The sequence below is a fragment of the Ochlerotatus camptorhynchus genome, unplaced genomic scaffold, assembly GCF_037179485.1.
Source record: "Ochlerotatus camptorhynchus isolate MF236.1 unplaced genomic scaffold, CSIRO-AGI_Acam_v1.1 ptg000347l, whole genome shotgun sequence".
NCBI lineage: Eukaryota > Metazoa > Arthropoda > Insecta > Diptera > Culicidae > Ochlerotatus > Ochlerotatus camptorhynchus.
This window is the reverse complement of record NW_027040835.1, coordinates 358374-502552: the sequence shown is the minus strand read 5'-3', so window position 1 is coordinate 502552 and position 144179 is coordinate 358374. Positions and strand designations below refer to the sequence as shown.

The 144179-nt window shown below is 40.4% G+C and overlaps 1 protein-coding gene across 1 annotated transcript; it reads left to right on the top strand.

Annotated features, from left to right (window-relative positions):
- Window positions 1-37762: 37762 nt before the first annotated feature.
- LOC135709039 (uncharacterized) lies at window positions 37763-105041 on the top strand. The gene is made up of 3 exons (XM_065231227.1): window positions 37763-37798; window positions 102810-103540; window positions 103607-105041. Exons 1-3 carry the CDS (start codon window positions 37763-37765, stop codon window positions 105039-105041), a joined length of 2202 nt encoding a protein of 733 aa, XP_065087299.1.
- The last annotated feature ends 39138 nt before the right edge of the window (window positions 105042-144179 follow it).

The window sequence follows — 144179 nt, the reverse complement described above, 5'->3', positions numbered from 1 at the left end:
AGCTACGATGCGGTTTCTCCCGGAATATTGATTGGCTCGAACAACGCTAGTTTGATTGCGACGCTGAAGCTACGGGAGGGTCAACTATACGATCCTTTGGCCGCTAAGACGCGACTGGGTTGGTCAATTTATGGATATGCAGGGGACCAAAGGAAGGCAGCAAATTTCACATTTCACATTTGCGAGTGCCAAGAGGGGACAACAGATCGAGAGTTACATGATCTTGTTGAGCGCCACTTTACGGTCGAAAGCGTGGGAGTTTCGGCAGATAAAGGCCCAGAATCTGCGGAAGACAAGCGAGCCCGTTGAGAGCAATCGCATATACTTATCTTTTCGTAGCAAACTGCCGCCGTCGATCCAAGGAGCAACCACCAATCTCCGGTTGCTTAACGAAGGAAGAACTACAGCGAGCGGAGAACAGTCTCTGGTTCATAACACAGGTAACATCGTATCCGGACGAAGTAGCGGTGCTGAAGCTGGGACAGGGGAATCCGAAGGAGCACATCGAGAGAACAAGCCCGATTTACAAGCTGTCTCCTTTCTTGGACGAGCTGGGTGTAATGCGGGTTGACAGTTGCATCGGAGCAGTCCCGTACGTCGCGCATGATTTCAAGTTCCCCATTATCCTGCCATGCAAGCATTCGATAACCACGCTACTTGTAGATTGGTATCATCGCAAATATCTACACGCAAACCAGGAGACCGTTCACAACGAAGTTCGTCAGCGTTTTCATGTTTCCAGCCTGCGTGCGGTAGTTCGTCGAGTAGCGAAAAAATGCCAAGCGTGCAAAATCAGCAAGGCGGTGCCAACTACCCCAAAGATGGCACCGCTACCAGCTGCTCGGTAAGCAGCCACAGTGCATCCGTTCTCCTATGTTGGGTTGGATTATTTCGGTCCCATGAAGGTCAGAGTTGGCCGTAGCTGCGTCAAACGGTGGATCGCTTTGTTCACGTGCATGACGGTGAGAGCAGTCCACTTAGAAGTTATCCACTCGCTATCCACAGAGTCTTGCAAGATGGCCGTTCGCCGGTTCGTAGCGCGCCGGGGGTCACTGGTCGAAGTATACTCAGATAATGGAACAAATTTTCAGGGAGCAAGCCGTGAATTACGAGAGGAGATTGTAGCCATAGGGAAACAACTCCAAGAAACGTTTACGAACTCGGCTACCAAGTGGATGTTCAATCCGCCATCTGCTCCGCACTTCGGTGGTGCGTGGGAACGCCTCGTAAGATCTGTCAAGGTTGCAATGGGATCGCTGTGGAATGACCGGCATCCGGACGACGAAACATTACTAACCGTCGTAGCAAAAGCGGAAGCAATTGTGAACTTTAGACCTCTCACATTTATCTCTCTGGAGAACTGTAATCAAGATGGGCTAACACCAAACCACTTGATCTTACTGAGTTCAAACGGAGTAGTGCAACCTCCAAGAGCACTAACTGAACCGACGAAGATAACCCGTACGAACATGACCAGACAACTCGTGGACCAGTTCTGGAGGCGGTGGGTCATGGAATACCTTCCATCGATCGCCAAAAGGACCAAGTGGTTTGGTGAAGCAGAAGCAGTCAAGGTGAACGATCTGGTGTTAATAGTGAACGAAAACCAGCGCAAGTGACGAACGTATCCGTCAAAGCTTAAAGAACCTGCTGGACGAAACGCTCGGACGAAAGGATGCCATAGACGGAAAGAAACGACTGCAAGGTCTGCCGTCGATCAAATAACCTGGATAATTTATTTATTTTGTTTTTCTTCATCGGACTTAACTTGTCTAAATGAAGACTGATGGGGAAAAGCCTAGAAAAGGCGTAAAAACCCCATATCTTTTCGAAATACATGAATCACAATAATACAATACAATACAATTACAACGAACATTAATCAAGTCTATAGCATAAAAAAAGTTATCCTCCTATGGCATAGAGTTGTCCGTGAATCAGATAGAAGTCTTCGTCATGCTTCTCAGAAGTCTGCGTTGAATACGGTGACGAAAGGTTTCCGCTGCACAGTTAAAGTCGAAAAACTCGTAATACTCGTTGAAACGCCCAGACATGAACCGTATTGGGTCATGCAAGCTGTAGTTCGCAGCACGAGGTCCAAGATGCAGGAAACTCCTCGACCGAAGAACTCGTTCGGGTGCGTAGATTTCGAATTCAGCCAAGATTCCTGGAGAGTCGATATCACCAATAAGTACTTTCGCTGCAAACACGGCCTGACTAATCGTCCGCCTATGTTCTAGTGTTTCAAGACCCAGGAGTTGACAACGATCTTCGTACGGCGGAAGGTTCACAGGGTCATTCCAAGGAAGTTGACAAAAGGCATACCGAACAAATTTCCTTTGAACAGATTCAATCCTCGCTATCCAAACTGCTTGATACGGGCACCATACTACCGAGCTGAATTCCAAGATCGATCGCACTAGAGAGCAGTATAGAGCTTTTAGACAGGCAGGATCGCGAAACTCGTCAGCGATCTTGAAAATGAACCCGAGTTGCCTGTTAGCTTTCGCAACGATGCCCGAGTAATGAAGCTTGAATGTTAAGGCGCAGTCCAGCGTGATTCCTAGGTCACGAACATTGTCCACACGTTGCAGAAGTTGGTGATTTATCGTATTGTTGAATGCCACTGGTTTCAGCTTGCGATGAAATGAGATAATATTACATTTTTGTACATTCAACGTGAGATAGTTTCTTGAGCACCACTCTTCGAAAGTATCGATTAGGTGCTGCAGCCGCAAGCAATCGGCGAAGCTACGAACAATCACATACAGGGGATTTCGGGAGGATCAGTCCAGCCTCATTCACAAAAATCGAGAATAGCAATGGTCCCAAGTTGCTACCCTTGAGGAACACCGGAGCTGTTTGTAAAATAGTCCGATTGCTCTGATCCGATTCTAACACAAAGTTCCCGATTGGTCAGATAGGACTTGAACCAACGAGTTAAACCCGAGGATACACCGAGTTTTTCAAGTTTAGCTAGCAGTATGGAGTGGTCAACCCGGTTGAATGCAGCCTTGAGATCTGTATATACAACGTCCACCTGCGCTCCAGCTTCCATACTCCGAAGACATAAAGAAATGAACGATTTGTTGAAACTGATCTCTTGGGATAAAAACCGTGTTGGTCAGGAGAAATGTAATTTCTGCAGCTAGAGAATAATGCGTCGTTGATGATGATTTCGAAAACTTTAGAGCAGGCACTGAGTGATGTGATCCCTCGGTAATTTTCGACGTTTCTCTTGTCTCCTTTCTTGTAGATCGGGAACATGAATGACAATTTCCAACGCGTAGGGAACTCCCCCTGCTGTAATGAAATATTGAACATCTTCGAAAGCGGTGTTGCAAGCTCTGAACAGCATCGCTTCAGGATGCTTGAGGGGATCCCGTCAGGGCCAGCAGCATTAGAAAATTTCAGCTTCTAGATGGCGGATTCGACGAGGTCTACTGTAACCAAGGTAATCGAAAAATTGAAAGCATCACTGGGAGTGTCCCTCACCGCTTCAGCAACTTGGGACAACGAAGCCGTAGTGTCATTGAAAATGCTTTTGAAATGTTCTGCCATAAGATTGCATTTCTCAAGGGAATTGCTGCCGATTCTACCACCCAGGTGAATTTCCTCGTTTCGTTTGGTATTCACGAATGACCAGAACTGCTTTGGATTCAGCCGTAAATTAGCCTGCACACGCCTTGTGTAGCTCTTGTAAAGAATGCGGTTATATGTGCGATATTCGTTGCTCGCTGTTGAAAATAATCGTTTGGTGAATGGGTTACGAGTACGACAGTATTTACGGAGGGGGGGCCTTCGATCTCAGACGCTTCAAATTCCGTAGTCGAGCATTGGACCATACGGGTTTGGGAGAGGGTCTCCTCAATGGGACAGAATCAGTTATTGCCCGGCCGACGACCTCAGCGAAGTAGTTGCCGGCTTCATCAATAGATGAAGACGTGTCAAGGAACTGCCAATCTTCCTGGGTAAGCGAGTGACTCAGCGCGACGAAATCTGCTCTACGAAAGTCGAGCTCATGTACATCAACAGGGGGGTTATCGTAGCGAACAGGAACAGATAGGTTGATGGAAACTTCCAACGCAGGATGATTGGTGTCGATGCCAATCAAAGGCTCTGGGGCTTCTAGGATAGAACATTCCAGTCCTGCAGCTTCGTTCGCCAGAACGAGATCAAGCAGCCGAGAGTTGCTATTCAGTATCGAGTTGATTTGCGTTAAGCCATGCAGGTTGAAACCATCAAGGAGAGCACAGCATGATGCGGGCATGTTCGAGCGAAGAACATCAATGCTAGGAAGATCGTTTGCAGGAACGTTCCATGAGAGCCCAGACTGATTGTAGTCATCAAATATCAGAGCTAGGTCATTTTGTTCTAGTCGAGAGAACACGGTACCAATCGAACTGATATGGTTTGCAATGCTGCTCAAATCAGATTTCCGGTCTGGAGGTAGATACATAGCGCCAATGCTTATTGATCTACGAGGCGTCGTTATTTTGACCCACAGCTGCTCTAGAGAAGTGCAAACTGGAGCAGAATCGATGCAGGAGCTTAGGCGTTTGGATACCGCAATCAAGACGCCTCCCCCACGTGATTTGGTACTATTCTGGTGGTTGCGGTCGTTTCGAAATACCGTGAATAGACTGCCAAATAATTGAGATGAATTAATGCGTTCATCGAGCCAAGTTTCCGTAAGAACTATGACATCGTAGTCAGAGTCAACGACAGTCAGGAAAAAATCATCAATCTTTGTTCGCAGGCCACGAACGTTCTGGTAATACACCAACAGGCGGTCGAACGAAGTCGGTTGGAGGTCTGCAGAATGATCGATTAGCCGAAACGAGCATGGTGGTACTCTGGAACACAGAGACGGATCAGGAGAAGAACTGTTTTCAACAAACGCATACTTGCCTGATGTAGAAGGTTGGAAGACCCCTTCACCATTCTCAACCACAGGGCCAGAACGACTACGATGACAGGAATCAGCAAACGCGACTGGGTTGAGTGGCTCAGGGGCTTCCTTGAGGCAGCAGGCAACGCGTTCTGGTCTGGGATGTTCCAAAACGTGGCGAGCAAGATCCGGTGCAGTGCTGTATGTCCCATCGGTGATGTGGGATTTGAAGCCATCGGAGTATGACGTTTCAGTCGAACCAGCCGGTTGTTGCTCTTGAGGCGGTGAGGCGCTGGAAGCAACGAACGAATCAGGAGCGGAACTGGTGATGACATGAACATACTTGCCTTGAGTGTGAGGGGTTTTGCCCGAGGTGTGAAGAATGGTTTCACTACCAATGCGTCGGAGTTGACGAATCCGTAGCGGATGAAATCTGGATGTGTGCTGCGTGCTTGGCTCGTCCACCACCCAATCAATTCGGCACACAACAACAGTGCGATTCTCTATCGAGGTCTGAAAGATCTACCCAACACATATTGTATGGTATCCAAAAGTTTTAGATAAGTAGTGTATACTATTTCAAAATTCTACTTAGAATCAACCTAAATATTCAAGTGAGATGACTAAATGCACCACTATTTCTGCACTAACCCTATAAAGTTATTGAGAATTAAAAAAATCAAACTTTTTTTTTTCAGTGTAGGAATAATATTTTTGATGTTCCTACATTGTCATGATTCTCTACCACTCACTCTTGTACAACATTTGTGTAGGTCTTCTAATTTTTGATGATTCATTAGACTGATGCAAAATTTGAAATTTTCGCTCGACAGTGCTTCAATGGTTCCAAATTGGGTCCAACTTAGCCACCTAAAATTTGAACTAATTTAGTAAGAAACTGACTTGGCACAAACCATTTCAAGTTTATATGGGAATTACTATGGGAAAACTTATGTTTTTGTTCATATATATCTAACAATTCATCACATCACTATGCTTTTAAAAAATATAGCAGTGATTGTAGCAAATTTTCTCAGCTTCAACTTTGTTCAAAACTACTTTTCAATCAAATGTAAGGAACAAAAGTTATTAATGACTCAAGTTACTGATGTTTCTTGATTATGCTCATTCACCTGGTCAGCAGGCAACATTGGTGTTTCTGGTGCGAAGAATATCATGGCTAATATGTCACACTGCAGACTACAGTGTTGTCCACAGAACAGCTGCTTGATCATGCCATAAGATTATCAATCTCTTAAACGACTAATAACAATTTAGTTAGACATTTGACTGAAAAAAGATACTAGGCAAAGTTGTAGCTTAGAAAATTTCCTGTAAGAATAGATATAGAAATTTTAGAAAAAGCAATATGGAAAATGGGTATAAGACAATGAACAAAAAGTTTGGTTTTCCCATAGTAATTTCCATATAATCTTTGAATAGTTTGTGCCAAGTCAGTTTCTTACCAAATGAGATAAAATTTTGGGATGCTAATCAGGACCTGATTTGAAACCGTTTGAGCACTGTGGAGCGAAATTTTAAAATTTTGCATCAGTCTATTGATTCATGCACCTATTTCGGCCTTGATCCCTCGGGGTGCTATCTGATTGCCAAGATACTAGTAAAATTAAACTTTCTCTAGTGCTTTCCCTGCCGTAGAACTCGGGATTTAGAACTCAGTTCGGTGTTCAACTCACTTAACTGCGAATAGAACTATCAGGCAAAACAAATTATTTGGTTAGCATTCAAGTAACTTAAATTCTGATCAGTCTTGTGCGGAGCATCGTGGAGTCAGATCACATTTTTATGTTTCCCTTCGGGCTCGAGGTAGACAACCTAATATTCCAGTTCGGGATATTTTGGCTAGACGCGATCTGGAGTTTATGAAACTCATATATGTTTACTTTAAGAATATTAAACTTAGATTGTAAGTTGTTTAGTTTGTTTTCAAGATGAATAGAAAAAATTTCATGTTTTAGGATTAATCAAATATTTGTATCGTAAACCACATTTCAAACCTCCTTCTTCCCTTTTCCCATAAAAAAAATAGTAAATTTCCACTAACCTCGAGACAACCGCGAGCTCTCGGTCCAGTTCCTTTAACTTTAAATATAAGACAGTAATAATGTATAACGAAATGATAACTCGGCTCTGTAAAGTTTATTCGATTGAGCCTGTACAAATAAAGTAATCATTTAAAAAAAAACTGATCACAACATCGGGGTTAAATTCACACCACAAGATCGGGATTGGCCGTGTTGCGATTTTATGATTTGGTCTGACGTTGAAGGTGAGAATCACCGCAGAGAAGCGGTCGGCTAGGTCGTTGAGCTTACTCTGTATATCAGAGAGTCATTGTGCTAGTAGATCTAGATCAATTGAGTTGTCTTTACTCAATAGTTACTATATAATCTTACTGGAATTGTGGGTTGAATTGGTAGCATCTCGGTATTTAAAATACATGTTTTTTTCGAGAAATGATGTACCAATGTCGTTAAAAAAAGATTCGTGTGAATAAATCCGTGCATCAAAAGAATCGAGTGTATTCTCAATTAAACTCTAAAAGCCTTCTGTTTACCATCTCTTTCTATAGAAATAATCTCTTACCTTTTTACCAACGATAACGGATATCCAACAGGATTAAACATCTCTTTTGATTCCATAATTCATTGAATTCGTATGCAACTCAGAAAACTTCGATACTGCCTGCTGACCCGCATGCAAACCATCCTTCCTTTCTACTCGATTCCGGACCGGCTCGTTTTACATTCCAAGCACATCGCAAGCACATCGATCGATCTAAAGCAGTGGGTTTCAATCTGTTTTGTTCAATCCAGATCCACACATAAAAGTTGATACGAGTGGCAGCACCACCAAGGGGGATGACTCTAGAGCTAAGATGCAGGGAAGAATGTGATTTTCGAAGTTAAAAAGAAGATTGATGAAGATTGTGAAGATTTCCTGTAAAAGCAGAAAGGTTGAGATAGATAGATGAGAGTAGATTTAGATGTAAGAAACGGCGAAGGACTCGATGATCATGTCTCACGCTGCATTTAGTTCATTCTGGACTAAAATTCATAATGATAAATAGCATTGAGCTAGAATTACATCATTGCTGTCGTACTTATCCATATCCAATATACAGCCAACAATTTAGTCCCCTTGTGGAGGAGGGGAAAATTCCCCACCGGTTGAAAACCACTGCTGATCTGAAGCGTCTACCACCTTACAACTGCTCCGACCCGAGTTGGCCTATTTTGTGCCGGGGATTATTGTCACACAGAATAAACATGAAATTTCATATCTCTCCCCAGGCTTTCAGTTCCAGTTCCTTTGATGATAATCTATAGATTTCAGAGAATTCTCCTTCACATAAATACGTACACCTCCACCATAAAAAACATCCGAATCATATCCGAATACGTAATATGTACACTGCATGACTTTGCTGGCGATGTGGGAATGGTGAAGGACAGCCGTGGGGAGGGATGTGTCAACATTCTCCCTTCCGCACTGATCAAACAAAGCCTTTTGAAATATCTTCATATTTCAACTTGATAGCAAACATAAACCGCACAGAACTTGATATGTTGCACATTGCACTGATTCCTGGAGCGGCCAAAATGCAGTCCTGTCTGTCCTGTGTCGGAAAGGGAGGGTGGTCACAGTTAAACACTTTTGATCTGTTGCAATTGGTGGAATGGGAGGAGGATTCCCATCTGTTTCCGGACCTATGGTGAACGGTAAATGGAATCGTTTAAAATATAGAATGTGAACATTACCTTGTACATTCGGACCAGTGAAATGCCGGCTTTGGTTTTGATATCTTGGCAGACAGTTTTAGCGATAATTTTACTGCGCTGGCACTCTGGGTAGTGGTCAAAAAATTGGTTTTTATATTACGAAAACATCATAATATGAGCCATATCCAGCAAGGATTGTAATATAGAATGACAGCTCATTTGCATGGGAAAATCACCAAATATAGAACGTGATATACCGTATGCGTGATAATGTTTGCACCATCGAACAAATAAGGTTCCCGTTTCACCTGTGCATACAATGCCTTGGTTTTTTTTGCATGCACGTAACCTATAGCTCATACCGTAGTAGGCTGTGTATAAAAAAAATGATTTACTTAGTTTGACAGTTGCACCATGACGAAGTGGCAGCGTATTCATGATTTGTCCCACGCGCAAATGTCGCAAAAAGACATTTCAATCGCCGTGGGAGTGTCCCGGTGGACCGTCAAAAAGGTTTTAGACCGAGAAAAGAAAGGACAACTATCCGCGGAGGTGGCCACAGGTCGTACGAGGTCAGCTTGGCTTCGCTGCTATCAAAAAGAAGATTCGGGTGAATCCAGTGCGTTCAATAAGGAAAATGGCTAAAGAACACGGGATCAGTGACTTTACGGCACGGAAGATCGTAAAGGAAGATCGTGGAGCGAAGTCGAGTGTACGGAACAAAACTCACATGATTACCAACCGCATCCGGGAGCTACGAGTCGAACGATGCAAGAAAATCTTGAACTTCCTTAAGCGGAAAAATCCGGTAATCCTGTTCACCGACGAGAGCATGTCTCCCGTCGATCCCGTATCAAATTCCAGAACCGACCGGTATATTAGTTCTCTTCCGGTAAAAGACGTGGTCGACGAGCACAAGAACGTGTATCTGACCAAGCATCCTGCTAGCGTTATGGTGTTTGGATTGGTAGCTTCCGATGGCAAAAAAATGAACCCGGTGTTCTATCCAGAAGGCGACAAGGTCAACTCGGAGGTCTACATAGGAATTTTAAGTAAGTGTGTTCTTCCGTGGATCAAAGAACAGTACGGTCTGAAGCCAAATGGGGCTCCTCGTCACACCTCGAACCGTACTCAGAAGTGGCTGCAGGAACATCTTCCGTTCCGGGTGAAGGATATGTGGCCGCCATCCAGCCTCGATCTTAATCCGCTGGATTACTCAATATGGCGCGTCATGAAAGCCAAGGCCTGTTCTAAACGCCACCCGAGTACAGCAAGCTTTAGACAAACATTGACCCGTACCTGGAGAGAAATGGATCCAGACTACATTATTAGAACCTGCCGTGAATTCCAGTAGCGTGTAGAGGCCGTAATTGCAGCAAGTGGAAACTCGATCAATGATTGACATAGTTTTAGACTCTGAGAAACATCCTCCTTTTGAATAAATAAAAAAACTCGAAAACTAAATTTTTGAGATTTTTTTTAAATTTTGACATTGCTCAATGGTGCAAACCTTATCACGCATACGGTAAAGCTCAATGAGAACGGTGTATTAGTATGATAAAAATAAAATAAAAACTATTTTTTGTATGAAGATATACTGCCTTGAGCGGCATAACAGCACTGACCAACCGACATGCCACTGGAACATTTCGTTTGCCCACAATTCGATTTGTCAAATGAGCGATTCGATCTGTCAAACGGGAGATCAGATAGGGGAATTTACGTATTCTCGGCAACCTAAGCAGCGACCTTCTTTCTATAGCCTTTTTCTCTATGGAACGCACACATATGCAGTATTCGTTTGTTTACAATCTTTTGCTGCCAGCTGCTCTAACAATTTCAGTCGAAAGAATTGTCAAAAACTGTTTTGAAACGCTTTAACAAAGCTCCAATCTTCTCTAGTGAGAGCGAGTATTGTCGGCAACCAGTTTTTCTTCGGCAACCGTTCCATTTGAACTGCATGTAAATCTGCTGTTCTATTATCGGCAACTCGAAATCAGCTACAATTTGTAGTGCGTGTGTTTCATTTCAAGAAAACCCTGCTAGATTGCTTTTTCTCAGTAGTAAAATTATAGTCAAATTGCAGCTGAAAGCATAAAGAATTGTTTGCATGCATTCAGCGAAGTGTTTTTGTCAGAAAATCCAGTGAAAATAGTGTTTCAATTTGTGTTGCCGAAAATAGTCTGTCATGCCGAAGCCGTCATTTCCCCTATGTTAAACGAGGCGAGACTCAAAACAAGTCAATATAAATTTTACGTCTGTTCGTGTCCTTGCTCACGATATGATGCGACCGGATGAGTAGATGACGGTAGTGTTCTTGGGCAAGAATTTGAATGTACCTTCTATGAGCTGGCACGTCGGTTCGTCGGTGACAACAGTCCCATTAGCATTTTTGACGAAAATGAGTTATACATTGGAATCGATTGTCGAGAACCATAAATCTACAGTGTACACGAAAAGTTTCCTACTTTGTTCAAAAAATGTCGTGAAAAATACCAAAACTATGTTGTCCCATTTAAAAGAGCCCATGGAAACAAAGTTCGAAGCGTGTACAAGACACGACCGCATTGTTGATGTAGGACTGCGAGTTTTTTTGTTCGATTTTCTGGTTTGTTTTTTATCCTGGATTTATAAAAATCATAATTTCAATATGGACGAATTTTCCTAATTTTTGAATTTAGAGAAATCAAAAACTGTTCAGAATTGAAAACAATACATTGACCTTTGGAAAATTAGCAAGGCTTTTGAATCTAGACAACCTTGAAGTAGATGCGTGAGATTTTTGAGGACAATTCATAAAAATTTTAAGGAGTATTTTAAAGGCATATGATCATTTTTAGAATTGTTTAAAGTACCTGTCAATATTGAGTTACCTTAGCGGTCTGAATTACTTTAGAATTCTGAATTGCTCTAGAATTCAGAGTTTTAAGGGTAATTCTGAAAATAGTTTACAGTGAAGTGTGAGGCTAATGTCTTGTGAAACCAAACAAGAATTTCAAGGTAATTCTGAGTAGAGTTCCATCCATATTTGTGGGCTTTGTTGTCGTGCGGCGTCACCCGTCGGTCAGGCGTATTGTGAGTGACGCAATGAGGGTTCGATTCCCGCTCCAGCCGGTGTAACTTTTCGCAACCTGAAAATGTCTCTGCTGGTGTGATGTGTTTTCAGTTTTCTAGTTTTAATTATGCAGTATGAGCAACCTCTGGATGAATACGGTGTCAATTGTCTTTTAAATACTCCGATGACAATTGCATGGAGATTTTGTGAAGGAAGAAAATAGTTAGAATTCAGAAGAGAAATAATAGAGTATTATTAAGATGAAACGTAAGGAGTATGCTGATACGAACCGTGAGAATAATTTCAATGGAATTCCAATGTTTCATTGGAGATTTATTTTTATCAAAATTAAACGAACTTAGGCGAAAAGAACATCTGGCAATTTGGGAGACTTTCAAGGCCATTTTGGTCTAGTACTTGAGTAATTAGGAAATACTGAAGAGGATTTCAAAACAATTCTGACCTTACCTACAATGGAATTCAAAGAGAACTATCGGATAAGCCTGAGAAAAGTGTGACGGTCATTCCGAAGAGTGTACCAAAGAAATTTTTAGGAATATTCCAAGGGAATTTTATAGAGAAAAATTGAGACAAAATTATGCCAATTCTTGGAAATTATAACCAGTTTGAGGGAATTGTGGAATCAGGGAGCGATTTATAAAAGATTATAAGAGATAATGCTAAGAACTCTAAGAATTTTACTGAAAAAGTAAGGATATTATCTAGATTATTTTAGAGGAATCCAGAAAAGAAGTATGATGGAATTCTAGGATGACTCAAATGGACAAACAAAAAATTTCATGATCTGGGACCCAGGAAAAATATAAAATCCAGGATTTAGAATAATTTCAAGATACTGAGCAGGACCCAACAAAATCACTTTCAATCGAAAATCGTCAAGCGGCGGCGAAGTTTTTTTTTCCTTGATTTGTTTTCCGTCGATCTTGTTTTCCGTGCAGAGCACCAATGCTACCGACGACAGGAAGGCAGCTCCCACACCTGGACCCTAACTATCGACCCATCAACTCATGAACCGGGGACCAACGGCTTTACTTCCCTGATCAGAGATGTTATGCCTCAGAAAATCCCGGCGGCGCCTGCTGAGGTGAGAGGCAATCACGCTTACCACTACACCACCGACGCCGCTAACGGCGAAGCTGTCAACCATCACTTTCAATTGAAAGTCATTCTGTCGTCTCTTCTAGCACATCCCCTTCAACATCAACAGAACTACTTTCGATCAGTTTTTTGTTTGTGTTTTGCTTTCACTGTCAAATGAACTTACTTTCGCATTGAAGCGAAGCTGTTCGATCCCAATTCGTTTTGACTTTTGTTGATTGTTCACTCGGTTAATTTAAACTCATGCGCATAGATCTGTGCACGTGGATGTCAAATTTATCATTGTCGGGTGGCTTATATACCCATCAATATTGGTATTTTTGGAATCGGAGTGACGTTTAGAGGCTGGAAATTTACCATCCACGCCATTTTTAAATACAAGATGGCGGTATCCGATTTCAGAACAAGTGGGAAATACTGTCAAACAGTGTTGGCAAAATCAAAAATCAATTGATATTTTTCCGCTCTTATGCGCTCGTAATATCACGCGTGATATTGGAACAAAATATCATGCTTGATATTGCTTTTACAAGCGATTATTGCGAGACTATTCACAACGTGCAAAAATCAAGCTGAGAGTTGACTCGACACAAAAATGATTCCATTGCACATCGTTATCTTAGAATTGTGAAAGCATAGTTTGCCATCTCTTTTTAATCTTCATCGATGGCAGACGCGAAGGGACTGCTGCAAGCCATTATGGAAGCTTCGGTTGCATTCGGGTGTAAAGCAAAAATCATTTAACTCAATTTCACCACAATTTGGTGAGATTTGCAGTTGGTGAGTTTTGTTAGCTTGATATTCCGAGCTGCGATATCACAGCTTGCAAAATCAACCGCAGTTGTTTGCTTGTTGATTTTTGTCTACGAAAATCAAGCGTGATCTTGGGCGTTCGTGAGATTTGATTTTTTGATATTTTCCCAACACTGCTGTTAAATACACATCAATATTGTTATTTTTGGACTCGGGATCGCGTCTAGAGGCCCGAATCGATATCCGATGACATTTTGGAATCTAAGATGGTGGTTTTAGATTTCAGAAAAAGTGAGAAATACTGATCCCAACCCATCAATACGGTATTTCAGGAATCGAGATGATGTCTAGAGATTGGTAATAGATATGCGGCGCCATTTTGAAATCGAAGATGGTGGCTTCCGGAAAATTTGGTAAATACTGTCAAATACCTATCAATATCTGTATTTTTGGAGTCTCGATGACGTCTGGAGGATGCAAATCGATCACCGACGCCAATTTTAAGTCCAAAGATGGCGACTCTAGGTTTAAGAAAAGTGGGAAATACTGTCAAATACCTATCAATATAGGTATTTTTGGTATCGGGATGACGTCCAATTTGTTATCCATGATGCTGGCTTGCGATTTAATAAAAAGAGAGATATACTGTCTCATCGATACAGGTATTTATGGAATCGGGGTGACTAGAGATTGGAAATAGATATGCGACGCCATTTTGAAATTCAAGATGGTGGCTTCTAGTTCAATAAAAAGTGGGAAATAGTTGTAAGAGGGGCGTAATGAACAGGTGGGACATAGTGAGCATCCCGTGCACCAGCTTGGACTTCCGACCGTTCGGAACAATCTGGTCGGGGGTAGGATCAATATCATAATGATATTTAAACTACTGCCATTTGATTTGTTTCATGCAGCTAGAGATCCAGGGCCAAACTACGGGATGCTCACTATGCCCCACCTGTTCACTATGCCCCTCCTCCCCCTACTGTAAAATATCCACCAATATGCGTATTTTTGGAAATGGGATGATGTCTATGGAATAAAAATTGATATCTGACGCCATTTTGAAATTCATGATGGGGGCTTCCGGTTCTTTCAAATACTCATACATATGGTATTTTTTTAGAGTCAGGGTTACGTCAAGTAGCCAGAAATCGATATCCGACGCCATTTTGAAATCCAAAACGGCGGCTTCCAATTTGAGGAAATGCATCAAATACCCTAAAATATAGCTACTTTCTGAACGGGGATGACATGTAGCTGCCGAAGATTGATGTTAGATGCCATCTTGAAATCCAAGATGGCGACTTCTGGTTTCAGAAAAACTGGGAAATACTGTCAAATACCCAGCAATGTGGGTATTTTCGTAATTCCAGTAGTCTAGAGACCAGAAACCGAGGTTTGACACTATTTTAAAATATTAGATGGTGGCTTTGGTTCAGATAAAGTGTGAAATACTATCAAATACCAATCAAGGTGAGTGTTTTTGGAATCGGGGTGGCATCTAGATGCCGGAAACCGATGTCCGACGCCAACTTTGAATTCAAGATGGTGGCTTACGATTTCATAAGAAGTGTCAAATACCCCACCTACAAACAGCGTTGAATATCGATTTTCAGCACCTACACGTCGTCCCCGTTCCGAAAGTACCCAGATCTTAGGGTATTTGACACTTTTCTTAAACCCGATGACATCCATATTGTATTGCAGAATGGCGTCAGATATCGATTTTCGGCATCTGCGAGCTTTTCCATGATCTCAGAACTTCAAATAATTTCACTAAATTTAGCTTATGATTCATCTAAAATATGTGGGTTTTAATGCAATAAAAAACAAAATATTATAATAATACCAAAGAAATATTCAAAATCAGGACAGTGTTCTAGTGCAAATAGTTAACGGAACATTAGGTTTTTTTTTTCAGGTGCGTAAAAGAAGAGTTACCGAAGTAGTTCAATGAAACTCAACGAAGTTCACTGTAGTTTGGTGTGCTTCTACAAAGCTAGCTGGACTTAAAAAAAAAACTGCACTTCAAGAAAGTTTCCTGAACTTTAAAAAAGTTCCCCGAAGTTCCGGGAAGTTTCTTGAAGAACTACAAAATTCCTTGCAACTCGGATAGCAGTTCGAACCCTGGTGCAGTGGCTGTAGGTGCATTGTCAGACAGCACCAGCAAATCAAGGAAGTGGTAGAGGTGCTGCATGAAAAGGTGGTGATAATGGACGTACCCTCAGGAGACCGATAAAGCATGCAAAAACGAAGCCCAGAATCCTCGGCAGAAACGGTTTGCGGATCTGTTGAGATTCTGTGCGTTGCAAACAAAACAAATAATATAGGGAATCAATTTAGATCTCGGCTTCGCAGAGCTTTCAAAGATATTGAGGCTACTAAATAAACAATCTAGATACTGACCGTCAGGCTTGCAATCGCTTATTACAGCTAAAATGCTAGTTTTCGTAATTTTGAAACTATGGGATACTATAATGATAATTTTTATTTGTAAGAAGCGAGAAGAGGTGGTAAAGTTTGTGTATGACAGATAAAATTTGTCAATTTTGCTTTCAGAAGGTCACAACTAACGATTTTATGATCGCTGATTGCTCGCTCATCGTGTTCCTCGTCGTTACAGCTAAACGCTATTGTAACCCTCTGAAAGCTAAATTGACAGGTTTTATATGTCATTCACACACTTTACCTTCTTTTCTTGTATCTTGTAAATAAGAATTATTATTGAAATATATCATAGCTCCATAAATCCGAAAAATAGCATTTTAGCTGTAATGAGCATTTGCAAGCTTGCTGACCGTTGAGTGTGACAAATATGTTGGATTCATCCCAAAATTTTCAATCCAGTTTTCTTATTTCTCATCATATTTTCAGGTTGACTACTACTTGGAACGAACACACCATGATTTTTTTCTAAATATTTTTGAACAGTTCTAAAATTTAAGTACATGTTTGCATTAACTAGTGAAGTTATCACCTACAGCTTGAAAGGCTGGAAATACTGCTGGATGAAGTCACACGAATTAATTTTAACAACGAAGATATTTTTTTAAAGGGCCCTCCGAACAATTGGTTTTCTGCCAGCTGCAAATTGTAACCGTCGTAGAACGTCCTCTGTAAGAACTGCTGTAAACGCAGTGGCTTATGCGCCACTCTCGATAACGAGCGACCACTGGTCGTGTTTAATAAGGTTGCCCGACTTAACTGCTAGGAGCATGAGCGAAATTCTCCTGGGATTCTCAATGGTTTTTTCAATGAAGCTAACACATCTAGATGGCCACAAATTTCCTAATAAAGGTAACCGAGGTGGACGTAAAATAAAGAAAAGTGAACGCAAAGTGAATGTGCTCGAAGTGAAGATGTTGCAAAGCGAACGGTAAGCAAGAATTACCGTATGGACTGATTCAACACAGGGCTCTTGGTTCGGGAATGAATTACAAAAGGTAAGTTATGTTAAATTCATTTTCATGTATATTAATTCTCTATTTCTTTCAGCATAGCGGTGTATGTGTAAGTGTGAGTGTTTATTTGTCTGTCATGGCCATGGGTGAACATACCTGCGCAGGATTTATGTTGACTGTCAGTAGGTGTTCTTCAGCCGGGGGCACACGGATGGCGTGCGATGAGTTCACCGTCGCACGGTGAGATGGTCGAATTCGTCTCCTGACCAAAACGAACTGGACGCTTCGAGTCGTTAGCGTCGCCGGGGGATACTTCTTCAAACAGCGACCGAACTAAAGGTGCGGGGGAGGATGTCGGCAAGACCGGTACTCTACCCGATCATTCGTTTCCGAGCGCAGGCAGGCCAGTCGATTCTTCTCAACCCCGTTTGACTACCAGCAATCTGGCGGGCCAAGTGAAGTTCCACACCGGTCCTTCGTCACGCGCACTCAATCAAAAGATGGCGGAAAAAGACGAGCCTTTAGGCCGTATATTAAAAGCGCCCGTTGGACGCTGATGTCCAACGCGAAAATAATATTAGAATAATGTACACAAAAAATAAATTGTAATATAATTTACCTTTTAATTTATAACTGAAAATTCACGCGAGCAGTGTGTTCACCCTTCGTGATACACAAAGTCTGGAATCTATTATTAAATTAAAACACAAAAGAAACAATAGAAATTAGTTCACTTCTAGCACATTTAACAAAGATCCTACTTTTAGCTTCACTTTACAATTACACACCTCAAGATAAATTCCAAAAAAAAGAGAGATAAATTATAATCACTGAGCTCACTACTGCTCACAAGCCGACTTGAAATTGAAATGATTTATATGATCATCAAAATCAGCTATCAAGCTTCAAATTTAGTAGTCATCGTTTTTTTTTTCCTTGGACTTTACAACTACTTATTCAATTAAATTGCACGAATTACCACAGTATACCGTAATTCTAAAATATGTGGGCCATCTACGTTTAATCCTAACACTAATAATCTGTACGCAATATACGCAAGAGCTTTTATCCTAAATTTAATAAGCTTTTTATAGCGAGAGAATCAGGCAGCTGGATCTACAGTTCATCAAATTTAATGACTGCTATAGAATTTTGGCATGTATAAAAATGTAAATATTTATGAAAAATTATAATCATTTTTTAATCTAATGTAGACGTAAACTTAAATAATCCATCAACATTTTTACAACAAGCCGGAGAACGTTACAAAATTATTTATAATATTATGATGGTTTTAATTTGATTCACCAAGCAATTGGTTCCAAGCCTGATTTTGATCAATCTCCAAAAATTTGAGCTAATTTGGTGTTGAACTCATTCAGCACTGGGTCTTTGAAGTTTATATGGGAATTACTATAAGATAAGTGTACTTTTTGTCTTCATCGTTCTAGCCCTACACCATAATGATTTACGGAAAATGTGTCCATCGGAACTCCCTCCCCCCTCCTTATGTGACATTTTCCTAGTTACAACTTGGTACAAAACTATTTTTTTTTTTATTGAATTTCAAGAAAATTAGTTATTAATTAATTTCCGAGTTGATAACTTTCTGGTAGAATTAATGGACTGCTTTCAGGACAACACTGCATCTTGCCCTTATGGCATAACAGCCTAGATTGTTTGTTCTATTATTCCAATGTTGTCTGCTGAGTAGTTAATGGAGCATGTCAGAAGAACATCATCTTCCTAATCAATCAATAACTAATTATCCTAACGTTCAATTTTTCAATTCCCACATAAACTTCAAAGGGCCAAGTGCAGTATGAGTTCGCATCCTAATGATATCAAATTTTGTGAGAATGATCAGGAGCTGATTTGAAATCGTTTGAACTTGGTGGAGCAAAATCAAAATTTTGAAACATGAAAATTTGATGCCCATAACCCCGCCGGTAATTGGTCCGTAATCGTTTATTTCAGCTTCCGTTTTAAATGCTTCTATAAAACCACAATCTCTCCACCCTCAAAATCAGAATTCCAACTGATTCAAATCAATCAGCTGTACCAGCAACACGAGAATGTGACAAGAATACTCGATCAACAGTTCTCCGTTGTTTTCTTAATCACCAACCAGCCACTTTAGCATGCACGCAGGACGTAGGTGCGCTGCCGATCTCCCTGGAGCTAGCCGACCTTAGCTCATGATAATTCATCTCGAAATGTACTAGACACCTACGATCTGATAGAAAGCGTGCCTCTATCACGCGGGATGGATGCACGGTGTACATTAACTCTGGTCCTACGTCAAAAATCTACAACAGGGTTTTTCTCAGCTTGCTGTTTTTACGAATGGGACGACTCTCCTGGAAAGGGCAGTATAAATGAATAATATTTTAAGCAAAGCTATAGAAAATCTCAATGCAAGCTACTATACTAAATAAGTCAAAACTCCATGATCACTACTTTCCGAATTATGTTCCTCATTCAATATTGCAAAAAACATGCTGCCAATGGTGGAAACAATCGTTTAAACCAAATATCATCTGCTTCAACTTCACAAGCCCCGATGCATACAATTCGGTTGACTCATTACCACCACCACCACCCGTATGAGCTTACATAATCAAAAAGTTTCCCAATTATGTCGCTCTTAATAAATAACCCCCTTCGGCCAGAGCCAAACTTCGTAAATATTCCCAGCTGCCGCTGATAAACTTTTAAATACAACAAATAATTATCAACAACCGACCAGAAGTCCACAGATATCCTCATCAGTGCCACTGGATCTGGGTCGTAGTCTGCCTTCTGTTTATCTCCCGTACCAATCTACTGTTCCGAATTTCCGACCAGCACTAGCATAATACTGCACTATTGTTCCCCTTTTGCCAGCGGATACCCGATCTGACTCCGACGTATTGTGGCACTGCACACACTCGCTCTCTTTCGCTTTATAATTTCATTTCGCATTTACATTCGGCAACAAAAACAGAACAGTAGCTGAACTTCCGTCCACACATACACATTCTCATGCAGTTTTCATGACCTACCGCCAGTCCACCGTGGCTGTCTTCTGGTGGTGGCCCAACCGAATCGAAATTCGAAAAACCTGTTGGGGCCAAACCCCGGTAATTTTTAGTTTATTGTTACGAATATTCACGGCTACCGTCTGCTTCTCCTCCCTCCCCCTCCTCCGGAAAGCTAACAAAGCTCCCACGTACAATATGTTCGGAATCAGTACAACCCAGCAAAGGGCTATTATTATCCTTTTCATGAACATTGTTGCTGCACCAGTACCGTACTCGGCGAAACAGATGTACAAGAGGGGCTTAAATCTGGGAGCTGGAGTCCGATAGAGGGGTACTTACATCCCACACAGTGCATGACCCAGTACCGGAGCTGAGAATGTACACACAAAGCACAAAATAGTCATTTCAGAAAACGTACATGTGTACCTTTTGCACAAAACTGTAGGAAAATCTTACATTTTCCGGTTGGGTGCATCAAATCGAATCGCACAACGAAGGGATCGTAGCTGGCAGAGGAACATGGTGCCAGCTCTCCTTTCACTGAAACAAGCATTGTGCATGGTGAAAGTGTAACAACAACGACCTAACCAATGCAATAGGTCGGTGAAGGGAGAGGTTGCCGCTGAATGCGGTGCGTTCGGGCGCATTATACACAATAGTGAATTTAACTGAGGAGGGGTGGTTCGCTTCTCCTAACTCGCATCGCATTACGAATTCTGTTCGGTCAGTGTGTTTCAGAGCGGGTATGTTGGTATTGAATAAACTAACGTAAAATATTTCGATTCGTGCTGCGGTAGCAAAACTTAAGTCCTAGGGATAAATCCGTTTGTTGAAATTATTGAACAAGAAGTTCAATAATTGGAAACAATCACAACTAACATGGTTAACGTATGTGAACCCATTTAAAAGGGATAAATGTGATGGCAGCCGTCACTTAAGATTCAAGATTTTTTAATTGAAAAATATTAACAACTCAGGTAGGTATACCAGAATCTCGATTATGGATTAATGTTTCCTGGTGACACTTCACCTACTGTACAATGCTAACTAACTCGGTTCGTGGCTGCTTCTCTTCAGTTTCTTTAGTGTTCCATACTTCCTAGATCTAGCGTCTTTTACCGACCGGATTGGAGACAAACACATTGGCATTCTTCCAACATGTACTGCCCATTGTACTCTTCATGCTTTAGCGATTTTTTTAATTTCGCCAGCTCGTGGCTCATTTTTCTCCGCGATACAAACGGCGAACAACAATCCACATTTGAGTTTAGTTAACTTATAAATCACATTTGCCTCATGTTTTTCTAGGGTTTTCCAGGTTTTTCCAGGAAAATCTTTCTGAATATGAGAACAGTAAAGATGGGATTCACTCAGTCTACTGGTACTAAAGGGTGTCCCACATCAAATTGCATCTCGGAAAAAAGACTGTAGAAAATTACCCATTGGGAATTTTCTTTTGAAAATTTGGGTAGAAGTAGTTCAGAGTGTATTGTTTACACTGTCTTTTTATCGCTGTCAGTTTTTTGGAAGTTGGAAAAATGGCGTCTCCCGAAAGCAACGTCGTGAATTGATTTTGCGCAAGCACCTGGAAATTCCTCAACTCTCTCGGGACATCGGAAAACAACTCGGAATCGTGCAGTCAACGGTGAGTCGTGTGATTAAACGTTACTACGAAACTCTGAGCATCAAACGGAAGGAGAAATGCGCTCAGAATGGATGTGCTATTAGTGATCAGGAGCACAAGCGTGTCGTGAAAGCATTTAAGCGGAATCCCAATACTTCGGTCAAAGATGTGGCCAAAAAGTTGAATCTGTCCAAGTCTTTCGTTCAGAGAGCCAAGGACCGGGAGAGACTGCATACGTACAAAGTGCAGTAGGCTCGAAATTGTGACGAAAGGAAAAATACGGTGGGAAGTCTAAGCGAACTTCCGGTAGCTTCCGGGGTTACTGTTCTTCACCGCCCAGCACAAGTTTGATGTTCCGGAGGAAGTACGGAAGCAGAAACTTTCAGAGTTTGGCGAGCGATCTACTCATGTGGCAAACGGAGTGCGCCGTTCGTGACTACCGAGACTATAAACAGGGAGATCTACCTCAAGGAATGTCTACGTCTGCTTCCTCTGGCCCACGAGGGCCCTACGATCTTCTGGCCGGATCTAGCTTCGTGCCACTATTCAAATGTTATCAAATTGGTCATTTTCATACCCAAGGACATGAACCCCCTCCTCCCCCCCCCTGGGCACTGGAACTAAAGCCCATCGAAAAATACTTGGCGATTATGAAGCAGGCACTACGGAAGCATCACAAGGAGGTCAAATCTGAGGAATACATCAAGAAAAAGTGGGTTTCCGTACAGAAGAAGCTGCAGCCAGATGTTGTACAGAATCTAATGATTGAAGTTAAGCGTAAGGTGCGAAAGTGCGGTTATGGTATTGAAGTTGAATGAAATAAATATGCCAAATGCTAACTAATGGGTTTTATGCTATTGCTATTTATTTGCTGTTGAAAACGATCGGTCAACTAAGTAATTTTCTACAGCGTGTTTTCCGTGATGCAATTTAATGTGGGACACCGTTTACTATTTTTTATGTATACATAATGCGTTTATTTTTACAGGCTCATTTGCCATAGATTTGCGGAGCCGATATTCATTGTTTCGATTACAAAATTACTTAAAACTAACGCTAGTAAAGCGGGGCCGATTGCTCGTGGCTATCTCGAGGTTACGGGTAACAAATTGTAACAAATGGATGGAAGGGTAGGGATTGAAAACACAAGGTTCGGAGAGCAATTTTCTCTTAATCTCGAACTAAGCAACATACTGATGAAAAAGGCAACACCGGGTAAAGAGTACACCGATGGGCAGCTAACAATTTGAGACACTAACTACTAAATCCTCAGATCTATCCGTTTCAAAACACGAGATCTTGGCTAGCCAAGACATCTCTACCGGTTATGTTTTCCTCGGGCCCTGAGACTGGTTGATTGATAGTTATTCTGAATATTTCTAATTGCTAAATAAGTCAAATCATGCCTCTTAAAAAATCTTGCGAAATGGAAGGATGATTAGAAATTATTCCAAAAAACCTTCAGAAAACCATATACCAGCATAATGTTATCTGAATATTTTAGCAATTCTTCTGGTTTATGAGTACAGTCAGGAATCCTTACTGCCGGATTCCTTATTGCCGGGCTATCCGCGAATGAGGATACCCACAGCTTATGGGATTTTCATTAATAGGGGCTGTGGTGGATTATCTCATTTGTTTCAGTATATAGAGCTATGCTGCCTTCGACAAACTTGTTGTTCTGAGATAGACCAACAAGCCTGTGTCATTGAATTCAGGTTTTATTGGGAACTGCGCCGCTAGAGACGCTTCACTTTTATGTTACTTATGACGGGCGTTATAATATTGGATCTTAGTCTTCAGCAAAGTTGTTCAAGTGACCAAGTCCTTTCGGTTGGTGGTCATATTATTTAAGAACTCTCTCACTACGCGGCGCTAGTGTGTACATGAACTTCCTTAATATGTTATGTCTGGAAAGCTTGTCCATATAAGATGTTGCTGTGCAATGTGAGGACACAAAACGGAATAGGGATGACGTGTAGAGAGGTTGTAAATCGATTTCGGACGCCATTTTAAAATCCAAGATGGCGGTCATCGATTCAAGAAAAACTGTCAAATACCCTACAATATGGGTATTTTCAGAAAGGGAATGACGTGTAGAGGCTGGAAATCGATGCCAGACGTTATTTTGAAATCCAAGATGGCGGCCATCGGTTCAAGAAAAACTGTCAGATACCCTACACTATGGATATTTTCCAAAAGGAGATGACGTGAAGAGGCTGGAAATCGATTTCGGACGCCATTTTAAAATCCAAGATGGCGGTCATCGATTCAAGAAAAACTGTGAAATACTCTACAATATCGGTATTTTTGGAAAGGGAACGACGTGCAGAGGCTGGAAATCGATGCCAGATGCCATTTTTAAATCCAAGATGGCGGCCATCGGTTCAAGAAAAACTGTCAGATACCCTACACTATGGATATTTTCCAAAACGAGATGACGTGAAGAGGCTGGAAATCGATTTCGGATGCCATTTTAAAATCCAAGATAGCGGCCATCCGTTCAAGAAAAATTGTCAAATACGCTAAAATATGGGTATTTCCGGAAAGGGGATGACGTGTAGAGGTTGGAAATCTATGCCAGACGCAATTTTGGAATTCAAGATGGCGGCCATCGGTTCATGAAAAACTGTCAAATACCCTACAATATGGGCATTTCCGCAAAGGGGACGACGTGTAGAGGCTGTAAATCGATGCCAGACGCCATATTGTAATTTATTTATTTATTTATTTCGTCAACCAACGTAGGCTAGTACATATTAGAATACAGTTTTTTTTTTTAATTTATTTATTTATTTCGTCAACTTTGGACAAAAGGTTTTATTTTTTATAATTTTTTTCTTTAATAAAAATTAAGCAGTGTCTGCTTTCCTATTTTTTATGAGTTATAATGCCTTATGGAGTAAAAATATTGTTTTAGTTTATGCCGAGACATTGTAAAGTCAATGGTTGCGCAGTATTGATTGTAAGAGGCCATAATGCGGTTTAATGGCCCATATTTTGCATAATTTGTGCGATGATGTTTTATGGCAAATAAATGTCAATTTCGGAGTTGCCGAGTAGGTGCATGGAAATTTAATTTTGATAAAAGTTCTGTGGAGTCAATGCGTTGCGAAACGATATCGTTTACAAATGAAACCATTGCATATTCACGTCGCTCTTTTAATGTTTGTATGTTTATAAGCATGCAGCGTGCTTCATATGATGGAAGAGGAAATGATGTCCAACCTAATTTACGAAGAGCGTATAATAGAAATTATTTTTGTACGGATTCTAATCTTTCTTCGAGACCATACAATGCTGCAATATTCCAGTATTGACCTCACATAGGTGATATATAGTGTTTTAATTGTGTATGGGTCCTGAAAGTTATAGCAAAAGCGCTGGATAAAGCCTAGCATGTTATTTGCCCTGTGAATAATTGTGTTGTTATGGTCTATGAAAGTTAGTTTAAAGTCTAAGATAATTCCTAAATCCCTAACTCTTTCACATTTTTCTACATTTTGATTTCCTAGTGCAATTGAAATATTTGAAGTTGTTCTTTTCCTGCTAAATGATATTAAGTTACATTTTTAATTTTTAATATTTACAATTCTAGTAGACTTTTTTTGCACCATGTGTAGAATATGTGTATTTCATTCCGGAATATATTGATGTCTTCTTCATTTCTTATTTCCAAAAAGAGCTTCATGTCGTCGGCATAAATAAGCAATTTAAGTTTTTTTGTGAATGATGTGAATGAAAGAAATGTCGTTTACGTATAGAATAAAAAGAAGAGGTCCCAAATGAGAGCCTTGGGGGACGCCTGAAGTGACTTGAATTGGACTCGGTTTCTTTCCGTTGAATTTAATTATTTGTTGGCGGTTAGTTTAATATGATTCAAGTCATTTTAGGAGCCCTGACTCAATTCCATTTTTTTGCAATTTAAAAAGTAGCATTGGTATGTCTATGCGGTCAAATGCCTTGCTAAAGTCTGTATAGAGAGCTTCTACGTGGTTTCCATTATCCATTGCATTCAATGAATAGTCTATAAATTCAAGTAAATTTGTCGAGTTTGAGCGACCCTTGAAAAAGCCGTGTTGCATGTCAGTAATTCTATTTTTGATTTGGAGAAATTATTTTTCGTTGACAATTGCCTCGAAAAGTTTAGGAATGCAAGAGATAATGGCTATACCACGATAATTACGTACGTCAGATTTTCGGCCAGATTTAAATATAGGCACTAGGAATGAGCTTTTCCAAGTTTTTGGGAAGGTTCCAGATTCCAGGGACATATTTAAAATCCAGAACAATGGAGCAGTGAGTTACATTGCTAGACATTTAATAAATACTGGAGGAATTCCGTCAGGTCCAGGACCTTTTGAGGCGTCAAAATTTTTTAAAGCCTGCAAAATATCCTGCACTTGAAGTTGATTGAGGCCAATGTCCCTTGAAAATTCTGGAAAAAATGCAAAATAATCGCGGTCGCGATCTTCTTCAGAAAATGTCGTATAGATTTCTTGAAAAAAATTTGCAAATAGATTGCAGATTGCACCGACATTTTCGTCGAGTTGCATTATTGAAGGAAAATTGTCAGATTTTAATTTGGTTTTTACGTAATTAAAGAAGTTCTTTGGACAGGACTTTATTTCATGTTCTGTTTTTTTGTTTGGAGGCGAACCAGCCCAAGGCTGAAAGCCTCCTTAATAAAGCTAAATAATAATAATAATAATGTTCTGTTTTTGCATTATATTCTTCAAATGCAGTACTGATAGCTAAATTCAGTTGATCGAATATATCCAAATAAATTAATAAATTATTGCTACTATTGTGTTTTTTTATAGATTTTATGTGCTTTTTGCTTCCGATTTCTCAAGTTTTTTATTTGTCTGTTATACCAGACTGGATTTTGTGTGTTTCTGTTGCGTCTTTTTTTCTTCAAAGGAATTTCTTCCGAAATTATTTCTGTTAAAATTTTGTAGAACACGTCTATACCAATTTCGACATTTCCTACATTCCTTAAAATTAATTGCCAATTGACACTGTTTAATTTAAATTTTATTTTTTCGTAGTCTGCTAATTTGTATTCAAAGACTTCTTCGTATTCGCAGTCGTTGGGTCTTTGGTTTTCATGCATAAATAAAGAATATTCGATTGCTGTGTGAAACGCTTCATTTTTCCACAGTGGATTTAATGATTCGGTCACACAGAAATCTTCATAAATATTCGTTAGTAAAAAAGTCCAAATAGCAATTTTGTTGGTTTTTGATGTGGTTAATTTGGTTCAGTCCTAAATTAGCAGTTTTGTCAAAAATGAACTGCAATGTTTCATTATCCCCAACGACTGGGAGTAAGATACATTCATTTTCAGAGTCCAGAATGAAGTCAGCATGGCGTTGATTAAAGTCCCCATAGATGTGAACTTTAACCTCCGGAGGAAGGTCAGATAGAATTTGTTCAGCACTTTGGAAGAAGGCTTCATAAGTGCTTTTATGAGCATGGTCTGGTGGAAAATACACTGAGGCGAACACGTGCGTTTCACCGGCTATGTGTGATCCAATATGGCAACAATCGGTTCGAGAAAAACTGTCAAATACTCTAAAATATGGGTATTTCCGGAAAGTGAACGACGTGTAGGGGACGACGGAGGAGTTTTGCGCAGCCAAAAACATTAGCTTCAAGGCTTTGCTGCTCCTTGATAACACCCCGTCGGATCCGCACACCGTAAGCAATCCCAACATAATGCTTCTATACATTTCTTTGGAGAATGATGTTCTATTTATTTTTTGGCACAGCAAATGCAGCTTGCCAAAAAAAAAATAGAATTTAAAAAATATAGGAGATTCTGCTTCCTTTTAAACATAAGCAGTTCTTTGGGGTTGTTCATACTACGCATGGATAGAGATGAGTGAGGAGGTTTTAGTGTAAAGAGAGAGAGAGAGAAAGATTAGTAATTTCCATTTAATTCCACTACCTTATTTGCTTATCCTTGACAGATACGCTTATTTCGTCTACAATGTGCAGACTTCTTCAGTGTGTTGTACTAATACTCGACTGAAGAAAAACATCACATTTTACCGAATATATATTAACACAGGTACATTTTCACTAAGAAGCTAGGTAAACTTAAATTTAATTTCCTGTCAGAGCAGGTATTCCTCTGTTTACTCGTTTGGTAACTTGAAAAGCCATGTGTGTCCGTTTCCTTGATCCCTGTTGAGTAAAGTTGAATTCTGTTGTTTGTTGATTTCGAGGCTCACTGCAACATCCAGTTTCTATGGTGTGGATACGGTTCGTAAAATCATGATGTCCTCCATCGATAGTTGGTGGTCCTCTGTAAAGATGTGTTCTGCAACCTTTGATTTGAAATCATATGTCAGACCTATTTCCTCTTGCTTTTTGGCCTTATTAACCTCCGCTAGTTGCTAAAGTTCTCTTGTATATAAAATAAGCTGTAATCATTGTAACAAAGTATACGTAGGACAAACCAAGAATTGTTGTGTTTTGTAACATGGGGCAGTTATGCATCCATAGGCAGTGGAGGTCTTTTATGGACAATTTGGAGTCTTGAGTCTCTCGGTACATTTCTTAGATCACTTGGTAAAGGCAAAGCAGTAGAGCAAGACCATGCTGGAGATGGCCAAACTCGATTCCTGGTCTGGTCTTTTTTTTGGGTTGGGGAATTTCTCGACTTGCCTTGGCATAGAGTATGATTGTACAGAAACACAATTATACTAATGAAATTCTCGGGGCTTAGAAATTTTATTTAGTTTTGCCCATAGGTAGAGTTTGTGGTTCATGATCAAAAGCAAATTTAAGAAGATGTAGAGTTTAGTATTTTGGTTAGATAATAAAACGTATTGAAATCCGTTTGGAGGAGCGAGTATATTTTTAAAATATTCGAGTTTTAGGAAAGGCAAGTGGATCGTAGATCCATTAAAAATTCTTCTCAAGAGCAGTCGTTGTCGGTGTCGGTGAAGTCTCCACCTAAATCTAGTAACAGCAAGCTGAACGGGAACCTAATTGTAATTGTTTTGTGAAAAACGGATCTCGTTGGCCTAGTGACGACTGATTTTACATACTGAGCAGAACATTATGGGTTCAATCTAAATTTTTTTGCATTATAGAATTTTAGTGTTAATCGGATTTTTTCTTAATATGAGATAAACCGTATTGAAATTTGGTTGGAGGAACTGGTACGTTTAAAAAATATTCCAATTTTCTGGAAAGACATGTAGATCGAAAATCCATAACAAATCCTTCTCGAGAATAGTTGTTATCGTCGTCGGTAAGGTCACTACTGGGATCGAAATTGACTGAAATCAAGTTGAACAGCAACATTGTCGTAATTTATGTTTTTGTTAAATTAGTCCAATGTTGCTTACTGAGCAGAACATTATGGGCTCAATCCCAAGCTCCTTCACATTATAGAGTTATACTTTAAATCGAATTTCTTGAATAATATTCGGTTGAAGGGACGGGTACGCAGAAGAAGAAATATTTGAGTCTCAGGAAAGACTTTTTTATCGGAAATCCATATCAAATCCTACTCAAGAGCAGTTGTTGTCGTCATCGGTGAGGTCTTCTTCTTCTTCTCCGTATTTCAAGCTTATTGCATATCGCATATTTAGCTTATTGCGTGCTCTCCTCAACTTAGTGTTCTAGATGCACTTCCACAGTTATTAATTGAGAGCTTTCGATGCCTGTACCATTTTTGCAAAGATATGATTATTGTGTGGCAAGTCCAATCATACTTTTATACCCAGGGAAGTCGAGAAATTTTCCAACCCGAAAAATTCCTAGACCGGACCGGGAATTGAACCCAGCCACCTCCAGCATGGTCTTGCTTTGTAGCTGCGCCTTTACCGAATGAGCTAAGGGAGGTCCCCGCAGGGATATAGGGTATCCCAGAATTTCTAAGCACGATTTAAAAAAAAAAACGATATCGTAACTCTGTTTACAGCAAATTCGATTTTTTCGTATTCATCTTCTCTATACTATTCTCTTACAGTTTAACGTAGAAAATCCGAGATCCTATCAGTCATACGCCAAGGAGCGGATTTTTGATCTCACGCTACTCATTAGCTTCAGCACAGATGCCTTTTCAACAATCTTGGATACTCTAAACTCACTAATTGACTCAGAGAAATGTTAAGGACAGTACGCCATCTGTGCACGGTCTGTTTACGCTGTTAGAGAGTGCTTCAGAGAAATGCTTCGCATTGTCACGGGAATTGAACGATCCGACACTTGCGATACACGAAACTATTGGTCAAAATGTAAACAATGATATAGCGTGATAATCAGCTGTTTATACATCATCTGAAACAAGCAGCGGTGTTCCAAAGTCGTACTTACACACTCTGGGACTGATATAAAGAGCTCGGTGGCCTAGTGGTGACCGATTTTGCTTACTGAGAGAAGACCGTGGGTTTGGGTTGGAACCCAAGATCTTTCGCGCTATTGAATCGTTAGGACATCAATTCAGCGTACCGTTTACCAAAACGAATCCTGCTGTAATCCTAACCCTTATATCCAACATCCCAAGTAACATTTTAAGTTTTATGAAATACTACTAAGCTACTATAAAACAACATTCATAAAACCCTGGTCAAGACTGCTTTACCATTGATGCATCCACCAAAACCTCATAGATGCTAGAATCTGTCTAGTTGGCCCACTCTGGAAAAGGTTCTTAAGGGTATATTTTCGAAGCTCTTCAAGATTGATTTACTGCAAAATGTTTGTACGATAAACGCATTGAGATACATTTCAAACCCGTATTTAAGCTACAATAAAACCTATTTGGCAAGAATTAAAACCATTATCCAAGCCATTTACCCTAGCTGCTTGCTAGGTTCACTAGAAAAACAACAATCAAGATTAAAAAGGATTCATAAATACCATCCGATCTTACCAAAATAATTACAATGAAAATTGATCGTATAAAAATTCTGCCGAATTTCAAAAATATAAAAATAATTCTCATGAAGTGGCCTAGTTTTAGGTGCCATATAAAATTTGATGTGAAATCTACGTGAAAACATCGAAAAAAAATATGTTCTTCAGATCGATCATTAAGCTAAGCCGAGATTTTTATCTCTCTTGATTTTTGCATTCTAAATATTTTCTCATTGCCTAATTAACTAAAATAAAGCTATATCCAAAAAATATAGACTGAAAATCGAAGATTGAAAAAAAAACAAACAAATAATTGTAATATGGTGGAGACACAAGTTGATTTTCACGGGCCATTTGTAAAAAAGTTATTTTGCTTTCAAGAAATGGAAATGGTTTTGAAATGGCTTTCATGAAGAAAACTTGTAGACTGAATTGTATTTATCTAAGACCATTTTGCTTGATCCTAATCCGTTCAGATTTAATGGCAGCATTTAAGACGGCAATGTTGCCTACAAAATGTTAAACGTCAAGGTTTGTTTATTTTTTGATAGTTGTGCTGGGCGATTCAGCGTTCTTCCAGGTAATTCTCTCCCGATGGCTTGGAAGCAGCTACTCAGAAAGTGTTCACAACATTTCGTATTTCGCACAGCTATAACCTCGATCATTCCCGAAAAGATCCCCTTCTTCCGGATGGTTCTGGAAGTGCACCATCAAACGATGCAGGAATGTACGGTTGAATGATTTTTTTCCAAGTGATGACCCTTTCAGCGAATAAAATCGCAGCTATGGATCGGAAACCAACTAGTGTCCGCTAACTGACAGTTTCAGTGGTTTGCTGTCGGTGCTGACGCAAGTTATTCCGATCTTCATCTATTCGCAAGGTCTGTAGAAGGCTGGTCTATTTTCAGACTGTTTTGACAATGTTTTATGAATTTGAGGACCACGCTCACTTCACTCTTCTCCACCAGATGCTCAGTCGTGGATGGTAACCGTTCCGCAAGACGTGTTGGTTTTACTGAAATCGACTTCCCTTCGGTCGTTAGCATCGCTTGAATTTTTCCTCCAACTTCGTTTATCTTTCGAGATATCTTTGTCATATATTTGGTTTTTATTCACTATGAGGATCCATCCTTTAAGTTCAATTTGTAAATAGAGGAGATTTAATGATACACTTTTAAAAGCCTAAAAGGAAACAATATATGCATTTTACCCCCATTTAAAACCGAATGGTTTTATGATTGCTTTTATAATGATAGAACAGGTTTATAGAGTATTTTATTAAGACATTATTAAAAAATTGCTTATGAAGTTTATGGTTGATTTTTAGAACAGTTTTATGGTGGGATTGAGAACTAATTTAAATTTAATTTTAAGACAAGACAGTTTTTGACTTCTCACCAGGGTAAAAGGGTTTTAAAACAGAAAAAAAAGCAGAAACGTTTTACACTGTGAAATTCTGTATTTAAACTAAATGGATTATTCATTGCCATTATAAACCCATCATAAATCAGAGTGGATGCTAAATGATTGCAAAATTGTAACTTGGGATCCCTGTGATTTCTCGTGCACAGAAAAAAATTCTGAATTTTAACTATCGCGTAAAATCTCCCTTCATTTAATGTTGAGCTATAGTTGGCATAAGCAACGAAATCGTTTACAAGCTTGCATACAATATTGCTAATTTATGCGATAATGCGCTTAAATTTACACGAAATATCGCGTTAATTTTATGTGCGCGATATCTCGCAGAAATTTACATGAATTTTTCAAATGGTGTGAAAGTGCAGAGGTGTTCTCGGCTTTCATTAAAGCGAGTATTACGTCGACAAATTTCTACCCGATTCTTTCTGCACCGGCATTCGGGCGTGGCGGGCGCAGGTATTGCTTTGTTTCAGATTACAATTATGTACGCATTGAGAATGAGTGCCAGTCCCAAGCAACGTATATTGGTTTTTTGTGTAGTTACAGCTGATCTGGAAATAACGGAGTTGCATCCTCAGGCGGTCAAAAAAATAACCGAAAAATAACATTTTACCTGTATTGCGCAATTCCAAGCCTGTCTCACAATAAGTGTATGGCTCAATGAAATACCTAAGGCATGACTCTAGGATCCACATTCAAATCCTTTTAAGTTCATCTAATGTTATTTGAAGAAAAGCCTCACACATTCAGCAGCTATCGGGAGTAAATTAATGAAATTCTTAGATTCATCTAACTGACACTTACGACGACGAACCAAATAGTTGGCCACATTTCACCAAAATTATCAATCCCAAAAACCAATTTCACCATCCAACCTTCGTCATCTTTTGATAGCTGAGGGTGCGTTTGATTACTCCCACAAGGATATTTTCGACTACCATTCCAACAATAATGGCAGAAACTAACGCCACATCCTTCAACTGGTTCATGATGGAATGTTTCTTCATTTGGAATTCTTGGCAGTAGTCTACATACTTACCCTTCACAACTTCAGTTTGGGCTGGAACCGGGACGAATCTCGTTGCGGCGGGAAGTTGACAACCCCAACAGAATAATTTGGTTTTGCATATTTCTGAACCCATTTCTGTCGACGTTCATTCTCTGGTTTGAGGTTGTCCTGTTTGGACCGAGTGTGTCTCATATTTATTTATGTGCAAATGCCGTGTCTCTGCGCTCTGCGGTGGAGAAGAAACGGAAGGTAATGAAATGAATGCTGATCCCCAATGTTTCTACATGGAAACTGCTGGGTTCTGGTTGGATAGTGGTTGGTCATCATCCATATAGAGGCAGGGGGTTGAAACCTCAGACCACTTTTTTGTGCCTCCTCGTGTGTTGTATACCGGAGGCTTGTGCGGGTAACCACCACTGCTGCTGCTGCTGCAACTTGCATGCAACATTGCACATTCCGAACACGAATATCACGCTCTGTCGTTGTCATCGGTATGCATGCGGTGCGGGTTGTTGTTCGGTATAAACACACACACACGCCCTTGGTTGGTTGGTTAGTAGGTTTCGCAAATTTTGCGTGACGGTAAACCATCCTCCCAAAGTTGTGCACTATGTGTATGTGACCAACAAGAACAGAAACACAGAGAGATATGTGCCCTGAAGTGGGCACTATCTATTTTTTCTCACGAGCTCCACTGTGAAACGAGATATGCACATCATGCTTGGAATTTTTCGGACGTTTGCAAGTTCTGCATACGCAGCAGTAGTTCAAGTCCACCCCCTGCCGACGTCCGAAAAGAGTCGTTTATGAGATTATGGTCACCATTCAAGGTCCTCTTTCAGCAGCTGTAGTGAAGGGAAAACCGGTTGTTGCCGCATAGCAATCCCATTGAAGCTATTTTGGTAAACCGATGGGTGGCCATCTCGGATGTTTAGGCTGCTACCAGCAGCAAGAGACCAATCGCTCTGTAATGAACACCATAGTAATGCGTAAAAGAATGGCCTCCTAGAGCTTAGACAAGTGATGAACACACATATAGCTGAAAATCTCAAATGCAGACGTCCGCAAAAGGAGCTTGTTACCAGTTTGAAAAGACTCCCCTGACTAGACAACAGGACATGAAGAATTTTCGAGGTAATGGATTCCGGTATCGTTTGCTAAATGTATTGCTTGTTTTTCATACTAAGAGCAGTTCCACGCCAAAAGATGAATGGATATTATTTTTAACTCGCCGAATTGTATGAAACTACCACTAATGGGGTGCTTCGTAATGCTTATGGCAGCACTCACTACCAGAGGACGAGCCGCTTTCAATCGAATGGGCTGGCAGAAAATCGACCTGAGAATGTGTGTCGAAATTGACTTTTAATCAAAACTATCAATAATTATGCATTTTTTACGCAAGATTATTTATAAATAATATCCCTATAACTACAAAGAACAAATTGTAGAAATTTGTTCATAGATTGAACACATAGGGTAAACGCTCCTATAGTAGCGGTACGTTAGAAGCATTAGGTTCCTATAGTTGTGTATGGAGACTCAATACACAACTATAGGAACCTAACGCTTCTAACGTACCGCTACTATAGGAGCGTTTACCCTATATGTAAGTTTTTGTGATATTTGACTAAGAAGTTTATCTTTAATTTAGAAACAACTGTTAAGTTTTGTCCAACGTTTCGATGCCGGTTAGCATCTTCTTCAGGGAAACTGTTATATTTGTTTTAAAAATTAGTGAGTTTTTCATTTGGTATTACATATATGGTACTTACATATTATTTTTGTTCTTCGTCTAACGGCTTTTCAAAGCGTGTAATTGTGCGATTGTTTTTTTTTTTTTTGTGTATACATTTATGTTTTTAATGGATATTGGGGGATATTATTAGTTTATTTGTAAGAAGTTGTTGAACTGCCAGCTGATTGCTTGAATTGCCTCGTACTGTGTATAATTTCGGAACCATGGTTCCAAAAACAGAAAGTCGCGTTGACGAATAGGCCTCTCAGGGGTATACATATTTAGCTGAGCCAGCAGTGTTGGACAGTCAATGTCACCCGTAAGCAGCTTTCCAGCTAACATAGCTTGAGCGACCGTCCGTCTCACCTCTAATGGTTTGATTCCCAGAAGATGGCAACGCTCCTCGTACGGTGGCAAGTTCGTTGGGTCACGCCAATTGAGGAAACGAAGAGCATATCTCACAAACTTGCGTTGAACGGATTCAATTCTAGTGATCCAGCAAGCATGAAAAGGGCAACCAACAACTAAACTTGACTCCAATAAGGATCGCACAAGTGAGCAGTAGAGTGACCTGAGGCATAGCGGGTCACGGAACTCGTCGGCAATTTTGAAATTAAAGCCCAATTGTCGATGATATCTGGAGATGATGTCATTGTAGTGGATTATAAAAGTGAGTCTGCAGTCCAAGCTAACGCCGAGATCCTTTATGTGTTCTTCACGAGCAAGACAGCGTCCGTAGAGAACAAAGTCAAAAATGATTGGTTCGATTTTTCGGTGAAAGGAAATAATGATACATTTTTCGGTGCATAGACTCATCAAATTTCTTGAGCACCAGTCAGCAAGAATACCTTATATATTCTTCAGATCCCAACAGTCCAAAATACATCTAATAATTTTGTAGATTTTCTTATCGTCCGTATAGAAAACGCGGCATCCTAATGGTATCAGGAAGGCAACGTCGTTTAAAAAAACCGCAAACTGTAGCGGTCCTAGGTTACTGCCTTGCGGAACTCCCGAGTTGTTTGAGAAAACATCCGATTCCGACGCACCAATCTTAACTCGTACATAGCGATTCACCAAGTAGGATCTGAACCAATCCACAGCCGTTGACGAGACGCCAAGTATCTCCAGCCTGGCAAGAAAGATATTATGGTCCACCGGGGAGACCGGTCAGTTCTGAAGACGGAATATAGTGACCCAAAAAGTAGGGTTGAAAATTCTCTGGGGAGAATCACCCGGGTGCGAGAGATATCATTCTCTTGGGTGAATCTCTGCTTGTCTCCTCGGAGATTTATCCTGGCACCACTGGATAGATTGTTAGACAAAGCACGAGAGAGTGAGAGAGAGAGTTGACTGTTTTCTGTTTGTCTGTTTATACACTCACTTCCGTGAGAAAGATGGCAGCGGTAAGGCGTTACTGTTTCTCCAAAGACGCACTCCCGGCTCGCATGGCCATGAACCGGAACGTACTGCTCAGTTTTCTTTGGTTCTGCTTCGTTTCCAGCGCTGGAACCCAGGCTGGACCTCCATACCTCAGTATCGACGACAACACACTGGCCAGAAAACGCCTCTTGCTACTGCTGGGACCAGCGTTGTTCTGCATGATTATAGCTATCGCGTTGATGGACTTCGAAGCCTTCTTACAGGCATATTCGACGTGGCTGTTGAAGTTTAGCCGGTCATCGATCATTACTCCCAGGTATTTCAACACATGCTTTAAGGTTATGGCGTGCCCCCAACGGTGCTATCTGCCCGCTGTACCGTTTTGCAGTTACTGGCCAATAGCACTTCCGTTTTGTGGTGGGCTATCTGCAGCTTCGCTCTTTGCATCCAGTTACCAATCATGTCGATCGCCTCGGTCGCCAACACTTCCACCTCTTCCAGCGTCTCGCCTGTTACCGTCAAGACGACGTAGTCCGCAAATCCAACGATCTTAACTCCTTTGGGCAGCTTCAGCGTTAGCACGCCATTGTACATCCCGTTCCAAGGCGTTGGACCAAGGATGGAGCGTTGTGGAACTCCCGCTATGATCCTAATCGAAATCTGTCTCATGTCTGTCTGTCGACTAAACAAAAGCAAATTTCAATAATGATGCGCTGATGCCGTATTCGCATTTCCAAAATGTGTACATAATGATTTTACAAAATTTTTAAAAATCGACAACATACTGTACGTTAATAGAAAAAGTAGCCTTCAAAAAATCTTTGTATGCAACAAACTAACAACCAAAGTCTTCACCGGGGTGATTCTCCCCGGTGAAGCAAACGAACTCTCTACGGTGCTCCCTAGTGATCACTCATATTCTCCGGTGTGATGGACTGGTGGAGGTGCGAACGTCAGAAACTGTGTTTGTTTGCGAAGTGGGAGAAGCGGTATATAGTGAAAACAAAATAAAGATCTCTCGGGTGAGTTTGCTTTTGTCGTAGTGCGAGGTGTCTTTTCAACTCATCACCCTGCTTACACTGGGGAGAATGGCATCCCTGCCAAAAAGTTGCAATGAGTAAATTTGGTCGTCCAGTGACGTTTCCGTCAGCATAATCAAATCATATTCAGCCTCCGCAACAGCCAAGAGAAATGAGTCGGTTTTGGTAGTAGATCCGGAGAACATGCGAGGAGCAATCACGGGAGCTGGAAATCGAAAGAACATCAAGTACCGAAAGCTCGGATTTGCAAACATACTCGCCTGAGGTTGCAGGCCGGAAACCCCCGATATCATCACCGACCACAGGACCGGGACGATGAAGATGGCAGATGTTTGCAGCAAGCGCGACTGGGTTAGGGGGTCCGGAAGCTTCCTCAGTGCCTGTTTTAGGGTGTCTCGGATCCGAGAAAGAGCAGTTGCCGGCATAAACCTGCTGGCAGTTGGGAGGACGGATGCATAGACATGATGTGGCTAGTGCGGAGGCCGCAGAACCGGAAACACAGCTAGAAGTTGAAGCGGTATCAAGCAAAGGAGAGGCTGAATCGTCAATATTCTTGCCAGTAATAGCTTGTTGGAAGACCCCCGATCTACATCTACACTCAGGGCCGAGACGACTTTGCTGAGCACTGGCTGGAATAAGCGTGACTGATGCAGATCGGGGGCTTCCTCAGTGCTAAACACGATGCGTCTCGGTGGTGATGGTGGTGGTCCAGAAGCAGTAGAGATAGCAGTATTATTTTTGATGATCGTGGAAACATCGTGAAGACCGGGTTTGAAGACCCCATCTCCAATCCCACACACAGGGTCAGGACGACTGGCGGGAAAAGCTTGATAGTGGTGGGGGGATTAGGGGTTTCCATGGAGTTAACTTCGTTGCGTCCCAGATATATACTGGTAAGTGAAGAAACCGGTGAACGAGTCAGGAATTGATCTGGTCATGAATTATGTTTTTAGATTATTATTTTTATTTATTTATGTTATGGTCAACACCCCAATTACAGTATGTATACTTATTCTAGACAAATTCACATAAAATACTCTTGAAATTGCACATATTTCTAAAACGGGAAACATTGAAGTCAAATACATTGTAGCATCTGTTAAAGATGCGACACATCCTCCGCATGGGCTCATTCCATCCGTAGTTGGTTCGTAAGAGGCAGTTGTTCAGGAAAGCATGCGATCGTAGATTACGGTGGCGGGTATTGATGTCGATACTACTCAGCAGTGTAGAACAGTCAATGTTTCTCTGAAGAAGATCACCGACGAAGCTCGCCATTGCTACGTTACGTCTGGCATCCTAAAGCTCTGAGTTGATAAGCATACAACGGCTTTTATAGCTAGGCAGATTTCTAGGGTTATTCCAGCAAAAATACCTTAAAGCATACTGGATGAACATCCGTTGAAAAGCTTCAATATGAATGGTTTCATTTTAGTAGCACGGAAACTACACGACCGTCGAATACTCCAAAATAGGTCACACCAACGAACAGTATAATGCTTTTGGGCAGTATACATTTTTGAATTTTTTGGCGAAACAGAATATGAACCCGAGTTGTGAGGAAGCTTTGGATACTACGTATGCAACATGATCCTTGAAGCCGAATCTCGGAGTCGATCAGAATTTCCAGTTACTTGATAATCGATTTACGTTTCAAAGTTATGCCCAGCAAGGTGTAGTCATGGTGAAGAAGCGAACGCTTGCGAGCAAAGGAAATTACAGAGCATTTCGAGACATTCAGTGACATGCGAGTAATACGACACCACTTAGCGAAGACTTCCAATTGTTGCTGCAAGAAAATGGCATCACTAGGTTCTTCTATCACGAAGTAGAGTTTCAAGTCGTCCGCATACGATAGTTTAAGGCATTTCAGGATGGTATTGACGTCATTCATGTACAACAGAAACAGAAATGGCCCAAGATGGCTACCTTGGGGAACGCCGGATGTCACGGGGAAGGATGAAGAAACAAAGTCTTCAATCTTGACAGAGATGTTTCGACCAGTCAGGTAGGAGTAGTCGAGATCCGTCGAGATACAGTGTGCAAAACTTTGAACCAAGTTTTCGAGTATAATTAACTCAAAAAGTTTGGAGGTAGCACTTAACGAAGCTTTTCAACGGTAGTTTGAAACAGTCCTTTTGCTGCCTTTCTTGTGGATTGGGAACACGAAAGACTCTTTCCAGCAAGCTGGGAAAACCCCAGACATCAAGGAGAGATTGAAAACGTTAGCTAGAGGTGTCGCGAGAGCAGTCAGGCAGCGTTTGAGGACTAACGACGGTACGCCATCTGGACCGGAACCCGTTGAAGTTTTTAGCTGCTTCCCGGATGAAATAACCATTTCGCTGGTGATAGAAAATGGATGGCTGGAGAAGGTTAAGCGAGAGACGTTACTAGACGCAGCAATAACATCCTGAGTGCTGAGTCGTTCGTCGTTGAAAACACTGTTGAATTTGTAACAGTGGGGTAGACGGCAAGGTGGAAATAGCAGATAAATTCACTAAACCATAGTTATTTTTACTGCTGAATGTTTTCGAACTGTGTCCCTAAAATCGGCAAGCTCCTCAACGAACAACGCTTTCGAAAACCCTTTCGCTTAAGCGCCAGTACAATAAATCGTACTGCGAGAGGGCGTGTTCAAATACCGTACCCGGCTAGTCCTCTCAGGGCAGGTCAGGTAAGAACAACAAAAAATTACCGGCAAAACCCGAAACGCGAACAAAACCAAAATCTCCTGATATAGGCTAGATTCTTCCAACTCAGCGGTCGACAAGAAAATGTGAAGCAAGGACTAAACTTTGACACTCACTTTATTCTGGGGGTTTTGTCCTAAGGCCCTAAACGTGCACGTTTTTCTAATATAAAATTGGCTCGATCTAACCTGGTCTTTTCTGCTGCAGTTACCGTTGCCGACGGTGCTCGCTGTTGACGCCGCGATCGCCGACGTAGATGGTGAGTGATCTACAACGATAAAAATTCTGAATTTTACTGGTGATGTAAACATCCATGCATGCAAACATTCATGCATGTAAACTTCCTTTTCGCGTAAAAATCAACTTGTAAGAAATTTTGCTTACAAAGATGATCGGTTGCATATAATATTTGGAATATCTCATGAAATGCCTCATAACTTTACACGATCTAAAATGTAAACTTGTATGATACATGACGCTCCATTTATGTGCAGCATAGTAACATAGTATGGTTTTACGAATGAGCAAAAATGAATCACAACTGAATAAAAGTGAGTCACTCTCTGAGTTAGTTCCATTTTCAGTGCAGTGTTCCCCGGCATTTTATTTTGCTGGATATCCGTAAAGAACATGCCGAGATTCAGCTTTTAAACGAGAGAATTGCTAAGATCTCAGTAAAAATAAATACACTCAAAACGAAAGTAACTCAGACAGTGACTCACTTTTACTCCGTTGTGAGTCACTTTTACTAATTCGTATGAAGACATTTCTGAAAGTGTAGGACACTAAGTGCATGCGTAGCCTATGCTTTAAGAAATTTCTCTATACAAATGAGTAAAAGTGAATCACTCTGTGAGTATGATTCGTTTTCAGTGTACCTAGCTAATCAGCGGTGCCAATCTCGGTAATACAATTTAAGTGTGTAAGGTGTTTAAATTGTGTAAGCTCTTAACCGATGAAACGGAAAATGGTAACTTATGAGTTGTGACAAAATTGCATGAAAGTGAAGAATTATCCATCTGGGCTTATTTGCCAAAAACCACAACCTTCTATCTAATGGAGACGTTAATTTAAAGCAAAAAACTGAACTGTCCTCCATTTGATAGGCATTGTCCATCTGAACATAGTATCTTTCCATTTGGTGGAATTTTCAATATTGGAACGAGTCATTCAAGTCGACTTGCACTAGCGTTCAACAGTGTGTCGACCGTCCAGCGTCACATCCGCAGACGAACTGGCTCTTTTTTAACCTCGCGCAGTCGGCTTGTCTCTCTGTTCTCTCGATAATCATAGCGAGCGAGCACGTGATTGGTTGATTACGATCAATAAGTTCGATCAATTTTGCAATTGCTAACTTTTGATAGACAACTATCATCTTTATACTGAAACAAATCTTACATCCAATTTGAATCAAATGGTGTAATTAAAATTGAAATTAATTAATAAACGACCATGTTATAGGCGTTCAAAACCTGACGCTATTTCGACACATTTTATTTTAATTGCGTTGCGTTGCGTTGCGTGTGTAACGGAATAATTCGTAGATTGCATACTGGCAACTGTCATGTATCAACTTAAACGTTCTTATTCTGATTGCTTTAGGAAAACTATTTGGGAGTGAATAGTTCTCCAATCAAAATTCAGAACAGGAAAAGCATGACAATTACCATTGCCGGCCACGCCCATCTTCTCCGTTACGGGATAAGGAAGGATATTGTTGATGTAGCATCTACTTAACGGGAGGCCAGCGACTCACTAAAGCCCCCATAGATGCTACGGAGTTGGATAATTTGGTATGAGATGGGTCAGGATTCGCTTAAGCAGGCGATGCGACCATAGTTATTGTTTTGTGGAGTAAACCCACGATCTTCTACTCAGTAAGCAAAAGCGGCAGCCGCCAAGCTAGCCAAGCTCCTAAATTTAAATTCTAATCCTGTTTAAAATAAAATCAAACAAACAAAAAGGAACCCAAATGATCCAATTTACTCTAGCCATGTGTGTTAAAAACACTGATGCCCTTTGGGTTGCCACTTCTAAGGACGGTCGATAGTCGTGGAGATTAATTCGCAATCGCTGACACAAAACTATTGAAAACTCTTTTCACGTTAATTACAATATCAATAATTACACAACCGTATCCGAAGCCAACTGGTTGAAGACTCGACACATTTTTTTATTTGCACCGAAGAATGCCCACGCAAACCAAGAGCACCATCGAGAAGGGGAGAATTTACCCCAACCGATGGTTTTTTGGTTTGCGTGGGCGTAATTTGGTTCACGCGAAAAGGACTTAACAAGTTGTTGAATTTTTTCGTGTGCAACCTTTAGATGAGCCGTTTTTTTTTTCTTTATTAACGAGACTTTCAGCCATAGCTCTAACTAGATGAGCAGTTTTCGTGCTATGATTTATAGAAAAATATATAATACGCCATTTTGAAAAATTTGATGTAATAGACGAATTCTAGCACAAACTTGGTTCATTGCTTCTAGCGAAAAATTATGCGTAATTTCATGGAATTTTTTTTTTTTATAATTACTTTATTTGTACAGGCTCAATCGAATAAACTTTACAGAGCCGAGTTATCCTTTGCGTTATACATTATTACTGTCTTAAATTTAAAGTTAAAGGAACTGGACCGAGTACTCGCGGTTGTCTCGAGGTTAGTGGAGATTTACAATTTTTTGGATGGGAAAAGAGAAGAAGGAGGTTTGAAATGTGATTTACGATACAACTATTTAATTAATCCTAAAGCATGAAATTATTTCTATTCATCTTGAAAACAAACATTGAAAAAAAAAACCCACACGTACAAAATACAAACTAAGCACAAGGTTAATCAAACTTACAATCTAAGGTTAATATCCTTAAAGTAAACATATATGAGTTTCATAAACTCCAGATCGCGTCTAGCCAAAATATCCCGAACTGGAACATTAGGTTGTCTACCTCGAGCCCGAAGGGAATCATAAAAATGTGATCTGACTCCACGATACTCCGCACAAGACCAAAGGATGTGATCAGCGTCCTGGTAACCTTGTCCACATTCACAGAGATTGCTGTCTCCCAACCCCACACGGAACAAGTGAGCGTTTAGACAATAGTGATTGGACATGAGACGAGACATCACGCGTATGAAGTCTTGACTCAAGTCCAACCCTTTGAACCATGCAAACTTCGACACCTTAGGGATAATTGAATGTAGCCATCGTCCCAAGCTCCCTTCACTCCATTGATGTTGCCAGCTATCGAGCGACTGCTGACGATAAATAGAGAAAAATTCACTATAGGCGATCTGTCGATCATAAATGTCGCCTTCCATAGCGCCCACCTTCGCAAGTGAATCCGCCTTCTCATTGCCCAAAATTGAGCAATGCGAAGGGACCCACGCGAAGGTGATGATGAAAGAGCGCACGGATAAAGTACTAAGCAGTTCTCGTATTTTCAAGAGAAAATACGAGAAGTGCTTTACCGGCCTAATGGAACGGATAGCCTCGACAGAACTGAGACTATCCGTAAAAATAAAGTAGTGGTCTGGAAGAAGTGAAGCAATAGTTTCCAAAGTGTAGTGAATTGCTGCCAGTTCAGCCACATACACAGAACAAGGAGCTTCAAGTTTTCGAGAGGCGCTATGAAATTCATTAAATACACCAAAACCAGCGGACTCCTCTATTAGAGATCCATCTGTGAAAAACGTTCTTGCAGAATCAACATGGCCAAACTTTGCAGCGTATAATGACGGAGCAATCATAGGACGATGATGCTCTGGAATTCCGCGGATTTCCTGCGTCATAGATAAATCAAAATTCACTGAATTGCCAAAATCGGAGAAGATTACACGATTGGGAATATTTCTTGAAGGGCTGACATCCTGTGTTAAATATAGGTAGTACAAAGTCATAAAACATGTTTGAGGATTTAGCTCCAGAAGCTTCTCAAAATTTTCGATCACCAGTGGGTTCATTACTTCGCAACGGGTGAGGAGCCTAAGAGATAACTCTGAAAAACGGACGGATAGTGGCAACATGCCCGCCAGCATTTCGAGACTCATAGTATGAGTCGAGTGCATGCATCCTAACGCGATACGAAGACAACGATACTGGATCCGTTCCAGCTTGATGATGTGCGTTTTAGCTGCCGACTGGAAGCAAAAACTACCGTACTCTAAAACCGATAAAATCGTTGTCCGGTACAACGTCAGAAGATCTTGTGGATGGGCTCCCCACCACGTTCCGGTAATTGATCGAAGGAAATTGATCCTTAGTTGGCATTTTCGTCTCAGATACTCAATGTGGGATCTCCAGGTGCATTTGGAATCGAACCAGACCCCGAGATATTTAAAAGACATGGAATGAGTGATCGGTTTACCCAAAAGTTGAAGCTTCGGTTGTGCTGGGCTATGCTTCCTAGAAAAAACGACCAACTCAGTTTTCTCCGTGGAGAATTCGATACCTAGCTGAATAGCCCAAGTAGACAAATTGTCCAAGGTATCCTGTAAGGGTCCTTGCAGGTCAACCTCTTTTGGCCCTGTGATAGACACTACGCCGTCATCTGCAAGTTGTCTCAACGTGCAATTGTCACTAAGACAGACATCATTTTCTCTAACGTAGAAATTGTACAAAAGGGGGCTTAAACATGAGCCTTGGGGGAGACCATGTAGCGTAATCGAAAAGCTGTAGAGTTTCCATGAGAAAAGCTCATATGTTTTTCTGACAGCAAATTGTACAAAAAATTATTCATTAATGGAGACAATCCACAAGCGTGGAGTTTCTCTGAAAGAACTTCAACGGATACTGAATCAAAAGCCCCCTTGATATCCAAGAACACAGAAGCCATTTGCTCTTTCTTAGCAAAAGGCAACTGAATTTCCGAGGAAAGCAACGCGAGACAGTCGTTCGTTCCCTTACCCCTACGGAAACCAAATTGAGTATCTGAAAGAAGGTGGTTCGCCTCAACCCATTTGTCGAGGCGAAAAAGGATCATTTTCTCCATCAATTTCCGAATGCACGACAGCATCGCGATGGGCCGATACGAATTGTGATCCGACGCGGGTTTATCAGGCTTTTTAATGGCTATCACCCTTACTCGTCTCCAATCGTCGGGAACAATATTGAGCTCCAAGAACTGATTGTACAAGTTCAACATGCGCCTCTTAGCGACGTCTGGGAGGTTTTTCAGCAAGTTGAACTTGATTCTATCAGATCCCGGGGCAGAATTGCCACACGAAAGGAGAGCGAGTGAAAGTTCCACCATTGAAAAAGGCTGACTGATTTCGTCTACCGAATTCGCGGTTTCGCGAGGAATCAACTGCGACGGCACGGAATCCGGACACACTTTTCGCGCGAATTTAAGAATCCATTGATTCGAGCATTCCTCGCTTTCGTTGTTAGTAGACCGGTTACGCATTCTTTGCGCCGTACTCCAAAGCGTATTCATAGACGTTTCGCGCGACAATCCGTCTACAAACTGCCGCCAGTAACCCCGTTTTTTGGCCTTGATGAGGCTCTTGAGTTCGCGTTCAAGAGATGTGTATGCGTCGAAATGCTCGCGTGTTCCGCGTTTCCGAAAAAGTTTAAACGCGTCGGACTTTTTACGGTAAACCTCCGTGCATTGTTGATCCCACCAGAGCGATGGTGTTTTCTTACGAATAGACGATCGCGGCACCGGTCGTGTTTGAGCTTGAAGTGCGCTGTCGACGATGAGATTAGAGAGGAAATTATATTCCTCCAACGGCGGAAGCTCTTCCACTGACGATGCTGTATCGTCTATCGCGGATTGGAACTTAGTCCAATCGATGTTACGGGTTAGATCATACGCGACGTTAACGGATTCTGACGAGTTGAACCCACTGGCAATCGAAATTTTGATCGGCAGATGATCACTACCGTGCGGATCCTGGATTACATGCCAAGTGCAATCCAAAGATAGTGAATTGGAGCAAAAGGTGAGGTCTAATCTGCTACCATTCGAGGATGGACCAGCCAAACGTGTTACTTCTCCATTGTTAAGGATTGTCATGTTGAAGTTGTCGCAGAGATCATAAATCAAAGTAGAACGGTTATCATCGTACAGCTCCCCCCAGCCTGTACCGTGGGAGTTAAAATCTCCCATGATCAACCATGGAGCGGGAAGTACCGCACATATGTCGAAAAGTTGTTTGCGATTAACAGAGACTCTAGGAGCAATATATACAGAAGCAATACAAAGGCTCTTACCTTTAATGGTAGCCTGACATGCGACAACTTCAATACCGGGGAATTCGGGAAGATTCACTCTATAGAAGGAATGGCACTTTTTGATCCCCAAAAGTACCCCTCCTCCACGTGAATCCTCACGATCCAATCGAATAATGTTAAAATCAAAAAAAGGGAGATCAGTTTCTGAAGAGAGCCATGTTTCACAGAGGGCAAATGCATCGCAATTATTGTTATGGACTAAATACTTGAACGAATCTAATTTCGGAATAAGACTTCGACAATTCCACTGTAGAACAGTGATCAAATCCCCGACCTCGTTTGGAAAATTATCCATCGAAGGAGATGATAGCTGCAAGAAGGGGCCATTTTGAAGTCAATTGCTTCAAGAAGGATTTCACAGTCGGAAGCAATGTGAGGACAATGCTTTTCAGAGGATCAGAAATGTTGAGGTATTTGAGAATACCGTCCACAATGTCATCAAATGAGAACAGCCCAGATGAAGAAGGGGTTTTTGTTCTTAAAATTGGGGCATCAGGGGTTTTGGATGTCCCCGGAAGAGGTGGAAAATCCTGGGTATAATCAGTTCTGCGGAATCCAGGAGGAGTAGAAGTCTCCTTTTTTCCACCACTCCTTGATTTGGGCAAGCTGATTTGGGGTTCTTGATCTACAACTTTCCGCGAACGGATGCGTTTTCGTTTCCGGGCAGAACCTTCCGGAAAACTGAAAGAAACTCCCTCCTCAGCCAAGTCAGAGCCAGACTCGTCATCTGACAAAAGAGCGAAGGGATTTGTTTCGTTGGTCGATGGCTTGGCTGTCTTAAGCATTTCTGCAAAAGACCGCCTGGAACGTTCCTTAAGGGAGCGTTTCATTTTGTCCCCGAGTTGTTTGTACGCCGGGCACGACGAGAGAGCATGAGGAGGAGTTCCATTGCAGTACACGCATTTTGGTGCAGTAGCTGCGCAGGCGCCATCCTCATGCTTCTCCCCGCATGTGGAGCAGCGTGCCTTGTTGCCGCAGTGGGAGGCCGTATGTCCCAACCGCTTGCAATTCTGGCAGTTCATGACCCGAGGTACAAACAACCGCACAGGAAGACGAAGTTTTCCCAGCTCGATGTATTGAGGAAGGGCAGATCCAGAAAAGGTCACCCGAAACGAGTCTGTGGGGGTAAAACTCTTTTTACCCTCGCTGAGCGATACTGACTTCATTCTATGAACGGCCAGTATCTTTACCGGAGGAAGCAAGGGGTTCTTGAATCGGCCAACCGCTTGCTTCTCCAGTATCTCGGGGTTCAGACTCGCCTCAGTGACCACGCCTTCGATCTCCACATCAGAAGCTGGAATGTACACCCTATATTCCAGTGTGAAAAACTGGGAAACAGCAATTTCATTGGCCTGTTTCAGGTTAGCGACGGTCACACGAAGTTTGTTGTGCCTAACCTTCGTTATCTCGGTCACGGCAGAGAATCGCTTTGTCAGATCAGCAGATATCTGAACAACATTCAAGGGTTTGTTTTTGGGCTGAAAATAGACAACCCATGGGCCAGTCGAGTCATTCGGGTAGGCCCGCAATCTGGTGCTTTTCTCATCCTGCCCATTGACAGACTGAGACGACGAACCAGGGATGACATCATCATTATTCTGAGATGAATGGTCATCCATGTCGTCTTCTGACAAAACATCCATTTTGTTCAACTAGTGGGAGCGCAAAACGCTCTCCCACTGAACGCACAGACACAATACACAGAAAACACTACAAACACAGAAATACAAAATGAAAATTTAACTAATGGAGGAGGAAAAGAAACAAAAAAAAACAAAAACTTATCTGATAATTCTATACTTCTACCACCGAGCGTTATATGTGTAGGCGTTTACACAGATGGCTGGAAGAGACGCGCTGCGTGGATGACCTTCGCTGTGGTGCACTTGATCGAGGCTCGGTACTCAGCGCACACAGGCGCACGATGATTGATGAACGATGTAGATGTAGAAACGGGTGCTCACACTCGATGATGATGATACGTAAGCGGGTATACGTGAGCGCGTATGCGTGACCACGCAACGATGATGCCCAAATTGGTTTGCGAATTACCAATAGCACGGATTAATCGTTCCGAAAATGCCACTTTCTACTACAAAAAACTCACTTTTCGATCAATTTACCGGGAACTATGCCAGGAGTCACTTAGTGAGAAAAAACTGATAATTTATATCAAGCGAATACCGAGAAAACTTCCAAAACAACGGAGCGCGAAACAAGTCGACCGTACTTCTTGCTAGGACGCAGTGAGATGAATTTCATGGAATTCTAATTGGTGAAATCTAAAATAAACTTTTTTTTTTCTCTTTTGCAGGTAATTGTCCTACTTAAACCCGAGGAAGGAATCGTCTAAAAAAGTAAGATTTATTTATTTAAAAATGCTGCGTTACGCATTACTATGTTCTTGGTGAATCCCCCTCCCCTTTTTTTTCGCAACAATATGTTACATGTGTAAGCGTTACGTAATATATGAATAGGCCCTCGAAATAAGTCAGATCGACCGTTCTTCAAACCTAGATGATCAAACTGCCCACTAGGTTCAAACAAATAAAGATGTCTCTACTGCGTGCAGTATCTAAATGGAAGGGTAATAAGATAACTTCAAAATGAAAGTGCAAGTAGATCAAATTGAATGTAGGTGATTAACTGACATAATCCCAAGCCATCGAAACTTCCTCAAAGTACAAAGGCTGCAAAAGTCGTGTCGGTTCAAAGTTGACATGGCTGGTTCTCAGTAATGCGATGACCCATTGTTATGATTCAGCCACCAATCGAAACATATGGCTATCTAATTTTATTTTGAATAGGTAGAAGCCCAATTGGAACAGAGGAAATATGCCATGTCCATAAATAGACCTAGAGATTCATGATTTTTTAGAAAATATGAAAAACCCTCAGGTATCTCAGCTCTATAATAAAACATCCTTCTGAATATCCGGATTCACTGGGAAATTGTTTATTTCACAAACGAATCCCAGAGATCCGCATACAATCTTGAACATAGAGGAAATACGCCCTCACCCTATCGATGCTGCTTTAGGGTGGCCAGAAAACGTTCCTCAGGATATCTGGATACATCGCAACAGCAAAAATCGAAGAAAGGAGGAGCGCACACTGAATTACAAAGAGACTTTGAATTATTCCTGCAAATCAAGATTTTCGGCATACAACAAGTTATAGAAGTTGCACTCGGTCAAACCGTTTAAGAAAGTGCAATTTTTGCAATTTTCAGGTGTTTCAGCGTCACAGCTCCAGGTCTACTTTTAAGAATTGACTAATTGGATATGCAGAGGACCGCATTCTGGCCACTTGGTAGCAGAATCGATATGTTGATGTCGTATTTCCTATATGTTCATGACAAAATTGCGGATCTCTAGGTCTGCTTTCAGGAATTGACCATTTTCCCGATGAATCCGAATTTCTACAGAGCCACCTTTCAAGGGTTTTATCGTTCCGATTGGTCACCCACAATTTAAATTTGTTGCTTGTCTGTTCCGTTTGAAAGTAGATAGTCATGCCATACTTTTCAAGTAGTGGCTCATTCTTAAGATGTGGTAACCAAATTGCCAAAAACCAGTCATGTCAACATGAATCGACACGCATTTTGCTCGGGACTTTTCCGGGTTTTTTTTTTCCCGTTCCAACTGACCAACCACAGGTTCAATTGAATATCTACCTATTACCTATACCTAATTACGACAGTATATAGCCATACCTTTTGAATGATGGCTGAATCATAACGATTGGTCATTGCTGAGAACCATATGATGCAGTAAAGATGATTGTGGCAATCCAATGTTTCGTTTATATGTCTGTTATAAAATGTATTGTGGTTTTTTGGGAATCAGTCACGAACATATTGAAGCCATAAGTACTTAAATCGATCGATCCATGGTCACAAAAATGCATTCCATCCCAATTAGTAAAACAAAAAAGGATTTCAGTCTCGATAATTTACATTTGAGCTAAAATTCGGTCATCTTGAATCTTAAAAAAAAATCAAAATAGCAAATTTCGAACTTTTCAACAAATCTAAACTCAGAAATTTCACTTCCAAACGAAATGTAGGAGAAAAAAAAATTAGAAAAAATATACACGGTAAAAAAATCACGAAATACTGAGAAATAAATAAAAAAAAGAATTGTTGATATCTTAAGAATATTTAAACAAATAAATAAAATGTACGGGAATATGCTGCCCCGGCTATAGTTGTTGTTGTTGTTGTTGCTTTTCGGGGTTGGGTCTACTGTAGAGGAGCGGTCCTTACCTTACCAATGCAATTTCTTTGAGAATTTAATGAAAACTAAAAGTGGAATTCCATGAGAATTCCGTAGCTTATTTTGAGGCAACCCTGAGCAGAATTGAATGGCCAAATCAAGGTTTTTGAAGGTCGGCCCAGCATGAGCGGTCCCCGTCCTAGGGATCACTGTGGTATATGCAGAGGTTTTAGTTCTGGGGCAGACCCTGACAGAGCACCACCGGCAAAAGCAGTCGGGCTTGACTTTTCTGCTGACAAATCTGTCCAAGCCCTATTTCCAAAAGGTGGTTCCGACGAGGATAAGAAATGTTGACGGATGGTCAGGGGTTCCATTGGAAATTGAATTACTCTTATGTTACTTCAGCATGTATGCCACCTACATTAAATTTTAATATCCAAGTGGATGGGAGCATACTCCTCTTAGCAGTGGTGCATGTTACCTCGCCAAAAATAAGAATGTTTTTTCTGAAGAATTTTTAAAATATGTTACCTGTGAGCAGAAACTATCACTTGCCATGGTTCTACCTCTCACTGCGTGCCAAAACATTCGTGTAGTGATCATTTGTTGATACGCTGGTGACTATCGCGTGAGTTTCGAGCTATTTTGCACCGCTGGTATCGGAGAAAATAGATCTTACTGGGTTAAAATATAAAAAAATACTAATGAAACAGCTCCTGTTTGCATGCTCATTTTAAAATATAACTCAAATCACTTCGCTTTTCGACATTAATGATGAATGCATGTTCTCGATGCCTACTGATAAGAAACGCTACAGGTCGTAAATCGAAAAGCAACTAGCAGGAAGAAAATGGATGGATTGCCTTTGGCATTTGCACAAATCATGAACAGCGTTACGCTATAAATAGCCTGCACGGTAATAACTCTCACAACCCTTGCTCGTTTCAAGATTAAACACATCAAACAGGTAGGAACAAAACTGCTAGTGCTAGGCAATAAAAAATTGAAAGCAGTTATAGCCGCACCCCTATTGGTAGTGCAACAGGCTTGCGTGACTCCAATAGGGTGACAAGTTGTCCCAACAAACGAATCCACGCCTTCAGGCTCCAGAGGGGATAATTGAATTCATAATTTAGTCATTTGAAGTCTTGATCTGAATTTCAGATTCCATTACAGGAGGGTTCCATTTCCAAGTCACCAGAAGTCACCCGGGAAAAAACGAAATCCTATACATACACACAATCCATGCTTTGGTCGACCCACAGCCCAGTGTATTCAACAAGTATATTAAATATTAAAATAACTCTAACCACAGGTAGGTAGGCATAACCAACACACACACACACCTGTCGGTCGAGGCGCCGCTGTAGGCAGGTCTCTGGCAGGTGGTAGAATCGTGCCATTCGCAGTCACGCGATCCTTGGTTGGGTTGATTTTGCCTTTCGCTTTCCACCCCACAAACACAACCATCCACCAAACCACCATCAGAGCAGGTGTTAAGTTGCAATAGTTCCTACGAAGGACTCGGACCAGTTGCTGCTTGCTGTTGTTCGTATGGCAGGCCATAGCAGTCAACCAAGTGAGAACATATTCGAAAACTATGTTCATATTTCTCCTTAATGCGCCGGGAGTGTCCTGTTGGCTGTGTAGCTATGCCTGTTGCTTGTGCCTTACTTGCTGGTTCAGCAGCCAGACGACCGGGTCTGGAAAAGCTCATTAGGCTCGCTCATTTCGCATTCAACATTATGTATAAAGCATAGAAAATTGTGTTTACCTCACCATCATCGTCGTCGGCGTCGTCAGCGACGGGAAAGTTTGAGTATGTGTGAGAGTTTATGGCCATGGCTGGACTGTTTTCTATTTCTGGAGTGCTTGCGGTTCGCCAAAGAAAAGCGTTGAATGAGCGGAAAAAGGCTTATGGTCACAGGGTTCATTCACTCTAGAGCTGTGCGCCGATTCAAATTTTATGAAATTAGCAAAGGCAAAGGAAGGTGGTGGAAATCTGCTTAGATCATAATCAGCTGCTTTCTTTTGACGTAGAACTACGTCTGCGATTTCTATATGGGGGGTGCACTTTGTGAAAACTGACACTGTAACTAAATTATGAAAGATTTTGAACGTTAATAACTCAGATGCCCTTGGACGAATTTCAATAATTTTATCACCAATCGATCAGAAATATTTCTACGCATCGATAACAATGCTTTTGATGGTTGATTTTCAACAATAAACTATTGAAAAAGTGGTAAATGTCAAGCATTATCCAAAAGCATCGAAATAACTAACAAATCCATCAATTACGTACATGCGAGTTAAATTTCTGAACATGTCCCAACTAAAATTCGTATCAAAAGGTTCTTTTCAATTCAGAATGCGTAATACCACTAAAACCGCAGATCATAAATGATCCGAATTACAAGCAATTCGACAGCATTACATATGCCACAGAGCATTATACTTATCAAATGCTGTCAAGCGCTTATTCTGGCCCTACACAGCAAAAAATAAATTTTAATATTACATCCAGTGTTACATCAGAGTGTGAAATGGCGAACGTTATAGTTTATTTCGTGCTGTGATAAATAATCGATTAGATATGGGTGAAATTGTGCTTGTGCCGCGGTAGAATTGATCCTACGCGTGATTATTTAGTGAATAAGTAGGATAACGGTTGCTGCTGCTGCTGGTTTTTGTTCAATTTGTGTTTTTTTCCCTTCGCCCGGCAACGGGAACGCTTTAGTAAGCTGCGACATTGTAAATTTCTAAAGAGTGTGCAATATGTAATTTGGGGATTTTGGTAAGTGATTTGCCGGTTATCTGTGTGGGTAAGTGCGCCCGTGTGTTTCATTGCAAGTGCACTACACTCAAGCGGACTCAGGCAAAGCTTATCACAGATAATGCAAATATTCTATTCAAGTGTAGTAATTGTCTATCAGATCAGGGTTGTGACGAGCAGACTGTATCGGTTTCGGATACCAAAATGATGGGGAAGCAATGAAGCAATTGTTTTCTGTTGCTGACTCTATCATTGGTATACGAAACAACGTTGCTGCTCAGATAGACAACGCGTTGAGCATTCATATGGAAAAAAAGCAAAAATTTTGAACGATGCTTCTAGTTCATGTTTTGAAATTATTACGGAAAAGAAATAAGGTGCAACGAATGGTGCATCTAAGACAATTCATTCTGAATCGACCCGAAATCCCAGACGCAAAAAACGTAAATTTCAAAATAGTGACAACGATTCGACTGATGATGTTTTTCAAGAAAATGCGAGTTTTGCGGATGTTGTAAAAAGATCTAGTTGTGCTAGTACAAGTACAAATAAAAATATTAGTAATATTAACAAACCGGATAATCGATCGGGTATTCAGGAAACGCACGGTCTCGTTGGTAGCGATCAATCTCGTACCTATTCAGCGGTGAATTTCGTAGTGACGGTTATTCTGCCCTACCTAGTTTCGTTTCTTGAGAGTGATTTTTGTATGGCGCGTTAGGATTAGTTGTTTTCCTAGCTATAAGGAACAGATATTATAAGTAAATTTACTTGTGCCATCCACCACCATCTTTTATCATCAATTTTTTTAATTTCATTGGGGATTTTAGTAGTAAAATAAATCTGTTTATATAATTCAAATTGTTTAATAATTCAGCTAACCCAAAAACTGTTTTTTTTTTTTATAATGCGTTTATTTTTCCAGGCTTATTTTCCGTAGCTTTGCGGAGCCGATATTCGTTGTTTAGATTACAAAATGTATTAAAACTAACGTTAGTAAAGCGGGGGCCGATTACTCGCGGCTATCTCGAGGTTAGGGGTAACAAATTGTATCAAATGGATGGCAGGGTAAGGATTGAGAACACAAGGTTTGGAGAGCAATGTGCTTTTTATCTCGAACTAAGCGACCAACTGACGAAAAAGACAAACATGGGGGTACACCGATGGGCAGCTAACAACTTGGGGGAACACAAGATGACACTAACTACTAAATCCTCAGATCGATCCGTTTTAAAAACACATAAATTAAATTAAAATGTTCGAGATCTCGGCTCGCCAAGATGTCTCTAACGGGCCGCATAGGTTGTTTTCCTCGGGCCCTGAGGGATGCGGATAACTCGGATCTAGCAACACAATGTAAAGTGCAAGACCAAAGTACGTGGTCGATATCGTGATAGCCACTACCACAAGCGCACAAATTGCTGCCTGCGAGCCCGATTCGGAAGAAATGCGAGTCTAACGAGTAGTGATTGGACATGAGCCTTGATATGACACGTATAAAGTCACGGCTCATGTCCAATCCTTTGAACCATGGCTTGTTCGACACCTGTGGGAGAATAGAATGTAACCATCTTCCCAGATCACTCTCATTCCATTTTTGTTGCCAGTTGGTGAGGACGTGCTGACGGGTAATTGAGAAAAATTCCGCAAAGGCGATTTGTCGATCAAAAATATCGCCTTCCATAGCGCCCACCTTAGCTACCGAGTCCGCTTTCTCATTACCCGGAATTGAGCAATGAGATGGAAACCAAACTAAGGTGATAGTATAGGAGCAGCTAGATAAAGTACTCAATTTGGCTCGGATTTCGGTCAGGAAATAAGAGGAGTGCTTCATCGGCCTCATTGATCGAATAGCCTCCAACGAGCTAAGGCTATCTGTAAAAATAAAATAGTGATCAGATGGTAGTGAGGCAATTTGCTCTACTGCGTAAAATATGGCTGCTAGTTCCGCAACGTATACGGAACAGGGTTTTTGCAGTTGATATGAGGCGCTATGAAATTCGTTGAATACTCTGTTTATAGTTGACCCATCTGTGAAAAAACTCTTATTGTTACTAACATGGTGGTACTTGTTTGCAAAAATTAAGGGAACAACCATCGACCGATGGTGATCTGGTATTCCACGGATTTCTTGCAACATGATCAGATCAAAATTTACAGAGGAACTATAAAAGTCTTGGAGGCAAACACGAGATGAATTGAATGAAGAAGGGCCAAGCGTCATATACTCGTAAAAGAGACTCATGAATCTTGTTTGAGGATTTCTGTCGAGCAGCTTCTCAAAGTTTTCTATTACCAATGGGTTCATTACTTCACAACGGATAAGAAACCGGAAGGACAGTTCCGCGAAACGATCTGTCAGTGGGAGAACACCCGCGAGTACTTCGAGGCTCATCGTATGCGTCGAGTGCATACAGCCAAGCGCGATTCGGAGGCAACGGTATTGAACCCGTTGCAGCTTCAGGATATGTGTTTTCGCCGCGGATTGAAAACAGAAGCTACCGTACTCTAGAACCGACAAGATGGTTGTTCGATACAACCTGATCAGATTTTCCGGATGTGCTCCCCACCAAGTTCCAGTGATTGTACGAAGAAAATTGATTCTTTGTTGGCATTTTTGTTTCACATACGCAATATGTTTTCCCCACGTGCTTTTGGAATCGAACCAGATACCTAAATACTTGAAAGATATACTTTGAGTGATTGTTCTACCCTTTAGTTGAAGCTGTAACTGTGCAGGATGATGCTTCCTAGAAAAAACAACCAACTCAGTTTTCTCCGGAGGGAATTTGATACCCAGCTTCATAGCCCAAGTAGACAAATTGTCTAAGGTATCTTGCAATGGTCCTTGCAGGTCCGGTGCACTTGGTCCTATAACGGACACAACACCGTCATCTGCAAGCTGCCTTAGCGAGCAATTTTCATCAAGACAACCATCAATGTCTTTTACATAAAAAAAAATATAACGAAGGGGGCTTAAACATGAGCCCTGGGGGGGACCCATGTAACTAATTCGTGAAGTTGTCGAGTTTCCATGAGAAAAGCTCATATATTTCTCAGACAGCAAGTTGCTCAAATAGTTGTTCATAATTGGTGAAAGCCCACTATCGTGGAGTTTATCCCAAAGGACGTCGATAAAAACAGAATCAAAAGCCCCCTTAATGTCCAAGAAAACTGAACCCATTTGCTGTTTTTGCGCATAGGCCAGTTGAATTTCAGTTGAAAGCGACGCAAGACAGTCGCTGGTTCCTTTGCCTCTCCGAAATCCAAATTGCGTATCTGAAAGTAAACCATTCGACTCGACCCATTTGTCTAGACGAAAAAGAATCATTTTCTCCAACAATTTCCGTATACAGGACAGCGTCGCGATGGGACGGTACGAGTTATAATCCGACGCGGTTTTACCAGGTTTTCGAATGGCGATTACTCTCACTTGCCTCCAGTCATCCGGAACAATGTTGTGCTCCATAAATTGATTGAATAAGTTCAACAAGCGTCTCTTCGCGACATCTGGGAGATTTTTAAGCAAGTTGAACTTGATTCTATCCATTCCTGGAGCTGAATTGTTACATGAAAGGAGAGCAAGTGAGAATTCCACCATCGAAAACGGGGTATCTATTTCGTTATTACCCGACGGACGATCACGAACGTTGGTTTGAACCGACACCGAATCCGGGCAAACTTTCCGCGCGAAGCTGAAAATCCATCTGTCCGAGTACTCCTTGTCTTCATTAAACGATGTAGACGCGTTTCGCATTCTCCTGCCGACATTCCAGAGTGTTCTCATGGAAGTCTCTCGCGACAAACCATCGACGAACCGACGCCAGTAACCGCGTTTTTTTGCTTTAATTAAGTCCTTAAAAGTTTTCTCGAGGTCGGTGTACCGCTCGAAATCCCCGACCTTGCCGTGTTTGCGGAACCGTTTAAACGCGGCGGACTTCTCGCTGTTCGCGTCGGTGCAATCCTTATCCCACCACGGGGTGGGAGGTCGCTTGCGGACGGAAATACCCGGAACACGTTTCGTCTGTGCTCGCAGCGCAGAATCGATGATAAGACGCGCGAGAAAAGAGTACTCGTCCAGCGGAGGAAGTACGTCATCCGATTGACTAGCATCAAGAACCGCGGTCGCGAATTTTCGCCAGTCAATGTTTTTCGTAAGATCGTACGCGATGTCGACCGAACGAGTAGAAGATGAACCATTGGTAATAGAAATTTTGATTGGCAAATGGTCACTACCGTAGGGATCTTGAATTACTTTCCACGAGCAATCCAACGATAGTGAACTCGAACAAAGTGAGAGGTCTAATCTGCTTATTTTTGCTGGAGGTTTGGCTACTCGTGTTGCTTCCCCGGTGTTCAGAATTGTCATTTTGAAGAAGTCGCACATGTCGTATATCAAGGTTGAGCGGTTGTCGTCGTACAGTTCCCCCCAGCCTGTACCGTGAGAGTTAAAATCTCCCAAGATCAACCGTGGCTCCGGCATAGCCGTGCAGATATCCGAGAAACTTTGACGAGAAATCGCAGTTCGCGGTGGAAGATATACTGAGGCAATACTGAGGCATTTACCTCGAATATTAACCTGACATGCAACAACTTCAATGCCTGTCACCGAAGGCAGATCGATTCTGTAGAAGGAATGGAGCTTGTTGATCCCCAGAAGCACCCCTCCATACGAATCTGCGCGGTCAAGGCGAATAATGTTGAAATCGTGGAAAGCAAGATCGTTGTCTGAAGAGAGCCATGTTTCACAAAGGGCAAATGCATCAGAAAGTGAGTTGTTAACTAAAAATTTAAATGTGTCATGTTTTGGCATAAGACTTCTACAGTTCGACTGAAGAACAGAGATCATATCCCTGACCTCATTCGGAGAATTATCCATCAAAGGATATGATCGATGCAAGGAAGGAGCACCTAGAAGCTAGTTGCTTCAAAAGAGTTTTCACCATTGGCAGCACTAAATTAATAATGCTTCTCGTTGAGTCAGAGACATTGAATATACTGAAGAAGCTATCCACAATACCAGAAAACGTGGACATTTGGGCATGTTCTTGCTGATTATTCAGCTGCTTTTCTGGCCGAAAAACTGGGACATCTGGGGTTTTAGATGATCCTGGAAGTGACGGAAAGTTCTTGTCATAATTGCAAGGCTTAAAACCCGGTGGAATGGGTTTCGGTGCATTTCCGTTACCTCTTGATTTTTCCAAGGTGGAAGGGTGGTCCGTACGAGTGACCTTACGAGGCTTTTCGGTGGTGTGTTGTTTTGCTCGTTTTCTCGTATTGCCTTTAAAGACAAACGGACTACCCTCACCGCCCTCTGAGTCAGAGTCTAGATCATCAACTGGCAAAATGGAAAAAGTGTTACTGTTTTTTGGTGTGGTCTGAGAAGATGAAGCGGTATTCTTCAAGAGTTCTGCTATTGTTCTCTTAGAGCGAGCTTGCAGAGACCGCTTAATTTTGTCTCCCTGCTGTTTATACCTCGGGCAGTCAGTCAGGGTATGCAGGCTCTCCTTGCAGTACACGCATTTTGGAGGAGCACCGCAAGGGCCCTCTTGATGTTGCTCGCCACACTGATCGCAGCGTGGTTTGTTCGAGCAGTAGTCCGATGTATGACCAAGTTGTTTACATTTAGAGCAGTTCATTACCCGAGGTACAAACAGACGTACAGGCAGTCGAACCTTGCCTATAGCGACGTAGTGAGGTAACGCTGAACCCGAAAAGGTCACACGAAACGAGTTAGACAAGGAATACGATATTTTTGAGCCTACGATGGATACTGACTGCATTTGAAGGCAGTCCAATATCTTCACCTTCGGCAGAGCAGGGTTTTTTTAAGATTCCGAAGGAATCGGGACCCAAGAAATCATCACTAGTCAAACTCGCTTCGGTGATCACTCCTTCAATTTCTACCTCACTACTGGGTATGTAGACTCGGTATTCCAATGAAAAAAGCTCGCACGCAACAATTTGGTTACCCTGCTTCCGGTCATCAACAGTAACGCGCAGTTTTATTGGTGTTACCTTGAAAATATCGGTAACGGCCGAAAAATGTGTTGTTAGATCCTTAGAGATCCTCGGAATGTTCAAAGGTTTTTGTTTGGGCCGGGAAAAAACAACCCATGGGCCTTTCGAGGCTTCTGGGTGAGACTTTAGGCGGGGGAGCGCAGAGGTTTTCGGGGGCAATGGTGTGGGGGGTGCAGGTGGACGAGGAGGAGATGGTGGGGGAGAGGGTTGTGGGCGATACCTTTTCTTGGGATATGCTCCAGTATTTTTGCTGGAGAGCGAGTCAACTGGAACGTCAAGGGTTTCCATTTCCACAACTTCCTCGAGACTTTCGTGTGAGGTGGAATTAAGAGTTTCGTCGTCTGAGATGGAAATCGACCATCCCCCGCCTTTATCATTTTCATCCATTGCGGTTAAATATTGCCGCAATGGTGTTTTTTGTAATTTTTTTTACAAATAATTGCAGTAATTTCAAATAATATCAAATATAGAAAAAAAATAAAATATATGGGTATATTTATAAACAAGTTGATATAGTTTCACTCTACTAAAGAGTAATACATGCGAAAGAAAAAATAATAAATGATTACATACTATTAACAGAGTTTTGGATCACCCTAAGTAATACAAAAAAAATAATAATAATAATAAAAAAAAAACAAGAAAAAAAAAACAAGCGAAAAAATAAATTGGATTTTTTGTATCACCCTAATTAAACACCAGTCTAATATTGGACCAGGGAAACAAGGGAGATGCTATACTGGCGAGAACAAAACAAACGACACGATTTATACCTATTGCACTGAGGCGGCAGCAGACTGGAGAGATATAATTGTTTGATCCAACGGCTGCAGAGTCAATAACCTCGATGCTGGTGTGCCTCGGTCGATTCGGTAGGCAATATGACGCTCTTTCGTTGCTGCTATCGATGGGGTGATGTACCGATAGTGGTGATGATTTTGCTGATGATGTTGCGATGATGCTGGGTTAAAGCTGGACCGTAATGAAAGCACTCGGCATATCATTAACGGCTTCCTCACTCGCGCACTAGTTGTTTAAACACTATGCCAACTAACTTTGGCGAGAAAAAACCCTCGCGTGGGGAAATACTCGAAACTCAAATGATAGTGAAATATTTTTTTAAGTTACTCGAATTATATTATCACTCTCACTTCCATGATCGATTGTGCAAACGGTTACAGTAATCAGGACCCGATAATCCAGCCGTGCTACATAACTAGCATTTAAAACGCGTCCTGTTGTCGGTCGGCGACAACATTCGCCATCGCCTGTATTGAACAATCGACCATGGGACTCCATTGGAATGGTTGTTTGAAGGGAAAAAAGGAGCGAAACAAAAAATGTTTCTTTTTTATGTCTTCGGGTCTACCTGGATAGCATTGGAACCAGTTGGTTACAATCTTATACCGTATGCGTGATAATGTTTGCACCAATGTGAAAATTTAAAAAATTCTCAAAAATTTCGTTTTTGAGTTTTTTTTATTAATTTAAAGGGGGTTTCTCAGAGTCTTAAACTATGTTAATCATCGATCGAGTTTCCACTTGCTGCAATTACGGCCTTCACACGGAATGGACGGCAGGATCTAATAATGTAGTCTGGATCCATTTCTCTCCAGGTTCGGGTCAATATTTGTCTGAGGCTTGCTGTACTCGGGTGGCGTTTAGAACAGGCCTTGGCCTTCATGACGTGCCATATTGAGTAATCCAGCGGATTAAGATCGGGGCTGGATGGCGGCCACATATCCTTCGCCAAGAACGGAAGATGTTCCTGCAACCACTTCTGAGTGTGGTTCGATGTGTGGCACGGAGCCCCATCTTGTTGAAATACAACATTTGTCTTCGGACCGTACTGTTCTTTGATCCACGGAAGAACATACTTAGTTAAAATCCCGATGTAGACCTCCGTGTTGACCTTGTCGCCTTCTGGAATGAACAACGGGTCCATTTTTTTGCCATCGGAAGCCACCAATCCAAACACCATAATGCTAGCAGGATGCTTGGTCAGATACACGTTCTTGTGCTCGTCGGCCACGTCTTTTACCGGAAGAGAACTAATATACCGGTCGGTTCTGGAATTTGATACGGGATCGACGGTACACATGCTCTCGTCGGTGAACTGGATTACCGGATTTTTTCGCTTAAGGAAGTTCAAAATTTTCTTGCATCGTTCGACTCGTAGCTCCCGGATGCGGTTGGTAATCATGTGAGTTTTTTCCGTGCCCTCAACTTCACCCCGCAATCTTCCTTTACGATCTTCCGTGCCGTAAAGTCACTGATCCCGTGTTCCTTTGCCGTTTTCCTTATTGAACGCACTGGATTCACCCGAATCTTCCTTTTGATAGCAGCGATAATCCTCGGAACTCGAGCTAACTTTGGACGACCTGTGGCCACCTTCGCGGATAGTTGTCCTTCAATTTTTTTCTTTGATGCATTTAATCTGAGGATGGGGAGTACTCCAAAGTACGTCGTAGATGATGCTGTCCTCCTCCCACTTTTTCCCTACTGTTCAATTAAGCTAATTTTACTTATTTTTTGCTCCGGTGGTGGTTCATCTTCTTCAATGCAAACTGCTTTCAGACAGCCAATGGAAATTGGCAACTTAATCCCATCGACGATGTCGATGATGATCGGTTCGTCCAATGGTTGCGATAGTAGGGCTGTATCCGAAATTATACATTTGCTGCAATGTTGTTGCCTTGGTGGTTGAATTCAGCTGAAGTCACGTCAGATGGTGGTGATAGCATCGACAAACCGAGATGATTGACCAATAATAATAAATTCTCCTTTCGCATGCACACTGCGTCGAGAAGTAGAAAGTTCAAACAGTGCTTTTACCGGGTAACAAACAGTATATTGCTCTTGATCAATCCAATCTTGATCAGTGATATTGAGTGCTGGATGAAGTCTGCAAGTAGTAGACGAAAGTCGCGTATCTCTCAAAAGATAAGCAATTATAACGGAATTAAAAGGAAATAAACCAACACACTCAACGCTGTTCATTGACATTTTCAGAAAAGATTCGACGATTAGTAAAACAACAATCGACCAAGGTTCAATGGCAAACTAATACCCACTTTTCAATTAGGGAATCCAAAAGCTTATTTTAGAACTCTATGAGCTCTTTTGAAATTTTTCTCAGAAGTCCTCTGGAATTATTTTTAGAACTCTCCTTGGCTTTTACTCAGAACACCTTGGAACTGCTATTCCCTTAGAGTTTCAGAAGAATTTCCCCAGTATTATCCAGAAATTATTCCTGGAATGAGCTAGAAATTATCGGTACTCCCTTGAAATTTTCCTCAAAATCCCTTTGGAATTTCACTCAAAATTTTAATTTTCTGTGTCTTCTTTTCGGAATTATCTTGGAACTATAACAGGATTCACTACAAATTATTCGCAGAATTTTCTAGAAATACTTCCTCTGTCCACAGAATTCAATATCCTTGAGGATCTTCTCGGATTTTTTTAGAACTCTCCTAAGAGCTCTTTGAAATTCTTCTTAGAAGTCCACTGGAATTATGTTAAGAACTCTTTATGATTTTTTCTCAGAACACCTTGGAACTGAAATACCCCTAGAGTTTCAGAAGAATTTCCTCTGTATTCTCCAGGAATTCTTCCCAAAATGAGCTTGAAATTATCCTCGGAATTTCCTTGAAATTTCATTCAAAATTTGATTGTCTCGATTTTGGAACTATCTGCCGGATTCACTAGAAATTATTCGCAGAATTTTCATGGAATCATCCTTAGAAATCATTTTTTTGGAACTTCTCTTCAGAATTCAATACCCTTGAGGTTGTTCTCAGAAGTCAAGTTTAAGTTGTCCGTCCATTCACCAAAACGTTGTAGTTTTTTCTACCAGAAATGTTCAATAAAGCTTGCCCCTCCATTCACCAGAACTGTGCAATGTTTACATCAGGAATTTTCAATTCAGCTATCGCCTCCATGCAGCAAATTGTTGCAAATATTGCACCAGAAATTTCCAATACAACTTGCCCCAAAAAATTTTGCACCACAAAATTTCAATTAACCAATTGTTCTCCAATCTTCTGATGGGTGCAGATATCCTTTTTCCATTTTCCACCAGACATTTTCAATATAGCTCGCTTCTCCTATCATCAGAATGGTGCAGGTTTTCCAACAAATAAAGCTTGCCCTTATTTTCAGATTGTTCAGCATAAATTTTCAGTAAAGCAGCTTCCCATCAGAATGGTGCAAATGTTACACCAGAAATTATTATTAAAGTTTGTTCCTCTATTGAGCAAAAGGATGCAAATTTGAGACCAAACATTTTCCGAAAAGCTTGCCCATCCGTTCACCAGAACGGTGCAGATTTTCCTTCAGTAGTTTTCAATATGGCTTAATTTAAATAACGCTTGTGCCTTCATTTACCAGACCAGTCCAAGTTTTCCACCAGAAATTTTCTGTTCATTTCATTCATCAGAGCGATACAAATTTGCACCAGCAATTTGCAATAAAGCATGTTCCTCCATTCGCCAGAACGGTGCACCAAAAAATGTCGGTGAAGTTTGTTTCACCATGCACCTTTGTGGTGCAATTTTCATGCTTTGCCTCTTCAGTTTTCCACCATAAACTTTCAATGAAGCTTGCATTCATCAGAACGATGCAAATTATGCACCAAAAACATGAATAAACCTTGCTTCTACATTCACCACAGTGTTGCGAACGTTCCACCAGAAATTTTTATTTAAATGTGCACCTCCAAATGTTTTGCGTGATTCAATTTTTCCACCAGAATTATTCATTGATGATATTTTTACACCAGAATTATTCAATAAAAAGCTTTTTCTACAATATACCACCATGAAGGTGAATTTTTTTAACCTTAAATTTACCCTCTTCTTTTAACCCTCCATGAACCACTTTGAAAAAAAAAACAAATTACACCAGGTGCAAATTCATGACCAAAAAATTTCATTGAAGTTTGTCCATTCATGCACCTTTGTGGTGCAATTTTCAGGCACCATCTCAAAGGAATTGACGCAATAAAAGGTTTTCAGTGCCCTTATAGCATGAAATGAAGTTATTTACCTTCAAATCCAGTTATCAAGAAATCAAGTTATTTTATATCATAATTTGAAAATGTGGCAATAAACATCTTATATATATAAGGAAGGGCAATTGCCCCACCTTGCCTCACCGTGTACACGCCAGTGTTGTCTTTTCTTTTCTCGGTCTAAAACCCTTTTTGAAGGTCCACCGAGACACTCCCACGGCGATTGAAATGCCTTTTTGCGACATTTGCGCGTGGGACAAATCACGAATACGCTGCCTCTTCGTCATGGTGCAACTGTAAAACAAAGTAAACCGTTTTCTTTTATACACAGCCTACTACGGTATGAGCTATAGGTTACGTGCATGCAAAGAAAACCAAGGCATTGTATGCACAGGTGTAACGGGAACCTTATTTGTACGATGGTGCAAACATTATCACGCATACGGTAGTATGCTATCGATTGGCGTATTTGGATTTTTATTTCATTCATAAATGACAAAGATACAAGCGTTCAAAACCTTACACAATTACACCACACACATAGTTGACAAAGACGTAGTTCAACGTAAAAAAAACTGTAGAAAATTGAAATCAACCAAACGTTTCTTCTCTGTCCAATTGACAATGTTCACTTGCTTGGAGTGACGTTGCCAAATTTGCCTGCGTCAGCTGTCACTCGTCGGCCAGGGGTTTTCTACAGTCAATCCCGAGCGGTTCGAACACTTCTTCTTGGTAGAAAATCACTTACACAAATTCAGCAAGTTAATGAAGCCCTCCGGAAACCCACAATATCTCCTATATCTGGTGACTTCATCATAAAACGATATTAGTTTTCCAGTTGAATGTTTTTGTAAGAAATAAAATTGGATCATTTTTGACAAATTTATAACACTCCAAAGTTGACCTAAAATTTGCCTATCCTAGTCATTTTGAGTATCCCCTGTATAAGCAGCTTTCTAGCAAACAAAGTTTTAGCGACCATTCGTCTCACCTCTGGAGACATCATCGAACTAACTCAACGCCGGGGGAACTACATCATCGTTGGCAACCTGAATGCCAAACACCAAGCTTGGAACAGCAGTCGCCGAAATCATAAACGAACAAGGATCTGCAATAGATTGGGTCATCATGATCATTTTTCACAACAAAGTTTTTTTGGTTCCATTTGGGGTCCCAAACAACTGTAAAAAAATTGGGAATGATTGCTTTTAACCCGGCTTTCCGCATTGAGTTTAAAATTGGTATGGAAGTTAGTATAAGAAAACCTACTCTTTTGAATTTTCATTCTTAGGGACTAGAATTGAGCTTAAACCATGCCATTGAACACGTTAAAGTATAGTTCATGAAGTGTCTAACAACTTTGCCAAAAGATGTACGGTACTAGAATGTCTCTAAAAAAAGTTATAGCTATAGTTATCACTTTTCCTGCCAACACTGCCGGTGTAACAAGGGAAGTCAGATTCCAAACTGAAATTATTTCGAAGTTTCACATCTTTTCCATTTGGTATTCAAAAACAATAGTTAGGGTATACGTCCCTAACCTCGGTCTAATATGCAGCCATAGATTACGTTTTTAATCATAACTCATCAATTAATTTACCTGCAAACGATATTCTACTGCTAAATGGTATGCTTAGATATGCTTATCATGCCGTTTGCTATCAGGAACCACAAAAAGTTGAAGAACTTACTTTTTTTAAGACAAAAACTCACCAGGGAAATGTATGTAATATCGGTCTATTGTCCCCAAATTGGGTCTATTTATGGATGCAACTTCGTCCTATCCTGTTTGATCCTCAAAAAAACGCTCTTGGTAACGTTTTCTTATGTATTTTTTTTATCACTATCAGTGTTAACTTAATGCTCTTCATTCCTCAAAATATTTCTTAGAGAAAATTTTACGAAAACTACATTAAATCACTCAAATTAAAAATTAAAAATTAAAAATTTCGCTTATCGTCTTTTGACCGCAGAATATCTAAATCAAAACATTGTGATGTTCATTATACAGGTTTGGCAGAAAAAATCTCCCTTCCTGATCGTTCCTTATCATCCAAATGCAAAACAACATTGTTGACGTTACTCTTATTGCTATATGCTGTCAAATTAATTTCATGGGCCATAGTTAGGAACATACAAAAGAAATGTGTCCCTAAAGTTGGGTCCATGATTTACTTGTGAAAACGTTGTTAAACAAATAAAATAAACATAAAATATTCAAACAGTAACTGTGAGTTTTACGTCTAGTGTGTATTATCAGGTAATTTCATTCAATAAATGCCATAATCAGGCCATTTGATGATCGTCAGTCAACCTTCCCATCTTAACCTTATAAGTCATGGCGGCTAAAAACTCCGAACAGAGTGATATTCTCAACCAGTTTTATTACTTACGAGAGCTGAAAATGTATTGAAATGTTGTGATATAAATTGATTTGTGTGTGGTACACATTTATCAATCATCAGTGATCAATATTTTCCTTATTTTTTGTGTAATATTCCTTAATTAATTATTTATTTGCGTGATAGGCCGAATGAAAGGACTAGACCCACATTACATACCGTAACCCTACGCCTTGATAATTTAATTCGTTTAAAATGTTCTATAAATCCAAATGAAAGTTTTCCTGCTGCATCGGCACGCGGCTCTAGTCCGTTTCATTTTTATTCGGGAAGGATAAAATGAAAAGCCAACATGATTTAAATTGCCTTTTCGTTCGGTTTGGGCAGGCGGATCCGGTCGGTCCATGTAATACGGAAAGTGGCATAATGAAAAGGCAAGTTCATGGACAAAAAAGACGCTGGCTTTAATTTGTTTGGACATGAATAATTATCGCGCGAGGACCAACCTGGCAGCTATTGTTTATCGAGGCCTAGGTAGGTTAATTAAATAGAAACCTTTTTGCATTGTTCTACTGTCGGATGAGAACGGGTAAAGTCTCGAGTGCTTTTCGTTATCTTCTGCGAATGAATGTAGGCAGTAATGGTGATTTTGGAGATGGTCTTTTTTCGAGAGTTCATGAATTGCAAAAGACTAGGGAATACCCTTGCCTCACACAATAGATTTCAGAATGTTGGACAATCAACTTACGGTTGAGTTTTTGCTTCGACTGTCCACTTCATTGGATGATCGTAAGACAAAATGAGCACGTCTCTAATCAAGGAAAGATGCAGAAATTCAAGTTTTTTTTTAATGAAATACGGCATCCGTGACAGGCTGGTGCTAGTTTTCTTCGCGAGTATTAAATCTGGTAAGTATCACCCATGTGTACACCAGAGAACAAGTTTCGCTTCATCAGAAACCTTCATAAAAATATTTATGTTCTTGTTTTATGCTTCTCAGAACGATGCACGGAAGAGCAGATAGTAGATGAGGTTTGTATGGGAAATTGAACATAGTGTCACGGAATCCTGGTGGTTTGGGACTAGATCACAATAGGGTGGTTCCTACAAAATCGTGTCATTATTTGCGTAACTTGAGATAAAGCAGCAGAACAGACATATCGCTATATGACGTTACTGAACTCAAGCTAAGTGCGAGGATTTTGCAATAAGCATATAGATTTTACTCAGCAAATTTGTACAGCCAACTTTTGTGCACTACATCAGATACACCGTTTATTGCACCACGACACTCCGCTTGAACTGATTTTCAGAACTGCACAGAATATGACATCAAATACCTCACTACAATAATGTAGGTTCACATAAGGTCTGCCTCCCAGGACTTCCTCTATCAGCGAACGAGCACCATCAAGAACGCAGCTTATATCTGCATAACTAGTAGTACACTCTAGTACAGTGGTGGCCAAAGTGCGGCCCGCGGGCCGTTCGTGGTGTTTGAATCTCTATGATGCAACAACCTCAGATTGCGTGTGTAATTCAACTTGAATTTTGACTAACGAACAAAGACACAGCTATTGAAAAAAGGCATGAACACCACTGTTCTAGTACATCTATAAAGCAAACCTCCTTATAGCTCCGCTTGCGCTTTTCCCTCGAACAAATATTGCACAAGACACCACGATATGCATATGCATGTAAATTCCTACCCAGCAAGATTCACCCCGACGACACCAAACACCAAGAAGGAGTGCACCCAGGGTGCCGCACCGTCTCAGCTATAAGCCATTGCATTATTGGCAGGAAGCAATATCCCTGCACAGCACATCATCGGTTGTTGTTGTTCTACCCGGGTGTGCGTGACATGTATTACTTATCTGTGGAGCCGGAATGTCCCACGTGGGAAATGGAAAGCAGCTCTCTGCTTATTTGCGGTTCGTGTCATTTCGCGAGCATCTTCTAGGTAGGACTGAGCGTATCCAGCGAAATTTGATTTAGCAGTCTCGTGCTGTCAAGGATTTCCCCATTTTTACGGTTACGATTTCTTCGTGTGTTTTGCTACTACACTGCTGAACCAATAATGGATGATGGAATAGCAGCGAATCCCACAGAACGGCATTCATAAAATAGCATACATGGCCGATGCGATCGACTCAAAATTGAGTGGTTCTTCAGTGAAAGTCGCAAAAAAACGTACGTCACTCATAGACTGAGGTCACTCTAATTAAAGAGCCTGAATTTATAAAGAGACGATATGTCAAAATTGGAACAATCGACTATCTGTCAAAGTCATACGAAAAGTCATTCCAATCGAGCAGAAGACCTGTCAAATGGATAAGATGTCGTCTCTTTATAAATTCAGGCTCTTTAACTCTAATATGAGGAAAATTTACGAAATTTTTACTCAGCCTAGGAGTATACAATGGCGTTGAACCATTTGGAGTATATTTTTAAACTTTTGGTTAAAATTTGACGGATGGATAGTTACCAATTAACCCTGCTATCCGAGCGGGATTATTTATCTCAGACAAGAAGATTTTAACAACCGTGGCTGAGTTCTGTTCGAAAATCGGTCGAACGCAGAGCTGCCAGGTGGTTTTATAAAAAATCTGTATCCACTCTATTAAAAAATCTGTATTTTCTGTATTGACGATTTTTTTCTTAATTAATCATGTTTTGTTGTTTTACTAATAACAGTGCATACAAAATAACTGTAAAAAGTGCTTAACCACCTATTCGGGCTATCGTAATAACCATACGGGATATAATTGCGCCATTTGTGATATCGTCCGTACTTATTTATAAGAGTGATATGAAGCCTTTTGAAAATGTATGGAGATTTTAGTTTCTATTCATTATCTTCCTGATAAGCAGTTTTAAATGCAAAAAAGTGCACGAGTTCATTACTATTTGATATTTTTAATATAGATGAATACAATTAATTACATCATTTGTGTGGTAGTTACACCGAAAAGTCGAGAGATGTCGCCCCGCCAGTGCTGGTAAAATCATTTTTGCAGTATGGAGAATATCAGAAAATCCGCAATTTCTTACGAAAGACATTTTCAATGCAAGTAAAATGTTTACGAGTACTTGTATTTGTACCATTTTAATGTGCTCGGGCACTTTTTTTGTATTAAACATACATGCTTATATTGGAAATATTCAATTAATACTGTATATCATCATACAATCTCAAATCGTTTACTACCAGCTACATATGCATCCGAAAGCGGTTGGTCCTCTGGTTGTGAATGCTGTCAAAAACACCATAACATGATTAATTATTGTCGATGGAAATTTGATAGGTTCCCGAGCAGAGGGTGAGAAGAAAATGAAAACAAGAATTATGTTGTTTTCATTATTCCTGATAACTCAAATTGATTTCATTTTGAAGGAGTTGATGGCTAACAGAACAAAAATGAGAGCTAAAAGATATGCGAAGAATATCAAAATTATAACATATATTGATATTAGTGAGAACTGCTTGATAACTTATTTTGATATAGATTTGAGAAATTTTTTATAAAAATCTGTATAAATCTGTATTGTAATTAAAAAATCTGTGATAAATCTGTATTCTGTATCGGGTCTGTATTAAGATTAAAAAATCTGTATAATACAGATAAATCTGTATAAATGGCAGCGCTGGTCGAACGATAACAAAGGGATTTTCAAACATGGAACATCACTTTCGAAATATTGCGCAACACGAGAAAAAGGCCTATCATTGTTGATCGATTCTCTTCATCGATTTTCTCTATCGCGAAAAACCCGACTGCAAATAAATTTTCCATTGAGTGTGTTGTTCCATGCGCAAGCTAACATCATCTTCTGTCGAACTGTGCTGCGAGCTTAGCGAGAAATTCGAGAAAGTGGATGAAGAGAATCGATCAACGAGGATAGGCCTTTTTCAACTGTTACGCGAGAAATGTCACTTTTAACCACGAGTTAAATTTAACTCGGCAATTAGCCGATGGAAATTGTTTCTACGCTTATCGACCACCAGATGCTACTACTGTTGTTTGTGGCGACATCTGTTAGAAATTACGCATAAACTCCCGCGTAAACGCAAACCATCACTTGACCTTACCGATAATGGTTATAAATTGTTTATAATGCCTCCTAAACTTTAACTGAAATGGTTTTGGAACCTTACATGAACGTTTGTGTGATAAAGTTTTAACCTTATGTATTATGGTTTTTAGGAAGCGGACCGTACAAATAATGGGTCGTTAAGAACCATTACCATTCCAAATTCTTGTTTTCTCCATACATATTCGGAAAGAGAACTATATTAGAACGTTTTTACTTATGGTTTGATAACATTAATGATTATGGTTATGGTAGTCAGTAAGGTCCATTAACCGTTTTGTATTATCGCTCAACTTTACGTGGAATATATCGCGAACTGATAATTATTAATTTACAGGCAATCAATTCGCGATATATTCCACATAAAGTTGATCGATGTTACAAAACCATTCATGGGCCTTACTGACTACCATAACCATAACCATGAATGTTCTCAAACCATAAGTAAAAACGTTCTAATATAGTTCTCTTTCCGAAAATGTATGGAGAAAACAAGAATTTGAAATGGTAATGATTCTTAACAACCCATTATTTGTAAGGTCCGCTTCCTAAAAACCATAATACATAAGGTTAAAACTTTATCACACAAACGTTCATGTAAGGTTCCAAAACCATTTCAGTTAAAGTTAAGGAGGAATTATAAACAATTTATAACCATTAGCGGTAAGGTCAACTTATGGTTCGCGTTTATGCGGGCTGCTTTCCGTTAGTTGTTAACAGAGGACAGTGCAGTCAATAATCCTAGTAATCCTTTTTTCAGATTACAAAATACAGTACCTGACATTTCATAACATCCCAGTCAGTATTTTGGTCCATATAGCTCCGGCTATACGCAGTAATATACGAACCAAACAAATCGTATAAGATGCGCAGATTTGCTATATACGTACCAGTGGTGGCAGACGGGGTTTACCCCTCACCATCCCTCTCCATCTGGGGAGTTTGGTAAAGTGAGATCATCAATCTGATTCATACCTTCTTCAAATTTGTCCTTGTTCGCTTTCAACTTTCTGTATACAATTTTCACACTGCCGTACTCTAACTTCTCATCAATTGTATAAAATTACCACTTTAAGTCTGTTATTTGACACTTAGCATCTTCAGCTACATTGATTACTGTTTGCATTTACTGGAAATAATTGATTTTTCCTCCAGACTGAATTTCAACGATTCCTACCAAGGAAACAGCGCCATCTCTGAGAAAGGCCTTTATGGGAATCACTTAATTGGTTCACAGCCTAATAAACATATTCGAAATAGTTTTTTTTTTGTGGAAAATCGTCTATGAGTAACCTACGCTTTCTGCGAATTTGAGTGAACGACGCTCACATTTGAGTTGGTTTAATCGGCCTTGTAATCATAAACAAAACTGTCCGGAACAGACCCAGAAGCTCCGACGCCATAATTTATGCACATTTGCTGCTGCTCCGTTCGTTGTTGGTTTGTGTTTCGGGCGGGTGGTTTGCTTGTTGTGCAAATAGGTCCGTCCATCTTGTCCTGCATATATGTAGGATCGGACATCACCGTGTGCTGTGCGGCTGCGGCCGCCGGCTGGCAATGGCATATAGATGACGTCCAAACACCATGCCGGAGAATTAAGGGCGGCATAGCACCAATTGCGGGACGAAAACGGCACACTGCATTAGGCTCGTGCTGTTCCATTCGTCCGGTGACTAGAATGCCATGGCAATAATGGCTGCTCATTCGATATGACTCCAAAAAAGCTGCATAAAGTTTGGTTTGGATGGTGCTATTTTATGCCCAGATGGTTCCATTATGGATTTGTGATTCGAAACTGACGTTCAGAGAGAGCCAGTGACATTGAACACTGATTTCAAGAGGATTAAAGTTCTTAAAATAGCGGCGCCGGTGGTGTAGTGGTAAGCGTTATTACCTCTCATCCCAGCAGGCCTGGGTTCAATCCCAGTTGGCGCCGCCGGGATGTTCTGAGGCATAACATCTCGGATCACGCCTTTCTTTAGGAAGGGAAGTATAGCCGTTGGTCCCCGGTTCATGAGTTGATGGGTCGATAGGTAGGGTCCAGGTATGGGAGCTGCCTTCCTGGCGTTGGTAGCATTGGTGCTCAGCACGGAAAACAAGATCGATGGAAAACAAACAAATCCTAAAATTTAATTAGAATTAAAGCACTTCAGTTGTACTGTATTGGTCCAAAGGGTGTCCCATATCAAATTGCATCACGAAAAAAAACGCTGTAGAAAATTGCCCATTAGGTAATTTCTCTTGAAAATTTGGATAGAAGTAGTTTAGAGTGTATTGTTTACACTGCATTTATATCACTGTCAGTTTTTCGGAGGTTGGTGAAAATGGCGTCACCCCGAAAGCACCGTCGCGAATTGATTTTGCGCAACCACCTGAAAAATCCTTAACTCTCTCATCGGGACATCGGAAAACAACTCGGAATCGTGCAGTCAACGGTGAGTCGTGTGATTAAACGTTACTACGAAACTCTGAGAATCGAACGGAAGGTGAAATGCGGTCAGAATGGATGTTCTTTTAGTGATCAGCGAAATTCCATTTAAGTGGAATCCCAATGCTTCGGTCAGGGATGTGGCCAAAAATTGAATCGGTCCAAGTCTTTCGTTCAGAGAGCCAAGGACCGGGAGGGACTGCATACGTACAAAGTGCAGAAGGCTTCAAATCGTGACGAAACTGTACGCCCAGATGCTGACGAAGCCTCATTGTCTCATCATGGATGATGAGAGTTACGTCAAGGCGGACTTCCGGTAGCTTCTGGGGCTACTGTTCTTCACCACACAGCACAAGTTTGATGTTCCGGAGGAAGTAAGAAAGCAGAAACTTTCAAAGTTTGCCAAGAAATACATGATTAGGCAAGCGATCTGCTCGTGTGGCAAACGGAGTGCGCCGGGTTCTGTATTGTGTCCGTAAGATGCACCGACTCAGGTAACGACCGAGTCTCATGTGATTTCCTTCTAACTGACGGCATAGGTTGGTTGCCCCTGAATCCTCCAGCGTTGCTTGACCCAGCGCTCAGAATCGGCCCAAGACCGTAGGCTTTGAAGGGAACAGGCTTTCTAGATGCATGTCGATCCACTTCCTGGTCCGACTAACGCAGCTCGAATTCGAGTTTCGAACACTTTCAACTCCGTCAGCGTCATTGCTGTCATTTTCGTTGACATACGATGCTATTACGTCATACCTTTTCTGCATATACTCCTGCTGCAAGGCATACTCTTCTTGCAGACGCTTGAGTTCTTACTCCATGCTACTTTTCTACCTTGATGAAACAGTGCTGCTTCCCTAACGGTTTTCGTCTCGAAGCATGCCTGACAGCACCAAGGGTGGTGTGCGACCGATTCATCCACATCCACACAGGCATAGTGGAACCAACTTCCACATTCGTCACACGCCATCATTCCATGGTCGACGGAAAGTGATTGCTGACATAGTCCATATAGCCTGTAGCTGTCGTCCAGTGGTATTGGCAGTGCCATCTCTCAATCTTCCGAAGAAGAATAAAATTCTTTCAGAAGTGTTCGGATTAGAATGGTTGGAAACAAACTTCTCTTTAGCGATTTGTCTACTCTCTATATGCAACTTTCACATTGCCGTACTCTAAACGGACCTAAAAATTCTATACTATGATCTCCTCATCTATCGTATAAAAATTACCACTTTAGTCTGTTATTTGAAATTAGCATCTTCAACTATGTTTATTTCATGAAAACAGAGATAAAATTTTCATTTCGACCTTTTTCAAAAGTTTGTTATGTAAAATTGAAAAAAAAAAATATTTCATCAGATTCGTAATGCAATATCCAAGTGATTGGCGTATTTGGATTTTTATTTCATTTATAAATGAGAATGTTACAAGCGTTCAAAACCTAACACTATTTCACCACACATATTTTTTGATTTGCACCCCAGTATAGTTGACAAAGACGTAGTTCTACGTCAAAAAAAGAAAACTTCCTTATCTGTCGAATTGAAATATTCACTTGCTTGGAGTGACGTGGCTGAATTCGCCTGCGTCAGCTGTCAATCGGCGGACGGGGATTTGCTACAGCGGTTCGAACACTTCTTCTTGATTCCATTATTTAACGTCGGTTTCCGCTCTGCAATCTAGTGCTAATCTCCGACGGCAAACAAATGGCATGAGAGAAGGCTTCCACACCTGGGTAGATATCGTGCCCATCAACACATGGCCCGGGACCAACGGCTTCACTTCCCTTTGTGCCAAGTCAGTTTTTCTCAGTGTTCACTCGGCTGTCGACAAAAGCAGGCCACTCTCAATGTGTGCTACGCAATCGTCTGTTTTCTCGGCAGCAACCATTGTGTGGTCCTCCTCATTGTTCTTCATCAGTAGTTCTTTCGGTCGATGCGTCGTTGACGTTTGAAAGCAACCGTTTCGTGATGAGTGTGTGAGTGCTGCAATGGACGCGCTCTGCCACACAATTAAACTACTGGAAGCGGCTCCAGTTCTGATGGAGAAGGCTTTTTGGATAGCGGAAGATAAAGTGTTTATTGTGTTGTATCTTTTGACTATAGTTTTAAGATGTATTGTATAGTGAGCAAGAATCCTCGGCTCTGTAAAGTTAATTCGGTTGAGCCTTATCAAATAAATTAATAAACAAAAAAAAGTTAGTTTTTCTTTTCAAATGAAATCAAATTTTGGGAGGCTAATCAGGTCTCAATTTGAACCGATTGAGCACTGTGAAGCGCAAATTTAAAATTTTCCATCAGTCTAACGCACTTCCAGACATTGTTCGATCTCGTCTTTAAATGGTATATAACACTCAGCCCTCCAGGCCGGATTGAAAGTCGGTTTTCCAAGCGTTAGAAAGTAGGTCGTTATTTTTGATCACACAATTTTAAATTTGAATTGAGCAAAGTCAAATGGTTATCGTCATGATCTCCCGGAGAAACAAAGATGCACCTGCGGTTTCCACATCCACGTGTAATTCCATAATAATTGCCTTCACACTTCCTCATTCATCAGTCAGCGTTGAAGACCGAATTCGAAAACAGGTATCATCATTAAAATTAAACATACAGGCCTGCTTTACATACCAAGCCTCACATCCTTGCAACACAATCGCTATGTACACCCAAATGAAGAATGCAATGGATACGTTATACATTCTCTGGAATCTTTTTCGTACGGGTTCAGTTATGTTTCGTTCTTTTTGTAATTCGATTGATACGTTGTAGGTGATTGTTTAAGTACCCAAGTAAAATTGCAAGTTTTGTCGAAGTTTTAAAGCATGCCACAATAAACAGCAATCGAAACCAGCAAAAGAAAATTCATAGTTGATTACTTTATCGGGGCATCCCGATATCCTAGTCAATAAAGGCGCGGCACACCAATGCAACAGACTTTAAAGGACAAACAATGTTTACGCTGTAATCAATTTTGATTTGCCAATATCATTTTCTAGCTTAAAACACCGGTACCTAACATTGATTTGACAAAGCTCATTGCAAACACTGTAGAAGAATCTTACAATTCCCGGTTGTGTGTTTGGCTTCTTCTAGCTCCTCATGTGGCCCATTGGTAGAGCAGATAAAACCGAAGGTCCTTTCTCTCCATGTCGGTAGTGAAGAAGTTTGCTCCACAGTAGTAGTGACACATCATCAAAGGGATACAGAGTAACATTCCATAACTACTTGTGCGGGTGGCTTGCAGTGGGTGGCTTCCGGAAAGGCTTACAAGTTGCGGTGGGTAATCCTTCAAAGTTTTGTCCGTCGAGCTTCATATGTGTGTAAGCGGGAGAAAACCCCGAGATAAGCACCGAAAGGGGAACGCAAAGAAACCTCTGTTAGAGCAATAACAGGAAAGTTAAGCTCCGGTCTGGACAAGAAAGCGAAGCTCCTTTCACATGTTCCGTGATGAGCAGCTTTTCCGCATTAATAAAGATGATGGTATATGGGCTGTTTCATGTGTAATTCATTTGAATAATTTCACGAAACAGAACCGGAGTGAGTGACGACAGGCTGCGAGCAAGTGAAGTCTTGCTGGGATTAGACTTTGCCCCTGGAAGTATGATTAATTCAAGAAAATTTGAATGAGATTTATGCAGGATTCGCTTAGTAACCAACACATCCTATGAGGCACGAAGCGCACCAAGGGGTCTTTAATAATGTCTGATATCGATCGATCATTCCATGCCGTCGTCATCGTCATTATAGTCGTGGTTAGGCTATTTTGGTTCGACAAAGAAGCAACTAACTCAATTCCTAAGAATACATCAGCAGTGCGAGGAACGTGCCACGGTAATGGCCGTGGCAGCAGATGTTGAAGACCACAATAAAGTGAAAGCTGAACCTGATTGAGTGTTGTGCTTTGAGCTGTGATGAGGGAAAATGAGGCAATTGTTCCCAAATGCGACGACGTGATGGCGAGGGATCAAAACGGAACCAGCGCTAATCGCACTATCCACCTGTTGTTGTTTTTCGGATAAAGCAGAAAGGCTTCTCTTCCTCATGATTGCGGTTCTCTTTAAGTGGATTAGGTTAGATGGAACGTTTGAGTTGGTTTGCAGAATCATTTTATAGTTAACAGCAACTCAGGTTTCCCCTAAAAAATCTTGTTTCATTAGAATAAGAATAACCTGGCGATAGAAAGCTAGAAGCCAACTAAAATCACGTGTCGGCCAACAATCACCTCTCACCACCACCCCCCATCTTCCTATTAGGAAAAAGGCGATTTAGCTGCAAAACACTTCCTGCTTTTTAAAAGCTTTCCTCTCGTGTTTTCCATGCTAGCACTGGTTTTTTTTCGGTGCTATAAAGTGAGCACATAAAAATAAACTTTTATTTCTAAATTAAATAAACATATTTATGACCCGTTACCCGCCCTCCCGTCCCCCGCCGGGGAAATCAAACTGAGACCAAATTTCGCCAGCTGCTCATTCTCATTCAACGCATGGACACCTTCGGAATGTTTTGGAACAACTTCTTTCACACGTTCGTGCACTTCCGAATGAAAACATATGCCGAGCGAGACGGCGCGAGAAATTCGAACTGCAGAGCAAACTTTTACTAGCTTCCAATCTCGGGGGAGGCGATTGTTGTACCAAGCCAGGCGGAAACAGATGGGGTTTGCTTTGTTTAGAAAAAAAAAGAACAGTTCCGAGGGATTTGCCACTTGCGGTTTGTTTGTTTCGCTAACGATGTGTGGGTCAACATCGAAGGGGAGCGTAAAAAAATATCCACTTGGTGTTTCAGAACCAGTAGCTGGTTTCGGTAATCCAGAAAAAAGGATATTGTTTTAATTGAGTGGAGCGCCGTGTTGTTGCATATCAATTAATATCCACCCAGCGTACAAAAAAAAATGAACATGATAGGATGTAGGCAATAGCTCGCAATAGGCTCACTTGCTGGACCTCGGCATTGTTCAAGTTGTCCAGTAGTAGTTTGAAATTGGTTGATGGCATTTATAACGTGTATATTTTGAAGTTACCTTCTTCAAGCTACCTATGTACTATGGGGATCCAGGTGGCCAGCAGTAGGGATGCCGTTTTTTAGCTATTTATCTTTTATTGAATAATCGATTTCTTTTTCAATGTTCATTGATCACAGTAATCGATCACAATTTCTTACGTATTTTTAATGTTTTTCATAACTGAATGGTATTGGTATTGCTCATAGCAGAGAAAGACTGGATTGATTTAAACGGTTGAAGTTTATTACTATATAAATACAGCTTGACGATTACCCAACTAATTATTTTCACAATGTAAACGCTTTACTCATTTCATTTATACAGCCTTAAGCTGTATTCAAAAGTTTTACGATGTGAGACAACCTTTACTCAATCTGTATAGATCAAATCTGGCAAACTTAGTCAGCTGCTTATGGCTGTTGGGACGGTTGGAAAAATTAAATAATATGTAACTGGTTATTGTTCAACAGAAATAACAGTTTTGTACTAAATAGATAATCTTTTAATGATTATTTAATTTATAGTGCCAATGCAGACAAATTATAAATATCCCTATATTTTAATAATCGTATGGCGCACTGAATTTATGCTTCTATTTGGTATAATAATCACCGTAAATATGCTCTGAAGCATATACAGATTGGTTCCAAATTGTAATAAAGTGGATTCAACTTTGCACACTGTGCCGAATCACAGTATAACACACTGTTCGGCACGTTAAGGCACACGCTGATATTTGGTTTCATGTGACACTGCAATTCTGTCCATCTTGGATTATCACAATCTGCTAAGCCAAAAAGGAACAACAGCTTTGATGAACTTCAGGTCCAGCCGACCAAAGGAAGGATACATGCAATGGCTGTTTGTTTCGAGAGTGAAAAGGTGAACATTCTGAAGCAGATAAAGGCAACGAAGAAGTTTTTGACGTAGGACTACGTCTGTTGTCTCTATATGGGGGTACACTTTGTGAAAACCGAAAATGGAACATGTAACAAAATAATGAAAGATTTTTAACGTTACTAACTCAGGTGCCGCTGGACCAATTTCAATAATTTCATCACCAATCGATCTGAAATGTTTCTACGCATTTGTTAACTATAAGAACTATCATTTTTCAAAATGTTACTATTGAAAATTGCACGAATGTGCAACTGTTGCTATGATAGTTAAAATTATCCCCGATTGCCTGCGAAAAGCAATTTCCCTAACACAGATTTCAAAGTTGAATTCCATCCGGTCTCTCCAAACGTTGTTTATTCAATCACCACGTGATGAGTGGTGATGTTCTCCAGTACACAACAAAAGGCTGCCTGCAAGCAGCGAGCTGCAGCCCAGATGAGCATCCATAGAAAGAGGAAGAAGCCGCACCGCTATTGATCGGCTTCAGTAGCTCTTCGTGAGTCGCTGTGGGCCATCTATGTCAAGCGCGTCATACTAAAGAGTTGCTGCAGTTAACAAATGAGATTTATCATATAAGACAACGTAGTCCTACGTCACAATTGCGTACAATCCCATAGGGTTGTCCTTGTGATTTTTTTTTTTTCAAACGCCAACCACTATCCTCCCCCCTTGTCGCCCGTTGTAACGCACGCCTCGCAGCCTGCGAGATCTCAACCACCGAATACGCTTCCTGTCTCTAAAACGAGTGGCTTAAGCGCCACCTCCGAAGAGGACCACTCTTCAAGGTTTGATTTGCCCGGCAAGAAACCCAACCTCAGGGCGGGTTTATGAATGGAAGAGACCGAAATTTAGTTTAAGAGCGATTAAGCAGACTGATATTCCATGAGGGATTGAGATCCTCATAAACAGAGGCCGCTTCCAACGGTCTTAAGCGAAAGTTGAAGTTAACCGTCGTTCTACCGTAACACAAAGACCCCACTCACATTTATCATCACTGGAGGAACTTTCCCTTTCAAATTTCCTTCCCCGATTCTGACACGTGAGTGCGGAGACTGTTTTCCCAGGCAGTCCAACCTACAGTAAATTCAACTACAGCAAAATAATACTACAAAAAAAATAACGCAAAATAGAACGACCTAAACGTGAAGAATCTAACCAACAAAAATTAACATTACGGGGAAAGTTTTTACTCTACGAAAACAACATTTATTTCATGGCTAAATAACGGAAATCATTTATGATTTATTCGTATTCCTAACCTAGGTTTATTCATGACTCTTGTTCCATTCCCATTTTTGTTCGTTTGTTTGCTAGCTCTCCCTAAGCGTGTGTGCGGTATCCTGATCTGTTTCTAGCGATTGCTAGCCTAACTTACTAATTTTCTTCGAGCTCATGTGTTTGTATGTGTGGAGATTCGCATGCGTTTATTACTCACGGTAATCATTGTCGTCGCTGCTTCATCCGTGTCGGCACACCAGCATCCCTTTGTCGGAGTGAGGTCGGCAAAGTAGCAGCCTATTCAAACGGTGGTGGTGTTGCACATTGCACCCCGGACTGATATGGTGCGGAAATTCCCAATCGAACCCTCGAATTGGTACTGAACTAGCGCCGACTGCCGGTGGCGCAAATGTCAACGAGGGGATCGTCGAAGACGAATAATAAACGTGGGTTCACGTGGTTGATATTGGCGGATTTTGCCAACGCTCTGCCGGAGAACAGTTGAACGGTGTCTCCCTTCCGAATTCTCCCCCGAACCGGGAACCTTGAAGTTGAAGCGTGGGTCTAGAGAGCGCGATTTATTTCCTCAATTGCGGTGTGCCGAGCAAAGCCATCTATCGCTAGAAGCAATGCGGTGCAAACTCCAATCCGCACAAACGATCCTAAACAAAAAGCCGTCGAACGGCTGTTCGACACATTTCAGTTACCTCTCCACACAAAAGACACTATTCACCTTACCTTTCTGTAAACTTTGCACACACAATAAATGGACCGCACGGAACTTTTTACATATAGTTTGCACTCTACAGGCTAACGGAAAGGAACAAAGATGTAACATTAAAATCGGTCTTTTAGACTCCTCACATTTTTAACTTCACATACCACGAAAAACACACCGCGACACTAAGTACACTTAAGTACTAATTACTCGCACTCCCGCCTCTTCCACGGTTCAAGTCAAAGTGAACGAGTAGAAGTTCCAGATACCCTCAGATAGGCGTGATTTCAACGGTCATCGTGGCCGGCAGTACGTCAAATTACTGAAGTAATTCAACGACCTTTCAAACGACAATTCTCATCATCTTTCTCTGCAGAACATTCAATGCTACATCTCTTTCCTTGTCATGCAATTTCAGTATACTATCTTGCTCCAATCTATTTTCGGTTATTCTTTTATAAGAGAGAACGGTTCGGATTCGAACCCCGGACTTTAACGAACAGGTAGCGTATTCGGGTCAAATGGAGTGAATTAGCTGAACGTATCGGGAACTTGTTGATTTTTGTATGACAAGTGTAACTATATATACATATATGGACGTACGTTCCTTGGCGGTGAATACATTTATGAATTTAATTGTAAAAACGAACGTTCATGGAATATACTTAAATGTGAAAATTGTATAATAGGAATTCTGTGCAAATAAATAACTAAATAATTAAATGGAAAAGCGTACTTGTTACACCGTCTCGAATGAACTAAATTCTCCTCTTGTAGGGGAACAGTTTAAAGAGACGTTAATAGACTTATCCACAGCTTATCCTATCCCTCCTTGTCACGTTTTTCCTATAACTTATTCACTGCATGTCGCAGAATCTAACACTTCCTTTCTCTATACTTATTATGTAAGATAAAAATTGTATCACTCCACAGAGAAATAAAATAATGCTCGTGTTTATGTATATCTATACTTTTTAACACATCTTGTTACATTTTTGACACTTACATTTTGTAGCAGTAAATAGTAAGATGGATTAAAAGTAAAATGGGTGTCCTCCCTGCCTTGATCGCTAGTCTTTCATGTCTTGGTTTTGGTCCGGCTTGGCTAGACTGGTTAAGTTCAGTTCTGTAGGCCGTACTGATAGCTCAAAAATCTAGGTATTAGCCTAATGATATGTTCTCTCATTATGCCTTTTCCGAGATGAACTCAAAGATCAGAATCGATGTTTGTGATGATGTGATGGTGCTTGAACTCGTAATCCTTTCTGTAATCAAAATAAATTTACTACTGTGATCGTGTTTGTCAGTTCCTTCATGACCCACTCTTTTGGCATCATTGAACCAAGCGGAATGAATGAACTCACCACACGCGTGTTATTTTATGCTCGTTTTACTTTCAACAAGACACTCGTATACCATAATTATTATGAACCATCCATGAGATCTTGAAGTTGTAAACAAAAAATCTCAAAAGTTATAACTGCAGGGTTGCCAAGCTCATGGTATACTGATACTGACCCCTTGATTGCGGCATTTCGGCACGTTCGGCACAACGCTTGGCGCAGATAAAGTACTCGGCATAGATTGAGATGTGCAGAGTTGAATACCCCTTGAATAAAGTCGTCTTATTTTCAGAATACAACAATATCAGCTCGGTGGTGTAGTGGTAAGCGTGATAACCTCTCACCCGAGCAGGCCTGGGTTCAATCCCAGTCGGCGCCGCCGGGATGTTCTGAGGCATAACATCTCTGATCACGCCGTCCTTCGAATGGGAAGTAAAGCTGTTGGCCCCCGGTCCCCGTCGGTAGCATTGGTGCTCAGCACAGAAAACAAGATCGACGGAAAAAACAAACCAAAGGAAAAAACCATATCAGCTATTATTACAAACTGACATTGATCATTATTTCACATCAAACATAGAAAGAATAAAACCACAATAAAATATTTCTCCATATTAACTATCATCCAAATAAACCCATCTTAAAACCTACAAGGTTGTCAAAATATTTTGCGTATCACGTTTTATCTACTTCTTCAGGAGCGATTAATACGGTTGTAATATAGTTTTATGGTAGTCTTAAAAAGGTTGTTAAAACTTTCGAATCAGGAGGAGGTTTTATGCTTTCATTTTTAACAACCACGTGTAGAATGTCATAAAACTGACATAAAACCTACGTTCCTAAGGTAGTTCGCATATCAAGTTTTAATGATTGCATTAAAACTGGGCCAGTTGGCCATGACATGGCTATAAAGCGGCTTACAGGAGGTTGTTTAAGCAATGTGGTCGTCTGGGAAGGTTTTATGATGTGGTTATATAAACTGCTTTAAAACTTCAATAAAACAAAAATTGTTGCTTGGACATAAAGGTGAATAAGTGACTATTATGACAACACGTTGATATTTAAGCATTTTTTCAATCTCTTACGGGTCCAAATTGGGCGGGATTCTACAAATATCCGAAATACATCATCTTTAAATACTTAAACAAAAAGTTATATGACTACAATTCAAAACAAACACAAATTTGCGAAAACGTAGGCCACCCATATAATGAGTAAATTTTCCGACGCTTTTCCAAGGAAAACTTCTCGAAAATAACGAAAACTTATTGTGGTTTTAGTCTGTCTACTAGTACACTTCTAACCTGTGTACATTTTTCTTAATTTTTCCCCAAATTCGAGAAGTTTTCCCCGGGAAAGTGTCGAAAAATTTACTCAAACTATGAGTGACGTACGTTTTGGCGATTTTGAATAATCTGAACTCAAATGTGGGTAGCATTTTTTGTCGATGTGCGTTTGGTTTGGAAAATATTTTTTTGCTAAATCATTAAAAATAAACTCAATCCGACCCATGTCGCCACGCCGCTGCCGCCGAAAGCAAATGGCGTGACGCAGCCGCCGAAAATATTTTGATCGGCGCACAGGTCTACTTTATAATAGTGCACATGAATCACTTTTCTCGACTAGATCTTTCAGCTTTGTAAAGGAGCAGAGTTAAAGCTGTAAAACTGCACGCGTCTAAAAATAAATCTAGTTGACTGTAAAAATGCTTCCAAAGTAGCGCTAACACAGTTTATTAGCTGATTAGAGGTTGTTTAGTTGTTGAAAAATCACTTTTGATGTTTATGTTATTCAGAACTCGTTGTTGTCGTTGGTTCCGGGTTTGAATGGATACAAAAATTTGAGCAACAGTATTATGTGATATGAGGGGCTCGGTGGCCTTAGAGCAACCGTTTTTGCTTACTGAGCAGAACATCATGAGTCTAATCTTAGGCCCATCCACATTCAAGATTCGTCAATCGTTTTATTTCTTAATATGACTACATGGTAATAACAGCAACTCGGTGATTAAAAAGGTGCTCGTCTGCCTATTGGCAAACGTTTTTGCTTACTGAGCAGAAGACCGTGGGATTAGTCCCAAGCTCCTTCGCGTTATATGATCGTTAGGACATCAATTCAGCTTATCGTTTACCAAAACGAACCCTGCTGCAAACCCAACCCTCTTATCCAACATCCCAGTGATTCCTCGTGGAAGTGCAGAGGTGTTCTCGGCTTCCATCAAAGCGAGTGTCATGTCAACACAATCCTTCCCATTCCTTTCTTGACCTGTGTTCGGGCGCGGCCGGCGCTGGTATTGCCTAATTTAAGATCACCAGTTTTTACACATTGAGGATGATTGCTAGTCCCAAGCATCGTCTATTGGTTCTCTGTGTAATTACAGCTGATCTGGCAAAAACAGAGTAGCAACCGTGGGCGGTCAATAAAGCTCAAGCAAGCTCAAGCTTATGTTATTCAGAAGCCGTCAAATTAGTAATATATTCACTTTATTAGCTTTGTTTTGCAGCTACAAGTTGAAAGTAGATTAATATTTGCATACAAGTGACATTAGCGTTTATTGGATGCTGCTATTCAGTGCGACTGACGAATTGAATAAGGCTGGATTTAGACATGACAAGTCAATTGATCAAGTCAGTCGAATTCAACTGACTTGGACGCGAATTGAACGTGTAAACCATGCCATTCAACTGACTTGATCAACTCATTTGAATTGAAAAAATCTGAACTAGGCTCAACTTTTCCAGCCAATTGATCAAATGACTTGCCTAGTCTAAACTTAGCTTAATGGTTGTGAAAAAGTTGAGTAAACGCTCTCCAAAACTATTTGCTAGCTTTTACTTGCAGCTGTATCTGCAGCTTTGTTTCAGCTACTTTACAGCACGATGTTGGAAAAGTTGGCTTATAAAGCTGAAAATGTTAGTTGGGTAACTATCATGTTCTGACTTTAAATGACATTTATTTATTGAATTTGTGTGGTTTACATGATTCAATTCTCAGGTGACACACACGTGTCTTTTCAACTTAGTTCATTTGAAAAAATTTAAGTTGATAAGACACGTGTGTTTCACCCAAGCCCCCGGCAAGGTGACATAACCTTTGTTTCACGTAGCCACTCCCTAATAAAAATTGTATGGTTAATTTGCTTAACGACGTGTTCTGGGTATCATCCAAACCATTTGTGGAATAGTTCAATGATTTGGGTTATCGTTCGTTTATGGTTATTTTTTATTAGGGCTTGCAAATATTAGATGTCGCCACACAACGTAAACAAGGGGATTGTTCTTCTCTGCCGCAACGGTTTTTCTCTATCTGAATCCAACATTTTATTTCACCATGTGTGGATGTCAAACAACATGCAAGAATGCAATATGAAAAGAGCGAATGTACGATTTTCAAGGTGAAATGAAATGAATCCAAACGAATTGAAACCGTTTTCTCATATGATAAAATGGCAATACAAATACTTTGCATTTGCATTTAAGACCACTGTTGTACCATAGAGGTAACTCTAAGACCAGAAGGTCCCAAAGATACGTGCTCAACTTTTTGCCCTCTTCGGTCCCAAGCTAATCGATGCACCCCTCGAAAAATAGGAAAATCCACGAACCCCTCATTTTATCTGTCAAACTTTCATAGCGAATCAAAACAAACATAGTGTTGTACTAGAATTTCGACTAGAATGGGGTGCGTTAATCGATTTGCTTGGGACCACCGGTTGGTTGTACTAATATTGAACTCATTTCATTAATGCTAGAACCTCAAATATTTAGTACATTTTGCAGTACTAGCAGCTTATAATTAGTACGCTCTTACTCGCTGCAAAACCATTCTTTCTTTGTTCATCATCGACGATAATAGCAATAGCGTAGAAAACACTAAAAGTATCCTCGCTCAATTTCCATTTGATTCGATAAATTCGATGACAATCACATATTTTCGTTTTACAAATCACATGTTTAAACATTGGGTTCTGTATTGCTCAAAAACATACGAGGCAGTAAAAAAAAAGATTCATAAACGATTATGAATTATGATTATGTGCATTAAAACGACATTTCTCGCTGGCATCACTGACCCTCCTATGTCACTAATGTTAATTTTGACGTCGGAAGTTACGTGTCTCACACGAGAGTCCCGTTTTGTTAGGCGCACGACAATAAGATGAATTTTGAACTAAAATTTTATTTACTGTACATCATTTCCACATTCGCCCTATTCAGATAACACTTCTGAAATTCGTAAGTTTTACAGAACCACCAGCACCAAATGTTCGGGGTACACAGGAAATATACTGGAATTGTCAAGTTGCCCTCGAGTTGAATAAACACGAGTGTTAACCGGTTAGAGTAACGTCCAACGTGCCAAGGCAAGAAACGGGCTGAAAACGTTCAAGAAGCAAAATAAGCCGCAACGGAGTCAGAAACAAACGGCATCCGTCAAACCAAGGGCTTGGAAGCTAGATGATAGCCTGCTGTGTGTAAATTCAATTATCATGGACGATGAAACATACGTTTAATTTGACTACAAGACGCTCTACCAATACTACACAGCCCGTGATGGTCAGGAAGTTGATGATGCCGATAAGTCAATTTATACCGAACAAATTGATGAGAAGGCCATGGTTTGGCAAGCGATATATCCGGAGAACTTTGAGATTTGGGCGTAATTGTTTTTGTAAACAAACACTTTAATAGGCGATTTCTCGCGAATAACAGAACAATTTCGCAAACAAAGTATACCAAATGATAGAGGAACCATTCCTCTACCTGTTAGTGTTTTTAGTTGAGCTTTAATTCGCGATAAATCGGCAAATTACATGTTTGTTTACAAACGCAATTCTCGTTCTCCGGTTATGAGTGTGGCAAGTTGCCAAAGCCATTTGTGACAAAGGAGACGAAGAACACTGAAATTTACGATCGGGAGTTTATGAATCGGCGTCTGTGGCCCATGATCCCTCAACATGATGACCCAGTACTATTTTGGTCCGATTTTGTGTTAATGCACTACTCGAAAGACACGGTAGCTTTGTACAAAGCAAACAATGCGCAATACGTGCCAAAAAGATGAATCCTCCGAATTGATCGGAGGCTCGGTCAATCGAAATTTTTTGGGCTCTTTCCTAGGGATGTCTTCCCGAGCAAAGTCTGAGATCAAATTGAAATCTAAATTTGTTGTTGTGATTTCCCTGATAATGATTACTCAGGTTGCTGTCGTTTTGGTCGTTTTAACGGTTAAAATATCACAATTGAGAGTAAACATATCTTCCTGTGACATCGCATTGAAAACTATTGCTGCTATCAGTGAGAGCAAACTGAAAACTAAATTTGATATCCATTTTTCCTGTTGATAACAAAACAAGTATTCAATTTGATGTTATGCTAAGGCATTGAAAACAAACCCGCAACAACGTATTTCTGAAGAGCAAACAAAATTAGTTATCAAATTTGTCAATTGCGTAAACTGAAATCAAATTATGATTTTAGTATGATGTTGATATCAAAACTTGATTTCAATTTGCTGTCATTTTGATGCTGGACTTTGCTCGGGTACGGAAACACTTTAAGGCAGCGAATTCAATCGAAGAATTTGAAAAAGACTGAATAAAAGTGGCCAAAATTATCGCCAATGAATCTGTGCTGAAGCTCATTGGCAGCGCCAGATCTAAAGTTCGTTCTTTGACATACGATTAAAAGAACTGCGGATTGTTTTCATCCAATTGAAAGAGAACATGTACAGTAATGACCCGATTTTGTCAACTCTCTTTTTGAAAACATTTTTCAGTATTCTTATTGCACCAAAGCATACATTAAGCATCCGTCTTGAATATGAATGAGAAAGATTTAGAAATACGGTTATGTCGAAATATTGAAAAATAAAAGTCTGGTGCTTATAGGGGAAGCCAAATCAGGTCATTACTGAATATGAAATAAAGATTTGAATCAATTAACATAACGTTGTTTTATTCCAATAATAAACTGTGCTTATACTTTCTGGGACACCCTTTATGTAGCTGAAAGCCTTCCTTTTTAAGCAATTCCTCTAGTTCTGCATGAGCCAATAGCAATTCCTCCAGAGTATCAGCATCTGAAAGTGCGTCATCGATGTAAAAGTCGTTTTCGATTATTTTGAATGCACGAGGGTAGGCGTGCCCTTCATCACGAACTAATTGCTTCATTGTGCGGGATGGCGCTGATGCTATCTTTCAGGGACAAACCGGAACTCGATTGTGTCGAAGCATCAAAAACGGTTCACAGTTTAGTGGTGGGCGAACTTGACTTGAGTATAGCTTGGTGGGGCAAGTAGAATCCGATTTCCCGACAGTGGCTGAGTTGCTTATATTCCTCCATAAATGCGGCTTGAGTACTGCATGTTTGGCCAGCTTTTTATCGAGGTGCGAAAATCTTAGTAGAGCGTGCTGCTTGGGGTCGCCAAGTTGATTCATATTATCACTAAAATGCAGCATTACGATGTAGCGACCGCTGGGATCACTGCTGTAGGACTACTCGTAGAACTGCTCGCACGCCGCCTCTTCACAGACACACAGACTAGAAGCAAAATCGTTCGACGAGATCAATCAAATCTGCTTCATTTACCGTCACATTGCAGCAGGTCACTTCGTACTTCCAGCTCGTGGCTGGGCCTCCTGCACAAACGGCAGACTTTCGGCAAGTTTGACTTTACCTGATTTCAGAAGACCAAAGAAATGTCCAACACCAATCAGCATGTCCATCCGATGGGGGTAGTGGAAATTTTAGATCAGCGAGACGTAGGCCGTATGGTATCGGCCACGTAGAAATGTCGATATTTTTGGAAGGCACAATTCCGATGATTCGGTTGATCACCAGACACTCGATATTGCTTTTGTAGTTGTTGTCTCGAGCTTGTACGTTGACATTCACCAAGACTGTAACCTTAGTCGAAGAACCACCCACACCTGTCTCGTAAACAATCACACTCAGATGCTTCACTCGTAACAGGGATGCGAACTTTTCTTTAGAAGGTTGACTTGTGAACCGCAATCTAATAGAATGCGGCACGGCTGGACCTTGCCATTGTCATAAATAATGTTCACAACCGCTGTGCATAATAGCGCTCGCTGCTGGTAGATTGTGTAGGAAGCACTGATCGTATTTGTAGTAGTTGGCTTCATGGAGTCCTCATTGGATTGTGCCGCTTGCTCCGTACTAGCTCTCTGTTCAACAACGAGACTCGGTTGACTTATAGCGAATTCATTTATTATTCAGTTCCAACCTGGATCGGATTTCAAGATTGGGTCTGCTTGTTTTCTGACAAACGTCAGTTTGCTCGTTTGTTTTTAAAACCTAGCTTCTTACAAATCTTGCACGACAAGGAAGAGGAACAAGATGTAGTGACGTGCCCCTTTCGCAAATAGTTGAAACTGACTCCAGCCTGCTTTGCTTTCTCGTAGCGTTTCTTCGGATTCTGCTTAAAATACGGCTTGTACTCGAAAAAATGCACAATTTTTATCCGTGTGTAACTTTTTTATCCGTGGGTAAAAATTGATGAAAATCTGGGTAAAACTAGTTTGGAGTGAATTGTTTACATGTGCAAAATTTCATAACAATCGGTTCAGTGGTTATTGAGATGTCATCGAAACAAGAAGAAAATCGCCGCAGAATTTTGCGCCGAAAATTCCGACTGCGACCATGAGATGGATCGGAAGACAACTGGGAATCACCCATACAACTGTGTCTCGGGTGGAAAGCTCGTTTAAGGAGTCCCAGACGACCGAGCGGTGGGCTGGAAGTGGAAGAAAATCGAAGACAACTGACCCTGTGAAGGCCCGGAAGGTGTTGGATTATTTCAAGCGTAATCCGAATCTTTCGATTCGTGACGCGGCTCTGAAGGCAAAGAGTTCCGCCTGGTTCAATCAGCAAACCATTAAACGAGCTGGTCAAGGTCCAAAACCGATGGGTGTGGTTATGGATGACGAAACCTACATCAAGGCAGACGCAAATCAGATACCGGGGCTGGAGTTATACGATGCCAAATCACGGTTTGATGTTCCGGAAGACATACGGAAGAAGAAAGTGGATGAATTTGCCAAAAAATATTTGCTCTGGCAGGTCATATGGCGATGCGCTAAACTGAGTAAACCGTGCATCACAATGGGTACCATCAACAGCGAAATTTACCGCACCGGGTGCCTCCAGAAGCGTCTGTTGCCCTTCCTGCGGTCCCACGGAGGCGAGACATTATTTTGGCTGGACCTGGCATCATGCCATTACGCGCGATCGACGTTGGATTGGTACAGAGACAATAACGTTGTTTTTGTACCAAAAACCGCCAACCCCCCAAATCCACCAGAGATTCGTCCGAGGAAAGATTTTGGGTCCCAAAGTTCGAAAATTGTCCAAGGTGTTTAAGAACGAGCTGGAGTTGAAAAAAGAATGGATAAAAGTGACCCAAAAGGTCGGTTCCACCATTGTACAAAATGTAATGAGGGGTCTTAAGGAAAACGTGCTGGCTTTCAGCGATGGGACATAATCCATATGTATTTGTTCATTCCCTGAAAGTCACACTAATGATTCAGATGAGCTTACTTGCAGAAATTGCACCAGTACTCGACCGACGCAGCCATGGTTGATATATTCAGTGCGGGAGTCTTCTTTATAGAAGTACTGCTTGGCTTTTGATGCAAGACTACGTCTGTGATTTCTTTATGGGGGTACACTTTGTGAAAACCGAAAATGGAACATGTAACAAAATTATGAAAGATTTTGAACGTTAATAACTCAGCTGTCTCTGGACCAATTTCAATAATTTTATCACCAATCGATCAGAAATATTTCTAATTTTCAGGCTTTATCTTTTTTAAATGTTACTATTGAAAATTGCACGAATGTGCAACTGTTGCTATGATAATTGCGCAACTTTTTTTTTCCAAAAGTGATTTCCCTAACACAGATTTCAAAGTTGAATTCCATCCAGTATCACCAAACGGTGTTTATTCAATCACCGCGTGGTGAGTGGTGGTGTTTTCCAGTACACAACGAAAGGCTCCCCGTAAGCAGCTAGCTATCAAGCACAGAAAAGAAGGGGAACTTCGGATCAGAAAGTGGCTCCACTTTTCATTGGCGAGCACTAGCGCACCAAGCGGTAGAAGGCATCTTCTGCCTGCAGTTAAGATAAGCAGCATATACACGCACATAGAAAGCCCGTTTGGAACGCTACCACAACGCATCGCTTGTTGAGTAAAAAAAGGTACCACTTTTTGATTCACCGATGTCTTTGCACTTCCCCTTCTGTTTTGTGAATCAAGGCTGCCCTGAACCGCTGATCGAATTCAGTTCTAATCACCGTGTGTGGTGGTGTCCGGTCGTCGGCATCAGCAGCAGCAGTGCTTTCGGCGCGTGGCGTTGAACACTGTTCTCCAGTACACAACGAAAGGCTGCCTGCAAGCAGCGGGCTGCAGCGCACATGAGCATGTAAGGAGGAAGAAGCCGCACCGCTATTGATCGGAATCAGTAGCTCTTCGTGAGTTGCTGTGGGCCATCTATGCCAAGCGCGTCACCCTCATTCCAAACAAGATACAGCTAACTAGCCTCATCTGTGTTTAACCCCTAATAGCATTACTCAACCATTACGACAAAACGGTCCTTTTCAGGAGCACCATAAATGTGTACAAGAGTATTGTAGGTCATCAATCGGATGTATTGCAAATATACATCACCATCAGGTGGGTAAGACTTCCCCACACCCGACGGTAATGTTGGTTTGCGTGGGCGTGCCTTGAATTCCTAAAAATCATCGATAGAAGTCATTGTTTACAAAAGCTGTTATGCCTAATTCCAGTTCAATCTAGATATGTTTAAATCTAACATACCATGTTCTTGATGGCAACATTGGGGGTGCAATTTCAAAAACCAAAGTCGGGGGCGGCATGAAAGTGGTCTGATTTACATCTATAGATGATGGATTTTAATTCTTAATACGCCAATCGATAGGATTTTTTTCTACAAATCTCTTAAAATTAAGACTATTATTTTTCAAAATGTCCCTATTGAAAATTACACGAATGAGCAACTGTTGCTGTGATAACTAAAATTAACACCGATTGCCTGTGAAAAGCGCTTTCCCTAACACAGATTTCAAAGTTGAATTCCATCCGGCCCTATCACCGCGTTCTCCAGTACACAACAAAAGGCTGCCTGTAAGCAGTGAGCTGCAGCCCACATGAGCATCCCTAGAAGGAGGATGAAGCCGCACCGCTATTGATCGGAATCAGTAGCTCTTCGGGAGTCGCTTTGGGCCATCTATGTCAAGCGCGTCATACTAAATAGTATAAACAGAGAGAACCCCGCTCAAATTCCTATTTCTATACAAAACACAAACTCCTGCTACAGTCAACAAATAAGATTTATTATATAAGACCACGTAGTCCTCGTCACCATTGCGTACAACGCCATAGGGCTGTCCCTTGTAGTTTTACGGTTTGTTAACTGGCTCGATTCACTCCAAAATTTGTCCGATAGTCCATCCATTTTGTATTCGTAGAAACTGAGTGCATCAACATGACGCTTGCATTCGTTAACCAGCTTACGTAATTGTTTACCACTCTCAGAAGTCATCAATTTGAGGTTATGTATTCCACGCCATTCACGTCAGCAATATTCCTTTTGTTCTCGTAGCGCGCGTTGCCAGATGATCCATTGCAGCAGCCAAGTTGCTATCGTTTATCGTTTGTTGGTCAATTGTTCCCGAAGCTTCACCCACCAAACACTTGTCGAAGTGATAAAGCTTCGTAGCATCTGATTCTCCGGCATGCTTATGCAGGACATCCATAAAAATAGTCTTGCATTCAAACCAGTTTTCTGGCCTTCCATCGAATGAATCTTCAAAATCTTAGCTCCAGAATGGTTTGGAAAGCATTAAATACCTTATTGATACCATTCCATGAGACTCTCTTGAGCTTCATGGACTCATAAAATATTCCAGGACATTTCTCAAGACTATATTTAGCTTGTAGAACTTCAAAATCGTTGCTCCAGGATAGTGTGAATAATAGATAGATTCCCCATAGTGCACTGTGTAGTGGAAAACATTCAACAGCTGGAAGTCTTCATCAATGGAAGTTTGCGATACATAATCTTGATAGGTGCCTTCACAACTGGATCTCGAATAGTCGGATGTTGAGCTCCACCATCGATTTCGTTGATAGCCGATATCAACAGAGTTTGAAATCTTTCACGTTGGCCCTATGACTGGAGGTCCTCAGGCAACATTGGTTAGTGACTAGGTATGAAACGCTTCCTGGATAAAGAATCTGGAAATTACACAACCATTCGCACAGGAGCAAATCGATAAAGTTGAATATATACCGCGCATTGAATACTCGCAACCGAACGGAACCCATTTCTTCGAAACATCATTTCTCTTGATTGGGTAACATTCAACCGGAGAAGTACAATGGCCTGTGGCCCTTCCACATGCATTCCTTTACGAATATATGTAGGACAAAGGCAGGGGCATTAGGGTGGGTCAAGTTTATATGGCGGACAACAACTTCCTGCTCCACATTTCGATCTGCCAAATTTGAACGAATTTGGCTACGATCTGGATTTGCGAGAGCATTTTAAAGTTTGTATGGGAAAATGTATGGGTAACGGAACGAAATTATTCAGTTGATTTTTTTTTTTTTGGCCATTGGCCATTGAGAAAACAGAACGACTTTGACCAAGACCACAAATCGATTCGACATCTGAACTAAAAGTTATGATCCATTTACTTTTGGCCTAGTGCTCCACGCATACCCACAGGCGTATATATGAGCTTGTATGTATGCGCGAAGCACTTGGCCTACAGTAAAAAGTTAATTACTTTTTGCATTGAGGTCGAATCGATCTGCAATCTTCGACATAGCTGTTCTGGATAGAGGTTCCAATCTAAGTCTCAGGTTTGTTAAAGATTGAGCAATTGTTGAAATTGTCTAGTCAAATTCGTTCCAATTTGGCACAGTTGTTGGAGACCCCAATACTGATCGGAAGAGCATTTGGGAGCAAGGGGTTATAAAGTTGACCCACCCTAGCGGGCATATCATCAGCGTCATCATCACCCGAAGCGCTGGCTGCAATGTGCAAATAAGTTCGTTTGAATCCGCATCGACTTACCCGCAAGCTTTGTGCTTTTACCCCTCCGTCCCCCTCAATGCGGTTGATAGACAATACATACCGAAATCAATGAGGAATTACAATCACAGTCAAATAGCTCTGCCGCTCCTGTTTCTCTGTCCGGATGCCGGTTAAGGGCGGCGGTGTCATTTCGTATCTCCTACATCGCACGAGAATTACATCGTAAATCCAACAGCAGCCAGCAACATGGATGATGGTCGTATGCAAAGGATGTGAATTCATTCGCACGGGGCGGGCTGCAAGCGCCTACCACCTCCGTTCACCATTGGGATCTGGTTTTGTATGTCACAGAGCACACGGCCCGGTTGAGCGGTTAGGCTCTGGCGAACGAATTTCATCGGGAGACACGAACGGAAGAGAAACCAATCATGCCGGAGAGACAACAATAAATCATGGAAACCTCTAAAATGGAAATATTCATAAATAGTGCGGTGACGGGGAGTTGTCAGTCCGGTACAGGAAGGTGGGAAAGGTGCAGTTAGCTCAGATTGCATTGGATCCATCGTTTGGTGGTGCAGTAGAATGACGACGACGACGACGACGACGACGATATGATATGACAATGATGGGAAGATTGAGAATTTTGCCATGCCGGTCAGGGGCATTTGACCGGATGGACCCGGTGGCTCGTCGCAATGGGGTCCAAATCGATCTATCATCACGTGTAGTGGAATATTGATTGCAGTAGGGATGCATGCAAATATATTTTTTGAGCCCTACGGGACATTGTTTGAAATTCGATTGATTTATAATTTGTTTACCTTAATAATCAGATTGTCTTATTTTCGATTGAACAATAAATCAAAAATTCTTCAGCGTCCAACATCAAGGGCATCAATCTCCATTTCAAAGAGCTTTAATATTTTATCGATATTGACAATCTTCAGAACCGTCCCGCCATAAACCCATAGACAGAGCACACTTGTGTGAGTTCTATGGGCGGACGGACGAACAACGATGTTGTAAGCGAACCCGTATCGAGCTGAATAAATGATGTAAACTCCTCCGAGCTAGGTATGGAATTTTCTGAACCCAAACGCACCCGGTCCCGGCGGGAGATGATGCTATCATCCGATTTTACATTATTTCATGCTGAATAATGAAGAAATCGTGAGGGGAAACACACGACATCCGGAGCGATCGAAGAGCAGACCGGGAGCAGCTGAGCACAACGGAGAGAGGACACCCGTTAAGCTGCAATCTATGGGACAGTCCATTTAATAACTTTTGTAAGGTCCATAGATTATGCGGCACGGTGGGAGCGGGTGCCATGGGTAACCCATTCCTTAGTTAAAATTTTATCTGCGCTTCATGTGGCAGCAGCAATAGCAACAGAAGCCACTTTGGAGGAAAGGTAGTCCGAAAAGATGCTCCCCCCCCCCTCTTTCCATGCGTCGCCTGTCTGGGTTGGCGAGACGGAGAAAAAGGATCAACTCAATTATCGGTGTTAAAATAAATGGCTGTTTCCAATCTAGGCCCTAAATTGGGGGTTTCCTGTCTATTAGGACTGAACGTTGAACAGCTGGAAGGAATAGATGGGAAAAGTGGCCGAATGCTGTCTAATCAAGTTGTAATAGATTAGATTGAGTGGATTAGGATGATCCCGGATGGGCGTAACAAGTTTAAAATGTTAAAATGGAAATCAAGAGAAGTGATTTCGGCTAATCTATTTTACACATTTACTCAGTAAGTATTGGATATTATTACCATCTTAGCCATTGGTCTGTCTAGATGAAAAAGTTGGCAATAATTCAGAAGATATGCGTAATCGTTTTGCCTCGTTTTTTCAAGAGACGTACTCCAATCTCTCGGATAATGTTTGTGATTATGAGTATTTTTTATACTTTCCTGACTTTTCGAGTAATATTGGTGTAAGTAACATTTATATTCAAGATATTTTGACAAGTCTAAGAGATTCAGACCCCACTAAAGGCTCAGGATCAGATGGAATCCCGCCAGCTTTTATGGCAAATTTAGCAACAGAACTCACAACACTCTTATACTGGCTGTGCAATATGTCACTTGGCATGGAAAACGTCGTTTTCAAAACCCATTTATAAATCCAGTAAAAAGTCTGATATTTAAAATTTTCGTGTGGTTGCCATCAACTCGTGCCAGTGCGCAAAACAGTCAGCCTCATCATTCACTCCCTCGTGAAAGTCTGAATGATTGAGAAGTAAACGAGTCACTAACAGCCGAGCACTCAGTCATTAGCTCAGTCAGCACGTTTATTCTGCCGTGATGGTACCCAATACTTGTTTTGAATGACTGAGCGTACATTTTCTATGGACAAAATGCCTCAATTACATGCTTTGTGAGCGAAGGCAAGCGGTATGAGTCGCCTGTTCGTGAGTGACTGAATGTTTTTGTTGGCTCTTTGGTACAAACGGTCTCCACAGAGCAATGGATTGAATAGTGCAGTGCTGTCACATTCAGCTTAAGCATTCAATAATTTTACGCTCTGTCTCGTGCATTGCTAAACTTTTCGAATCATTCATAAACAAAAATACCTATCTTCAGTCAAATAAAACGTAAATAAACAAATGGAATGGAACAAGGGAACCCAAATAGAAGCTCTTCACTCTGACTTCAGTAGAGCGTTCGATAGACTTGAGATTCCAATGTTGATTTTTAAATTAGAAAAGATGAGAATTGGGATGAAACTCCTCACCTGGATTAAGTCATATTTAACGGACTGTCAGTAAATTGTAAGATTCAGTGAGAAAAAATCTAACCCAATTCAAGTCACAGGGCTCGCACATGGGACCTCTTCTTTTCATTTTTTACGTCAACGATATCCCCCTTATTTTAAGAAATCTCAGAGTGCTTATTTATGCTGATGGCATGAAATTATTTTTAGAGATAAGAGATTATGATGATTTGAATACGTGTTGTAAAAGTTTGTTGGAGTTATTTAAAAAAAAAAAAAGTTATCTTGTTACGTAGAGTACAAAGCTAATCAAATCAAATATTCGTATTTCATGAGGTAATCAAAATGTTCACGGATTTGATAAAATAGGAGATTTAAGAGTTATTCGAGATTCCAAATTGACATTTGTGGATCACAATTATCCATGGATCAGGGAAAATGTTTAATTTTATGAAGCGTTTTGATTTCCACTTTAAAGATCCGTGTACAATTAAAACACTTTATGTTGCCTATGTTAGGTCAATATTAGAATATTTCAGATAGAGCTGGAATGAGGACATAACAGCTTTTGCAAACAACGACTTCTTTTGATGATTTCTAGAAAGTTAAAGCTTGCCAACGCAAATCAACAACACCATCGGGTAGCGAAAACTGAGGTTTTTCCAAAGTAGACACGGAAGTGCATAGACCATCGTGCAAGAATTGTAAAAATAGGTGAAGCTAGAACCTCGCGAGCGATTGTAGTCGCTTTCCCCAGACACCCACGGAGTGAACGCGTTAGCCTGTACCGCGCGTAGCTTGAAGTTAATTGGCAAGTTGAGGCTTCGGCCTTGTGTCATTTCGCCAATCAAGACTACGACGATCCACGCAAGCTCCCAGTGCCGGCAGTCCAAGCCAGTCCTCTAGTTTGGGGTTAGATAGTCAACGATCATCACGAAAACCTCTCCCTCTGGTTCCCTGTGCGAGCCACAGCCGACGGCATCCCTGGCCGTAGCCCGAACCACGGCCAATCACGCTGGTTCCCTGGGTGAACCAAACCAGACAACGGCACCCAGTATCATCATGGACCTCCCGACCATTCGCCCGCGACCACTTGTCCCCTCAGCAGCCGGCCGACCAACCATTACACACTAAAGTGTTAGAAAATAAAAGAAGTTATAGTGAATTTGTGTGTCATTTAATCAATGAAAGATTGGACTTTCGAATAGCGATTCCGTGATAAAATCTAACCCTGAGAGAGAGAGGCCTCGAGCTCGAGCTAGCCAGTAAAAAGAGGCGGATGTAGGCCATCCCAGACGAAATCCGTGGCTAAACTAGAGGTCACGGGAACCTTTAGACTAGCCCTTCGGTACCGTCAGTAGCAAAACATTCCCGAAATTTCCCCCAAAACCTACCCGAAATTCCCCACAGTTCACCGATCCTTCCTCACGATACCTGAAACTTTCACGAAACATCAACGAAGTTCCCTGAAGTTTCCCAAAGTACCACGAAGTATCCGGAAACTTCTCCGAAACTCCCCGAAATTTACCCGAAGTATCCCGAAATATCCCCGAAGTAACTCAAAATTTTCCCGAAATTCCTCGAAAGTTCCCTGAAGTTTCCCGAATACCACGAAGTTCCACAAAACTTCCCGAAATTTCCTATAAATTCACCAAAACATGCACGAAGTATTCATAAACTTCTCCGAATTCTCTGAAACTAACCCGAAGTATCCCGAAACATCCCGGTAGAAACTCAAAACTTCCGCGAAATTCCCCAAAGTACCACAAAGTGTCCTGAAACTTTCCCCAACTTCTTCGAAACTTCCCAAAATTTCCACAAAATCCACGAAGTAACCCAAAACTTCCCCAAAGTATACATAAACTTCTCCAAAATTCCCCGAAATTTACCCAAAGTAACCCGAAACATCCCCGAAGTAACCCAAAAGTTCCCCGAAATTTTCCCAAAGTTTCCCGAAGTACCACGAAGCTCCCCGAAACTTTTCCAAAGTTTCCCGCAACTTCTAGGAAATTCTCCGAAACTTACGTAATGTATCCCAAAACATCCCTGAAGTAACCCAAAACTTCCCCGAAACTTCCCGAAACCTCTCCGAAGTATCCAGAAACATCTCCAAAATTACCCGAAACTTACCCGAACCATCCCGAAACATCCCGAAGTTCCTCAAAACTTCCTGAAAATTCCTCTAAATTCACCGAAACTTTCCCGAAGAATCCAGATACTTTTCCGAACTTCCCCGAAATTTCCCCGAAACAACACAAAACTTCCCCGAAATTCCTCGAAATTCCCCGAAATTTCCCGGAGTACCACGAAGATCCTCGAAACTTTACCGAAATTCCCCGAAACTTCCCCGAAGATCCCCTAAACTTCCCGAAATGCCTTCGAAATTCACCGAAACTTTCCCCAAGTAACCCAAAACTTCCCCGAAGTTCCCCGAAGTACCACGAAGTATCCCGGAACTTTCCCCGATGTTCATCGCAACTTCCACAAATTTCCCCGAATCATCCCAAAATTTTGCGAAACTTCCCCGAAGTTTCCCAAAACATCTCGGAAGTATCCCAAAACTTCCCCGAAATTCCCCAAAAGTTCCCCGAAGTATCCATAAACTTCTCCAAAATTTCCCGATACTAATCCGCAGTATCCCGAAACATCCCCGAAGTAACTCTAAACTTCCCGAAATTGCTCGACAGTTCCCTAAGACTTCCCGAAGTGCAACGAAGTTCCTGATACTTTCCCGAAACTAGCCTGAAATTCCCCGAATGAATGATCTGCTTGTGGACAGCAAGCTTGTTTTTGAGGGACAGGGTGGACTTCCTGTTTATCAGAGGGTAGAGCGCCCTGATCAAGATGTTACACTTGGTGGATGTCTTGTCCACATGTGATCGGAATAGTAATTTTCTATCGAGGGTGAGACCAAGGTAGACTACTTTACTCGACCATTCAATGGGAGTGCTATCAAGATGGACCTTGACGTGAGCAGGCGGAACAAGCTGAGGTGAATTCGAGTGTGGAAACAGAATGGTATGTGTTTTAGCTGCATTGATACAAATCTTCCAGCTCTTGAAATAGTCGGACAGGACATCCAGGCCTGATTGTAGTTTACTCGCCAGAGCACGGATCACTCGACCCTTATAGATGATGGAGGTGTCATCTGCGAACATAGACAGGATACCAGTCTGACGTGAAAATGTTGAATAGGATAGGCCCAAGCAGGCTACCCTGAGGGACCCCTGCATCAACGTTGAACGTATCAGAGGGGACATTGTTCAAGTAGACCTGGAATGATCTGCCCGACAAGTAGTTTTTGATGATCTTCACGAGTTAGATCGGAAAGTTATATCGACGCAGCTTGTACACTAGGCCATCATGCCAGACATTGTCGAACGCCTTCTCGACGTCCAACAATGCCATGGCAGATGTATTGGAAACGGACTTGTTCCGCTTGATGATGTTAGTAACTCGTGCGAGCTGGTGGATGGTAGAGTGGCCTTTCCTAAAGCCGAATTGCTCTTTGAGAAAAATGTTATTATCATTTGAAAACACCAGCAGACGGCTGAGTATCAATTTTTCGAATAGCTTCGAGATGAAGGACAAGAGGCTGATGAGGCGATAGCTTTTGGCGCTGGTAGGATCTTTGCCAGGCTTGTGTATTGGAAACACTTTGGCTAACTTCCAGCATGCAGGGAACTAGCCAAGCTCCAAACATTTGTTGAAGATAAGGGTAAGATGGTTGAAGAAGTCAAGTTTTTCAACTCGAGGTTGACTACACCATCCATACCCGCAGCCTTCATATTTTTAGTGCTTCTAATAGCTGCTATCACCTATCACCTATCACGTAAATTTTACTACTACTACGGATGTTAATCTTATTACATATAAAGAGGTACCAGATATGTTTTTCAGTCGATTGTTGATAAATAACGAATATGATCAAAATGCCTCAATTTTGATTTCTCAAATTTGAATGTTTTAACTCTCTGGGCAGAAGCGGGAATTAATTTTACTTAATTGTAAGTTTGTTAATTGTTATTTATCGGAAAAAAGTGATCGTCAAAATTCATGTCTTTTTGAAGGTTTATAGGGGGAGGGGGGACGTTGGGTGCTGTTTGTATAAATGAACCCAAGCCACCTTCGAACTCATCGCTGGTTGTCAAGGTGATCACAACGTAATCCTTCTCTAGGAATGTTTACATCTGTATGGATTTGCTAACGCTAGTGTACTACCCAACTAGCACATGCCCTGCTAACATTTACACACGCTAGAGAATCCGTATAGATGTAAACCATATTAATCGCTGACTCGCGCAACAATTCTTGCTGTAGGACCCAGTGCCACGACGTCTGAAGCGATAATGAGCATTTATATATCATTTATATCTTTTCAGATTCAAGCAAAACGATGTGCAACCTAGCGGCACACGAATATGACGACTGGGTTGGGGGAAAACGTTTATTTCACGAGAAAAGTGATAAAATTATCATTTGTACATTGTTCACCATTTAAGGGAAAATTGGAATAGTATTTATTTTAGAAGATACGTAAAGTAATATCCTGTCGATTGACGTATTTGGATTTTAATTTTATCTATAAATCACAAAGTTATAAGCGTTCCAAACCTAACACAACTTCACCACACATATTTTTGATTTGCACCCCAGTATAGTCGACAAATACGTAGTTCTACGCCAAAAATCATCTGCACTCAAATCGATTCAACTATCGCCGAGAAAAATGAGCAATCATTACACTATTATGGTTATATCCTCGAAATTAAACGTTCGATCGAGATGAAATTCAATAGGGTTCTATTCAAAATAGATACAAATTAAATGGATCAGTTCGGCCATCTCCAAGAAAAGTTAGCGAGTAGCGCTGTTTTACTAACAAAATTTCACCCTTTTGGTAATATCTACGGAACCAGATATCTGATAGGTATTAATTTTAAAAAAGGTTCTGCATGAGCTAGAAACATACATGCTGATACTTCTCAAGACAGCCGGCGCCGGTGGTGTAGTGGTAAGCGTGACTGCTTTCTCACCCCAATGGGTCTGGGTTCAATCCCAGTCGAGGTCGGTGGGATTTTTCTGAGGCATAAAAATCTCTGGTCACGTCTTCCTTTTAGAAGGGAAGTAAAGCCGTTGGTCCAGGCCCATGTGTGTTTGATGAATGGGTGTGGAAGCTGCCTTCCTGCACATTCGATTGCCGTCAATGGATGGCAATCGATGTCCGTCGGTGATTGGCACTAGATTGCGGAACAGAGACCGACGTTAAATAAAGGAAAGATACTTCTCAAGTAACAATTTAGATTTTATGAGGGTTCTGAAGACCAGACTAGACTTGTAGAACGCTTTTGAGCGAAAAAGGGACGTCGTTAATTTTGAAAATTAAAAGCAATTTTGACGTAGGATAACGTCTTTCGGCAACATATTGGGGGTGCAATTTCAAAAAACCAAAATCGACCGCATTACGAAAAGAAGTCAGGTTTTAACCACATATAACTCTGTCAATAGCAGATGGATTTTAATTCTAAACAAGCCAAACGGTTAGAAATTAGTAGCAGCAACAGCAGCAGCAGCAGCAGCAGCAGCAGCAGCAGCAGCAGTAGCAGTGCTTTCGGTGTGTGGCGTTGAAAATGGTTCTCCAGTAACAACGTACGGCTGCCTGCAAGCAGCGAGCTGCAGAGCCCACATGAGCAACCATCAAAGGAGGAAGAAGCTGCACCGCTATGCTATGGATCGGAATTAGTAGCTCTTCGTGAGTCACTGCGGGTCATCTATGCCGAGCGTGTCACTTTTGCTATAAACAACATACAGCTCGACAGCCTCATCTGTGTTGAACACCCAGCTCAGCATTACTTAACCATCACTACAAAACGGTCCTTTTCAAGACCACCATAAATTTGGTAAAGAGTATGATTGGGACCAACCTTTGCCTCCAAGACTACAGCAAAAGTGGAAAGAGTTCCACACTACCATCGACCTGCTTCGTGAAGTTCGAGTTCCTCGATTTGCTTCCATCATTGGTGCTGTCAGCATCGAGCTTCATTTCTTCGCTGATGCGTCAAGCAAGGCCTACGGAACGTGTCGCTATGTTCGTGCCCAATCTATCCAAGAAGTATCCGTGAAACTGCTGGTCTCCAAGTCCAAGGTTTCGCCCCATGCAGCACGCCATACGATAGCCCGACTGGAGTTATGCGCAGCTCATCTTTCCACGCAGCTGTACAAGAAAGTCGCTTCGTCCTTGCAAACGGTTCCACCTGCTTTCTTCTGGTCGGACTCGACCACCGTGATACAGTGGCTCCGATCATCACCTGGACGTTGGAAAACGTTTGTAGCCAACCGTGTGAGCCAAATCCAAGCTGCTACTCCAGTCGATAAGTGGAATCACGTAGCTGGTTCCGACAATCCCGCTGACGACATCTCCAGAGGATTGGATCCAACCGAACTTCTCCACAAGGCAAGGTGGTGGAATGGTCCATCCTGGTTAAAGGTTCCACCTGAGCTTTGGCCTGCAGGAGCGCTTCCTACGAAAGAAACAGCAGAAGTATCCCAAGAATGCCGCAAGATTCCCATCGTAGCGATGACAGCCATCCAAAGCACATTCCACGAAGATTTGTTCTCCAAATACTCCAGCTTTTCCAAGCTTCGAAGTACGGTCGCATGGTGGTTGCGATTTCTGTAAGCTCTTCGTGACCATGCAATTCTTCGTCGTTCGAATGCAATCAATCCAGGTGTGCTCAAAAGGTCAACTGAGTCATGCCAGCCACTCAACTCCGACGAACTCCACTCGGCTGACCGAGTCCTTTGTCGACTAGCGCAGCTGGATAACTTCCAAGAAGAGCGGAACGATCTTGTCACTCGTACAAACGTAACAAAATCGAGTTCGTTGAAGTGGTTGAAGCCCTACGTTGATGAATTCGGATTGATCCGCGTTGGAGGACGCCTCGACAATGCCGAACTACCTGAGTCTACCAAGCACCCTATCATCCTAAGCGCCAAACATCCGTTAGCCAGCATGCTCGCTGTGCACTGTCACAAAACCTTGCTTCACGCTGGCCCGCAATTGATGTTGGCTACCCTCCGCCAGAAATTTTGGATTATGGGCGGACGAAACCTCGTCAGACGCACGTACCATCAATGCATCACTTGCTTCCGTAGCAAGCCGAAATTGATTCAGCAAACTGTAGCAGATCTACCAGCATCCCGTGTCACTCCGACGCGTCCTTTTTCCGTCTGTGGCGTAGACTACTGTGGGCCATTCTATGTCAAGTCGGCAGTCCGGAAGCGGGGTCCAACGAAGGTGTATGTGGCAATTTTCATCTGCTTTTCCACACGATCCGTCCACATTGAGCTTGTGAGCGATCTTACGTCTGCCGCATTCGTCGCCACACTGCGTCGCTTAATAGCTCGAAGGGGGAAGATTACCGAGCTGCACTCCGATAACGCCACGACCTTCAAAGGAGCTTCACACGCCTTGCATCGAGTGTACCAAATGCTGAAGCAGGACGCCACTGACCGAAATCATATCTTTTCCTGGTGCGCAAACCACGAGATCCGGTGGAAGTTCATTCCGCCACGTGCACCTCATTTTGGAGGCATCTGGGAGGCTGCGGTGAAGTCCGCGAAGACCCACCTCCTCAAGGAAATTGGCAATACGAATCTTGCCTACGAGGACATGCTCACCTTACTAGCGCAGGTTGAGATGTGCCTCAATTCGCGACCATTAACGCCCCTGTCCTCAGAACCATCGGACCTGGAAGCCCTGACACCCGGTCACTTCCTGGTAGGTTCCAACCTCCAATCCGTTCCCGAAGCAACATTGGTCAACATTCCCGAAAACCGGCTCAACCATTGGGAACAAACTCAGCGCCACCTCCAACGAATCTGGACACGTTGGTACCCGGAATACCTCCAGCAGCTGCAATCCAGGGCTGTTCAAGGCTGCAAATCACCTAGCAAAATCGAGATCGGACGGCTTGCCGTGATCAAGGACGATTGCCTACCACCCGCTCAATGGCCCCTCGGCAAAATTGTGAAGGTCCATCCTGGGAAAGACGGGATCGTTAGAGTGGTCACGCTGAAGACTGCCTCCTCGGACAACGTCGTGCGACCCGTCGCGCGGATTGCTTTGCTACCAATACCCAACAATCAGTCCGATGCAGCAGTCGGAGACCATTAGAGCAGTACCAAACTGGCTCGAGGCTCATGTCAGTAGAAACCAGGTATTTAATTACCATTCCAATAAACCTAATCCACCCGTATGATCTACCTTGTCTTTTTTTTTTTGTTTTCGGCTGACGAGAACGAGGTCAACGCACTCAATCTATCTACTGCATCACCGATTGAACAGAGAGTCGAGCAAAACAATCCTCTCAGGCGACGCAGATACCACTAGCAAGAGAAGATGCATAATTAAAGTGATTGAGTTAACAAGTATTAGTGTTGAAATGATAGGGCTATTTCAAAGGTGGCCGGAATGTTGAGGCCTTACCGTAAACCTAAATCTAAATTATATATTTAAGTTAAAGATTGTCAAACCATAACGGCGCCGGTGGTGTAGTGGTAAGTGTGATTACCTCTCACCCCAGCAGGCCTGGGTTCAATCCCAGTCGGCGCCGCCGGGATGTTCTGAGGCATAACATCTCTGATCACGCCTTCCTTCGGATGGGAAGTAAAGCCGTTGGTCCCTGGTTCATGAGTTGATGGGTCGATAGGTAGGGTCCAGGTGTGGGAGCTGCCTTCCTGGCACGTCGGTAGCATTGGTGCTCAGCACGGAAAACAAGATCGACGGAAAAAACAAACCAAAGGAAAAAAAAGATCGTCAAACCTACCCTAAAGCTACGGCTTATATACTTATAAGATGAGAGAGAGAGTAATAACGAATACCATTGTCCGTACACAAGCATTACACTTGATCACCCGATCGATGAGAGGTCAGTGGTCAACCCGATAAAAACAATGAGTCCAAACCCAATTCACAGCGTGAATGCACGGTCGATTGTGCGCGACAAAAAAAAACACAAATTTCTTTATCCAAGGTCCGAAAGTAGGTTGCAAGTAGTGCAAAGTGGGAAAGCAGAAGATTTCAATTCCTCCAACGGTGCGCAATCGATGTGTGCTAGTCTTGCGCTCTAGTAAAAGAGCGAAGATAGCAAAATAAGTGCAAGTTAATTCAGCCATTCTACTGGCCCTTTTGGCAGCCGTTTCGACGGTGAAGAAAAACTTTCGGTCCAGCAATTACAGCCAACTGGCTTGTACAGTATTATTTGGACATTTGTCAAGGTCATCAGTTCCCGCAAGCAGCTAGCTATCAAGGCTCAACCTGGTCTATAGAAGGTGTGGAATTGTAGGCCGAATGTATTGGTGAGACTAATCATATCGTCCGGCCATTTTCCAGAACACGCGAGTAGGAAGTGTTAAAAATCCATATAGAATTTGAGAGAAGTGTGAATAATTCGCTTTAGGTGCGTATTCAGGTCAAAAAAGTGATCGACAAGCTACATAAATTAATCAGGGACATTCATTTTTTTTCCGGAAATTGTTTAATATAAATGATTTTTTCCCATACGTTTTACCTGCTTTATTACCAATCCCCAGAAAGCCAACAAAATCAAATTTGTGAGAAAATGAGCTCTCACGAGTTCAATCTCTCAACATGCCATGTTTTTTTTATGATACCCAGTTTGTAATTTCCCTTTCATAGATTACAAAATAGAGTACCTGACACTACAAAACATGTCTGGTACCTCTATATATGCATTTAGATTAACATTCGAAGTCCCTCCTTTTTTACATATTCTGCACAAACGATACTTTCCGTTACGCCCCATGCATATAATTCGGAAGGAAATCCTGTGAGGGCTGAGCTATTTTGAGTGCAGAATGTGTAAAGAAGCAGGGACTTCGGTTGTTAATCTAAATGCATATATAGAGGTACCAGACATGTTTTGCACTGCACTGGTCTCTGTGAACAATTATTGGAAAAAAAAAATTATGTGTAGTTTCCGACAGATGCCACCGCCAACAACATCAGTGACATCTGATTATGAATGCCGAAGCTTGACAAAATAATTAATCCGTTTTTCCCTCGGCTTTCATTCCGCTTCGCACGATTCGTTTCTTTCGTTTACTCAATCACGCTTGCAGTGACGTCAAAAAGTTTGTTTCGATCGACGCTTACATAGGAAATATAATATGGATTATAGAATTTTTGTAGGGGAAATGATTCTAATGATGGGTCCATCACTAAAAATCTGCTATTTATCATTTTTTTTCAGATGAACGCATCATTGGGACGGTACTAATGGATATTTTTGGTTGCTACTGAAAATTTAGTCGATTGCTGAATTTATGTATGACCCCAAATTAGGGGCATTTAGACCGACATTACATCTATTTCCCCTATGTTACCAACATTTATGAATTATCTGCCAGTAAATGTTGAGATAATTGATTGATTATTTAATTGTATATCATGAAAAAGCTGCCTGTTTGTGAGTTTTTGTCTGTTTTCAAGTAAGGAGTTATCATAAAAAAAACAATTCGCCAGCTGGTATTTCCCGGCGACTTAACAAATAAATACAATCAAACAAAATCATCATGCAGAACTAGCTAGGATTTGTTTTACTTCATACTTCACAAAATTGCTTTCGAGTGTTATGACATCGTCTTCCGCAAAGTTTACATTTTGACATAGGATTACGTCTCTGGGCAACATATTGGGGATGCAATTAAAAAACAAAAGTAAAATCGACCGCGTTACCAAAAGTGGTAAGGTTTTCACCACTTATAACTCTGTCAAAAGCGGATGGATTTTAATTCTAAACAAACCAATCGATTGGTATTTTCTCTACAAAGCAGCTAAATTGAATACTTTATTAATTTTCAATAGGTCACTACTGAAAATCACACAAATGTCCAACTGTGGCAATGGTTATCAAAATTATCACCGATTGCCTACAAAAAGTGGTTTCCCTAACATAGTCGGCAAATATTGATACCGAGCACGTAATCCTACGTCAAATGTACGGTCGAGTCTTGGATACAACCTCTTAATTTTTTCGTTTGAACCGAAACTCTGTCACTGTTTTCCAGTAGGTAGAATGTAGTGGGTACACATTTTCATGAACGTAAAGTTGGTTTTGTGATATTATAGCCTTTCGGTACACCTAGGTATACTAAAAAAGCAAACACGTTGTGACAGCGGCTAGGTTGGAAGTGGAGTAAAACTAGGTTGAAACTGCACAAAACCAAATTCGCTAAAAGTTTAATTCCAAATCATCGCTTTCAATCAGACTAACCATTAAAGAAATTAAACTAAACGACCAACTCAACTATACCATTCCTCAATGGGAAGCACATTTTGCCACCTCAATTTATCATCATCCATTGTCCTGGCCCCGAATCGTCTCGAGCGCCCAGCACAGTGTAATTGATAGAATATAGAAACCTTCGCCATTCGAAAAAGGTGACTTTTCCCGTCATTTTGAGACAAAATATGGGTCAATTTGAGTGTCTATTTCGGTTAGTTTGTTTTCTTTCAGTCTTTTTGCATGGAACATTTCGAAAATGTTTTGTTTGTTTGATGAAATCTTAAAGTAACAGAGTCAAAATGACGGGAAAAGTCCCCTCTTTCGAATGGCGAAGGTTTCGGGAAAGCAGATTTTTTCTTTTAAAGCTATTCTAACTAATACCCCGAATGAAAAAAAGTGCCATTGAAAATCAAGGCCCAAACGTGTAACCCTACAAATCGATGCCAGTTTACGATAGTGTTTACATCCACTGGAGGACTTGGACTCGAAGACACTAAAGTGATCACAATGTGACTTTCGAATTCCCAGCAACTCCTTTCCGAAAACCGCCCTTATTTATGTTCGGTCATGTCCTTTGCCATGGTCGTCGGGGCACATCGAAAGCATCCGGCTGGCACGTGAACGTGAGAGTCCCTACTGGTAATAGATTCTCCTTGCTTTAGCCGTGGTGTTTTGCCTCCTACGAGTCGGGTTTCTCCAGCAACGAGTAGTGGTAGTAGATTGCCCTCGAAATATGTGATAATTATTAGATTAAATTGAATCTTGACGTTATGCTGTTTCAGCTTCCTGCTTGCTCTCCTATAACTTCTGAGCCGACCAGCTGTCTGCAACGGGCTTCTGCAGTTTTAAATTTCCACACAGATCCGGAAGATAAAAAAAAACAGCAAACATTCCTACATACGGAAAGAACTAGAGACAAACGAGCAGTCGTGTCCGGAAGCTGGAAGAAAGAATCTGGGTATAAATTTTATCGCTTCCATAAATTTGTCCACATGTATATGTTTCTAGCATTCTTTCGGGAGAGTTGCTGCTAGCGAGCAGTGCTGTGTTTATGGGTGTAACCAAAAAGTCAACAGAAAATTTGTTACTTTCACTACTCGCCAAACCGGAATGGCATAGGAAATGGAACGCTGGCTTTTTTTTGCCAACTAGCAATGCTTTATGGGACGCTGTTTATTTTGGCTTCGAACATGTAGCTTTCAACACCAGGAAAAATGCCAAATTAAGACTTACGGTGTAAAAGTATATTGTTTATAGCTCTGTAACCAACCTTGAAAATTACTATCCACTCGATCCATGGTCACACTTCGCCAACCTCGTAGTCGGCGAAGGGTCCTCAGGTCGCCTTCTAATTGGTCGATGCACCTGCTCGCCTCTTCTTCTGATTCCTGTTGGGTAGCTTTCGAGAACCATTTTCACTGCGTCTTTGAATTTCTCTGCTGGTATCATTTTCGACGGTCACCATTGAGCCCAAATACATGAACTCATCGACCACCTCGATTTCGTCACCGTCAATCTGAACTCGGAGTGGGAGGCTAACATTTCTTTCCTATAACCTCTTCCGCTCATGTATTTCGTCTTCGATACGTTGATAGCAAGTTCAATCCGCCCAGCTTCAGCCTTCAGTCTGATGTACGTTTCCGCCATCGTCTCAAAGTTCCGTGTCATCGGCGAAGTCAATAAGCTTGATGGACTTCCTGAAGATCGTGTTAGTCGTTTCTATCCCAGCTCTTTTGATCACACCTTCTAACGCGATGTTGAATAGCAGACACGAAAGTCCATCACCTTGCCGTAACCCCCTTCGAGATTCAAAAGGACTCGAGAGTGTCTCCGACTCGAATAACGTACATCACTCGTCAGTTTATCCGGAAATCTGCCATAGCTGATCTCGATCGTTTGTGTCATATGCGGATTTGAAATCGATGAACAAATAATTTGTGGACACGTTGTATTCGCGGCATTTCTGAAGAACCTGCCGAATCGCGAAAATTTGGTCCGTGATATCGCGGGCACCCATGCATCCCGCCTGGCATTGCCCCACGAACTCTTTTGCAAATGGTATAGGCGGTTGCATAGAATTTGGTAGATTACCTAGAAGGCGGCGCTCAGTAGTTGTAGCAATACATTTGTCGGCCTTTTTATAGATTGTGCATACGACACCTTCCATCCACTCCTCCAGTAATATCTGCTCCTCCCTCCCAAATCTTTGAAATTACCCAGTGCAGTGCTCTACCCAATGCTTCACCACCGTATTTTAATAGCTCACTTGGCTCAGTTGATCTACACCAGTTGCTTTGTTGTTCTTCAGCCGACCGATCTCCTCCTCAACTTCTTGAAGATCAGGGGCCGGTAGCCTGGAGTCTTCTCTGCGTGCTCCAAGGTCTGCTGCCGTGCCACCTTCGTTTTCTGCTGCTTCACCGTTGAGGTGCTCGTCATAGTACTGCTTCCACCTCTCAATCACCTCACACTCGTTCGTGAGAAGGTTACCGTCCAAGTCCTTGCACATAGCGGCTTGCGGCTTCTCGTAGAACTCCCGTGTGTCGTTTACGCGGTAAACATTTTCCATCGTCTCGCGATCTTGGTCTTCCTGCTGACCCTTCTTCCTTCGGAAAACCGAATTTTGTCTGTTCCGCGCTTGTCTGTATCGCTCCACATTCAATCTCGTGCGGTGTTCCAGCATTCTCGCCCGTGCTGCATTCTTCTCCTCTACTAACAGTTTGCATTCGCCGTCAAACCAGTCATTTCTTCGGTCCGGAATAACAGTACCTAGTGCCGAATGTCCCTCCAGCCATCTTTAAGAGAAGCTGCGCCAAGCTGATCTTCCGTGGGTAGTGCAACTTCCAGCTGCTCCACGTAGTCCTGGACAACTCCAGCGTCCCGTAATTGCTCAATGCTGGGTCGCGGCGTTCGACTTTGACGGGTGTTATGCACCGTCGAGAGTTTTGAGCGCATGCATACTGCAACTAGGTAGTGGTCCGAATCTATGTTCGCACTGCGGTACGCGCGGACGTTGATAATGTCGGAGAAGAATTTCCCGTCGATTAGAACGTGACCGAATTGGTTTTCTGTGTACTGGTCAGGAGATCTCCAGGTGGTTTTGTGGATAGCCTTACAGGCGAAAAAGGTAATTCGGACTAGGATATTCCGAGAGGCTGCAAAGTTCACGCATCGCTGGCCGTTGTCGTTCTGTGTGGATACATCATTAGCACCTTTATGGAAAAATGAAGTGTTTCACACAGCAATTGAATACTCAATCTTCGTACAAAATTCTTCCTCCTCCAGCGACTGGGAATACGAGGAAGTGCCGGAATACCATAAAGCAAATTACGAAGAAGCCAAACGTAGACTATGTACAATAAATTGGCAAAATTTAATAAGTATTGAAGGAAATGTCGATACTGAAGTAGAAAAATTTCACTTAATTCTACAAAACCTAATCTTAGAAACTGTACCATCAAAAAAAAGAAGACGAACACAAAACAATAAACTACCCGCATGGTTCAATCCAAAACTGAAAAATTTGAAGAATAAAAAACAGAAAGCTAATAAACTATACAAAAAAGAAAAAACTGAAACCAATTTGCAAAACTATCACAACTTATGCAACCAATTAAATACAGCCACCAACTCTGCATATGAGGACTATAACCGCAAAGTCGAAAATGAAGTCAAATCATGTCCTAAGAACTTTTTTAATTATGTAAACACGAAATTAAAAAGCAGCAATTTTCCTTCGCGAATGAATTTGGATGCAAATGTAGGTGAGAATTCTTCTGAAATTTGCAGTCTCTTTGCAAATTTCTTCCAAGAAGTATACACCACATTTTCCGAAGAAGATCGTGACCGCGATTTCTTTGCATTCATTCCTGAAATTTTTAAAAACATCTCTGTCAACCAACTTTCTCAACATGAAGTCCTCAATGCACTAAAAAACTTAAACGCGTCGAAAGGGACTGGACCTGACGGCATCGCACCCATATTTTTGAAAAACCTTTCTGAAGAACTCGCATTTCCTCTAGAGCGTCTTTTCAACATGTCTCTGAAAAATGGAAAATTCCCTGAAATTTGGAAATCATCTTATTTGGTACCTATTTTCAAATCAGGTGCAAAATCAGACATTCGAAATTATCGTGGAATTGCTATTATTTCTTGCATTCCAAAACTTTTTGAATCAATCGTAAACGGCAATATTTTTCAGCAGGTGAAAAATCTAATTACAAGTAAACAGCACGGCTTTTTTAAAGGTCGCTCAACTACCTCTAATCTTCTAGAATATGTATCTTTCATTATTAAAGCGTTGGACAGTGGCAAGCACGTTGAAGCGCTATACACCGACTTCAGTAAAGCATTTGACCGCATCGACATACCATTATTAATCCTCAAATTGCAGAAAATAGGAATGGAGCCTGGACTTTTGAATTGGCTTCAATCATACCTAACACATCGTAAACAAATAGTTCGCTTTCAAAATAAACTTTCAGAACCAATTTCAGTCACCTCTGGGGTACCCCAGGGTTCTCATTTAGGCCCACTTCTTTTTATTTTGTACATAAACGACATTTCCTACATACTTAAAAAAATAAAATTGCTTGTATATGCAGACGACATGAAGCTCTTTATGGAAATAAGTAATTCTAGCGATGCAGAAGAATTCCAGAATGAAATCAATATATTCCACACCTGGTGTAATAAAAGTCTACTTAAACTGAATGTAAAAAAATGTACTGCAATAGCATTTAGCAGAAAAATTGAAACACCGCATATTGAAATATCATTAGGCAACCAAATAGTAGAAAAAAGCAAAATTGTAAGAGATCTAGGTGTAATCCTAGACTCCAAACTAACTTTTATAGAACATTATAATACTATCATTAGTAAAGCAAACAGAATGCTAGGCTTCATCAAAAGGTTCAGTCATAATTTCGAAGACCCATACACTATTAAGCTTTTATATACCACATATGTAAGGCCAATTCTGGAATACTGCCACCTAGTATGGAATCCATACATTTCTATACACGAAGAACGCATTGAATCTGTCCAAAAACAATTCCTTTTATATGCTTTACGTAAATTGAATTGGACTGCATTTCCATTACCATCTTATGAAGCGCGCTGCATGCTCATCAATATACAAACACTTAAGGAGCGCCGCCAATTTGCAATGCTTTTCTTCATCAACGACATTATTTCAATGCGCATAGATTCGGCAGAAATTCTCGCACAATTAAATTTTTACACACCTTGTCGATATCTTAGAACACGGAATTTATTTTCAGAAACATCGTACAGAACAAACTATGCAAAAAATAGCCCAATCAATCGAATGATGCGCCTATATAATTTGCATTGCGGAACTATTGACATCACTATGTCCAAGCAGCAAATACAAACTAAGCTAAAACAGAATAGAATTAATACATAGTATGTAAGTAAACATTGTAATAATCATTGTATGTAGTCTACACTGGCTTGACGAAATGGAAATAAATAATCGAGATATGGCATGCAGGCTGTTCGGCCCGATTGCCGGTCTATACATTGCCTCCCGTCCTACCTGAGCGTTCATGTCGTCGATGGCGATTTTGACGTCCCGTTGCGAAAAGCCGTCGTACACCTGCTCCAGCTGCGCATAGAACGCTTCTTTCTCGTTGTCGGGTCTCCCTTCGTGTGGGCAGTGCACGTTGATGATGCTGCAGTTGATATAAACGGCCCTTAATCCTCAATTTGCACATCGGCTGCCAACCAATCACGCGTTGGCGCATCTTACTCAGCACTACAAAGCCGATTCCCAGCTCGTTGGTGGTGCCACAGCTCTGGTAGAAAGTAGTGGCTCGTTGTCCGCTTTTCCATACCTTTTGTTTTATTGCGGCTTGATCAATTTCTGCTTGCGATGGTGAGTCATTCGAGAAGACGCTCTAAAAGTGCCTAGCAAATGGGTTTCATTTGTCCTAAGTTGTCCATGCAACGTCATTACTGAGAAACATTTTTGACGGCAGACCAGTTTCATTCCTCTTCGTATTCGTAAACAACCAGAATCCCTTGGGGTGGCTTTGCAGATCATTTTTTTTTCCTTGATTTGTTTTCCGTACTGAGTACCAATGCTCCCGACGCCAGGGATGGACCTTACATATCGACCCATCAACTCATAGACCGGGAACCAACGGCTTTACTTCCGAAGGAAGGCGTGATCTGAGATTTTATGCCTCAGAAAATCCCGGCCGTGCCGGCTGGGATTGAATCCAGGCCTTTTGAGGTGAGAGGCAATCACGCTTACCACTGAACCACCGGCGCCGGTATTTTTTGGAAACGCATAACCGTGGCGTGAGGGCGACCAGATAAAATTAAAATCACCAAGCAGAAGAAGCACATCCGTTATATCAGCCAAAGACGTTGCAAATTCTGCAGCATCCAGATGAAGCTGCATTGTGCTGCAGTCATGTCGACGTTCGCTCCATAGAGGATGTTCCGCGAAGTGAGGCTGACCTCAACCCAAACCGCTTCAATTGTAGTAAACCGTTCGTTGGCGATCACGCAGGAGGCGAATGCGTTGGAAAGCGATGAGGACACCACCACCGCGAGTACGAATGCTGTTGGATGAATTACGGTCTAATCTGTAGACAGTGAAAGAGTCGCCGAACAGTTGCACTGAATTGATCCGCTCATCGAAACAAGTTTCCGTGAATACATAAACGTCATACTCCCCGTCAAGCGCAGCCAGATAAACATCGTCCAATTGAGAGGGTTCGAGGCGAGCCGTGTCAACGGTAACTTGTCCAGGATCCGAGCGGGAGAACGGTGAACTATCAGGTAGCAAAAGATCACCTTGCGTAGAAAGGTGGCCGAAAGCGTAGATGAACTGAAACCAAGCGGCGGATCAACAGTTGAATTCACATGTTCACGAGTTCATACTTGCCGTAAACGAGCGGTTGGAAGGCCCCTTCACCAGGCTCGCACACAGGGCTGGGACGGCTGCAGATCGCTGGCGGGAACGGCTCGACTGTGGCGGGGGCTCGGGGGCTTCCATCATGCCATGATGCCAACAGTACGTCCCAGTAAACAACAAAGTACATCCGAGGATCAGGATGCTTCCGGTGATTTTTCTGTGGTGCGTCTGGTGGGGCTGGTGTACTGTTATTGTCATTTTCAGACCAAAATTTTCGAGGAGCAGACATATACGATGGCACTCTAGAAACCAAGAATTTTTTAGGCAGAGAAGTTGTTGCTTGCTGATTGTACTTGCCTACGGTTGGAGTTTAGAAGATCCCCGCTCCCAACTCAAAGGGCTGGGACGACTGGTGATCGCTGGCAGCATAGGCTCGACTGCGATTATAGGATCAGGGGCTTTCGCAAGGCTAGTGTCAAGTATGCGTCCGAGTGGATTGTTCGAAATATCGTCGTACTTGCCTGAGATAGGGTTTTGGAAGACCGCTTCTCCACATCCAAATGCAGGAGGCAGTCACCATACAAGAGGAGCGTAGGGAAAAAATCTAATCACCTGTAAAATCCATCGTGGTCCGCGTTCAAGCTTACTAAAGTGTTGAATTTTCCTAGAAACACCGTATGGCGCCTACTCAAAACGATCAGGGAAATCTTGACGACGAATCGGAAGCCTCAAAGAACTACCAACCGTCAGCTCCATGGAAAGGTTGTTAGGCTCATCAGACGCAATCCATGGTACGTCCGAACGCGATTTGAGTAAAAAGTATAAGTATGCCGCCCGTAGTACAGCGCAGCGATTTCGCTACATCAAAGGCTTACAGGCATACTGCGCCAATAGCAGTGCCTGAAATATTCATTTTCATTGACTGAATATTTGGTGTCTTCAATGCACATCACATTCACTTTCGCTTCCCAAATATTCATTCAGTGGGTTGCTGATCAATATTCAATTTTCGTGCATGGAGCTTTTATTCATTTTCTGTGAGCTTCTAGTTAATACCAAAAGCAGTCGCATCTCTAATCATAACTCCATCATAACTTCTCCCCTTAATTCAATTGGAAATTCAATTCGTATTCTCCTTAGAATCCCCAAAGTATTTCCTCAGAATTCTCAAAACAAAAATCTATCACAAACTTTGAAACTCTTCTCAGAATTCCTTTGAACCCTTAAACTTCGATTCCATTGGAATTCTTCTCGGAATTTATTTCGAACTGTTTAGAATTCTCTTAGAAGTATCGTCAGAAATCACCCCAAAATTATTTAGAACTATCCGCAGAGACCATCTTTGGAGTTAACGGGATTTTCATGGAATTTTCATCAGTGCCCCCTTAAGCAAAATTTCAGAACTAAGGTTGAATTCTTATTAGAATTGGACATAGTGTCCTCATCCAATCATCATAGAATTCTTCTCAGAACTCTCGTTAAAATACACTCTCAATTATATTAGAATTATTTCCAAAATTGTTTCGGAGCTGAATTTTGCGTCCCTAATAATTCAAACAATTATCAAAAGCGACGCTCGTATGTGTTAAGCCAAGTTTAACTACATATAAAGGTAAACCTGGCTTAAGATTTAAGCGGAGAAGAATAAAGCGGTCCTCAGAGCACTTAATTTTACATGAGACTTTCGTAGTCTGTACTTTGGTATTCTTTTCTGATATATCTTGGAGTCATCCCTAGAATCCTTTAAAAATCTCTTAAAATTTACTTTGGATTTTTTAAAGTTCTTGATCATCCTTGAAAAACTTTTGAAAATCTATCACAGACAAATACCTTTGGGAAGTTTCCAAGGTTTACAATTTATTTTCTGGGAAAGGAGGTATATTTTCCCCGATTTTTAATCGAAATTATATGCATTTCCCAATAGTTTTCCTGGTGTTCTAAAGTTTTGCTCGCTGGTCGCCCTGGTTAAAAATTCCAAATTTTTAACAGATGTATATTTTGTTAAAACTACTGTAGACTTTCTTAGTGCCAAGTACTCAATTTAAACATTTTGATGATATTTTTAAATTTCACTCTATTTTAGTGGTGAAAAAGTGTTTTCAGTGACTATTTTTAGGGAAATAGTGACTTTAGTGACTTTTTGGTGTAAACAGTGACTTTTTAGTGACTAGCTTTAAAATAGTGACCAAGTCATTAAAAAGATACCTGCTACCAGCACTGCATAAACAATAATTTGTCAATTGTTACAGGACGTTTTGCCACAACTCGCTGCTTCTTTGCCGGTGTTTCCTCTTCCTTGGTTAACCCATTCGCCACAGCCAAATCATGATGACGGATCCGGAAGTGTCGAATGACGTTTCCAATATCCAATTTAGCTTGAGTATATTTGCACGTAGTTACTGGATCAATGGCACATGAAGTCTTTGCTCCAGCTATATTTTCACTGAACTTCTCCAACGAGTTGAATGCGAATGAACTTTGGAACCAAATGTAATTGACCAGCTTTAAAATGACGAACAACAATGAATGCGTACGTACGAAACGAAATATTTCCTTTATTCCTACACCTCTGTTTATACTCATTCGTAGGTATGCAGGAAATGATTGTGTGTATACACGAATGAATGTGCTTTGCCTTCGTTATTAGATTTAGGTTTTCGAATATTTGAGGCACTCTCAGTAGGTATGCAAATCGATCACTGAAGCAGAATACCGTCGCTAGAACCCGTGCTCCAAAGCTGTATGACAACCTGCTGATCAAGTCCGGTGGGTGCATACTTATGGATGATGAAACCTAGGGTAAGGCCGACTTCGGACAGCTGCCAGGACCAAAATTTTACAAGGTGAAGGCTCGAGGAGGTGTCCCTGGCAGATTCAAATTTATTTTTGTGGATAAATTCGCACGCAAATATATAATCCGACAGGAAATTAGCATCTGCAGCCAGAAGCAGAGTTGCGACCTATCACAATCACGATCGCCAAACAGCTGATGGTAGTAAGGCTTTGTACATTCCTATCAAAGAGCTCGTCGAAGCTCACTCCATGACCATCTATCAAGTTGACGAAAGAAGTTAAAAGCAACTGGTGAATGTCGTCTTCTGTTGTGATCCATCACCGATCTGGTCATTCCCGACAATCACGACACTCATCTGTGCTCGCTTTGAAGCAGTTGCTGCTTTGCTTGCTTATGTGAGTGTGTTGGTGAGTGAGCCCAACAGTTTCCGTTTCATGTTGCCTGCTTTGTTTGTAACTCACACAGTCGCGCCTGCCGAGATGAACTTGGAATAAGTAGGCATTGTTTTCATTTTCTTCTGTCGTTTTGCTTTTTTTCATGATCCTACTGCAGAAGTCTTCACTGTTTTCGTTGTGCTTTTTATCATCAGCAGCGAGTGTACAGTTTTGCTTGTGAGCAGCGACCATTACTGGTGATTGTTGTTTGCCATGGCTCTTACTCTCACTGCGTGACAAAACGATCTGTCAGCGATAGTCGGTTGATGCGAAGACGAGTGTCACGTGAGTGTCATGATATTTTGCATCACTGGCCAGAAGACAAAGGTTTTCGTCACTGAGAAAATGATGAGCTCGGAGGTTTACAAAACCGAATGTCTCCAGAAGCGGATTCTGCTCTTCACCCAGTGACATTTAGGCCAGATCTTGCGAATTGCCACTACAGCCGGGAAGTACCACAATGGCACAATGACAACGGAGTTCAGTTTGTTCCGAAAACCCCTAATCCGCCCAATTGTCTCCAAAGCAGGCCCATTGAAAACTACTGAGCAATTATGAAGAGGAAACTGAAGGTTAAAGGTACAGTCATCATAACGGCAGCTCAGATGAAAAGTTGGTGGGATAAAATTGCCAAAACAGTGGACGAGATCGTTGTACGTCGCTTTATGGATCGTATTAAGGGAGAAGTTCGAGAATTCCTTCGAAACCGCGACGAATATGTCGTTTCGATTTTTTTTTTATCTTAAAATAAGGGAAATGGCTCTAATGTTGGCATATAAATCTAAGATTGGGTAGGGACGTTGCGATACTACTGATATCAGTAAAGTATCGATACTTTTATTCCGATACCAAGTAATTAAGTATCGATACTTTACAATCGATACTTCTCCAATATCGATACTTTTATCGTGGTTTCGCGGTATCGGTATCGAATCGGATGGAAAAACAAATAACTTGATTTCGGTATATGCGTAAGTTGTGATAAGCGTGTAGACGTATATTTTTTACACTGGGGCTTTTAAATGACTGACAATTCAAAGAAACGCTGGCAACACCAGAAATGCGTTGACGTTGACGGCACCGTTGCTTCTCACGCGTATTGACAGTTCTTTGTGGGATTTTTTGCAGAGTTAAAGAGGAAGGTGAATAGTTTGGTCTATATGCGACTATACTATTCGTTATTGCTGTCTCTATCCAGTATGAAGTGCGATATCTGAATGGACCAAAAGAGTACGGAAAATAATTCGACCATTGCATTTTCACCAGTACCATTTTTGGCTACGCCAGTCAGTTACCAAAATAAGCTGGATCTATAACTTTCGAGACCAGAAACCGATTGTCAGCAAAATATTTACAGAAACTAATATTTCTAGCAAGCGTCGATGATGCTGAATGTTTCAATTAGTTGGTTTAAATGCTTTTGTTTTTAATAAAAGGATACAAACTGTTCGTTATTGATCTTAAACATGGAATACACTTTAAATTAAATCACATTCCTTTTTTATCAAATGATTCGATACTTAAAAGTATCGATACTTTGTTTCGATAGTATCGCAAATATCAGTATCAGTTATTCGATACTAGTATCGAATCAAGTATCGATACTTTTAAGTATCGCAACGTCCCTAAGATTGGGCCCATCGCTAAAAATCTGCTATTTATCAATTTTATCTAGATGAACGCGTCATTGGGACGGTATTTATGGATATTTTTTGGTTGCTATTGAAAATTTAGTCGATTGCTGAATTTATGTATGGGTTCAAATTAGGGGCATTTATGCCGACATTACATCCATTTCCCTAGGATTTCCCTAAGAACCAGCCTAAGGCTGAAAGTCTCTATAATAAAGATAAAAAAAACATCCATTTCCCCCATAAGGATTACTATGCACTTGAGTGAAAACGGTTAGCAAATCCGTTAACTCAAATCCGAAATAGACCCAAATCTCGATTACTTTTTCAAAGGGACGTATAAGCTTTTGTAAACAATACATTTGATCGTAGATTTGGAAGAATGCTAACACTACCATCAGATAGGGGAAAGTTTCCCCTACCTGCTAGTGGTATTAGCAAGCGTGTGCGAGCTACCAGTTACGCCAAATCGACGATCAAATGCATTGTTTACAAAAGCTGATACGTCCCTTTGAAAAAGTAATCGAGAAATGATGTTATTCCATTACTAAGTGGGCCATGTTTTATATCCTCTCAAAGTGACCTGGGATCAAATTGACCCCAAGGTACAGACAAAGGGTTAATAAGATGTGATAGGAAAATTTGAAATGATTACGCTATGCACCTCTACCAGGGTTGCTTGATTTCAATTTCACTCTCGGCACCGAATTAAGCGTGCGCACCGATTTGAATTTAAATCACGCTCCCCTCCTCTAGCTACTTTGACGCTTCACCGACGATTGCTTTCTTCCACTCGAACGTACTAATTCCTAATTTTATACCGTTTTTCTCTTTTCTCCCCCATCCAGGTAAGACAATGCCCGACGCACTCTCATCTTCCAACTCGTTGAACCGTGGTATCGCGTGGGAAATTCTGCGGACCCCGACCTGGTGGAAGCGACAGCGTAAATATACCGGCAAAAGAAAACAGACACCAAATGTCCTATGGCTTCGGTTGCCTTCACGGTTTGTGTGTGAGTGTGTGTGTGTGTGCGTGTCGCAGCAGCACCAGAGATTTATTAGGTAAGCTCGTCTCCAATATAAACATTGATTTATCACCGAACCCACCCGGATGCTGGTCTTCGTCGTTGCAGGTAGGCACGTAGACAGGGGCGGGGTATTCTGGCTCGCTTCCGTCATTTCCCCAGAGGGCAGGAATTAATGAAAGCGAAAGTCATGAACGAGCTTTAACTTTTAAGCCGGTCGGTGGTGTGGCAGTAGTGGGTGGGATGGCCAACAACAGCAAAAATCCCCGCCAGTAATCGTTCGGCTTTCGACCTCTTCTTCTCGGGGGCAGCATCCAGGATGCCTTCTTCGGACTGAGATGATGAAGAAGAAATTATGGGCTCGACACGGAGCTGCTGCTGATGCTGCTGCTAGCTGATGGCGTTTGGTGTCGTTCGCTCATTCGGAGTCTCTCGAGAGCTGAGCAAGGACTGAAAATGAAAATTTATGCCTTCGGCTTCTGGCCGCGGTTCACCGACTATAGTCTTTGAACTGGTTTCAAAGGGGGCTGACTGGAGCTTGGGGTAGGGTGGAAGAGCGGATGAAGCGGATGGGTGATGTTTGAGATAGGTTTGACAATTTTTCAGTGTTCGATGGAGCTTGTGGTATCAGGAAGAAGGATTTTGGATGCTAATTACGATGTCCGAAAATGTAAAGCCTTGTTGAGCTTCTAAGCGATGTACTTCCAAGTGATCGACTAATTGTATGCAGAAAGCGTGAGTACCACAATTAGTACTGAGTTCGACAGTCCGATTTTCGTCGTCAAAAAGGCATCTTCCGACATTGCGCTGCTTTAAGATAACCAAAATTATTCTAAAATAACCATCTCAAAGAGTTTGTTAACCTTCCAAAAGACCGTTTTGAAAGTAGCTTCTAAAAGAAATTTTTAAAACAAAGAAATCGAAACTTCCACAAAAACTTTCCGGAAGAAGTTTGCTACTCTAACTAAAAACCACACAAGTAAGTAATAAAGCAGAGTACCTACATACGGGAATGCAGTGCAATCGTGATATAAAATCGAACTTCGTGAATTCGCTTTCCAGTTCGCATAATTTTCATAAAGTTTCTCCAGTACTATTTTCAATGTAATTTTCAACGTTTAACCTCCAAATACAAGGGGGATCTGGAAATTTTCTGATAACCCTAAGTAAACAAAATTACCACTAGACATTCAAAGCAATGCAATCTTTGTAGGTAAAAGCAAACCAAGTGAAATGAAATCCTCTACGCTTCAAAGCTCTCCCCCACAATAGCTCCACCTTTGCCGCGTTCAACCACGGCAAAGGACCTTTCTCAACTCGACGGCAAACAAAGTGCACGTCTTCTTCAAACGAATGCAATCGAATCGGAAAATCCAATTTCCACTATTTTGTTGTATTGCATTGTTGCAAGACGCCAGCCGTCGTCGTCGTCGCTTTCTCAGTTGTTTAGTGCAAAGCTGAAATACTTTCAACGCCCAATGATGGCAGCATTAGATCCTGTAAAAGGTATTGTGTGTGGAATCCCATGAAAAGCGTTGTAAAACTGTCATTTTTATCGTGTTGACATGGAAGGCAACAGAACGAAGGCAAAGAGCTTTTCAGTTACAACCGGAGCGTAGCGTTTGATGGTCGTCGTCGACGTCTTTATCGTCAATAAAGCATTTACCGCTTGTTGATGATGGATTTGACACGCACTCACTTGAAACGCTCGGAAACTACGAATTCGGGTTCACAGACTACTCCCCCTGCGTAGACAAGATAGACTTTTTATTTCCAATGATTAAGGTGTTACATTTGTCATTACATATCAAGTGAGTTAACCTGGAGGGCTCTTCATCATTGGATTTAGATTGGACATTTATAAAATAATATATTATTTTCATTTGAGAACTAATTTAATTTATTCTTCCTGGGAGGCATATTTAGATTGAATTGAACAAATTGATAATCTGCCTAACAACAAATAACTTAACCTAACCCCTAATGATTTGTTGATTTGAGCTCAGACAGGTGTCTCTGAAACCTATCAGGGATGAACGTTATCCGTTCCTACAGTTGATAGTATATGCTTTGGTTGATTAGGGCCTGTTCATAAACTACGTAGACAGTTTTTTTGGGATTCTTGACCCCCCTCCCCCTGCCTAGACAATTGTCCATACAACATTTTTTGAATGGGCCGTGGATAATTGTCACCCCCCCCCCCTCTAAACTGTCTACGTAGTTTATGGACAGCCCCTTATTGGTTTGAGCGTGTAAGGGGTGCTTTACTTACCATAGCCATTAAGGGTCGAATTCACTGTCACTCTTCAGGAGAAAATTTCAATGGGAAAATCTCATTGCAGTAGTATGGCGTACAAAGTAGTGTTTTTGTTGAGTTGTGCTGTGAAAATAAATTCATAATTTCGTGTGAAATAGTGCCGTGTGCCGCGAAAGTACTATTCCAACGGGATACCTAAGTAGAGGAAAGGTTGCCTAGCAACTCGTTTTTGTTTATTTTTGTATTTTTCCCCCGGCGCGCTATTGCTTCTGCATAGTGAGCTGTGGCGGTAATATTTTATTTTGTTTTCTCCTCCCTTGTATATGTCTGCTGCTGACAGTGTTAGCGTTTAATTTGGTAAAATGGATGTGTGTAATGTATGCGAGCAGTCTATTGCTATGAGTGGGCTCCCAGTTACATGTGTAGGTCCGTGCAATGGAACGTTCCATTTCGCTTGTGCGGCACTCATTAAGGTCTGAGGTCACGATCCGCCATTTTTGATGGTTTTTTCGAAAAACTGGTGTTTAAACCCAATTATCTCGAATATGGTAAAGATTATCGCAAAATCCAACTGACAATCGTTTCTAATTATGCCAAAGAATATTCTGTGGAATTTTCAAAGTTCTGGGAGTTCTCAAATTTAAACTTTGATAACTTTTTGTTACCATTTCTGGAACCCTTTTTTAGTGACTTTATGCCTTTCTCTCAAAGTTTTTAGTTGTTAGAGAAATAGGATCGATAATTCCTCCTGACAAAAGTTTTGTTTTTCCCTAAGGATCATTTTAGAACAAAAAAAAAATGTGTGCACTCGCTATAATTTTTGAGAAACTCGGCTTCAAAGTTGCAAAATATTCATTAAAATTTACTTGAATTCCTAAATTGGGAGAGAATCCTTGAGATAATCCTCTGCCATTCTCTCTGAGCAGAAGAGAGAATGGAGCATATACCATAGTCGAGCAAGTACTGTGTTGCCAGTGGAAGGCTATGTTTCTTTTTCACACTTTGATGACCCGCAATAATGTTGTAAATGCAGCAGCATTAGAATCTTTTCGAGTATGTGATCAATGTATAATATGCAATTTATCAAACCATTTTATTAAATTGCGTTTATGTGAAAGTAAAATAGATATTATCCCTCGGTCATTTATTACTGCCAAAAGCAGATACATAAATAAACATCCTATACGAGTTGGCCACATGGCTGAGCCTGATCCTTGAACCAGAGAGAATGTAAATAGAAAGAATGGGAAATCTATGCGGCGCGTTTAGTACTGTAAAAAAAGCAAGGAAAAAACTACTCGAATTTTTATTCCAAAGTTACGTAGCATGGTTTTTTTTTAAGAAAAAATCTGCTGTCCGTCAAGTGAAAAGATATCAACGAGAATGCCAAGATACACAGCCGTCACCAAAGCGCCAGAGACAGACATCTTCGGATGGTGAAATAAGATAAGGTAGTATGATGATAATTCAACCAAGGTTTGTCCAATTTCTTCAGTAACGGGACTCTGCTATCCCTAATAAAATGTGTATGGTTATTTTGCTTAACGTCATGTTCTGGGTATCATTCAAACGATTTGTGGAATAGTTCTATCATTTGGGTTATCGTTCGGGTATGGTATTTTTTTAATTAGGGATGTTGGTTTATGTAACGATTTATATTTTTCTAAGGCAATAGGTCTATGACCTGATTTGGAGTCTACTTTTATTTACACAAGATGATCAACTCAGCCTAGAGTTTTTTTTTTTGTGTTGTCATATGGGTGATAGGTAGAGGCGTAACTACCTTGTTGGGTTGGAGGGGGCCATGTCCCTAGCTGACAAGACATAAACCATCGGTAGTATGGGGAGGGAGATAACTTACAATATTTTTGCTTCTAACATCAGCAAGCTGCCTATTGGCCCGAACCTTATATAAACGTCATTGGATGACATAGACTTCTTGCCGCGAGATCTCACTAACACAATTGTGCTAGTCTAACAGAGTAAAAACGATTTTGTTTATTTTTTTTTAACCACAAAATCAACTGTCAAAGTGTCTGACCCGACAGCGGGTTTTTTTTACTCACTAATACCAACGGTGTCAGAGAAGTCTATGAAGAGTGAAGTTGCAGTAACGGTATGCCAATTTAAAAAGTTAGCTACTGCACCAAGCGTCATCAAGGCATGACGTTTCTACCCTGAAGGGAATCAACGAAACAATAAATAAAAGATGAGAACCAATTATCAACCATGAATATGCAATATATTTAGCAATTTAAAATCACAGCAAAATTTATTGTGAATAATCTGGAAAATAAATTGCTCTGGTATTTATTTCTGCAATTTTCTGGGGGAGGGGGGGGGCAACCCAAAGCCTGGGGGGGACAGGCCCCCCCGGCCCCCCTCTATTTACGCCAATGGTGATAGGCTAAAGCCACGGGTGGTCCATCTCGTCTAATCGTTAAGATCACTCGATCTACTTGATCAACCACGACTGAGATAATTGCCATATCAGTATAATTTCGTAAGAAGTTATGAGAAAGGCAGTGTTAGAAATTAGCTTACGTTGTCTTACATGGGAGGGAAAGGGTCTCAGAAATATCTTACACATTTATTTATTTTTTTGCCGAGATTGACATCACCGAGTACGTCGTCATTTTATTTTGCTGGATCCCAGTAAAAAACTTGCCGATATTTAGCTAACACATGGGAATTTTGCAAAGATCTTAGCTAACAAACAGAAATTTTGCCGATATCTCAGTAAAAAAAATGCCGATGTTGCTCAGCAGTGCCAATCTCGGGAAAAAGCTAAGTATGTAGACTTTCATGATTCTAGGTATTTTTTTAAAAAAAAGTTATGCTATTTTAATTATTTTCGCGATCTCCCAGCTTTTCCATTTCTGACTGAAATGATAATAAGTAAAACGGAATTTCAATTCTCATGAGTTGTTCCAAATTATCTAATAGTTCTGTAAATATTTAAGGAGAACAAACTAAACAACTATTTTTTTTAACTTTAGCAACCACCCAGCTTTGCAATCTTAATTTTAAATATTTATGAATTAAAGTGAACCTCAATTCTCATGAAATGTTCAAAACGTATTTGAGGTTATTCTGTGAAGATTTCAGCACGTTTGAAGCATAGACTTACTGGTTTCGACGTTTTGTTGAACATGGTTATGCAAATTTAATTTATTTTAGAAATCATACAGCGTTGTATTTCAGATTGTCAATATTTATAAGTCACATTGAACCTCAATTATCAGTTTTTGTTGTTTCGAGATTATTCTTTAGAAATTTTTGAGATTATTCTTTAGAAATTTTAGCATATTTGGAAAATAAACTTGCTAGTGTCGGGGTATTTTTGAAAATAATTTGAATAAATTAATTAATTTTAGTAATAACCCGAGAATTTCAATTTAAACTTTTTATTAGTCAAATTGAACTTCAATTCCCATGAGATGTTTCAAAAATATTTGAGGTTATTCTGTAACAAATTCAAAATATTGGGAGCATAGAATTTCATGTATCTGGGAACTTTCGAATTTTAATACGCAAATTTAATTTATTTTGAAATGTTTATTTGTCACATTAAAATTCAATTGTAATGAGTTGATTCAAAGCAATTTGAAATTATTCTGTAATAATATGACATCCTTCCGATGTATTGTCAAAATATCCAGAGAACATTGATTGAAATCTTATTATAATATTAAACCCTCTCAAATATTAAACCTCCTCTTGCTAAAATATTCAGAGAATACATTGTTCAGGAATTTGACCAACTGATGGTCTTTGGAATAATTCCTGGTCAACCTGCTGTCTTCTGACGGAATGCTTTAACTTCGTATGCTTTGAATTATTGAACAAAAAAAAATTTCAGATTAATAATAGATCATCCTGAAGTATTGTCAAAATATCCAGATAACGTTATGTAGGTATATGACCAACTGAAGACCAAGTATTTTTTTTTTAAACTAAGCAATTTTTATCAAACTTTTTTGAAACCTTTCTTTAACTGTTGACTGATCACTTCTTATGGGTGTTCTAAATAAACGATTTTTTCACATAGTTCCTATTCTTTGTATTTCCCATTATTCTGGTAATTAGTGTTTCGAACATTGATCTAAATGGGCACCAATATGCTCGCGTGGTTGAACCATTGTGGTTTAAAATTTCCGGAAATCGGATAGTAGAAATAGATTTTCTAATGCGATGGACATTGAGACTGGGATCGCAACATGCAAAGCAATGCAATGATTGTAACTTGGTAGTAACCAATGAAAAGCACATTTCAATAGTATCCACAATTACTATAACCTGCCAGATGTGTGGGCAGATCTTCGTCGACAAAACTTTAGATCCTGCACATGAACTTAATATAAGAAAATCTGCTGTATGGGGAAGTGTTGTTGCCGGTGAGACTCACAACCACCTTGAGGAAATTTTGGCACACCTGGATGTGCCATTTTTAAGCCACAACACATATAACCGGGATTTAGAGGAAATGTACACCATAATAAAAGCAGTAGCTGATAGGAGCACATCTAGAGCGATAGAGGAGGAGAAAAAGCTCTGCCACATTTGATCGACAGGGCGTCCCAATTTCCCAAGTAATTTTGAACGGAGGATGGCCTGTTCGATCTTACGGGAACCGGTACAAATCTCGATCTGGAGCAGGTAAATATTTTCAGCATTTATAATACTGTAGGATTTATATCACCCTAATTATTGCATATATTGCTTAAAAATATTGCATATAATTGGAGAAAAAACTGGAAAAATATTGTATGGTGAGGGAGCATCCATAAATGATGTAGCATATTTTTGATCAATTTTAGACCCCTCCTCCCCCCCTCGTAGCGTATTTGGCTATATCCAATACATGGCCGGCCACAAATTCTGAAACTCCCACCTCCCCCCTCAAATGCTACGTCATTTATGCATCTTCCCTGATGCCAAAAACACTTTCTGCATACAGTGCTATATAAACGATAAATTTGCCAAAACAGACAATCACGTGTGCTATAAAAATTGTCTGGCGGTGAAACAAATCCAGAAAATCAAAATTGAATTATTTTTAAACTAATAATTTTAAAACTCATCAATAGTGCTTACTTTCCTGAAATCTTCAATGAAGACACTTTAAAATTCACAATCATCGTAAGAGATCAACTTTTACTAAAATTTTCAAACATATCATTATTGCAGAATGAGTTTTCTTGTGACTGCAGCAATGTTTTTCAAGAGTAAACGTGAACGAGAAAAATTGGAATTTTTTTGAATATTTCTTAATTAAAAGTATTATGTATATTTTTCTGATATTTTGATAAAGAATTTAATCTGTTTTAACTTTTTCATACTGGACTGATTCTAGTTAAACAATAACCATGTAAATGGTCCGTGGACTACACAATAGCAGGCATTTATTGCTTTATTGTACTTCAAACAACCGCATAGTCAAAAAGGATTTTTTGAAATGAAGCGTCTTATAATTGCTCAAACTTTACACAAAATCGAAAATCAAGTTCAAAATAAAACCGTCAAGCTTTCAGACAATTTCATCGACACGCGAAATAGATACTGCTCATTCAATTTTTGAAGAGAAAAAAAAATGGTGATATATTTTAGACGGTATGTATTTTTAATTTCTTTGCTATGGGAGTTTTTATCATTTTTTTTTTTCCTTTGGTTTGTTTTTTCCGTCGATCTTGTTTTCCGTGCTGAGCACCAATGCTACCGACGTGCCAGGAAGGCAGCTCCCACACCTGGACCCTACCTATCGACCCATCAACTCATGAACCGGGGACCAACGGCTTTACTTCCCATCCGAAGGAAGGCGTGATCAGAGATGTTATGCCTCAGAACATCCCGGCGGCGCCGACTGGGATTGAACCCAGGCCTTCTGGGGTGAGAGGTAATCACGCTTACCACTACACCACCGGCGCCGTTATGTTTTTATCATTGCCAAAGTTGAATTTTTACATTCATTTTTTTTTCAAGATGAATGAGGACATCTATAGTGAAATATTTGTATAAAAAAGGAGAAGGATTAGTAATTTCCATTTCATCCCACTGCCATAATTGCTCATCCAGGGATTACAGCAAAGCGCCTTCCATTCATTTTGGCTAAAAAATGTTCTATGAAATTAGTGAATAATCAGATATTATGGTGATATTGTGTATGTGTAAGTGACAATAAAAGATTGTAAAGTTTGTGTTTGACACATTAAACCTACAAATTTTGCTTTGACAGTGTCACAATTAGCAATCTTCTGATCGCCTCTTCACGTAGTAGGGGAGAAAAATGATAAAATCGCTTATTGCTACTCTCATGTAGCAAAAGCGGCAGGTATTATGTGTCAAACACAAACTTCACAGTCTTTTCTTGTTGCTTACACATCAAAATATTAGAATAATATCTTATTATTCCATAATTTAATAAAACATTTTTTTAGCCAAATGAATGGAAGGCGCGTATTTCGTGTAATATGTGCAGACTTTTTCAATGTCTTGTACTAGAGTCAAGTATTAGTACAAGACACTGAAGAAGTCTGCACATTGTAAACGAAATGTTTTTGATTAGACGAGAATTTTCGAACAATAATTAAAAGTGTCATGGCAAATGGAGAGGGTAACGTTTGAAATTGCTTAATTTGCTCAAAATCAAAACGCTCTGTTATGTGTTCTAGTAAATTTGTGTTACAGATTTTTGCGTAATACATATGTAGACGTCAGATGTCACTAGAAATGTGAATAACAGGATGCAGTACAGGTCGCAAGGCATAAAATCGCACAAATTACTTCAAATCCACAACTATTTTAGGTCTAAAGAAATTTTCATAAATAGTACGGCTCCCTTGAATCAATACCCATTTGGCTAATTTTTTAAATATTTTATTGAGTAGAAAAATATTAGCGGATTAAAAGGCCAACTGTAAATTTAACATGGTAAAACTATGGTACAGTGACTAATGAATAAAACTTTGAAAATCGTTATAGAAAACTTTACCGCCACGAAAATATTAGCGTGTTTTGATTGATCTAAAAATATTGAAATTAAAGGACATCATGTTTCTAATATTCTTGAAAATAATAACGTGTCTTTGCTTCTAATTCTTCATTTTAAAAAGTTGAAAATAAAACAAAATCGTATGGTTTCGTTTCTGCGGTTTTCTATAGCTAACTTTTTACCATAATGACATCGAATAACATGTGTTTACACACAAATTTTCTTTAAAATCTGCGGAAAAAACAGATTTTTATAGATTTTTAATAAATTTTTTCATTGGTTTTAGAAAAATCAAATGCATTTTTTTACAGTGGTGGTAAGCTTTACGGTAATTTTAATTACTGTTAAATTTTTCTGATTACTAATTTCATATCATCATTCGGTTGACAGATTGTTGGTAAATCGGAAAGTGATATTTCTCGTACCCTTCTAAGGTCAAAAATTGTCAAAATTTGCGCAGGGGTAAAATCTGCAATTTTGTATTGCGCTGCAGGTGGTGGTGAGGATGTCACGGGCCTCAGGAATGACATACTAAATACCATACAGCATATAATGGGACATCACCAGCATTGCCGTGCATATTTTTGCAATGGTGAAGGGAGTTCCCAGCCTGCCGATGCATCTATTACCAACAGCGATACCAACGCTGAAATAAGATATGGGCCGAGCGTGCTGCACACTCCGACCAGTGCCACGATTACTGCAAAAGACTCCGAATAATTGGTAAGTACAACGAAAATTTATAATTTCTAATCCATCAATAAGCTCTGTTGTCCAAAAATATATCTCTAATGTAAATTAAAACAGAATAATTAACAGAGTTTAATTTAAAAACTAAGTAAATGCACATTGTGCTATTTCTCTTGATTTGTTTCGCCCAATTAACCAAAGTTTGTCAAATATTTTTTTTGCTATTACCTCTCCCAAAAAAAAAATAACAACAAAAATACATTAAAAAACGATCCGGAACTTGTGAGAAATACAGGCCAATTCCCCTGCACTCGATCTCCCTAGGTCACGTCTCCTTGGTGGTTCGACTGGAGATAATCGCCCATTAAATATGCTTCCACCTGAGAGTTCCATCCTGACATCTTCAAGCGGTGGATTTTTTTTATATTATTGTATATTATTGACTGCATGGAAAAGGTCTGCATTAAGCAGGATTTAGATGAGTTAGGTGAGTTGAATTCAACTCAAACCGATCTGGTGGTAGGCGTTCAATTGACTTGGCAACGAATAGAGCAAGTCCAATATCGGTCAGCTTTCTGGACGTTCATTTCGCAGTTCAAATGAGTTGAACGCTGAATTGAACCATCTTAACCCAGCTTTAGAGAGGGTCTAGGATAAGATATGAGTGGACCAGGGGGACCCTATCCCTATCAACCACATATAGATGCACCATAGCTCACATTATTTTGACATTTTTGGACAATCTGACACTTTTTTGCATACTGACAGCGGTAAAACTGACGGAGTTACGACAGAACAAAACAGGTTACACTTTCACACTCGCATCGCAGTGCTGAGTGCTAAAAAGAGTAGTCTGTTGCAGTCATCCTCACCGAGATCCTCACCCACTTTATTCATCACATTGATGTGAGCTCCGCCGAAATTCGCGATTGTTGCCCCCGTGGAGCGGACGCGAACTGGCTGGTTTTGAGCCAAATGAACTGTCAAAGCCAGAGCCATACGAGCAGCACCTATCTTGATTACATTGGCAGTGTTGCTGACCCTCTCATAGTCTGCATGCTTCAATCAGATTTATTTTTATTGTTCGTGGAGTAACCCACAGTGAAAACACACCAATATTTAATGTAACAACAATTTTTATTGTAATAGAATTGTTCATTATTGTTCATGGTCGAATCATGTTAACAATAAAATAAATGAAAAATAGGATAAAAATCATTGTAACAACATGTTATTATGTACATTCATTGTACATCTAGGTAGCAGTTTTGCCGTTTTCGGAAGGGTACATCATTATAACAATCATTTTTACTGTCGACAATAAATATTAATGTTAGAGCATTGTTTCCACTGAAAATTTCACTGTAATTTTTTTTCGGACTACTGACGATTTACCAAAAAGATCTTATCAAGACCATTCCTTTGAAAAAATAATAATTCCAAATTATTTCATCGGATGTAGTGTGAAATGCTAGAAATTTATTTTTTAAACTTTAGGAGATTTTCTTTGGCTGTCAGTTATAGTAATCTTGGTTGTGTTATTCTCAACTTCTGGACCTAGAATCAAGTTATATTTGTTAGGAAATAAAATTGAATTATCGAAACCACATGGCTCCCGCTATTGAGCCTTTCAAATATGTTTGGTGTTACAGTGCCATCCCGTTTTTGGCAACACGACCGCATCAGCTATGTATTTACTCAAATAAATGCTAGTGTTTTTTATATAGTTTATCATAACATACCGGACATCTATAATCCTTAAAGAATGATCTCATGAAACCACAAATGGAATAATGCTTTCGGTGGATTTGCGATAAAGTAAGAAGGATAAAAGTCATGTCATTGTTTTTGGAATTGTATTCTAAATTTACTCCTGAATTTTTCAATAAATTTGTTTAGGAGCTTTATTCAAATTAACTTATTTCGTCGTTCCTTTACAATGTTTTTTTGCATCTAATAAGGTTTATCAAGTTGAATTGCTTTATTACTTCCTTCTGGTTTAATATTTTCTGGAGTTTGGTTGATCATTACTTTTGGAATTTCTATTGGAATTATGGATTCAATTTCCTGTGTAATTTATTTTGAATCTTCCTTAGTAAGTTACTTCTGAATTTTCATTGGAATTCTTTGAATTTCTTTGAAATTGGCCTTCAAGTGTTACTCAGTAAGATTCGAGCCGCCTTCTTTGTTTCATTGCAACACCTCCAGTGGTCGGTTTTGAAATGTTATGACAGCAGTTTGTTTTAAAAGCGCTTATTAGCCCTGAGAGATTTTCATTCATGCAGTTTCTTAAAAGTTGTACACGAGCGTAAAAAGTAACTTACAGCTGTGAAAGTGATTTATTGTAATGATCCTCTTTTAACGAAAGTGAGTAAAATTAGTATGGAAATAATAGAGAGTGAAAATTAAAAACGAGAGAAGAAAATGAATCTTGCACATCCACGTTGAAAATCCAACGTGGTCATTTCTAAACATTTCAATAAAAAATAAAGGGTAAAGAGCTACTTTGGCATAAATGCCTATTACCATCCTATCGAGCAGAAAACATCAAACATATCAATGATATAAAGGGGAATGAATCAATCATAGATAAAACACTTTCTTCTCAAAATCAAAAGAAGCATTCCTTTAGAATCAATTTTTCTACATTAACTTTACCTTCATCCGTTTGCCGAAGTATGTCCAATGAAGTTTTAACAAAATAAAAAAAAAATTGTGACTCTTTAACAAATCTGACGGTCTTAATGGAAAGGTAAATAAGTTTAGAAGTCATCTAAAGTAGAAACATACATTTTTGTTAAATTTCGTAAAAAAGAGAGGAAAAGTGCAGGTTTAGTAGGAACTTAGCTCTATTCCATTTTTTAACGAATTTCCAAACAAATCTTTAAATAAATTCCAAAGTATCTCCGACAAAACCCCTTGGAAGAAAACACCAAAGTAATTACAAGAAAAAAAATCTGACAAAATGATCCATATTGTATTGTAAATTTTAAGTAAAATGTATCCTGAAGCAAAACTTTTTTTTTCCTTGATTTGTTTTCCGTTAATCTTGTTTTCCGTGCTAAGCACCAATGCTACCGACCCTACCTATCGACCCATCAACTCATGAACCAGGGACCAACGGCTTTACTTCCCTGATGATGAGAGATGTTATGCCTCAGAACATCCCGGCGGCGCCAAGTGGGATTGAACCCAGGCCTGCTGGGGTGAGAGGTAATCACACTTACCACTACACCACCGGCGCCGCTCTGAAACAAATCATGTTTTAAATATATATTGATAAAACATATTAATTTTGAACAAAAACAGTAGTAATAATCAGCTTTGAAACTCCAATGATTTGCAGAATATTATAAAAACTATATGACATAGTTTTTCTAAGTTTTTCCACGATTCAAAACTAGAGGATCGTCTCAAATTACTCTGAAAATAACAGCCGTTTCGGTTAAAAAAAATGTAAAAAAATTAATTTGACTTCATATCATATTTTTATTTTTTACAAAGACCAGTTCTCTGGAATCTAAATATTGTTTATTCATGTTCTAAGCCCTCGTGTTACCAAATGAAAACCCGTGTTTCAATTTTAAAGAATTATTCCCTCGTTACTGACGACACACTTTAGCTAATATGAAAATTGTTTTCAGATATCAACGGATATAGTAATCCGTAATCCAACGTGGCATGATGTTTCACGTTTTTCGAAAGGAAGAATACTTTCAACTGTTGTTCCGGATATTGTGAACACTAGAAATCTAGACGAACTCTCCGAAAAAGCAAACACAATATCGTCGGTTGCAAGTAGTTTTAAAATTATTAAAAAGTGCATCTCAATTCAAGATAAAGAGCTAAATTGTAGGTTTTCCGATTCGATCCTACTGATACCATGAAAATTACCATATTCATGCGTATTTATAGATGGTTTACTAATTCTGTATGTTACCTAACATAAAATAAAATATTTATTATTTTAGGCCAAGATACAACTGGCCGGGCTCTCCTGCTTGCAAAACGAAAAGAACTTAATAATATGAAAACACATTATAATTCTTTGACAGCAGCTGCTGAGAAATGCCACGGATTCAGTTTTAAAATTATTGATGATGTTCCTATTGCTGATAATAATGTAGTGATGGAAGCTCAGGCCTGTATATATTTTACGGATGCAGAGTTGTGCTACATCGTATTCGTGAATGCCGCTAATGAAAATGACTACGTAGTTTGTTAGGTGACCAAAGAAAATAATTATTATCCAAGAGAAATTGAACCGAAATTAACACGTTTTATAAGAGAAAATTTCCTGCAAGCTGTGACAAGGAAAAACATTGCGATGCTGGTAAACCCATAAGTAAGTAAAAAAAAAACCACTAAGAGTTATCCGTTAAACATTTATGAATATTAATTTGGTGAACTCTAATTATTACAACGAGGAATCAGAGCCTATGTGCTTTCGTTTATTTGCATAAATCAATTGTTTAACTGACTTATTTGCATTTCCATCTACACACATTAGGACAGAGTAGTTTGTTTACGTCACATCCTTTATGTCAAAGATGGATTTCGTTACGTGTTAATTTAGTTATTTCTAAGTGTGTAACTAGAAAAACTAACCAAGAGAAAAATCGATTAGATAAAATAAGTTAGTCACACATGCATGCAAATTATCTCTTATTTCAATATTTTTTTCTTAGCGCATGTAGGTAAGTCTGCCGTTTCCAGAAACAAAAAACAAATCAAATTCAGCTCCATTGAACTGATCCGACTGAAGCAAACAAATTAGGTCGTAAGTCAACTGACTAATGAGATCTACAGAGCCTAACCTCCTTGGCATAAAGACAGCCCGGAGTAAGAGAAATTTTCAGCATTTTTACTGCTAAAACTCTTAAATAATAATAATAATAATAATAATAATAATAATAATAGTAATAATAATAATAATAATAATAATAATAATAACAATAATAATAAAAATAATAATAATAATAATAATAATAATAATAAAAATAATAATAATAATAATAATAATAATAATAATAACAATAATAATAATAATAATAATAATAATAATAATAATAATAATAATAATAATAATAATAATAATAATAATAATAATAAATTAATATTATCAATCTGCAAAAATTAAAGAGGTAGGCTCTATGCAATTAACCGTACAATAAATTTTACACGTATTCCTTCATAATGATGAATAAGTACACCGAAGACGCCAGGACGATTCGACGGAAACGAGCGCATTTATCACACTTTTAATGTGCAAATACGTGTAGAAATATATAAGTAGAATTTTGGTACGAAACACGCCTTCTCCCAAAGACTTCTTTTCCTTAGCAGCGGACGATCTGCATTTTACTCGAATTTCTAAATTCGAGTAAAAGTTCGAGCTCTTGTCGAACTGCTTGATCAGTAATTTCATCACACGTAAGCCTGAAGCGCACAACGCACCGCGCGTTGGCTGTGAGAGACCTCAGGGAATGTGGGTGCAATACGCGTTTCAGAGTAGTATTCTTAATGACATGTTTTCTCGTTCTAAGATTAATTGATATGAACAGTTTTCCTAATGATAGACCAGTAGTTTATTAAGTAATAGGTACTAGATGAAAACCCTTCAATTGGTTTTGGAAAAACGCATTATAAACGCTTTAGGTCATATTACTTCGTGGCGCGTACTGTCTTACATTCCTCTTCTCTGAAGTTCTCTCTCAACGTTCTCTTTCTGCTGAGTTCTAACAGGATGGTGGTGAGGGAACGGGACAATTTTGCTCTTCGTAAAGTAGTATGTGGCCATTTTATTGCTAAAACGGGGAGAAATTTATCACCGCAATGTTTCCCCGCACATAGTAATTTTCTCTACATAAATTATTTTCAACAACCGCAAAGCGAAGCATAAACTCTTTTCTACAATACACTTCTGTGGCGCAAGAAGAGAATGTTTTCAGATGCGCATGGTTGCCAGCATTATTTCCTTCACTGAAACGGTACCATAGTAGTACATACCATATGAAATGTTATTTTTTATTAGTAATTAGTTTATTAGTAATTAGTTCCCTTTGTGTCATAAATTGTATCATGCTGTCATTTCTATTATGCGTATTGTAATGTGCATAGTAGAATTGACTGCGTAGTTAAAATTATTTTTATTATGTTGTTCAAACCAGATATACCATGGCAAATGTATTACGAGTATACAATTTTTACTAATGTAACTGTACTTGGTCAGCGCAACCATGAAAATTGTAACGTTCAATTGAATGCTTGCTGTTGAAATAATAACAGTAATTGATCAATTGGGCTATTGGATTTTTGATATGAGCATGGTAATTTTAAAAACATTACGTTGAGGGTTGCATAGTTTTCTTCTCAGACCTACAAGATATTTATTTTCAATGTTTGCACCGTCTTGTAAAGATCGCTTCTGATTCAATTAAAATTGCGTTAACATGTTATAGAGATTATGCTCAAAATAACCAAATACATGAAATTTCTGATTTTTATGTTTTCATCCTTGGCATGTGTGTGATCAAACATGATCTTCTTTTGAAGTCTTATAGGTCATGTCAGGCATACAATTTGATAACGACTCAAAAGCATTTGTAAACAAACATTCTAAGGCCTTTACACGTGAACCAATGTACGCCCACGCAAACCAACAACATCATCGGATAGGAGCAACTATCACCTTTCCGAAAGTGGTATTGCTTTGCGTGGGCGTACTTTGGTTCACGTGTAAAGGGCCTTAGAAAATTTGTTTACAAATGCTTTTGTGCCGTTTGTTTTTTTCATTTCGTTTATTTGGCAGGCTCAAATGTTATAAAAATAACTTAGCGGAGCCGAGTAACATAGAATACCAATTATGGTACTCAAAATACAAAAAAAAAATATATAAAAATATATTTTATCATATGATTTTTCTGGGTGGCGATCGAAGCGGCGTCAAAGCGATCTTCTCCCGTGCACGCAACTTCTTTCTTTCCCGAATTTGTTCCTCATTTTCATTGAACCCAAATCGTGATCGCTGCTGCTGTTTCTGAACATCGTTTCCCGTTGCATGCTCTCCGCTACTCTCGTCGGTCGTCGGGGTAGTCACGTCCATTTCGTTATCTTCATTCAACATCTCCAACCCCGTGTCCGTTTCCTGATCGCTAATGACAAACGACGGTTTTGTGCCGTTATAAAATGTTATGCCTGATATGATTAGTTTTGACTCAAACAACATTCTGACCACGTCCTCGAAGGCACTCGGAACATGTCGGATGAGGCCATTGGGATCTTGGCTTTACCAATCTCTCTTTGAATGTAATTAATATAATGGTTGATTTTTTTACCATTATATTGGCAACACTGCCAGCGCTATCTCGCAACATGTTTTGTTACTCTCTGAGAGAGGCAACACGTAGTTATTAAACGGTTAAACGTGGCTATTTCGAATTAAACCGTTGAAAGCTTGACCTCAGACCTGAGGTCACGATCCGCCATTTTTGATGGTTTTTTCGAAAAACTGGTGTTTAAACCCAATTATCTCGAATATGGTAAAGATTATCGCAAAATCCAACTGACAATCGTTTCTAATTATGCCAAAGAATATTCTGTGGAATTTTCAAAGTTCTGGGAGTTCTCAAATTTAAACTTTGATAACTTTTTGTTACCATTTCTGGAACCCTTTTTTAGTGACTTTATGCCTTTCTCTCAAAGTTTTTAGTTGTTAGAGAAATAGGATCGATAATTCCTCCTGACAAAAGTTTTGTTTTTCCCTAAGGATCATTTTAGAACAAAAAAAAAATGTGTGCACTCGCTATAATTTTTGAGAAACTCGGCTTCAAAGTTGCAAAATATTCATTAAAATTTACTTGAATTCCTAAATTGGGAGAGAATCCTTGAGATAATCCTCTGCCATTCTCTCTGAGCAGAAGAGAGAATGGAGCATATACCATAGTCGAGCAAGTACTGTGTTGCCAGTGGAAGGCTATGTTTCTTTTTCACACTTTGATGACCCGCAATAATGTTGTAAATGCAGCAGCATTAGAATCTTTTCGAGTATGTGATCAATGTATAATATGCAATTTATCAAACCATTTTATTAAATTGCGTTTATGTGAAAGTAAAATAGATATTATCCCTCGGTCATTTATTACTGCCAAAAGCAGATACATAAATAAACATCCTATACGAGTTGGCCACATGGCTGAGCCTGATCCTTGAACCAGAGAGAATGTAAATAGAAAGAATGGGAAATCTATGCGGCGCGTTTAGTACTGTAAAAAAAGCAAGGAAAAAACTACTCGAATTTTTATTCCAAAGTTACGTAGCATGGTTTTTTTTTAAGAAAAAATCTGCTGTCCGTCAAGTGAAAAGATATCAACGAGAATGCCAAGATACACAGCCGTCACCAAAGCGCCAGAGACAGACATCTTCGGATGGTGAAATAAGATAAGGTAGTATGATGATAATTCAACCAAGGTTTGTCCAATTTCTTCAGTAACGGGACTCTGCTATCCCTAATAAAATGTGTATGGTTATTTTGCTTAACGTCATGTTCTGGGTATCATTCAAACGATTTGTGGAATAGTTCTATCATTTGGGTTATCGTTCGGGTATGGTATTTTTTTAATTAGGGATGTTGGTTTATGTAACGATTTATATTTTTCTAAGGCAATAGGTCTATGACCTGATTTGGAGTCTACTTTTATTTACACAAGATGATCAACTCAGCCTAGAGTTTTTTTTTTTGTGTTGTCATATGGGTGATAGGTAGAGGCGTAACTACCTTGTTGGGTTGGAGGGGGCCATGTCCCTAGCTGACAAGACATAAACCATCGGTAGTATGGGGAGGGAGATAACTTACAATATTTTTGCTTCTAACATCAGCAAGCTGCCTATTGGCCCGAACCTTATATAAACGTCATTGGATGACATAGACTTCTTGCCGCGAGATCTCACTAACACAATTGTGCTAGTCTAACAGAGTAAAAACGATTTTGTTTATTTTTTTTAACCACAAAATCAACTGTCAAAGTGTCTGACCCGACAGCGGGTTTTTTTTACTCACTAATACCAACGGTGTCAGAGAAGTCTATGAAGAGTGAAGTTGCAGTAACGGTATGCCAATTTAAAAAGTTAGCTACTGCACCAAGCGTCATCAAGGCATGACGTTTCTACCCTGAAGGGAATCAACGAAACAATAAATAAAAGATGAGAACCAATTATCAACCATGAATATGCAATATATTTAGCAATTTAAAATCACAGCAAAATTTATTGTGAATAATCTGGAAAATAAATTGCTCTGGTATTTATTTCTGCAATTTTCTGGGGGAGGGGGGGGGCAACCCAAAGCCTGGGGGGGACAGGCCCCCCCGGCCCCCCTCTATTTACGCCAATGGTGATAGGCTAAAGCCACGGGTGGTCCATCTCGTCTAATCGTTAAGATCACTCGATCTACTTGATCAACCACGACTGAGATAATTGCCATATCAGTATAATTTCGTAAGAAGTTATGAGAAAGGCAGTGTTAGAAATTAGCTTACGTTGTCTTACATGGGAGGGAAAGGGTCTCAGAAATATCTTACACATTTATTTATTTTTTTGCCGAGATTGACATCACCGAGTACGTCGTCATTTTATTTTGCTGGATCCCAGTAAAAAACTTGCCGATATTTAGCTAACACATGGGAATTTTGCAAAGATCTTAGCTAACAAACAGAAATTTTGCCGATATCTCAGTAAAAAAAATGCCGATGTTGCTCAGCAGTGCCAATCTCGGGAAAAAGCTAAGTATGTAGACTTTCATGATTCTAGGTATTTTTTTAAAAAAAAGTTATGCTATTTTAATTATTTTCGCGATCTCCCAGCTTTTCCATTTCTGACTGAAATGATAATAAGTAAAACGGAATTTCAATTCTCATGAGTTGTTCCAAATTATCTAATAGTTCTGTAAATATTTAAGGAGAACAAACTAAACAACTATTTTTTTTAACTTTAGCAACCACCCAGCTTTGCAATCTTAATTTTAAATATTTATGAATTAAAGTGAACCTCAATTCTCATGAAATGTTCAAAACGTATTTGAGGTTATTCTGTGAAGATTTCAGCACGTTTGAAGCATAGACTTACTGGTTTCGACGTTTTGTTGAACATGGTTATGCAAATTTAATTTATTTTAGAAATCATACAGCGTTGTATTTCAGATTGTCAATATTTATAAGTCACATTGAACCTCAATTATCAGTTTTTGTTGTTTCGAGATTATTCTTTAGAAATTTTTGAGATTATTCTTTAGAAATTTTAGCATATTTGGAAAATAAACTTGCTAGTGTCGGGGTATTTTTGAAAATAATTTGAATAAATTAATTAATTTTAGTAATAACCCGAGAATTTCAATTTAAACTTTTTATTAGTCAAATTGAACTTCAATTCCCATGAGATGTTTCAAAAATATTTGAGGTTATTCTGTAACAAATTCAAAATATTGGGAGCATAGAATTTCATGTATCTGGGAACTTTCGAATTTTAATACGCAAATTTAATTTATTTTGAAATGTTTATTTGTCACATTAAAATTCAATTGTAATGAGTTGATTCAAAGCAATTTGAAATTATTCTGTAATAATATGACATCCTTCCGATGTATTGTCAAAATATCCAGAGAACATTGATTGAAATCTTATTATAATATTAAACCCTCTCAAATATTAAACCTCCTCTTGCTAAAATATTCAGAGAATACATTGTTCAGGAATTTGACCAACTGATGGTCTTTGGAATAATTCCTGGTCAACCTGCTGTCTTCTGACGGAATGCTTTAACTTCGTATGCTTTGAATTATTGAACAAAAAAAAATTTCAGATTAATAATAGATCATCCTGAAGTATTGTCAAAATATCCAGATAACGTTATGTAGGTATATGACCAACTGAAGACCAAGTATTTTTTTTTTAAACTAAGCAATTTTTATCAAACTTTTTTGAAACCTTTCTTTAACTGTTGACTGATCACTTCTTATGGGTGTTCTAAATAAACGATTTTTTCACATAGTTCCTATTCTTTGTATTTCCCATTATTCTGGTAATTAGTGTTTCGAACATTGATCTAAATGGGCACCAATATGCTCGCGTGGTTGAACCATTGTGGTTTAAAATTTCCGGAAATCGGATAGTAGAAATAGATTTTCTAATGCGATGGACATTGAGACTGGGATCGCAACATGCAAAGCAATGCAATGATTGTAACTTGGTAGTAACCAATGAAAAGCACATTTCAATAGTATCCACAATTACTATAACCTGCCAGATGTGTGGGCAGATCTTCGTCGACAAAACTTTAGATCCTGCACATGAACTTAATATAAGAAAATCTGCTGTATGGGGAAGTGTTGTTGCCGGTGAGACTCACAACCACCTTGAGGAAATTTTGGCACACCTGGATGTGCCATTTTTAAGCCACAACACATATAACCGGGATTTAGAGGAAATGTACACCATAATAAAAGCAGTAGCTGATAGGAGCACATCTAGAGCGATAGAGGAGGAGAAAAAGCTCTGCCACATTTGATCGACAGGGCGTCCCAATTTCCCAAGTAATTTTGAACGGAGGATGGCCTGTTCGATCTTACGGGAACCGGTACAAATCTCGATCTGGAGCAGGTAAATATTTTCAGCATTTATAATACTGTAGGATTTATATCACCCTAATTATTGCATATATTGCTTAAAAATATTGCATATAATTGGAGAAAAAACTGGAAAAATATTGTATGGTGAGGGAGCATCCATAAATGATGTAGCATATTTTTGATCAATTTTAGACCCCTCCTCCCCCCCTCGTAGCGTATTTGGCTATATCCAATACATGGCCGGCCACAAATTCTGAAACTCCCACCTCCCCCCTCAAATGCTACGTCATTTATGCATCTTCCCTGATGCCAAAAACACTTTCTGCATACAGTGCTATATAAACGATAAATTTGCCAAAACAGACAATCACGTGTGCTATAAAAATTGTCTGGCGGTGAAACAAATCCAGAAAATCAAAATTGAATTATTTTTAAACTAATAATTTTAAAACTCATCAATAGTGCTTACTTTCCTGAAATCTTCAATGAAGACACTTTAAAATTCACAATCATCGTAAGAGATCAACTTTTACTAAAATTTTCAAACATATCATTATTGCAGAATGAGTTTTCTTGTGACTGCAGCAATGTTTTTCAAGAGTAAACGTGAACGAGAAAAATTGGAATTTTTTTGAATATTTCTTAATTAAAAGTATTATGTATATTTTTCTGATATTTTGATAAAGAATTTAATCTGTTTTAACTTTTTCATACTGGACTGATTCTAGTTAAACAATAACCATGTAAATGGTCCGTGGACTACACAATAGCAGGCATTTATTGCTTTATTGTACTTCAAACAACCGCATAGTCAAAAAGGATTTTTTGAAATGAAGCGTCTTATAATTGCTCAAACTTTACACAAAATCGAAAATCAAGTTCAAAATAAAACCGTCAAGCTTTCAGACAATTTCATCGACACGCGAAATAGATACTGCTCATTCAATTTTTGAAGAGAAAAAAAAATGGTGATATATTTTAGACGGTATGTATTTTTAATTTCTTTGCTATGGGAGTTTTTATCATTTTTTTTTTTCCTTTGGTTTGTTTTTTCCGTCGATCTTGTTTTCCGTGCTGAGCACCAATGCTACCGACGTGCCAGGAAGGCAGCTCCCACACCTGGACCCTACCTATCGACCCATCAACTCATGAACCGGGGACCAACGGCTTTACTTCCCATCCGAAGGAAGGCGTGATCAGAGATGTTATGCCTCAGAACATCCCGGCGGCGCCGACTGGGATTGAACCCAGGCCTTCTGGGGTGAGAGGTAATCACGCTTACCACTACACCACCGGCGCCGTTATGTTTTTATCATTGCCAAAGTTGAATTTTTACATTCATTTTTTTTTCAAGATGAATGAGGACATCTATAGTGAAATATTTGTATAAAAAAGGAGAAGGATTAGTAATTTCCATTTCATCCCACTGCCATAATTGCTCATCCAGGGATTACAGCAAAGCGCCTTCCATTCATTTTGGCTAAAAAATGTTCTATGAAATTAGTGAATAATCAGATATTATGGTGATATTGTGTATGTGTAAGTGACAATAAAAGATTGTAAAGTTTGTGTTTGACACATTAAACCTACAAATTTTGCTTTGACAGTGTCACAATTAGCAATCTTCTGATCGCCTCTTCACGTAGTAGGGGAGAAAAATGATAAAATCGCTTATTG

Excerpts from the sequence above, each read along its gene's own strand:
- LOC135709039 (XM_065231227.1), top strand. The coding sequence starts at position 37,763 with ATGCGTCTCGGTGGTGATGGTGGTGGTCCAGAAGCA. Across the intron at positions 37,799-102,809 it reads ATGGTGGTGGTCCAGAAGCA|CAAAAGTGGAAAGAGTTCCA; the intron begins GTAGAGATAGCA and ends CCAAGACTACAG. Across the intron at positions 103,541-103,606 it reads GCATGGTGGTTGCGATTTCT|GTCAACTGAGTCATGCCAGC; the intron begins GTAAGCTCTTCG and ends TGTGCTCAAAAG.